The 144,179-nt window shown below is 45.4% G+C and overlaps 1 protein-coding gene and 1 long non-coding RNA gene across 2 annotated transcripts; one reads left to right on the plus strand and one right to left on the minus strand.

The window, feature by feature from the left end:
* The first annotated feature begins 17,264 nt into the window (after positions 1–17,264).
* Positions 17,265–107,721, plus strand: NID1 (nidogen 1). The gene is made up of 20 exons (XM_033195847.1): positions 17,265–17,595; positions 37,716–38,015; positions 41,487–41,713; positions 43,462–43,844; positions 47,382–47,531; positions 52,621–52,872; positions 54,528–54,728; positions 58,112–58,357; positions 60,496–60,639; positions 67,796–67,921; positions 71,565–71,714; positions 73,067–73,189; positions 89,600–89,827; positions 92,738–92,910; positions 98,373–98,499; positions 101,805–101,976; positions 102,930–103,087; positions 103,630–103,753; positions 104,477–104,589; positions 105,586–107,721. Exons 1-20 carry the CDS (start codon positions 17,371–17,373, stop codon positions 105,705–105,707), a joined length of 3,744 nt encoding a protein of 1,247 aa, XP_033051738.1. The 5' UTR covers positions 17,265–17,370; the 3' UTR covers positions 105,708–107,721.
* On the minus strand, positions 92,822–94,740 carry LOC117074418. The gene is made up of 3 exons (XR_004433579.1): positions 94,678–94,740; positions 93,168–93,261; positions 92,822–92,957 (listed from the first exon to the last, which is right to left on the minus strand). It is a non-coding gene; the product is annotated as an uncharacterized LOC117074418 (long non-coding RNA).
* Positions 107,722–144,179: the final 36,458 nt, after the last annotated feature.

Raw genomic sequence — 144,179 nt, forward strand, 5'->3', positions numbered from 1 at the left:
TAGCACCCCCACTGGGCTCAGGGACACGGGACCTCAGCGCGATGCAGCGGTGGCCCCAGAGACCAGCAGCTAGGGCTGTTTGTCAAGCATGCTTTGTGCCTTAGAGCTGAATGGAGTACACTTAGGGCCAGCATGTTCTCCTCTTCCTTACCCGTCACCTCCTCAGTTCCCCAACCTTTCTGAATCTGCCCCTGTCATGTATCGGAGTCTTCAACTTTCTCCTGCATGCTTCCATGTTCGTGTCATTTATTTTCTAATTCCTCCCAATTGTGCTGACAGAGTAATCATCGCGGAGCACAGCTCACCTTATGCCACCAAACACTTATTGGCTTCTCATTGTCTAAGAATCCAGCCTGTCTCTCCAAGCTAGTGTGACAGGGTGGGGCTAGGCCTGTTCTTCCAGCCTCCTCTACGTCTTAGCCTGATTGTCCCTGTCTGCGGACCTACATCATACATTGGGGCTGCTCATGTAACGATTTATTTAATCGTGAAAAACATAGGAAGCTGCTTCTGGTTGTGTGGTGAGAAATTACACTCAGGATCTGAATTTTGTGTCCAGGGAACCTCGATGGATTTTGCAACCCATAGGAGTTTCAGAAAATGGGATTAGGATAGAAGCAGCTTGCTAAGACCCCACTCCAGGTTTTCTGAGACCCACACACTTCCCTGCACAGGCAGAACACCAGCTGTCTTCCCACAGGCACATGGGAGATTTGGGAAGTCAGGCTCACAGAATATTCCTCAGCCAGCTGCTTCTAGAAAGGTCTCTTTTGTGTTTATTTTGGTCACCTCTAACTTGTATATGATTTCTGTGTCAAAACCCTCACATTGGGCCAGGGCGCAGTGACTCACATCTGTAATCCCAGTACTTTGGGAAGCTGAGGCAGGGGGATGGCTTGAGGCCAGGATTTCGAGACCGGCCTGGGCAATGTAGCAAGACTCCATCCCCAGACTTAAATTCCTCTGGATGTTCAGTGCTCTGTTGAATCTGCCCGGAATGAACCTGTGCAACCTGACTTCATTTCCATGTGTGGCCTTCCAGTTACCCTGCTGGCTCAGCATTTGCTGTCAGAAGGTAACTTTTGCCACCGAAATGGATGATGGTGTGGGGTTTTTAGTGTGCAAGAAGCCAAGGGCTCCTGGGAGCAAGTGGCAGCTCAGGAGATGTGCAGCAAGCGATGCTTTGAGAACGGCCTGGCAGGGGCATCCCTGTCTTTCTGCAGGGAGGCAAAGCTAGTCCCACCATGAAGTGGCCAGCAGCCCTCAGTCCCTGTGGCATAGATGCCATCCTTCTTAAGGAGGGCACTGGCACACCTCTTTCTTGTTTATTTATTTATTTTTGAGACAAGGTCTCCCTCTGTCACCCAGGCTGGAGTGCAGTGGCATGATCTCAGCTCGCAGCCTCAACTTCCCGGGCACAATTGGTCCTCTCACTTCCGCCTCCTGAGTAGCTGGGACCACAGGAGCGTGCCACCATGCCCAGCTAATTTTTGTATTTTGGGTAGAGATGGGGTTTCGCCATATTGCCCAGGCTGGTCTCGAACTCCTGAGCTCAAGTGATCCACCTGCCTTGGCCTCCCAAACTGCTGGGATTACAGGCGTGAGTCACCACGCCTGGCCAGTACTGGCAGATCACTTTCTTCCTAACTTAAATGATGCCAGAGAGAAACAGGTGGGCCTGATGAAAACTGATGATTACCATGGCTGTGCTGATATCTATTACTGAAATGTGGTGGGTTCTGCTGGATTGCAACAGATGTGTTCCTAAAAATCACTGCAACAATAAAACCACAGGGCTCACCAGGAAAACTGGGTTAGGAGTAGAATAATCAAAAACTTCATTAGTGACATTAACAACCTAGGAACCTAATAAAAATGGCAGCACAGTTTCATACATGTTCCATGGTTAAGAAATGCATATACAGTACAGCAACAATAGGATGTCAGCTTGCAAAAGACCTGAAGTTCCCATGCAGGGTGTTCACCTACCCTCCTCCCCACTCACCGGCTGGCTCCCAGGCCCACCACCTGTGTAAAAGACGAAGAGAGCAAAACAGAAAGGAAAAAAAAGGGGATGGAAAGAAAGAGAACAGAAAGGAAATACGCAAAGTAGGCTGAGAAGGAAGTGGGGGAAATTAAAGAGAAGGCGACCACATGGCCCAGTGGCGTTTGGAAGGGTGGCTGCTTGTGAGTTACTGTGAAGGGGTGGAAGGAGCAGCATCTGAAATTCAGTGTGGAAAGTTGGGACCCCAGGTGGGGGTGGGGGTGGCTCATTGTCCTGGCCAGGGTGGTACATGGATCGCTTTGTGCACTCCGATGCAGCTCAGTTCACCCGCGTGCAGTATTCTCTGTTCATCTAGTGTTTTTCTTTTCTTTTTTTTTTTTTTGAGATGGAGTCTTGCTCTGCCGCCCAGGCTGGAGTGCAGTGGCTGGATCTCAGCTCACTACAAGCTCTGCCTCCCGGGTTCACGCCATTCTCCTGCCTCAGCCTCCTGAGTAGCTGGGACTACAGGCGCCCACCACCACGCCCGGCTAGTTTTTGTATTTTTTAGTAGAGACAGGGTTTCACCGTGTTCACCAGGATGGTCTCGAACTCCTGACCTCGTGATCTGCCCGTCTCGGCCTCCCAAAGTGCTGGGATTACAGGCTTGAGCCACCGCGCCCGGCCCATCTAGTGTTTTTCAAAGACAAAATCTTACATGAGCAAGTGCGACATTCACATTATGCAAATTATTCCCTGATACAGGTACACCCTGTTTTATTAAGATTCACTTTATAGCACTGCACAGATATAGCCTATTTTACAAATTGAAGGCTTGTGACTTCCCTGCATTGAGCAACTCTATCGGTGCCATTTTTCCAACAGTGTGCGCACACTTCAGTTTCTGTGGCAGCATTTTTTGACAATGAAGTATTTTTGGTGTGTGCATTTTTTTTCAGACATACTGCTATTGCACTTAATAGACTACGGTATAGTATAAACATGACTCTTTTTTTCTTTTGTAAAGATAGGATCCTACTTTGTTGCCCAGGCTGGTCTCAAACTCCTGGCCTCAAGCTAGCCTCTCACCTTAGTCCCCACAAAGTACTGGGATTACAGGTGTGACCCACCAGGCCCAGCTAAACATAACATTTTTTTTTGTTTGGTTTTTTGAGACAGGGTCTTGCTCTGTCACCCAGACTGGGGTGCAGTGGCTCAATCTCGGCTCACTGCAACCTCTGCCTCTTGGGTTCAAGTAATTCTCCTGCCTCAACTTCCCAAGTAGCTGGGACTACAGACATGCGTCACCACACCCAGCTAATTTTTGTATTTTTAGTAGAGACAGGGTTTGGCCTGTTGGCCAGGCTGGTTTCGAGCTCCTAACCTTGGGTGATCCACCTGCCTCGGCCTCCCAAAGTGTTGGGATTGCAAGCTTGAGCCACCGTGCGTGGCCTAAACATAACTTAAAAAAATTTTTATTTTAGGTTTAGGAGCACATGTGCAGGTTTGTTATACACGTAAACTCGTGTCACGGGGGGTGGCTCTACAGATTATTTCATCACTTACATAATTCACCCAGTACCCAATAGTTCTTTTTTCTGCTCCTCTCCCTCCTCCCACCCTCCACCCTCAGGTAGGTCCCAGTGTCTGTTGTGGCCCTCTTTGTGTTCATGAGTTCTCATCGTTTAGCTCTCACTTACAAGTGAGAACACGCAGTATTTGGTTTTCTGTTCCTGTGTTAGTTTGCTAAGGATAATAGTCTCCAGCTCCATCTATGTTCCTGCAAAAGAGACATGATCTTGTTCTTTTTTGCAGCTGTATAGTATTCCTTGGTGTATATGTACCACATCTTTTTTTTTTTTTTGAGATGGAGTCTCGCTCTGTCGCCCGGCTGGAGTGCAGTGGCCGGATCTCAGCTCACTGCAAGTTCCGCCTCCCGGGTTTACGCCATTCTCCTGCCTCAGCCTCCAGAGTAGCTGGGACTACAGGCGCCCGCCACCTCGCCTGGCTAGTTTTTCGTATTTTTTTTAGTAGAGACGGGGTTTCACCGTGTTAGCCAGGATGGTCTCGATCTCCTGACCTTGTGATCCGCCCGTCTTGACCTCCCAAAGTGCTGGGATTACAGGCTTGAGCCACTGCACCCGGCCATGTACCACATCTTTATCCAATCTGTCATTGATGGGCATTTAGGTTGATTCCATGTCTTTGCTATTGCGAATCATGCTGCTATGAACATTCATGTGCATGTGTCTTTATGGTAGGATGATATTTATATTCCCCTGGGTACAGTCCCAGTAACGGGATTGCTGAGTTGAATGGTAGTTCTGCTTTTAGCTCTTTGAGGAATCACCATACTGCTTTCCACAATGGTTGAACTAATTTAGATTCCCACCAACAGAGTATAAATGTTCCCTTTTCTCTTCAACCTTGCCAGCATCTGTTATTTGTTGACTTTTTAATAATGGCCATTCTGACTGGTGTGAGATGGTATCTCACTGTGGTTTTGATTTCCATTTCTGTAATGATCAGTGATATTGAGATTTTTTCCTTATGATTCTTGGCCACATGTATTTCTTTTTCTTTTTTTTTTTTTTTTGAGATGGAGTTTCACTCTTGTTGCCCAGACTGGAGAACAATGACACGATCTCGGCTCACCGCAATCTCCGCCTCCTGGGTTCAGGCGATCCTCCTGCCTCAGCCTCCCGAATAGCTGGGATTACAGGCATGTGCCACCACGCCTGGCTAATTTTTGTATTTTTAGTAGAGGCGGGTTTCTCCATGTTGATCAGGCTGGTCTTGAACTCCCAACCTCAGGTGATCCACCCACCTTGGCCTCCCAAAGTTCTGGGATTACAGGTGTGAACCACCATGCCCGGCCTGTGTGTCTTCTTTTGTAAAGTGTCTTTTCACATTCTTTGCCCACTTTTTAATGGGGTAGATTTTTGTGTGTGTTTGTGTGTGTGTGTTTTGAAATGGGGTCTCGCTCTGTGCCCCAGGCTTGAATGCAGTGGCACAATCACGGCTCACTGCAACCTCTGCCTCCCGGGTTCAAGCGATTCTCCTGCCTCAGCCTCCTGTAGCGGGGATAACAGGTACATGCCACTGCACCTGGCTAATGTTTATATTTTTAGTAGAGATGGGGTTTCTCCATGTTGGCAGGCTGGTCTTGAACTCCTGACCTCAGGTGATCTACCCACCTCAGCTTCCCAGAGTGCTGAGATTACAGGCATGAGCCACCGTGCTCTGCCTGTCTTGTAAATTTGTTTAAGTTCCTTATAGATGCTGGATATTAGACCTTTGTCAGATGTGTATGCCAATATTTTCTCCCATTCCATAGGTTGTCTGTTTACTCTGTTGATAGTTTCTTTTGCTGTGCAGAAGCTCTTAAGTTTAATTAGATCCCATTTGTCAATTTTTGCTTTTGTTGTGATTACTTTTGCTATCTTTGTCATTAAACCTTTGCTTGCTCCTATATTCGGGATAGTATTACTTAGGTTTTCTACCAGGGTTTTTACAGTTAAACATAACTTTGATATGCACTAGGAAACCAAAACATTTGTGTAATTTCACTTGATTGCTATATTTGCTTTATTGCACTGGTCTGAAGCTGAGTCTGCAGTATCTCTGAGGTATGCCTGTATGTCATCCAGGTGGAACAAATCTGCATTTTTAGAACAAGCGTTAGATTATAGGTTACTGCACTTAAGTTCAGTGAGAAGGCAATAGCATTTTGCGATTTTTATTTCTACCTTTCCAATGATAATATCTCATTTAGTCTTGCATTGGAATTCTTTGTTGGCTGTCCTTTGCTAGGTTTGTACTATCTTCAATGTTTTCCCTAACCGAAGGTAGCAATTTAACTAACTCACGAAAATACTTATTCTGGAAATTTGGTTGATTCTGTCTGTGTCTGGGAGTATTGCCCATTGAACTATTTTCAGATGCTGTCCAAAGTCTTTACTGTGGCCTGTGGGGCCAAGGGGTCTACCCCTCACTCACCCTGCTCCGCCCACCTGGCTCCCTTGCCAACCTTTGGAAGCTCACTTATGCTCAAGAACTTTGCACCTGTGGTCCCCAGGACCAAATGCAGCCTGGGCTCTTCCTTTAACCTACCCACTTGGCTCACTCCCTCACTTCCCAGGACTCTGCCCCAAAGGTATTGAAGAGATTATAGAGAACTTTCCTGATATGCCAAAATAAAATTGCACCTCTCACACCGAACCACATCATTCTGTATGCGGTTTTTTTTTTTTTTTTTTGAGACAGAGTCTTATTATGTCACCCAGGCTGGAGTGCAATAGCGTGATCTCGGCTCATGCAACCTTGGCCTCCCGGGTTCAAGTGATTATCCTGTCTCAGCCTTCAAGTAGCTGGGATTACAGGTGCCCACCACCACGCCTGGCTAATTTTTGTATTTTTAGTAGAGACGGGGTTTCGCCATGTTGGCCAGGCTGCACTGCAACCTCTGCCTCCCGGGTTCAAGCGATTCTCCTGTCTCAGCCTTCGGGTAGCTGGGATTACAGCCTTCTGCTACCACACCTGGCTAATTTTTGTATTTTTAATAGAGACTGAGTTTCGCGATGTTGGCCAGGCTGGTCTTGAACTCCTGACCTCAGGTGATCTGCCCACCTTGGCCTCCCAAAGTGCTGAGATTACAGGCACAAGCCACCCGCGCCCAGCCTCCACTCTGTAAGTTCTTATGTAAATTCATTTTTATTTACGGCACTTTTCTTTATCTCCATCTGACACATTATATAATTGCTTATTCATTCCTTTATTGTCCGTTTTTCCCCATTAGAATGTAATCTTCAAGAGAACAGTGACCATATTTTGTTCTTAGGTGTGCCTTTAATGTCTAGCACTATGCCAGGCACATAGTAAGGGCTCAATAAATATTAATTGATGAATAAATGATTAGTATGGGTTATTAAGACTGATCAAATTAACATATGGAAGTCCATTGTTAGAATAAGACAATTAACAACAGGAACTGAGAAGTCATACATATATGCTTTTAAGATTAACCTCCTGGCCAGACGAGGTGGCTCACGCCTGTAATCCCAGCACTTTGGGAGGCCGAGGCGGGAGGATCACCAGAGGTCAGGAGTTCAAGACCAGCCTGACCAACATGGAGAAACCCGTCTCTACAAAAATTACAAAATTAGCTGAGCGTGGTGGCGCATGTCTGTAATTCCAGCTACTTGGGAGGCTGAGGCAGGAGATTTGCTTGAACCTGGGAGTTCAACCGCAGAACTTGAATCGCGGAGGTTGTGGTGAGCTGAGATCTCGCCATTGCACTCCGGCCTGAGAAACGAGCAAAACTCCGTCTCAAAACGAATGAAAAGATTAACCTCCTAATACCTTCTTATAATATTGTCTTGGGATATAGCATAGTTATAAAAATGCTGTTTCAAAAACGATTTTGGAGAGAAAATATTTAGGAAAAAACCAATATCAACTTAAAATTTGATATCAACAGAATTAAACATTCCATTATTCCAAAATGGAATTAAATAATATGTAGATGCTTTAAGAATATGAAAGATAATGTTTTTGTTGTTAATAATAGTAATAATTCTGGAGTTTAAGGAAATATTACTAAGTAAATTTACTTTCTTAAAGAGTCACGTAAAGAAATCTGGCAGATACCACTTGAATCAATCAATCAGCATTAACTTCAGCAGTAACGGGGACACAGTGGCATCATGGATCTCCCGATGAGATGCGCTGAGGACACCCCGTGAGTTTTGTAGCATTCCTCCTAGATTGCATAACCCTAATCTAATCATAAGAGAACAATTAGACACACCTGAATTGAAAGACCCACAAAACAACTGGCCTGTTCTTTCAACAACTGTAAATAACATGAACAAGAAAGAAAGGCCAAGAAAGTGTTCCAATTTAATGAAGACTAAAAAGACAGGACAGGCCAGGTGCAGTGGCTCACGCCTGTAATCCCAGCACAGTGGGAGGCTGAGGCAGGCAGATCACATGGCCAGGAGTTCGAGACCATCCTGGCCAAAACGGTGAAACCCTGTTTCTACTAAAAATACAAAAATTAGCCAGGCATGGTGTTGCACACCGGTAATCCCAGCTACTTGGGAGGCTGAGGCAGGAGAATCACTTGAACCTGGGAGGTGGACATTGCAGTGAGCTAAGATCACACCATTGCACTCCAGCATGGGAGACAGAGCTAGACTCCATCTCAGAAAAAAATAAATAAGAAAGAAAGAAAGAAAGAAAGAACAACAAAATGCAATGCATGATCTTGGGTTAGATGATCATTTTTAAAAAAGGTTATTACAAAGAACATTATTGGGACAATTGGTAAAATTAGGATACAGATTGTATATTTAGACAATACAATTGTGTTTTCTAGGTACAATTAGTGTATTGTGGTTATAAAGAGGAAGTCTTTGTTCTTAGGAGACCTACACATAGGCCGGGCGCGTGGTCAAGCCTGTAATGCACTTTGGGAGCCGAGACGGGTGGATCACGAGGTCAGGAGATCGAGACCATCCTGGCAACACAGTGAACCCCGTCTCTACTAAAAATACAAAAACTAGGGTAGGTGCGGGCGCCTGTAGTCCCAGCTACTCGGAGCTGAGGCAGGAGAATGGCGTGAACCTGGGAGGCAGAGCTTTCAGTAGCTGAGATTGCCACTGCTCTCCAGCCTGGAGAGCGAGACTCCGTCTCAAAAAAAAAAAAAGGAGACCTACACACAAGTATTTAGGCATGAAGGGTCATGATGTCTGCAACTGACTCTCAAATGGTTACGCAAACAACAATAAGAGCATACAAAGAGACGTTCAAAGAGGTAAAGCAAACATGGCAAAATGTTAACAACTGGTGCATTTGGTTTGCATTTGGTTTTTGAGACAGGATCTCACTGTCATGCCCAGGCTGAAGTGCAGTAGCACAATCAGCTCACTGCAACCTCAAACTCCTGGGCCCAAGTGATCTCCTACCTCAGCCTCCCAAGTAGCTGGGACTCAAGGCACATGCCACCACCCGTGGCTAATTAAAACAAATTTTTTTTTTTTTTTTAGTAGAGACAGGTCCCACTATGTTGTCCAAGCTGGCCTTGAACTCCTGACCTCAAGTGATCCTCCTGCCTCTGCCTCCCAAAATGCTGAGATTATAGGCCCGAACCTCTATGTCCAGTAATTGGTGCATTTGCATGTATTTTTTTTTTTTTTACCAAATTTCCTGAGGGTTTGAAATTTTCCTTCCTTCCTTCCTTCCTTCCTTCTTCCTTCCTTCCTTCCTTCTCTTTCTCTCTCTCTCTCTGTCTTTTTGAGACAGAGTCTCACTGTGTCACCCACGCTGGAATGCAGCGGTGCGATCTCGGCTCACTGCAACCACCACCTCCCGGGTTCAAGCGATTCTCCTGCCTCAGCCTCCCAAGTAGCTGGGACTACAGGTGCCTCCCAACATGCCTGGCTATTTTTTTTTTTTTTTGTATTTTTTGTAGAGGCGGGGGTTTCACTATGTTGGCCAGACTGGTCTTGAACTTCTGACCTTGTGATCCGCCTACCTTAGCCTCCCAAAATGCTGGGATTATGGGTGTGAGCCACCGCACCTGGTCTTGGTTTTTTTTTTTTTTTTGAGACGGGACTGTCACCCAGGCTGTGGTACAGTCGCTATCTTGGCTCACTGCAACCTCTGCCTCCTGGGTTCAAGTGATCCTCCCGCCTCAGCCTCCCAAGTAGCTGGGATTACAGACGCATGCCACCATGCCTGACTAATTTTTTGTATTTAAGTAAAGATGGGGTTTTGTCATGTTGGCCAGCGTGGCCTCAAACTCCTGACTTCAGGTGATCCGTCCTCCTTGGCCTCCCAAAGTGCTGGGATTACAGGCGTCAGCCACTATGCCAGCCTGAAATTTTTCAAATTAAAAACTTTAAAAATGACCATTACCGCCAAAAACACCGAACAACCTGATTCAAAATCAGCAAAGACATGAAAAGATGTATCTCCAAACAAGATGTATGAATGGCCAATAAGCCCGTGAAAAGATGCTCAACATCCCCAGTCATTAGAGAGATGCAAATCAAAACCACAATAAGATATCACTTCATACTCATTAGATGGCTACTATTAAAAAATATAAAATAGTAAGTGTTGTCAAAGTATATGGAGAAACTAGAATGCTTGTACACTGGTGGTGGGAATGTAAAATGGTACAGCTGCCATGGAAAACAGTACGGCATTTCCTCAAAAAATTAAAACAGAATTACCATATGATCTAGCAATTCCCTTTCTGGGTATATACCCAAAGGAATTGCAAAAAGGGTCTTGAAGAAATATTTGTCCATACATGTTCAAAGCAGCATTATTCACAATAGCCAAACATGAAAGCAACAGATATTTCCACACACAGATTAATGGATAAGCAAAATGTGGTACTACATACATACAATGTTTTTTTTTTTTTTTTCTTTTGAGACAGGATCTCTCTCTGTTACCCAGGCTGGAGTGCAGTGGCATGATCACAGCTCACTGCAGCCTTGACCTTCTAGGCTCAAGCGATCCTCCCACTTCAGCCTCCCCAGTAGCTGAGACTACAGGTGCACACCACCATGCCTGGCTAATTTTTGTATTTTGTAATTTTTGCATTTTTTGTACAGATGGGGTTTCACCATGTTGCCCAGGCTGGTCTCGAACCCCTAGGCTCCACCTGCCTTGGCCTGCCAAAATGCTGAGATTACAGGTGTCAGCCACAACACCCAGCCTGTGCAATGAAATATTATTCAGCCTTAAAAAGGGAGGAAATTCTGACACATGCTACAGTATGGATGAACCTTGAAGACATTATGCAAAGTGAAATAAGCCAGTCACAGAAAGACAAATAGTGTATTATTCCATTAATATGACATCTAGAGTAGTCAAATTCTTAGAGATGGAAAGTAGAATGGTGATTGCCAGAGGCCGAGGGAAGGAAGGATGGGAAGTATTGTTTAATGGGTGCAGAGTTTCAGTTTTGTGAGATGAAAGGAGTCCTAGAGATGGATGATGGTGATGGTTGCACAACAATGTGAATGTACTACCATTTAATACATTGAATGTAATACTATTGAACTCTACACTTAAAAATGGTTAAGATAGGAGATATTATGTATGTGTAGTTTACCAAATAAAATTCTTTTTTTTTTTTTTTTTTTGAGACGGAGTCTCGCTCTGTCGCCCAGGCTGGAGTGCAGTGGCCAGATCTCAGTTCACTGCAAGCTCCGCCTCCTGGATTCATGCCATTCTCCTGCCTCAGCCTCCTGAGTAGCTGGGACTACAGGCGCCCGCCACCTCGCCAGGCTAGGTTTTGTATTTTTTTTTTAGTAGAGACGGGGTTTCACCGTTTTGGCCAGGATGGTCTCGATCTCCTGGCCTCATGATCCGCCCGTCTCAGCCTCCCAAAGTGTTGGGATTACAGGCTTGAGCCACCGCGCCCGGCTCAAAATTCTTTTTTAATAACTGAAGAGAGAAAAATATTTGCAACCATTACAATAACAATTGATTGTGGTAAGAGTCATTCATGGGGTTAAATTAGACGGTAAAAGTTTAATGAAAGACAGAATATTTATATAGTGTCAAATTATCTGTTTCCAATATATTTATTAATTAGGAAAGAAAACCTAGTAATTTTACAGTGGAGAAATTAGGAGGTATAAATGTACCAAGTGATGAAAGTAAACACTATCAGCATTAGTACAAATGGACATGTTCCTTCTGATATGTTGCACTAAGAAGGACACAATATCACTTCTATGTTACTGCTGCCAAAATGTATGCAAAATCTGATCTAATTATGAAAGACACACTAGACAAACCCAAACTGAGGGACAGCCTACAAAATAACTGGTCTGTCCTCTTAAGAAATGTCAAGGGCCAGGCTCAGTAACTTGTCCCTGCAGTCCCAGCTACTAGAGAGGCTATGGTGAGAGGATCACTTGAGGCCAGGAGTTTGAGGCTATAGCATACTGTGATCACACTGTGAATAGCCACTGCACTCCAGCCTGGGCATAGCTAGATCTCATCTCTTAAAAAAACAAAAGTTAAGGTCATGAAAGGTAAAGAATGACTGAGGAATTCTTTCAAGTTGAAGAAGACTGAAAGCACATGACAATTGAATGCAATTTGTAATCTGGTATTTTCTTTTGCTATTACAGGACATTATTTTGACATTGGTGAACTCTGAATAAGAGCTGTCAATTAGATTATAGTATGACATCAATGTTAATTTTCTTATTTTGGCAATCATGTTATGGTTAGCTGAGAGAATGTTCTAGTTTTAAAGAATATACTTAATTAAGCATTCTGAGGTAAAGAGGTGTCATGTTTGCAACTTACCCTCAATGGTCCAGATAAAAATATATGTGTATATATGTATTGGTGTGTGTGTGTGTGTGTGTGTGTGCGCATGCATGTGTGAGTGTGTGAAGAGACAGAGAGACAGAGACAGAGACAGAGAGTGAGAGAGAGAAAGTAAACATGGCAAAATGTTGCTATTAAGGAAAATCTGAGTAAATGAGATATGGGGATATAAGGGTATATGGAACTTTTTTTGTATTATTTTTGTAATTTTTAGGTAAGGCTGAAAATTACATAAATCAAGATTAAAAATTAAAATAACAACAAAAGGCAAGTGAAACCCCAGCAGTGAATGCTGGAGGACTGATGATAATGAACCAGGAAAACATTCATGGGAAAACAGGATGTAGAACTATAGGAATTAAACTTTACCCTGAAAAGCTTGGCATCTTCCCAAACACATAGGTGGACATAATTGTGTTTTCCCAAAGTACTTTTTATCCTAATCTCCTTTGAAAACAGAATAAAGTGAGCACCAAATCCTGCTTCATTCTCATCCTTTGTCAGAGTGTCTTTTTTTTTTTTTTTTGAGACAGAGTCTCGCTCTGTCGCCCAGGCTGGAGTGCAGCGGCACAGTCTCGGCTCACTGCAAGCTCTGCCTCCCGGGTTCACGCTATTCTCCTGTCTCAGCCTCCCGAGTAGCTGGGACTACAGGTGCCTGCCACCATGCCCGGCTAATTTTTTGTATTTTTACTAGAGACGGGGGGGTTTCACTGTGTTAGCCAGGATGGTCTCGATCTCCTGATCTTGTAATCTACCCACCTCAGCCTCCCAAAGTGCTGGGATTACAGGTGTGAGCCACCGTGCCCGGCCAAAGATGTCATTTTTATCTGAGATCACAATCGAGTGTGGGTTGTTTAAAATATTCCTGAATTAGGTGAATTCCCTGGAATTGGAACACTAATACATTTACATCTACATGGTATCTGGAAAATAAAGGAAAGCTCCATGGCCATACACGGTCAGTTTCCAATCCTCACAGGAGAGTGAGATTAGAACAAATGCCTCCTTCAGTGCTAGCCAATTGAACTCTTTTCCCACTCGGCTGCCTAGACTTTTGTCTGAATCATCAGAGAGAAAAGTTACCTTGGGGCCGGGCGTGGTAGCTCATAACTGTAATCCCAGCTCTTTGGGAGGTTGAGGCAGGAGGATCACCTGAGGTCAGGAGTCCGAGACCAGCCTGGCCAAAATGATGAAATCCCGTCTCTACTAAAAATATAAAAATTAGTCAGGTGTGGTGGCATGCCTGTAATCCCAGCTACTCAGGAGGCTGAGGCAGGAGAATCACTTGCAACTGGGAGGTGGAGGTTGCAGTGAGCCAAGATCACGCCACTACACTCCAGCCTGGGTGACAGAGTGAGACTCCATCTCAAAAATCCAACAAACAAAAAAGTAAAAGTTACTGTGGCTTCTTATAGACACACAGCCTGAGACCTGCTTCTCAAATTTTGTGTTTCTGCCTCATCAGGATGACAGCCATCAAGAAAAGAGTGTAAGTCTCAAAAGAGCTAGGTTTATTTTTTTTAAAACTGGTGTATTACAGAATTATGGGTGCCGTTGGTAATGCAGCTATCAGATGATTCTTCAACATATCACTGAGTTCTTAAACGGTTAAGAACCATGCACATTTTATTCATGTGTATGCAGCGTTGGGCTAGGCTCTGTGAAATCAGGAGAACAAATAAAGCACATGGGCCTTGCCCCCAAAGAGCTTTTATCCCCGAAAAACATACGAAACGACTAGAAAAGAAGACCAAATTATTATATACACTTAGAAAATGTCCAGAGCACAATATAAAAGTAAGTATTCTATGATGAATGTGTTTGGAACTACAAATTCTAAAGGAGTGACAGGGACACACTGTCCTAGTAGGAGACACAGCATCAATATCTCGTCCTACAAGGACTGGGCAATGTGAGGCGAGTGCAGGGCTATAAATAGTAAATGACAGAGAATTTACCGTATATGCTGGACTTACTCAGGCCAAGAGATACTGATGAAATAAAGGAGCAGAAGCATGCACAAATAGATCACGGGCATTATGTATAAACAATGGAGCAAATAGATGTTGTGGGTGGAAATAAAGGGAGAAATCTTTCCTTCCATAGAAGGGCAGGATGGTGCGGCAGAAAGAATAATAGCTTTGGTGTCAGACAAACTGGGATTCAAATCCTAGTTCTTTCACTACCTGTGTGAAACTGGGCAAGTTATCTCATCGCTGCAAACCTTGTTTTCCCCATATAGGGCTACTAGCTTGTGCAGTTACTAGTATTAAATTGAATGCTACATTAAGCATCTAGCAGAAGCAGGATTCAACAAGCGATATCTCTTGTTGGTTTGTGTATTTCTTAAAGCATCGCACTGTGTTATTGCTGTGTTTGTCTCCCCAATAGATTGTGAGTTTCTCAAAGAAGGGATTGTGCCTTAATGGTCTTGGCATTTTGAATTTCTAGTATAGAAATTTCTTGATGACTTGGGGCCCCCACCTGACACTGGCTTGTGTTGTACACTGGTGACTTTGCCTCGGAGGGTGGGACCCCGTTTCCTGGCGAACCATCCTTAGGTAATAAGGATGGTTTGATATTAACTGAATACTTAGTTTGTGCCCAGCTAGGAGCATTTAATGAATCACCTTATCTAATCCTCATGACAATCCTTTGATTTTAACTATGAACATCCCATACAAGCGACAAGGATATTGAAGCTTAGAAACCTGCCCACGCTTATACAGCTAGTAAATGGGAAGCCCTGACCTCAGCCAGGCTGGACTCGGGAGGCTGTGCTGAACCAGCAAAGCAGAGAACTGCTCTCCTCCTGTATTCCCCGAGGAAAGTCCCACGGATGGACCAATAGGAGTTTCAGAAGCTGCCTGAGTACCAAAAAGGGAGAGAATTTGTGAGAAGGGTAAGAGCATTCCAGGCACAGACCACAGCTTCAGAGACAGCTCTGATGTGTGACAGAGGCTGGGGTGGGGGTGTTTGAAGGAGGAGTGTTGGAGGCACAGACCAAAACAGGCCGACAGAGCTTAGGGTTTCCCTCAACCACAGGGCATGGGGAAGTCCTGCGGCCGGTGGCGCCTGCGGGTGAACACAGAGAAGAATCTCCATACAGAGCTCCTGTAGCAGCTGGAACAGGCAGGGCTGGGGCCCAGAAGCCCAGAAACAGTCAGAACCACAGATGGCATAGAGTAGAGTCAGAAGTGCTTCTGGGGAGCAGACTGGGGACTCACAGGGCTGTATTGTTGGGAGGGAACTGAAGGAAAAGCACCGTATTTGACAACAGACTGCAGGCTGCATTTGTAACTCTTCAACAACAGGAGTAAAAGGTAGTAAACAGATAGCACTTAATGCAGTGGTTATAAGTGGGGTCCTTGCAGCTGGGACACCTAGGGTCACTTACCAGCTCCCAGCTGTGTGACCTTAGCAACATGACTTACCCTCTCTGGGCCTCTATGCCCCTTCTCTGTAAAACAAGGCAGGTCTGTTTCCTAGGGTTACTGTTTCCTAGGGTTACTGTGAGCGCAAAATGAATGAATATTTGTAGAACACACCTTGTCTCTGATGGGTAATAAATGTTATCTCTGATGGCTAATGAATTCAAAAGAAAAAGACAAGATCTCATGAGTAGATCAAAAGCGTTTTGCTTAGAAGGCATGTTTCCTTTGCTTTTTCTTCCTGTCTGCTGGTTCAGAACTCACGCCCCCTAAATTTTATACAGAATTTGCTGTTTTCTGAAGAATTATTATAAACTAGGTTCAAGGTCGTTAATTTTAGCTGCTGACAGGAAACATGGATGTCCTGTTGACCCCTCCAAGTTAATAGGTATGACATCAAACATATCCAGCTCCAGCTGTCCCAGATCCTCTTCCCTGACGTCAAAAGGCAGTACTGGTTTTCCAGTCCTCTGAGTGCAAAACCTTGAACTCAATTTTAACTTCGTTTCTTCTCCTCTGCAATGCCAATCTTATAATCAGGTTTTGCTCCTTCTCTCATTTCAATGTTTTAGACTTGGCCCTCCAATAACTTACCTGTCTCTACCTTCACCCTGGTGCCTAATTAACGATTAACTGATTATTCAGGATACCACTTAAATCTCTTATCTCCCTTTGTCAAGAACTTTCAATAGTTTTTTCTCCGAGTAATAGAGCGAATTCAAATTCCTAGAGTTGTGATTCAAGGCTTCAACCGGTCCCTCCCCAAATCCTCTGCTGGGGAATGGTGCCCTGAATCCACCCGGCTCGGTCCTCCCCCTCCCTTCTCTGCCTCCTGATGACATCCCATTCCTTCCAGAGGACCTGGGTTGATTCCCGCCATCCCATCTGCAGCTTTCTCCGCCAGTTTTTCCAGCCCTAATGTCCTTGGTGATGTGGGGCCCTCTCCTGACATTGGCTTGTGTTATACACTGGTGACTTTGCCTCGGAGGGTGGGACCCGGTTTCCAGGCGAACCTCCACAGTAGGGGGCACAGGATCAGGCACTCAAAAATCGCTCAATGAATGGGTGGATGAGCCCATGAACGTGCTGGTGGCTCGGTCCCTTGGCTCATTCCCAGCTCCCACTCGGTCTTCCTACCAGGGTCAAGCGAATTGGAACCCGGACGCAGCCGAGCGGCAATGGGGTGGTCGCCGTTCCTGAATCCGGAGCGTTTCCACGTCGCGGGCTCTTCACGACCCAACCCTAATCAGAGGACCATGGTGCGGGTCCCGCGCTCTGCTCCCCCTCCCGGAGGCGCCGTTCGGTGGGAGCCGGGCTGCTTTCGAGAATCGCAGGCACCGGCGCCCACCGCGGGAGGTTCGGCTTCGCCCCTCGCCCTCCCCCTCGTGGCCATTGGGCTGCCCCGAGGCGCGCCCGCTGGACGGGGCGGGGCCCTCCCCTTTCCCCTCCGCTCCCCTCCCCTCCCCTATTTCCCGGGGTGGGAACGCCGGGAGGCGGGAGGTGAGGGGGCTGCTAGGGGCGTCCGGTTACATCCCCGCCTTCCTCTGCTCTGGCCGCGGGACCGGGTTTGCGGGACCGCAGTTCGGGAACATGTTGGCCTCGAGCAGCCGGATCCGGGCTGCGTGGACGAGGGCGCTGCTGCTGCCGCTGCTGCTGGCGGGGCCTGGGGGCTGCCTGAGCCGCCAGGAGCTCTTCCCCTTCGGCCCCGGACAGGGGGACCTGGAGCTGGAGGACGGAGACGACCTCGTCTCCCCTGCCCTGGAGCTGAGTGGGGCGCTCCGCTTCTACGACAGATCCGACATCGACTCAGTCTACGTGAGTGAGCCCCGGGAGGGCGGGCGAGGGGCTGCAGGGCGCGGCTGGCCGGGGGCGCCCGTGGAGCCGGACGGACGTGGGCGTCGCAGGCGGGGACCGGGACTCGCTGGCCACCGGGGCACCAGGCACGGCGCAGGGTCTCCCGCCTCTGCAGGGTCCACGAAGGTCACCCCGACCCGGTCCCTGTCATCCGAAGAGCGGGTCGCGGGGGTCTGGGTGGCTCCGCGTGCCCCCGGCCGTGACCCCGGCACCTCGGGACGCCGCGGAGCTTCCTCCCCGGCGGCTGTGGGCTGCATCGCCGCAGGGAGGTCAGTCCACGACCCTCGGTTGTCCAGTCCCTTCGGGGCTAGGACCCGGCCGGTCCCGGGTAGAGCCAGGTTCTCGCGCGGAGCCTCTGCAGGGCAAGAGCCGGAGCTGGGTCGCAGCCGGCGCGCGGGCCCCGGGACTCTTGTGGCTACGGGAGAGTTTCGCCGGCAGCCTCCTGTGTTTGTGTGTGGACTCCGGATGTGTCTTGGCAGTGATGCTGCTTTCCAGTTGGGCTCGTTTCAGAGTCCAGAGTCCAGAGCGGGAAACACAGGGCTCCCAGTGATCCAATTTCCTGTGGCCAGGCATTGTCACCACTGAGGCCCCAAACGAGGAGCAGGGCCAGATGACCTACAGCTCCCTGGAGCCTCCCCGGGACCGGCCCGGCCTGGGGGCGCTGTCAACTTGTTGAAGTCCTTTCGTGCCGCTGCCTTCCTCCGCTGCGCACCATGTGGATTTCATATAAGGCTCGTGTGCATTCCAGAAGTGTGGGGGGTTGGTCGGGGGGAAGGGGGTTGGAACTGCAAACGCGGCGGCTGCAGCCTGTCCTGCCCGTGAAATGGCTGTGCTCCCGGTTTGGCCTGGGCACACTGTGCCTTAGACAACACTCACGTGGAACTTGTAGGCTTTGCCTAAAACGAATGAGCCCTTCAAGTCTGGATCCACAAAGAGCCCTCACTCTTGTTGGTTGACTGCCCTGGCCTCTTTAGACACTGGTGAAGCCTGTAGATCCCTTTTCAGTATAACGCTTTTATTTTAGTTTTTAGAGAGACGAGGTCTTGCTCTGTTGCCCAGGCTGGGTGCAGTGGCGCCATCTTGGGTCACTGCAGCCTCCAACTCCTTGGCTCAAGCTGTCCTCTGGTCTCAGTCTCCTGAGTAGCTGGGACCACAGGTGAGTGCCACCATGCTGGGCAGTATAAAGCTTTAAATGCATAAAATAAAATCCACAAGATGACCAAGGAAGGCACTTATGTTGAAATACAGATCAAAATATTAAAAAACACATCTTATGTTCTTATGTACTATATATGCTTATATGTGTACTTTTTTTTTTTTTTTTTTGAGACAGACTCTCTCTCTATCCCCTAGGCTGGAGTAGTTCAGTGGCACAATCTCAGCTCACTGCAACCTCTATCTCCTGGGTTCAAGTGATTCTCCTGCCTCAGCCTCCTGAGTAACTGGGATTACAGGTGCCTGCCACCACGCCTGGCTAATTTTTGTATTTTAAGTAGAGACATGGTTTCACCATGTGGGCCAGGCTAGTCTTGAACTTCTGACCTCAGATGATCTGCCTGCCTCAACAGGTGTGAGCCACCATGCCTGGCCCAATATATGCTTACCTTTTTTTTTTTTTTTTTTGAGACAAAGTCTCACTCTGTTGCCCAAGCTGGAATGCAGTGGCGAGATCTCAGCTCACTGTAACCTCCACCTCCCAGGTTCAAGTGATTCTCCTGCCTCAGCCTCCTGAGTAGCTGGGACTACAGGCACACACCACCATGCCTGGCTAATTGTTGTATTTTTAGTATAGATGGGGTTTCACCATGTTGGCCAGGCTGGTCTTGAACTCCTGACCTCGTGATCCACCCACCTCGGCCTCCCCAAGTGCTGGGATTACAGGCGTGAGCCACCACGCCTGGCCTATATGCTTACTTTTAACAACATTAAATAACAAGGTATAGCAGTGGATCCAAGAGCAGTTCAGGTAACGATTGAACTTTGAAGATCATGAGCAATATTCTGAGACACATGTAGCAACTATGATATGATATAAAAAGATCTGTGACTTCTATTAGTGACTGCTTTGTTGCCTGCATTCATAATTAGAGGAAATGCTAAATACCAGTTTTTTTCTTTCTTTTTTTTTTTTTTGAGACAGAGTCTCGCTCTGTTGCCCAGGCTGGAGTGCAGTGGCTCAATCTTGGCTCCCTGCAACTTGCACCTCCTGGGTGCAAGAGATTGTCCTGCCTCAGCCTCCTGAGTAGCTGGGATCACAGGCACTCACCACCATGCCTGGCTAATTTTTGTATTGTTAGTAGAGATGGGGTTTCACCATGTTGGCCAGGCTGAGTCTTTAATTCCTGAACTCAGGTGATCTGCCCACCTTGGCCTCCTAAAGTACTGGGATTATAGGCATGAGCCATTGTGCCCGGCCAGTTTATGGTTTTTCTCATGTAGAGACCCACTGAATAAGAACCTCTTTTTTTGTTTTCTTTTGAGACACAGTCTTACTCTGTCGCCCAGGATGGAGTACAGTGGCTTGATCGTGGCTTGCTGCAAGGTTTGCCTCCCGGGTTCAAGCGATTCTTGTGCCTCAGTCTCCCGAGTAGATGGGATTACAGACGCTAGCCACCACACCCGGCTAATTTTTGTATTTTTAGTAGGGATGGGGTTTCACCATCTGTGGCCAGGTTGGTCTTGAATTCCTGACCCCAGGTGATCCACCCGCCTTGGCCTCCCAAAGTGCTAGGATTTCAGGCCCGCCTAAGAACCCTTTTGTTAAATTGGGACCTGCTGTCTTCCTCTACTTGTGACATCAGACTAACCGCACTAAATTCTAAAGGTCTAGGAAATCTATTTTTCTTTCTTTTTTTTTTTTTGAGACGGAGTCTCGCCCTGTCGCCCAGGCTAGAGTGCAGTGGCACGATCTCAGCTCACTACAAGCTCCGCCTCCCAGGTTCATGCCATTCTCCTGCCTCAGCCTCCCGAGTAGCTGGGACTACAGGCACCCGCCACCAGGCCCGGCTAATTTTTTTGTATTTTTAGTAGAGACGGGGTTTCACCGTGTTAGCCAGGATGGTCTCGATCGCCTGACCTCATGATCCGCCCACCTCGGCCTCCCAAAGTGCTGGGATTACAGGCTTGAGCCACTGCGCCCGGCCTAGAAAATCTATTCTCACAAAACAATTCCTGTCAAAGACTTTCCTGTCTATTTGGGTTTGATCTGCACTTCCATGAGAAAGGATCCCAGAGGTCTCTTTGCATCTTCTATCTGTCCTGTAGGTTGGGTTCCCAGGAAGCTGACTTTGACTACGCTGGAGATTGGGAGGCAGATTATTTCATTAGGGTGCTCCTTGGCTCCACACCTGTGGAAGGGTGGGAAATGAGGCAGGATTGAGCAGAGGAGAAGCCCAACCGCAGGGCAGTCCCAGCAAAGGTCTCCGCCAGCCCCTGGGGGAGCTCTGGAGCTGGGATGGCCTTGCAGAGTTGTCTCAAGCCTTGAGGGGACTGGCCCCTGTGCCCTTGCATGGATCAGTGAGTCAGTGAATCACTAGATAAGAGCTGTCCTGGATGGAGATACACCCGGGGGGTAAGGCAGTTTTTTCCCTGGAAGTAACCCTCAAAGCTGACAGTGGAGGGCTACATTTCCAGGAGCTGAAGGGGGATCTGGTGACACACTGCAGTGTCCACCCCTATCTACAGCTGTGCAGATACTCTTTGCATATTGATGGAAGAAGGTGAATTGATAGGAAGTGTAGGCACGAAAGGATGGTCTTCACCATTCTAGGCATTAGGAAAATGTAAGAGACACCCACTAAGAAAGAAAACAGTTATTGGTTGGGTATATCTCTGTATGTTAGAGAGACTTGCTAGTTTTATATGATTTAATCCTCAAAACATTCCTCCCTTTCTTCAAATGAAGAAACAACAATAATATCAATAATTAGTGATATGCCCAAGGGCATGTGACCAGTCAAATGCCAAAGCTTGAATGCTAACCCCAGTCTGTGTGTGACTCATAGTACTTTCAAGCATTAAGCCTAAAACATGTAGCAATGGATGTGAGGGATTGCTATGAGCAAGAGTAGTAAGAGAAGACTTCACAGAGGAGGTGACATTTAAGATTTCGAAGACAGGTCCAATTGCAGTAGGTGGATAGGAAATGGAGAGGCCATTCCAGATGTACTGCAGGAGTAAATGCATGAGGATGGGAAGAAGTTTGGGAAAACGGTGAGTATCATCTGATGAAAGCAGGTGGTTCTATTGGAATAGGAGGTTTCTGTCTGGACAGGCATGTGGGGGTCAAAAGACAGAATGCATCAGTTAGCTTTTGCTGTGTAACAAACAATCTTGGCTGGGCACAGTGGCTCATGCCTATAATCCCAGACTTTGAGAGGCCAAGGTGGGAGGATTGCTTGAGCCCAGGAGTTCCAGACCAGCCTGGGTGACATAGTGAGACCCTGTCTCTATGAAAAAAAATTAAAAAGAAACCAACCTCAAAAACTTGTGGCATGTAATAATAAGCATCTATTGCTCACATGTCTGCAATCAGCTGGCAGTGGGCTGATCTAGGGTGACCTTGATGGGGTATTTGAGATGATTTTGTTCTGCTCCACAGGTCTTTCCAAGCCCATTTTGCTAATATGGTAGCCACTAGCCCTATGTAGGTATCTAAATTTGTATTTATTACAATTAAATACTATGAAAATTTCAGTCTTTCAGTCACACTAGCTGCATTCCAATGCTCAATACCCTCATCTCTAAAGTCCAATTTATCTTGGATCTCTAATACTTTATTTTAGTTTATTTGAGATGGAGTCTCACTCTGTCGCACAGGCTGGAGTGCAGTGGTGCAGTCTCTGCTCACAGCAACCTCCACCTCTCAGGTTCAAGCGATTCTCCTGCCTCAGCCTCCTGAATAACTGGGACTACAGGTGTCTGCTACCACACCCTAATTTTTGTGTTTTTAGTAGGGATGGGGTTTTGCCAAGTTGGCCAGGCTGGTCTCAAACTTCTGACCCCAGGTGATCTGCCTGCCTTGGCCTCCCAAAGTGCTGGGATTACAGACATAAGCCACCGAGCCTGGCCTCTAATATTTTTTGATTGACTGAGTACATTAATTTTTTCAGGACACTGGGTATCATTTTTTGTAAATTGCAGTGGAGTGTTAACATCTGTCATATATTCATTCCACAGATGTTCAACTTCTTGCCTAGCAGTGCTAGGCTTTGGGGATAGAGATTGAAAACAACACCAGTGTTGCCACTGCCCTCATAGAGTGTAAGGTCTAGTGAGGAAGACAGACATTAAATCAGTAATTATGCCTACATTGTGATGAGTTCAAGGCGGGTATATATTGGGGTGAAAGCTGAACTGATTGGAGAGATCAGGTGAGCCTCCCCCCAGGAGAGCTGAGATCAGGGGGTGAGTGGAGTTTCACTATGTGGAAAGGGGAGGAGGCAGGAGGGTGGTTCCGAGGAGGAGGAGGAAGCATGACTGTATGTGAGACCCTGTCCCCTGAAAGGAATAGGAGCTTGGTGTGTCCTAGGAATGGAAAAGTGGATGGAAGCGCAAGGCAGTGGCGTCAGATGAACTTGGAGAGCTCAATAGGGGTGGATCCCGCAGCGCCAGGTAACTCAGACCTTGCCACTCCCAGCCTAAAGCCCTCTAAGGGTTTCCTTTGTGCTTAATGAAATCCAAACTCCTCAGGCTGCATGGTCCGCAAAGCCTCAAGTGGCCCAGCCTCGCTGGTCGCTCCGCCCACATGGCTTCCCATGTCTGCCTCATGTGCCAGGCTGCAGCCACCCTGGCCTTCTTTCTCTTCCTTGGCCATGGCCAGCTCATCCCATCCAGGTCAGGGCACCTCTCCTCTTCTTTCTACCGGGGACACCCGCCCCCAGCTCCCTGGGGCTGCGCCCTCCTGTGGTCAGGCCTCTGCTCACATGTAGCCTCTTCAGGGCGCCCTTCCCCATCCACCCCCTCGCTGTCTCCTTCCCCTCATAGCATGTCTAATCACCTAACATTAGTTTGTTCGCTTTTTGTGTTTTTGAGATAGAGCCTCACTATGTTACCCAGGCTGGTCTCAAACTTCTGGGCCCAAGTGATCCTCCCACCTCAGCCTGGCTGATTCTTTAAAATTTCATTTGTTTGTTGCTGGTCTCCCCCGTTAGAGTCTGAGCCCCATGAGTGCATGCCCACCATGTTCACCACCATCTGCTGGGCACTAAGGATCATGCCTGTGGAACATAGTGAGTGCTCTGTTATGATCTGTTGAATGAATGAATGAATGAAAGCCTGTTAGGATTTTTAAATTTTATTCTATGAAGCAATGAGGAGCCACTAGAGATTTCTTTCTTTTTTCTTTTCTTTTTTTTTTTTTTCTGAGATGGCATTTTGCTCTTATTGCCCAGGCTGGAGTGCAATGGCACGATCTCGGCTCACCACAACCTCTGCCTCCCAGATTCAAGAAGAGATTCTCCTGCCTCAGCCTCCTGAGTAGCTGTGATTACAGGCATGTGCCACCACGCCCGACTAATTTTGTATTTTTAGTAGAGACAGGGTTTCTCCATGTTGGTCAGGCTGGTCTCGAACTCCTGACCTCAAGTGATCCGCTTGCCTCGGCCTCCCAGTGTTGGAATTACAGGCATGAGCCACCGTGCCCGGCCATTAGAGATTTCTAAGTAGATGGCTGACACGATTTAACTTTAAAAGATTATCATTTTCTTCAACAAATAAATGGCACGGTGGGGAAAAAGAAGGAAGGAGACCTGGTGTGGGTCAAAAGAGACTTCAGAGACTTGTTGACCAAATGCAAGTGAGGACTTTGTTTCAGTCTGATTAAGACAAATCGGCCATAAAAAGATGTCTTTGAGACAAACTGCATTTCCGGAAGAGGTATACTTGCAAATGTGTAGATATAAGTTTCATTTCTCTTGGGTATATACCTAGGACTGGAATTCCTGGGTCATACGGTAACTCTACGTTTAATATTTTGAGGAACCGTCACAGTGTTTTCCAAAGTGACAGCACCATCTGACATTCCCGCCAAAAATATATGAGGGTTCTGATTTCTCAACATCCTCACCAACAAAAAGACATTTCTTATTTCTGTCTTTTTGATTTATAACCATCCCAGCGGGTGTGAAGTGCTGTGTTGTGAATCTGATTTGCATTTCTCTGATGGCTAATGATGTCGAGAATCTTTTCATGCACTCATTGGCCATTTGTGTATCTTCTTTGGAGAAATGCCCGTTCAAATCCTTTGGTCATTTAAAAAAGGCATTGTTTTTTTATTGTTGAGTAGGGCATCATCTTTCAACAAAAATACTTCATAAATGAGACCAGCCTGGCCAACAGGGTGGAACCCCATCTCTACTAAAAATACAAAAACCAGTCAGGTATGGTGCCACGCACCTGTAATCTCAGCTACTCAGGAGGCTGAGGCAGGAGAATCTCTTGAACCTGGGAGGCAGAGGTTGCCGTGAGTCGAGATCATGCCACTGCACTCCAGCCTGGGTGACAGAGTGAGACTGAAACTCTGTCTCAAAAAAAAAAGAGAGAGAGAAGAATCCTTCATAAATGAAGCTGTATTTTTCACATTGGATAACATTGGCAGGCAAGTGATGTCTGATTATTGCTTGGCTTGCCATGCTAAGATTAATACCTGGTGTTAAGGAGATTATAGCCAGATCATGCCTGTCAAGTTATATTTTTCCCCACGTGAGCACCAACTGAGTTATGGGGTGACACTCACTTTGGCCTTATCATCTATTTCCTTGCCCACCAACCTTTCACCAAATAGTTTTAGCATCCATTGATGATCTTTGCCTGTAACAGTAATTAAATTAAAGGTTGCAGGATGCTGTTTTATTTTGTTTTGCTGGTTGCTTCCTTGTTTCTGTCATTCTTTCTGCATTTATTAGCTGGCATATTCTGTAAAGAGGTTTTCCTCACCAACCGTGACTTTTGGGTAACACTGATATACTGTTCCTTCTGGAAAGACAGATAAATACTTAACTCTTTTCCTGTAATTTTTTATGTTTAAGTTAAGGGATTTGTGTAATACAGTACTAGGCTCCAATTGCCACAGGCAAACTTCTGATATCTATATTCAGGTTGTTAAGGAGAAACATGTGTCTCCCCAGAGACTGGGGGTCTCACACCCCAAGGCCCTTGGTGTGGCATCCTCAAGAGCTACTTCTTTGATAGACACACCAGTGGTTAAAATTTAAAGAACCCAACAATTTTTTTTTTTTTTGCCAGTCAAATTTAGCGTGGAGGGTTGTATATCAACTTTAGGGATACTAATGCTAATAAGTTCTGATAACCCACTACCATCGGACAAGCCCCAATCATTTTTAAATGTTGGAAAGTAATCTCAGGTAGACATTTTCTGCAGAAGAGAGGGGTAACTGATCCAAAGTTACTTGGACATTGACTGGAGTATGTTGAAAATGTTGACTCATCTCTATTATTCTTATGTCAGAGGCATGTGAATAAGAGCAACTCAACCTTGAACAGGGGCTGGGTAAAATGAGGCTGAGACCTACTGGACTGCATTCCCTGATGGTTAAGGCATTCTAAGTCAAAGGATGAGGTAGGAGGTCATCACAAGATACAGGTCATGAAGACCTTCCTGATAAAACAGGTTGCAGTAAAGAAGCCTGCCAAAATCTATCAAAACCAAGATGGCAATGAGAGTGACCTCTGGTCGTCCTCACTGCTACACTCCCACCAGCGTCATGACAGTTTACAATTGCCATGGCAATATCAGGAAGCTACCCTATATGGTCTAAAAAGGGGAGGCATGAATAATCCACCCCTTGTTTAGCATATCATCAAGAAATAGCCATAAAAATGGGCTACTAGCAGCCCTTGGGGCCGCTCTGTCTATGGGGTAACAATTCTTTTTTTTTTGAGACTGAGTCTCACTCTGTCACCAGGCTGGAGTGCAGTGGCGCGATCTTGGCTCATTGCAACCTCCGTCCCCCCGGGTTCACACCATTCTCCTACCTCAGCCTCCCGAGTAGCTGGGACTACAGGCGCACACCACCTCGCCCGGCTAATTTTTGTATTTTTAGTAGAGATGGGGTTTCATCATGTTGTCCAGGATGGTCTCCATCTCTTGGGCCTTGTGATCTGCTCGCCTTGGCCTCCCAAAGTGCTAGGGTTACAGGCGTGAGCCACGGCACCCAGCTGCTGTTCTTTATTCCTTTACTTTCTTAATAAACTTGCTTTCACTTTATGGACTTGCCCTGAATTCTTTCTTGTGTAAGATCCAAGAACCCTTTCTGAGGGTCTGGATTGGATCCCTTTCCGGTAACCCTTAGATTGTTCCTCAGCTTTATTTACTAATCCTTTTACTTCTATTTCTATTTCATGCCAGAGTCATTTCTTCTGTGGAGTTAATAGGAATCACTTGCAATTTGGACTTGGAATTTTGTTCTGGCACTTATAGTGTTTGATCTTAGGCAAGTTATATAAACTGAAACTCATTTTTTCTCAAAGAGTGAAAACAATATTAATCTTTACTAGGTTTAATGAGATAACTAAAGTAAAAATGCTTTGTAAACTGTAAAGTGCCTTGCAAATGGATGAGGCTCCAGGTCCACTTGTGGGCTCTAGGCTGAAATTAATCAGTCTCCACCTTGATTGTGTCCTGGATTTGCCTATTTTCTGGACTTCCTTTTTGTGTTTTACGTTTTTTTGGATTCATTTTGTTTTCCAGCTTTTCGTAGCTGCCCAGTCACTAACTTTGAAGCCATCCCAAAAAACATTGCAACTTGCATGACTTTTGCCCCCAGTGTGTCTAAACTAGGCAGCCAAGTGTAATAGAAAGAACATGGGTCATGGACTCCAGCAGATGTGGGTTCTGATCTTGGTTCCATCACTTGCTGGCTGTGTGACATTAAAGCTAAATTAAAATCTCTTGTCATTTCCTTGTCTGTTTCAAGTATGTGAAAACAGGGATGGTTGTACTAAATGCTTGTTGTATGAAATTTTAAAAGATAAAAAGAGCCTTAGTAAAGGACCTCAACATTAGGTGACAGCCAATGTTTGCTGCCTTTCCACTCTTTATGTTAAATTATTTTAAGTTCCCGTTGCCTCCCACCCATGGAGTTTGCTTTTCCAAGTTTCACGTCTTCTCAGTACAGCGATTTGCATTTGTAAAAGGACGCTGTTTTTTTCTTATTTGTTTCTACCTCAAGTATTCTCTAAACACACATGTTTTGGAGAAGGCTCCCCCCAAACTATTGCAGGCCGCTTTCTGCCCTGGGGACTGTTACTAGGCTCATTTCAGCCCCCCCAAAATGGCTGTTGTTTCACTTTTTCAGGGTGTATTTGGACATAAGAAATCTAACATAAATTATAAATTTTTTGAGCATCTGCATATAGACTTTCTCCAGTGATTCTTGCTGTCTGAAAGTTCACGTGAAAGATGAAATGAGACAGGAAATGCTTTCTAAGATGGGAAACGCCCTCCCATTATAAGTTAGGTGCTCTGTCCATCCCCTTCTTGTCAGTTGGGTTGAAACAACTGTACATAAGTGGTTCCAGCTGTTACCCATGTGGTGCTTGGCATTTTCACTGTGGGTTTTTTTGTGATCTAATTGACATGCTCTGCCCTAGGGCAGCTGGATGAAAAGTCGTATTGTTTTCTGTGTTTCTTGGGGTGAGTGGGAAGACATGGTTCTGTAAAGGGGCATTAGTTTTACTAGCTGCATAGTGAGCTGAAGTTTAACTTTGCTAAAGGAACTTTTTCCCAGTGTGAACTGATATTGTAAGCAGTATTTCAGGGAAATATTTACATTGCTCAACATGCTGGAAATAGCTGTTTTTTCAGTAAAGAAGTTTTTACTCCTTAATGCAGATTCACAAAGAGCCTCACCTCGGCAATATTTGGTTCCCTTAAGTTACCTTCAGATGACAGTATTACATTATTATATCAGCAGCACTCTCAGTGATTCAGATGGGCTTTCTCAGAAATGCATTCACCCCATGAGGGTTTTGCGATATGATCAATACAGCAAGGAACGTGCTGCTGCCATTGGGAGTCAGGGCTCTAAGATGCCAATTGCAAACTTAGAGAGGCAGACAGAAAGAAACATGTGATAAACCCTGGTTGGGAGGTCAGAAAGCCTTCACAAGGGAAAATGAGACTCTGCCAAGCACATGAGCTGAGGATTATCAAGAAGGTTTTTCGAGGTTTTCCCTTCCCTTCTCTTCCCTCCCCTCCCCTCCATCCCCTCCCCTTCCCTCCATCCCCTCCCCTCCCCTCCATCCCCTCCCCTCCCCTTCCTTTCCTTTCCTCCTTTCCCCCTTTCCTTCCTTTCTTTCTTTCCTTCTGTCTTACTCTGTTGCCCAGGCTGGAGTGCAGTGGCGAGATTTCGGCTCAATGCACCCTCAGCCTCCCGAGTCGCTGGGATTACTGGTGTGCATGACCACGCCCGGCTAATTTTTGTATTTTTAGTAGAGACAGGGTTTCACCATGTTGGCCAGGCTGGGCTCAAACTCCCAACCTCAGGTGATTCGCCCACCTCAGCCTCCCAAAGTGCTGAGATTACAGGCGTGAGCCACCACGCTCAGCTGAGGAGGTTTTCAAGGAGGAGGGAATCATAGATCCAAAAGCATGTAGTGTCAACAAGGAGAGACACCATGGAGTTTGGAGAATCAAAAGCAATCTAAAATTTTTCTTCTGGCACATTTCTCCTCTAGCCTTTTACTCACCAACATTCATAAAAACGAAATCGTGGTCTCATAGTCCATGTCCTTTTTTGAGACGGAGTCTCTCTCTGTCACCCAGGCTGGAGTGCAGTGGTGCAATCTCAGCTCACTGCAACCTCCGCCTCCCGGGTTCAAGCGATTCTCCTGCCTCAGCCTCCTGAGTAGCTGGGATTACAGGCACCCACCACCACACCTGGCTAATTTTTGTATTTTTAGTAGAGACGGGATTTCACTATATTGGTCAGGCTGGTCTCAAACTCCTGACCTCAGGTGATCCACCTCCCTTGGCCTCCCAAAGTGCTGGGATTATAGGCGTGAGCCACCTTGCCTGGCCCCGTGTACTTTTTAAACTAGTACAAATGTAGTGAACAGAAAGTAATACTGGTGACTGCTGTGTGATTCTTAGGTTTCATAATTTCTTTTTTTCTGGACTCAGGGCACTGTATGGGGTGCCTCAGGCTCTGTAACTTTTGATTAGTTTTAATGACAAAATCTGCTTTTACCAGCACCATCTTCTACTCATTAATGTGGTCTAATGTGCCCAGTGCAACTAACACTCCTATGTCCCTGGGAGGGGAGTGGCAGTGGTAGGAAAGTCTGGGGAAGGAAGAAATGCAAAGACCATGAGGGATGGAGGTAGAGAGTGGAATGACCGTTCCCAGAGGCTGGGAAGGGTAGGGTAGGGGATGAAAAGAGGTTGGTTAATGGGTACAAACATATAGTTCAATAGAAGGAATAAGTTCTAGTGTTTGATAGCATAGTAGAGTGAGTATAGTTAACAAATATTGTATATTTCAAAATGGCTAGAAAGGAAGATTTGAAATGTTCCCAATGCAAAGAAATGATAAATGTTTGAGGTGGTGAATTTCCTAATTATCCTGATTTGATCATTACACATTGTATGCATGTATCAAAATGTATACTCCACATGCACCCCATAAATATGTACCAATATGATGCATCAGTACAAATAAAATAATAAAGTGGATCTTCGCCGTCACAGAAAGGACAGTGAAGGAGTCCCGCTTCGTCATGTCAGCTTTGCTGCTTGTGCTTTCGGTGTCATGTCCAACATGTTATTGTCAAGATCAGTATCAAGGGGCTTTTTCCTTAATGTTTTCTTCCAGGAGTTTTATAGTTCCAGGTCTTACATTTAATTCTCCAATCCATTGTGGGTTAATTTCTGTGAGTGCTATAAAAGAGGGGTCCATTTTCATTCTTTTGCAGGAGGATATCCAATTTTCCCAGCACTGTTTATTGGAGAGAGTGCCTTTTCTCATTGTGTGTTCTTGGTGACCTTGTCAAATGCTAGTTGACTGTAAATATGTGGGTTCACCTCTGGGCTCTCAGTTCTGTCCCGCTGATCTATCACGGCTATCCGTGATAGCTTTGCTAGCCAACTTGATTGTGGTATTCATTTCACAACATATACCTGTATCAAATCACATTGTACGCCCTAAACTTATACACGTTTGTTTGTCAGTTATATTTCAATAAACCTGGAAAAACAAAACCAAACAAAAACAAGGACAATGAGCCACAGGCCCTACTGACAGAGAATGTTAGTCTTGGCTTATCTATTAGAACCATTTGCCCTTCTTTGCTGAATTTCAGATCAATCAGGTTTGTTATATGTTGTTTTTTTTTTAATTTTTTACTCTATTTTTGCTTTTTGAGGTGGAGTCTCACTCTGTTACCCAGGCTGGAGTGCAGTGGCGTGATCTTGACTCATTGCAACCTCCACCCCCCAGATTCAAGTGATTCTCATGCCTCAGCCTTCCCAGTAGCTAGAATTACAGGTGTGGTTAGCCACCGCACCAGGCCTGTTATATGTTTTTTAAAAATAAACTTTTATTATGAAAAACTTCAAATATACTAAAAATATAATGAACTCCCCTGTGTTCATTACCAGCTCCAACAAGTACCAATTTGAGACTAATCTTTCATTGATGTCCTCACTTATTCCTAATGTTCCCTCCCCATCCCAAACTGAATTATTTTTAAACAAATCCCAAATATTTTATATTTTTGTAAATGTTTCAGAATGTACCTCAAAAGAAAAGACTCTTTAGGCTGAGCCCAGTGGCTCATACCTGTAATCCCAGCACTTTGGGAGGCCAAAGTGGGTGGATCGCTTGAGCTCAGGAGTTCCAGACTAGCCTGGCCAACATGGTGAAACCCTGTCTCCACTAAAAATACACAAATTAGCCAGGTGTGGTGACACACACCTGTAATCCCAGCTACTTGGGAGGCTGAGGCAGAAGAATCACTTGAACCTAGGAGGTGGAGGTTGCAGTGAGCCGAGACTGCACCACTGCACTCTAGCCTGGGTGACAGAGTGAGACGGTCTCAAAAAAAAAAAATTCTTTAAAAAAACAAAATAGTAAAGTCATGATCATACTTTAAGAAATGATGATAATTCCTTAATATTGTCCAACATGCAAATGGTTTCATGAAATGTTTTATTTTGCTTTTCAGTTGATTGGTTTAAATCAGGGCCCAGACAAAGCCTACACATTGCATTTGGTAGATGTGTCTCTTAGGACTTTTGTTTTGAGATGGAGTTTTGCTCTTGTAGCCCAGACTGGAGTGCAATGACATGGTCTTGGCTCACTGCAACCTCTGCCTCCCAGGTTCAAGCAATTCTCCTGCCTCAGCTTCCTAAGTAGCTGGGATTACGGGCACCTGCTACTATGCCCAGCTAATTTTTGTATTTTTAGTAGAGACGGGTTTTCACCATGTTGGCCAGGATGCTCTCCAACTCCTGACCACAGGTGATCTGCCTGCCTTCACCTCCCAAAATACTAGGATTATAGGAGCAAGCCACCTTGCCTAGCCATCTCTTAGACCTTTTAAAATCTACAGGTCCTCCCCCAATCCCCAGCTCTTTTTTTTTTTCTTTAAAATTTATTTTTCAAGAAACTAGGTATTTCTCCATTTTAGTGCTTTATATTCTGGATTTTGCTGATTGCATCCCATTGTGTCCATTAGCATGTTCTTCTGTCTCCTGTATTTCCTGTAAACTGCCGTTTAGATCTGGAGAAATGACTGAATTCAAGTTATGCACTTTTTATTTTAGTAATTGACATTTTACTCCAGTGGCAAGAACGGCAGTAATGCACAGTTCTCTGACCCTTCATATCACCTACAACTGAGCTCACCCTCAGGCCTTATTTCTAAAATAACCTGGGTGCACAGGTCTTACCCTGCTTTGAACCTACCTGTCCCCTATGTTGGAGGAAGTCAAGAGGTGGGGAGACTCGTATGTATCAGACCATGTGTAAGCTCTGGAACTACCATGGTGACCAAGACAAATAGAGTCCCTGACCCTGAAGAAATGACCACATAATGGGGAGAATAGTCGGAACCTACAAATAGGCAGGAAGAAGACATATCAGGGGCTGGGAGTGTGAGGGAAGAGAGAAAGGAGTGAGTGGAAGGAGCTTCCACTGGAGGGGATGCCAGGAAGCTTTGAGAAGGCACTATTTCAGCTGAGGAATAAGGATAAGAAGGGCCAGTCATGTGACTAAGGAGGTGGTGGGGTTGGGCAGGGGCGTGCTGGTGGTAGCTGAGATGGAGAAAGTGCCATATATAGTAACTTCTCACTTACCATTGTGGATAGGTTCTTGGATACTGTAGCTTTAAGCTAAAAATGAATAACTAAACCGATTTGACTGTAGGGTAATTGACAGAAATAACATTTAAGTTCCTATGGCTTATTTCTGGTCAGGAACACATCACCAAAATTCCCATAAAGCCCAAAACACTTCTAGTATTAAACACTGAAATAAATAAATGTGAGCTATACATACATTTAAGATGAATAAAAACAACCAAGATATTATTTACCCAATTTTTGATGAATCAGTGAATAATGGAGGTCATGGTGGTCGTGGGTTCAGTCAAGGAAGAAATGTTTGCAAAGCAACATTGTCAGCACTTCTGATCTACAAAGTTCAAAAACAAACAATCACAAATCCGACAGCTTGCTGAGTGCTTTTGTACAGCATAATTTATTGGTGTGCATTGGGTGATTATTCATACTTGATGCATTTTCATTCTGTGATAATTTGTATTCATTCATTCATTTTCTAGCTGCTTATTCCAGTTCAGAGTGGAGGGTGGCCGGAGCCCATCCCAGCAGCTCAGTGTGCCAGGCAGGAGCCACCCTGAACAGGATGCTGTCCTATCGCAAGAGGGCTCCCACACACCCACACTCACTCACCATCGGACAGTTCAGACACGCCAGTTCACCCAACTTTGGCATAGCTTTGGGATGGGTAAGGAAGCCAGGGTACCCAGAGAAAACCTACGCAGACATGGGGAGAACACGGACACACAGATGTTGGCTCCAGCCAGGAATAGATTTTTTTTTCTCTCATCAACGTTATAACAAAATGACGTTGAATGCAATGAAGTTGAGGACCTGCTGTAGTTAGAGATAGGACATGCAGCGTGGGTGGTGAGAAAGCGGAAGGAACCAGGACCCACTTCCAGGTTTCCTGGCTTCACCAACTGAGTGAATGTTGGTGATGGCCTGGGCATCAGTGACCGCATGGGCCCGAGGACTCCCCAGCCCAGTCCCCTTGGGGATTGTGCCTGAGTCTGTGCCCCCTTCCGCTTGAGTCCTTTCCCTTTTTGCTCCCTGCCCTTCTGCTGTTGAGTTGCCCAATGTTACTTTGAAAAGATGGAGAAAAGGCACAAGGCTGATAGGAGCATCACGCATTTGACAGACTTTGCAAAATGAGACTTGCACCCAAGTAGATGGGAATATTGTTCATCAACTTTGCTATTAACTGTTACTTCCAGGAGAAAGGAGTTTACAGGGTAGAAGTTTAAAGCTAAGAATTCAGTGAAACTTCTAGATGTTCTGCACATTATATTTATCTTTGAAGTCATCTTTCTTCATTATCACAGATGATTGAGCTGAATGTTCAGTAAAACCAGCTGAAAAATAATTTTCCAAAGCAAATACTAATGAGGGTTACATGACCGTTGTCCAAAGCATTTGCAGTGATGCATGACACTTGTCTAAAAACCTGACTCTTAAAACACTCCTTGTGAAAACAGAAATATTCCCATGCCTAGAAAACACTGAGAGTGTTTTCAAAATTATTGGACTGATTTAAATTTTTCTTTTTTTTGAGACGGAGCTTCGCTCTGTCACCCAGGCTGGAGTGTGGTGGCGCGATCTCAGCTCACTGCAAGCTCCACCTCCCGGGTTCACGCCATTTTCCTGTCTCAGCTTCCCAAGTAGCCGGGACTACAGGCGCCCGCCACCACACCCGGCTTATTTTTTATATTTTTAGTAGAGATGGGGTTTCACCGTGTTAGCCAGGACGGTCTCGATCTCCTGACCTCGTGATCTGCCCACCTCGGCTTCCCAAAGTGCTGGGATTACAGGCATGAGCCACCACACCCGGCCTGGACTGATTAAAATTTCACTGGAAAACAGCTTTGTAAAACTAAATTGTCTGGATGTGGCCTCCCTGTGATCGCTTCCCACCAGCAGCTGCTCACTGCCAACTTCTGGCGGCTCAAGAGAGTGAGCCGTTTCCCACGCTCCCACACGGCAGCTCCCTGGGATACTTGTGCTGGAAGATGTTTGGGTCCCTGGAAGGGAGACAGAGGGACCAGCTGGGAGAAGCCCCTTGTCTGACTCCCTTCTCCGCAGCCTGCCAGTATCTCCTAGAAAAGCTTTGCTGGTGCCTGGTGATGATGGAAAATATGTCACCCAAAGAGTTAATAGCCCATAACATGTGGTTAAAAGAGAAGGTTTTGTTAAGTCTGCATTTCACTCTCAGAGCTCTGCTTCCAATCCTCACCTGGGAGCCAATCGGTTCTGTACATTGAACCTTTTTATTAATAACAAGTTTTTGGCATATTGAGAGTTTGGTCTTTAGTTCCTCTTTTTCTGCCCCTGCCCTCTCCTCTAGTAATGAGGTGTGAAGAGACTGAGGGATAAGACTCTGGGAGGAGGAGGAGGGAAGGGAGGGGGAGGGGGAGGGGGAGGGGGAGGGGGAGGGGGAGGGAAATAAATGGCCTGGAAAATCCACTGGCCTTCTAACAACTTAGGGTTGCTATTCTGGACTCGTGTTTTTCCAATCTGTAGCTCTTAAAGAGTAAAATAAAGTGCCGTTTGCAAAATCTCTCCCTTTTGATTAGGGAATCCTTTGCTTTCTCCTTCCTTCCTTCCTTCCTTCCTTCCTTCCTTCCTTCCTTCCTCCCTCCCTCCTTCCTTCCTTTTTTCCTTCTTTCGTTCCTTTTTTTTTTTTGAGACAGTCTTGCTCTGTTGCCCAGGCTGGAGTGCATCAGTGCGATCTCAGCTCACTGCAGCCTCTGCCTCCTGGGCTCAAGCGATTCTCTTGCCTCAGTCTCCCAAGTAGCTGGGACTGCAGGCGCCTGCCACCACGCCCGGCCAATTATTTTTTTGTATTTTTAATAGAGACAGGGTTTTGCCATGTTGGCCAGGCTGGTCTCGAACTCCTGGCCTCAGGTGATCCACCTGTCTCCACTTCCCAAAGTGTTGGGATTACAGGCATGAGCCACAGCGCCCAGCTAGGGGATTTTTTCTTTTATTTCACAGATTATCTAAGGAAAACTATCACTGGCTTGGTCTTCCATGTCATCAGTGGATTGTGTACTAACAAGAAAGTGAGGGGGTGTTAGACCTCATTGGTGAGCCTGAGTGCCCCCACACCAAGAGGTGGTTTGCCATAATATCTCAGGGGCCCTTTTCCCATTTTCCCAAGGAGCACGGGTTTTCGCTGAGTACGAACAGTGATATCGTGTTTTTTTTTTTTTTTTGAAATGAAATTTGTCTCATTGCTCAGGCTGGAGTGCAATGGTGCAATCTCGGCTCACTGCAACCCCCGGCTCCCAGGCTCTAGCGATTCTCCTGCCTCAGTCTCCCGAGTACCTGGGATTACAGGCATGTGCCACCATGCCTAGCTAATTTTGTATTTTATTAGAGACGGGGTTTCAATATGTTGGTCAGGCTGGTCTCGAACTCCTGATCTCAGGTGATCCACCCACCTCGCCTCCCAAAGTGCTGGGATTACAGGCATGAGCCACCACACCTGGCCAGTGATATCTTTTAATAGGCAGTTATAACTGATTTCAAGAAGATAGTTCATGAAGTAATTAAAAGGACCGATTTTGGAAAAGGACCAATTTTGCAGTCAGACTCCGTGGGTTCAAATCCCAGTGTTGCCACTTATTACTTGGTAACTTTGGACACATTGATGAATTTGCCTAATTTTCCCCATCAGAAAAATATGGATATTAGTAGTTCTTAGTCTTTTTTTTTTTTTTCCTGAGACGGAGTCTTGCTCTATTGCCCAAGCTGGAATGCAGTGGCACAATCTCGGCTCACTACAACCTCTGCCTTCTGGGTTCAAGTAATTCTCCTGCCTCAGCCTACCGAGTAGCTGGGATTACAGGTGCCTGCCACCACGCCCGGCTAAATTTTGAATTTTCAGTAGAGACAGTGTTTCATCATGTTGGCCAGGTTGGTCTTAAACTCCCGACCTCGTGATCTGCCCACCTCGGCCTCCCAAAGTGTTGGGATTACAGGCTTGAGCCACGACACCTGGCCAGTAGTACCTAGTCTTAAGTTCTTCTGAGCATTAGATATTAGTAAAATGCCTGGAACATGGTGAGTATTCAGTAAATATTAGCTATTATCCTGACTCATTAAACTATTCAAAATAATTAGTGATACCATAATGCATCATAGAGATTTGCTTCTTGACACTATATCGTGTCATCATCTCTTTGTGTCAGTCCTTTCTCTTATCCTTCTGGATTGTGGGTTTCTTAAAAGGCGGGGGCTGGACCTTAACCATTTTTGTTTTCTTTCTTTCTTTTTTTTTTTTTTTTTTGAGACAAGGGTTCACTCTGTCACCCAGGCTGGAGTGCAGTGGCGTGATCATGGCTCACTTCAGCCTTGATCGCCCAGGGCTTAAGCGATCCTCCCACCTCAGCCTCCCAAGTAGCTGGGACTGCAGGCCGGTGCTACCAAGCCTGGCTAATTTTTGGTATTTTTGTGTAGAGATGGGATCTCGCTTTGATGCCCAGGCTCCTAACCGTTTTTGTACGCACACCAATTAGCAGTCCTGGTAGGGAGTGATTACTCCCTTTTTCAAGTAAATTCACTGGGATTTGAATAATGACTCTTGTTCTCTTTCCACACAGCCCGTTTTGCCTAGAAAAGAATGCTGGGGTCTGCAGTTCAGGCTCCTATCTCTCTCAGATTCTGTTGTATTTTACATAGCATGGGTACTGATGATGGTATTCTGGGGGTTGGTGCTCAGTCTTACTGAGAAAGGACCCGTTTCTGCATATTCCTTTTAACCACACTTGGTTTTGTACAGGTCACCACAAATGGCATCATTGCTACGAGTGAACCCCCAGCCAAAGAATCCCATCCCGGGCTCTTCCCACCAACATTCGGTGCAATCGGCCCTTTCCTGGCGGACTTGGACACAACGGATGGCCTGGGGAAGGTTTATTACCGAGAAGACTTATCCCCCTCCATCACTCAGCGGGCAGCCGAGTGTGTCCACAGAGGGTTCCCGGAGATCTCTTTCCAACCTAGTAGCGCCGTGGTTGTCACTTGGGAATCCGTGGCCCCCTACCAAGGGCCCAGCAGGGACCTGGACCAGGAAGGCAAGGTAAGCACTCCTCCAGGTCCAAATGCAGGTAAGCAGACACACTGGCTTCATACACTTTGGTTTCACGGTTTGTGCTGCTTTGACATACATTATACACCATTGATAGAGATAGGAAATCCAAAGTTAAATCTGGTAGGCTGGTTACTGCAGGTCCTAAACCTCCAAAAGCTTATCTGCAAGGTTGTATAACTATGTTTCAATGATAAGTAGACATAAAGAAAGCCAGTTCCTGGTAAGACAGCTACGTGGCAAAAATGGGGTTGATAAATGGCATCCCCTAGCTGCTCTTACCTCAGGTGGCAGACAGTGGAGGGATAGTTTCTTTCTTCTCTCTCTCTTTCCTTCCTTCCTTCCTTCCTTCCTTTCCTTCCTTCCTTCCTTCCTCCCTCCCTTCCTTCCCCCATCCCCCCCCCTTCCTTCCTTCACTCCCTCTCTCTTTCTTTCTTCTTTCTTTTTCTTTTTTTTTGAGACGGAGTCTCGCTCTGTCGCCCAGGCTGGAGTGCAGTGGCCGGATCTCAGCTCACTGCAAGCTCCGCCTCCCGGGTTTATGCCATTCTCCTGCCTCAGCCTCCCGAGTAGCTGGGACTACAGGCTCCCGCCACCTCGCCTGGCTAGTTTTTTGTATTTTTAAGTAGAGACAGGGTTTCACCGGGTTAGCCAGGATGGTCTCGATCTCCTGACCTCATGAACCACCCGTCTCGGCCTCCCAAAGTGCTGGGGTTACAGGCTTGAGCCACCGCGCCTGGCCTTCTTTCTTTTTTTTTTTTTGAGATGGAGTCTCTCTCTGTCGCCCAGGCTGGAGTGCAGTGACACGATCTCAGCTCACTGCAGCCTCCACCTCCCAGGTTCAAGCAATTCTTGTGCCTCAGCCTCCCTAGTAGCTGGGATTACAGGCACGCGCCACCACACTGGCTAATTTTTGTATTTTTAGTAGAGACGGGGTTTCACCACATTGGCCAGGCTGGTCCCGAACTGCTGACCTCAAATGATCCACCCACCTTGGCCTCCCAAAGTTCTGGGATTACAGGTGTGAGCCACGGAGCCTGGCTAGATGGATCGTTTCTGATTAGAGAAATTATTAATATGAAACGATAGGTGAAAATAGCAAAGTACTCCTGAGGTATGCAAAGATAGAAAGGTAAAGCCCAGACTCTAGTTGGGGAGATAAGGATCACTTGGACCATGTGAGTGGTTCAAAACCCAAGTATTATCATAACCCAGGGTTGGCACCTCCGTGGGCACAGTCATCAGGGAGGGCTTGAAGGACCAGGCTGTAGAGCACGGGCTTGCCCTTGAAGGAAGCAGGGCCTTTTCGTAGGTCGGGAACTCATTGCTAGACCTGAAATGACTTTTTAGGGCAGGCCTCGATTTTCCCTTGGAAAAATAATTTCTCTCTACCATAACTTCACTTTTATAGGATAATGAGGAAGACAGAAACTTAATGGGTCCCAGAGCACTTCATATAAATGGGAGGTATTTCGGGCTGGTGGTTCCTAAAGTGTCTACCGCAAAACACCAGTCCTACAAGATAGTCCTTGAGCAAAAGGCCTTCTAGTTTGGGAAATGCTAAAACTGTATCTCCCTCTTGGTGACTCACCCTGAAAAGTCCTGCAGTCAGGAAACTTGCAACTTGCCTAATGCTGTTTTTTTTTTTTTTTGAGACAGAGTCTTGCTCTGTCGCCCAGGCTGGAGTGCAGTGGTGCCATCTTGGCTCACTGCAATCTCCACCTCCTGGGTTCAAGCGATTCTCCTGCCTCAGCCTCCCAAGTAGCTGGGACTAAGGGCGTGAGCCACCATTCCGGCCTTGCCGAATATTGTTTAACTGAGCAGTCTCCAAACCTGTGACCATAGCTCTTCCCTTCCCCCGCTCCATAAAGGTTGCATTACATCCCACAGAGCACACTTTGGGAGAGTCTGTTATGGGCCTGCATGACACATTTTGCTTGCCAGCTGTTATCTGTCTGAGTGCCAAATTTCAAAACAGCTTAAATGTTAAATGTCTCAACTGCTTCCCTTTCACTTGGGGATAAATGCCCAACCCCTTGGTATGGAGCCGTTGCCTGCGTCTTGGGCCTAATCTGTTCCACCTCCACATACCCTTTGTAGCCACTGTACCAAATTACATGTAATTCCCTGACCTTGCCCTCGCTCTGTTTTTTAATCCACAGTATCTTGCACAGGCTGTCCTCTCTGCTTGGGACATCCCCTCTCTGACCACCCTACAGGTGGCAGCTTCCTCCTGCTTGTTCATTCAGACTGGGTCCTCCTGTGAGGCCTTGACCAACCACAGCCTCCTGGCATGGGACACACTCCCACCCCTCCTGGCATGGGACCCTTCCTCTTACAGCTCCTGCAGCGCTTTGCAAATGTTTCGATTACAGACTCCAGCCTCAGGTTTTGCAATGTTTTATTCACATGTCAGCCTTCCCATCTAGACCGTAGATTCTTGAGTGCAGGGACCACATATTTTTTTCTTCACATCCACAGAGCTCAGGACGATGCCTGGCATGTAGGAAAGGTACTAATATTTAAAGAATACTTTCTCTGTGTCTGATCTTTCTTTCTTTCTTTTTCTTTTTTTGAGATGAAGTTTCACTCTTGTTGCCCAGGCTGGAGTACAATGGCATGATCTCAGCTCACCGCAACCTCCGCCTCCCGGGTTCAAGCGATTCTCCTGCCTCAGCCTGCCAAGTAGCTGGGATTACAGGCATGCGCCACCACGCCCGGTTAATTTTTTGTATCTTTAGTAGAGATGGGGTTTCGCCATGTTGGCCAGGCTGGTCTTGAACTCCTGACCTCATGATCCGCCCGCCTCGGCCTCCCAAAGTGCTGAGATTACAGGCGTGAGATACCGGCATGTGCCTGCTCTTTCATACGTGACCTCATGTAGTCTTCCTCATTTCTGTGAAGGAGGTGGTTTTATCTCCATTTTACAGATGCAAACATCGAGGCTTAGGGAACTCAAGTATCATGCCCAAGGTCACATAATAATAAGTAGAGCAAAGATTTGGATCCAAGTCTGTTTTCTCCCAAATCTCATGTTTTTCTTTTTTTTCCTACTGTATGGTGCTTGGGTTCAGTAAATGTTTGTTAAATGATGAATGTGGTTGAATATGTTAACAGCCATGGAAACAAATTCTGTGGGTAAGAATTTCCTAAATTGCATGAGATTTTAGGCCACCGTCTGGAGGTACCATCTGTTTAATTTTTGGTTAACCTTAGGGTCACAGTTATGCAGAAGATATTTACGAATTAATCAGAAAATGTCATGTTGACCTAGTCTTAGGGATATTTCAGTGGAACTATCCCGGAATCTTTGGTTCTTGCTACGAAAGTTCTTCTTTTAGAATAAGGTGAAAATATTGCCATCTCTTTACAGCACTGTACACTTTATAGATAGTCTGGAGAATAACACATTTTAAGATCTATAGATATTTTTCCGAGTAACTGAATTTTAACTCATCTTCACAGAGAAACACGTTCCAGGCTGTTCTAGCCTCCTCTGATTCCAGCTCCTATGCCATTTTCCTTTATCCTGAAGATGGTCTGCAGTTCCACATGACATTCTCAAAGAAGGAAAACCACCAAGTTCCTGCCATGGTTGCCTTCAGTCAAGGTTCAGTGGGATTCTTATGGAAGAGCAACGGAGCTTTTAACATATTTGCTAATGACAGAGAATCAATTGAAAATTTGGCCAAGTATGCTTTCTTTGTTCTTCAATAGATTCTCCTCTTAATAGTATTTTTTAATGTGGATAATGTGTATTAGAGATCATTACCTAAAAATGTTCCTATGGATTTAAGTTTTGCATATAAGTTTTGCATATAGGTTTTATATTATGAAATACTCTTTTTCTGATGAACTTAAGGAAATATATTTTTAGAATGAACAGATATCCTATTTTTAGATATCATCCTCATTTAAAATTTTTTTTTTTTTTTTTTTTGAGACAGAGCCTTACTCTGTTGCCCGGGCTGGAGTGCAATGGCGCGATCTCGACTCACTGCAACCTCCGCCTCCCAGGTTCAAGTGATTCTCTCACCTCAGCTTCCCAAGTAGCTGGGATTACAGGTGCACGCCACCATGCCCAGCTAATTTTTGTATTTTTAGTAGAGACGGGGTTTCACCATGTTGGCCAGGCTGGTCTCGAACTCCTGCCCTCAGGTGATCTGCCTGCTTCGGCCTCCCAAAGTGCTGGGATTTCAGGCTTGAGCCACGGCGCCCAGTCCTGGAGTTGGGATTTCTAAAAAACCATGTCTGCAATGTTTTCATTCACACTTCTGACACCAAATGGGTGGGTTTTTTCCCCACACCAACCAATTCTCCGCACACCAGCTGGGTGTCCTACACTTCAGTTCAATTCTAGCACTGGCGATAGTGCAGACCCCACAGGTTAAGGGCTCAGTCCCACAGGACTGCCCCCACTTCAGATGCCAGTCCCAAGTCCTGTGTTTCCACCTGTACTTCTGACCAACCAGCTATAAATGGAGGGTTTTCATGACATGCTCCTCAGATTTGATAATTTGCTAGAATGGCTCATGTAACACAGAAAAATGCTTTGCCATTACCAGTTCATTCTAAAGGATACAATTCGGGAACGACCAAATGGAAGACAGGCATAGGACAAGGTATGGGGAAGGGGGCAGGGTTTCCATGCCCTCTCTGAGTACACCACCCTTCCAGCACCTTGATGTATTCAACCCAGAAGCTCTCTGAACCCCATCATTTTAGGGTTTTTATGGTGGTTTGCATAGGCATGGTTGATTAAATCACTGATCATTGGTGACTGACTCAATCTCCAGCCCATCTCCCCTCCCTGGAGGCAGTGGGGAGAGCTGGACATTCCAACCCTTTAGTCATGCCTTGGTCTTTCTGGCCACCAGCCCCCATCCTGAAACTGTCTAGGAGCTCCCAACCATCAGTCGACTCATTAGCCTACAAAATACGCTCTTATCGCTCCAGAAATTCCAAAGGCTGTAGGAGCTCTTGTTTCAGAATGTGAGGACAGAGACCAAATATGTATTTTCAATTGTATCATACCATGCCATGGAAAGAGATAGTGGAGAGCATGAATGACTTCAGTCGTAAAGCCACTGTCAGTCCTATGAGACACTTTAGCTCATAACGTAGAGCATGTAACCAGCAATTAGGATGAGTAAGTTGAATTTTAAGTCCTGACAATGTCCCTGGAGCACACCTCTGGAATGACTGGGACTCAGCTTGTGCTAGTATTGTGCCCATTTGGACACAGTCTCACCAGACAGCCCTAGACTGTCTCAGCCACATGATGGCCAGACATTACGGCCAGTGCCCTTCCACTCTCCAGTCCTAGCTGCAGGTGATGGCTTGCAGACCAACACAGATCCCCAGGGCTCCCTCTGCTTGGGTAGTGGTGGCTGTTTGTGGGTTGCTGGCCTGCTTCTAAGAAGCCTGTCCTTCCTCCTAGGAGTAGCAACTCTGGGCAGCAGGGTGTCTGGGTGTTTGAGATCGGGAGTCCAGCCACCACCAATGGTGTGGTGCCTGCGGACGTGATCCTTGGAACTGAAGATGGGGCAGAGTATGATGATGAGGATGAAGATTATGACCTGGTAACGACACGTCTGGGCCTGGAGGATGTGGGCACCACACCCTTCTCCTACAAGGCTCTGAGAAGGGGAGGTGCTGACACATACAGTGTGCCCAGCGTCCTCTCACCGCGCCGGGCAGCTACTGAAAGGCCCCTTGGACCTCCCACAGAGAGAACCAGGTCTTTCCAGTTGGCAGTGGAGACTTTTCACCAGCAGCACCCTCAGGTCATAGATGTGGATGAAGTTGAGGAAACAGGAGTTGGTAAGACCATTTAAGTTGCAGTTGGTAAGGTCTTGCATGTGTGGACTTCCAGACAGGCATACTGCTGGGGAGATGTCAGTTGTGAGCATTACGTGGTGGTTTGTAAGGATAAGAGCTTGGGAAAGTACAGGTTGAACTCTCACAGCTGTGGAGCCTTAGTATTATATGCCCAGTGGCTTCAGAGATGCTCAGTGATCTTTTGGGATTAGGACCATGGTTTTGGAGACTGTTGAGTGTGTCTTCTTTCAAGTTTCCTAGTATTCCATTCCGTCTGTTTTAAAGAGAAAACGTCCGTTAGAATTATTTTGAAAGTCAGATTTTCTTGTGATTTCTCAGATCAGAAATGTATTCATCCACCTGAAAAAACATTTTAGAAGTTCTTTTGGCTGTTTATGAAGCTTATCTTTGACATTTATTTCCTCTTGGTTTTGGAATTAGAATTGTTGATTATTTTTCTTCCCAGGTCCCATCAGTTTCAGAGTTGGTTTGTGAAGATTAAAAAAAAAAAAGCAGATAATCTTTAAAAAAAAAAACAGGGCTGGGTGCGGTGGCTCACGCCTGTAATCCTAACACTTTGGGAGGCCGAGATAGGCAGATCACAAGGTCAAGAGATTGAGACCATCCTGGCCAACATGGTGAAACCCCATCTGTACTAAAAATACAAAAATTAGCTGGGCGTGGTGGCGCACACCTGTAGTCTCAGCTACTTGGGAGGCTGAGGCAGAGGTTGCAGTGAGTCGAGATTGTGCCACTGCACTCCAGCCTGGCAACAGAGTAAGACTCTATCTCAAAAAAAAAAAAAAAAGTTTTACAGTGCATTTTCTGGTCAACTATGTTATATCAGATTTTTGCTACATTTGGAGGGAAAACAGAACTCCTGGAAGCTTTCATTTGTCTTATAAAAGATGTTCCAGCCGGGCACGGTGGCTCATGCCTGTAATCTCAGCACTTTGGGAGGCCAAGGCGGGTGTATCACCTGAGGTCAGGAGTTGGAGACCAGCCTGGACAACATGGTGAAACCCTGCCTCTGCTAAAAATACAAAACATTAGCCGGGCATGGTGGCACACGCCTTTAATCCCAGCCAATCTGGAGGCTGAGGCCAGAGAATCACTTGAACCTGGGAGGGGGAGGTTGCAGTGAGCCAAGATGGCGCCATTGCACTCCAGCCTGGTTGACAAGAGCGAGACTCTGTCTCAAGAAAAAAAAAAAAAAATTTCCAACTAAACTGTCCTCATCATTTTTTTTCATATTAGTTTGATACAGAATCCACTAAGACTCATATAAATGGGACAGTCCAAGCCTTTAGATAAAGCTTATTGCGACTCTCTACTGCTTTTCTACTAAGGAATGATCACAAAACCCTTAGAAAAGCCTGGCCCATTCCACACTGTTCCCTCATTTTCATTTGCCCTTACTTGTTCTGATTCATCTCACAGCAGTAGCCATACAATCTGGTTCTCACGAGTATCCCAAACCGTGGACGAGATGGGGTGCTTACTGGCTGGCGTGCTCACTTACTTCTGAGGCCAGAAATGGAGAAGCTGCCATTTGGTGGCAGGACAAGGACAGGGGCTCATGTCTTAGGGTTCTTCTACTGCACCCGGGGTTCCTGGGGTGATGCTCACATTGCTCAGCACATGCCACTCTGCCATGGGTTTTGGAGTCATCTCCCCCAGATGTGTTGGGTGTGTTTCCTTGCAGATGTTGGGTTTTGAGTACCACCCTTTCTAGGTATCTCTGAAATTCTCATTTGTGAAGTCATCACATTTGAATGAGACCATATCTAGCCCAACAACTTGGGGCAGTGTATTACTTAAGACTGAAGAAAGCCTAGAGTTGAACACAGATTGTGTCTAAAACAGATGTTTTCCTGTCCCTCTACCCCAGTTATTTCCCTATGTTTATGAGAAAGGTCAGTCTTCTGTGGCCGGTAGTGCATTCCTGGTGTTATTTGAATAGTTCACATACACGCAGGCCATAATGACCCCTGAGAGCTCTGCCCACAGCTGGAGTTTAAGTAATCAGTAGCATCACGTGTTCAGTTCGGGGCTCAAGTGTGCTTGGCTCCAAACGCTGTCTTTATAAAGCCAGAAATTCCCTTTGGAGTATGTAGGACTCATAGAGTCTACCTGGGTTTAAACTTTGCTTTGCTCTTCACTCGTAACAGTCAATTATGAATGGGATCATTATCCTCTCTAAAAGTTTACCCCTCTTGTGCTTTTGAATTTCATTCCAAATTAATTTGCTCTGGATTATTAAATATAATGAGCTAGTTCATGATTCTAATAAAATGAACGTGGAATGTGGAAATTTAAAATAGGGAGACATTCTTTTTGTTTCTTAGGTCAAAGGCTTTTTAGCCCAGGTGTGACTAGGGCATTATTTTTGTTCAGCTTTTGAGCATAAGTACTTCCAAATTACTCCTCAGGGAAAAGTGTAAGTTGGGGTGGGGTGGGGGGTGATTGAAAATTAAAAAGAATATAAGCCAGGCATAATGGTACCCACCTGCAGTCCCTGCCACTTGGGAGGTTGAGGAAGGAGGATAAAATATAGGTACATATTTTAAGGTTGTTAAAATGGCAAATTTTATGTTACATATATTTTACCACAATAAAAAAAGTTAAAAAATTATATCATATAATTATATGTAGTATATATTGTATTATACATACTATTATATAATATATAATATATTTTATCTGTTATAATGTAATATAATGTAATATATTGTATATAATGTAATGTAATGTAATATATTATGTATTATATAATTTATATATTATAAATATATAATATACATTTACATATATGTACATATTTACAATATAATTTGTTATATTTATATTTAATATATTACATATATGTAATATATTTGTTACATATGTCCTATATAACATAGATAATATATATTATATATGTTTATATATATATATGAGTCCCCCCCAAACATGAAGCTCATTCTTCTCACTAGTTTAGATGGACACTGTCCTAGGATTGCTATTGGATAGCACTAATTTAATATTGATGCCAAGTACACTAGATTCTAGCAGTTTTCAATAAATAATAATCACCTTGTGATTTCTCAACTCCTTTTAGACCTATTGGCCTCAGTGATGTGAGTTGGGGAGCCACATTACTATTATTATTATTTTCCTTTTTGAGACAGGGTCTGGCTCTGTTGCCCAGGCTGGAGTGCAGTGGTGCAATCATGGCTCACTGCAGCCCCAAACTCCTAGGCTCAAGTGATCCTCCCACCTCAGCCTCCTCCAGTAGCTGGGACTACAGGTGCATGCTACCATGCTCTGCTAATTTTTGTATTTTTTTGTGGAGATGGGGTTTCACCATGTTGCCCAGGCTCACATAACTATTTAAATGGCTACATGTAGGGGATGTAATCTTCTGTAGTGAGCCTGGTCCCTTAAATTGCCCATGCAGGTGTGAGTCCCTGCAGTGCTTCAGGGTGCCTGGATGAGAGAGCCCACTGGGCTAGAGCTGCGTGAAATGCTTACAGGTGTGCAATTGTTTTCTTGGACCAGTTTTCAGCTACAACACAGATTCCCGCCAGACATGCGCCAACAACAGACACCAGTGCTCGGTGCACGCAGAGTGCAGGGACTACGCCACGGGCTTCTGCTGCAGCTGTGTCGCTGGCTATACAGGCAATGGCAGGCAATGTGTTGCAGAAGGTAATTTGCTTTTCTATGTTCATTTCATGCGGGAGAAGGAGGAGCGGAGTTTTTGTTTTGGTGCTCGTTTTCGATGTTGCCTTTACTCACATCTCCGGAGGTGTGTAGTGTTTTTCTTACGGCAGCCATACATGGTCTCTCTTTCCTCATTTTCTCACATATTCTCTACAGGCATCCCCCAGGAAGGCCCATTTTTCAAATAGGGCAAAGTCTTTCTTTCCTGTGTTATTTCTCCATCTCAGGGGACAGCCACTGGGAGCCCATCTTCACAACTGCCTGGCGCGTGGCCACAAAGGCTGTAGTGTTAAAATTATGCAGCCTGGACAAAGAATTGTTTATACCCCTCACTTTCCTCCATTTCTTTGAAACCTCTTTCATGTCTCTTTTTCTTAGAGTCTCTCTAATTTTATGTGGTGTTGCTCACAGAACCATCTTTTTTTTTTTCTTGAGACAGAGTCTCACTCTGTCACCCAGGCTGGAGTGCAGTGGCGCAATCTTAGCTCGCGGCAGCCTTCATCTCTGGGGTTCAAGTGATTCTTCTGCCTCAGCCTCCTGAGTAGCTGGAATTACAGGTGTGCACCACCACACCCAGCTAATTTTTTTTTTTTTTTTTGAGGCGGAGTCTCGCTCTGTCGCCCAGACTGGAGTGCAGTGGCTGGATCTCAGCTCACTGCAAGCTCCGCCTCCCGGGTTTACGCCATTCTCCTGCCTCAGCCTCCCGAGTAGCTGGGACTACAGGCGCCCGCCACCTCGCCCAGCTAGTTTTTGTATTTTTAGTAGAGACGGGGTTTCACCGTGTTAGCCAGGATGGTCTCGATCTCCTGACCTCGTGATCCGCCCGTCTCGGCCTCCCAAAGTGCTGGGATTACAGGCTTGAGCCACCGCACCCGGCCGCTAATTTTTGTATTTTTCATAGAGACGGGGTTTCTCCATGTTGGCTAGACTGGTCTCGAACTCCTGACCTCAAATGATCTGCCTGCCTTGGCCTTCCAAAATGTTGGGATTACAGGCGTGAGCCACCGCGCCAGGCCAGACCTATCTTAATGGTTGTTAAGCCCCAGCAGGGCCCCAGAAGGCTGGCTTAGACCAAAGTCTGTGGCAGGTAAAGTTTATTCCATCATCCTCTCCCTCCTGTCCCTCTTTCCTGGTGCTCCCGAAGTCATAGCGTGGTTATGATTGAGCATCAGAGATGCACCATGGTTAATGCTGAGGTGCCAATCCCATTGTGTGGCCAAATGGATTTGGCTACAGGCCAATGTCCGTTCTAAACTCTGCCCTCAAAAGGATCAACTCGTTTGGATGCTTGCAGATGGTCAGGAGAATCCTTTCTGTGCAAATCTGGGGATCCTGGTAACATTCACTCAGTGCACCATCTGGGAGGCTGGAATTGGTTTTAATTCCAGAATTAACACAAAAATGGCAAAAAAAAAAAAAAACCCACCATGTTAAACGTTCATCCCTTCAGATGCTGTCTTAGTCACTTTTCTGATACTTCTGAGTAATTTATAAAGAAAAAGAATTTATTTCTTACAGTGATGGAGGCTGAGAAGTCCAAGATCAGGGAGCCGCATTTGGTGATGGCCTTGTTTCTGGTGGGGCTCTCTGCAGAGGTGGCACAGGGAGCTGAGCATCCTAGCTCAGGTCTCTCTTCCTCTTCCTGTAAAGCCATCAGTCCCATTCCTGTGAGAACCCATTCATCCATTAATCCACGACTGGATTAATTCATTCTTCAGGGCAGAGCCCTCATGACCCAATCAGCTCTGAAAGGTCCCATTTCTAAATGCTATCATATTGGGGATTAAGTTTCAGTATGAGTTTTGGAGGGGACATTCAAGCCATAGAGATGCCAGCAAATTATCTCATTTGTCAGGGGTCATTTTCCTTGTGTGTTTAATGTGAAACTTCAATTGCTTTGCAAAATTTGACTAAGTAAAACTCAGCTGGAAGAATGGTTTCTGTTCTTCAGACCCCCTGCCTGCCATAGTTACAGTGAAATTCGTTATCATTTTAAGTTGCTAAAAACAAAAAATAATTTCCTTCTGTGTCCCCACTAGTTAAAGTGAGGTTTTAAAAAAATATTACCTTCAGCGATGAAAGAAAATTGAGTATGCTTTACTTATTAATTTTAGGGGATGTTTTTAACTTCTAAACTGTTTTCGATTTTCTTCTAAATCCCATCACCCCAGGGGTGGTGTGCCTTTGCTTCTTTGTTTCAGGCTTGGCTTTTGTACTTTCCCCACCCCAGGAGAAGCTTCCAAAATCCACAATAAGAGCTTATTCTTAAAGAGCAACCCCTTAGCCTTTTCTACCCCAAATATCAGAGCTTGAAATGCTGAACAGTTTGTGTTTGGCAGCAAGCTCAGATATGACAAACTGTTCAGCCACATATTTTGACATTCTGGAATAGATTCGTGGTTTAAATATTTGTTGGATTCCTGCTACTTAAAAAAAAAAAAAGTTTCTAGCTCAAAGTTTGGTGGAAAAAATTTTGTTTGGTTTCTTAACTTGGCTTTCTTGCTTGTTTTCCTAATTGTTCTTGGGATGCCTTTTTGCACTGTTGGCCAGCTAACTTCACAGCATTCCCCAGTGTAATGAGACAACATGTGTGCAGAATGACTCTGTTGGATATGCCCTGGCTGATCAGAGAACCTGTTGAGCCGTTTGGGCATACGGAACCCAGCGAAAGGTCATCGGAACGCAGCTGATCCCCAGGTGCCAGCCCCTGCCTAGGGATATTTAACAATATTCACTGAGAGCTTACTACATAAAGAAAACCCTGCCGAGCACCTGTGAGGGGCTGGGAGTGAAAATCCTGACCCTATGATGGTCATAATCTAGGAACAGAAATAAGATATGTACAATCAATAACTGACAGCAATACCACATCAAACCTTAACAATGCAACGTAACCTCTGTTTTCCCTCTTCCTTCAGTTTTTGTTTTTCTGAGATATAATTCACATACCTTTTTAAAGTATACAATTTGGTGGGTTTTAATATGTTCACAAAGTTGTCCAACTATTATCTCTATCTAATTCTAGAACATTTTCATCACCCCCCAAAAGAAACACTGTATCCATTAGCAGTCACTCTTGATTTCTCAAAATCCCCCCAGCCCTTGCCAAGCCCTCGCCTACTTTCTGTCTTTATAGGTGTTCCTATTTCGGATGTTTCATACACATAGAATCGTACGATACGTGACCTTTTGTGTCTGACTTCTTCCCCTTAGCATGATGATTTCAAGATTCATGCATGTTTTAGCCCATATCAGTATTTTATGCCTTTTTCTTTTTCTTTTCTTTCTTTCTTTATTTTTTTCGAGATGGAGTTTCGCTCTTACAGCCCAGGGTGGAGTGCAATGGTGCAATCTCAGCTCACGGCAACCTCTGCCTCCTGGGTTCTAGCAATTCTCCTGCCTCAGCCTCCCGAGTAGCTGGGATTATAGGTGCCCACCACCATGCCTAGCTAATTTTTTGTATTTTTAGTAGAGATGGGGTTTCACCATGATGGCCAAGCTGGTCTTGAACTCCTGACCTCAGATGATCCGTCCGCCTTGGCCTCCCAAAGTGCTGGGATTACAGGCATGAGTCACCGCACCCAGCCTCATGCCTTTTTCTAGCCAAATAATACCCTAATGAATGGAGGTACCATGTTTTGTTTATCCATTCATCAGTTAATGGACATCTGGGTTGTTTCCCTTTTGGCTCTGATGAATAACGCTGCTAAGAACATTTGTGTACATATTTTTGTGTGGACATATGTGCTCCTTTCTCTTGGCTGTATACCTGGGAATTAGAATTGCTGGGCCATACAGTAACCTTCGATGTTCTTATTCGAATACAACAAAGAGCAGCTTAATTTCTTTAGTTCTGTTTTTTCCTGTTTAAACAATAATAAATATATGCAAGTTATAAATACTCAAACATTATAAAAATGTATAGTATAGGAAATGAAGGTTTACCACATTTGCCCTGAGTCAACCACTGTTAGCAGTTTTCCCCCAGGTATATGCAAACATTTATTATGAATGTAATTTTTTAAGCAAAAATGGTATCCCAGATCAATTGATTGTCAAGGTATTAAGGAGGCTTTTAAATTTATCATAGTAGGTCTCAATCCCATCATTCCCAATTGTCTGAATGGAACAATTAGCACCAGACGCGCCAAGCTGGTTCCGGTTCAGAGGGCATGCCTGTGTAGCCTGGGCGGTGACTCTGCACTTGTCTATGTGGCTTGTGCTGGCTGAGGCTCCAAGACTCAGACTGTCAGTGCTAACGCTGGGTGGTGGGGCTGTATATGAGCCCACAGTGTTTATTAAAGTGTGTTATGGATCAGGCAGGCAAATGTCTATACTCCCAGGGCCATTCAGGTTAGCCTTGCTGTCCCAATGAAATGAGCAATTCCGTGCTCCTTTTTACTCTCTCTCTTTTTTTTTTTGGAGAGACTCTCGGCTCTGTCGCCCAGGCTGGAGTGCGGTAGTATGATCTCGGCTCACTGCAACCTTAGCCTCCCGGGTTCAAGCGATTCTCACACCTTAGCCTCCTGAGTAGCTGTGACTACAGGCACCCGCCATCATGCCCAGCTAATTTTTTTATTCTTAGTAGAGACGGGGTTTCACCATATTGGCCAGGCTGGTCTTGAACTCCTGACCTCAGGTGATCCGCCTGCCTCAGCCTCCCAAAGTGCTGGGATTACAGGCATGAGCCACTGTGCCCAGCCTCCTTTTACTCTCAAATGTGATAAATTCTATGGTCCCGTTAGTTCTAGATCACCCCTGATATTGTTCTTCTTCTGAAATTCTATTTTTTGTTCCTGTAGTTCCTCGATGGCTGTATGGAGCCACCTTTTGTGCTATCCATTTTCAGTCACAGGAGGAGAGGCAGGGGCATTGGAATTTTGAAGGCTCACAGCATACAGTTGTGGATAGTCTCAGGAAGAACAACTACTTTTGCTTACCCAAAGCCATTTACCCCAGTGCTATGTTGTTTCTTTGCTTTCTTCATCAATAGGTACAGGTCCTACATATTACTCGTGTTTGAAAGGCTGGCTTGGAAGTGATCTCTAGATTCTTTCTTTGTTTTCTTGCTCAGGTTCTCCCCAGCGAGTCAATGGCAAGGTGAAAGGAAGGATCTTTGTGGGGAGCAGCCAGATCCCCGTTGTCTTTGAGAACACTGACCTCCACTCTTACGTAGTAATGAACCACGGGCGCTCCTACACGGCCATCAGCACCATTCCCGAGACCGTTGGATATTCTCTGCTTCCGCTGGCCCCAGTTGGAGGCATCATTGGATGGATGTTTGCAGTGGAGCAGGATGGATTCAAGAATGGGTTCAGCATCACTGGTAATTTATATCCCACATTAAAATTAATGGGACACACAGTAGTGCCTAGGGGGAGGCCTGGGAATGGATGGAAGGAGAACTCCAAGTCTGCAGACAACTTAGAAGCATGTTGTTGCTCCTTTTTGTCTGTAGACAGGGCATCCTGTAGTTCTGTCCTGGAAACGCCTAAATCTCCACGACGAAATTGCTCCTCAATCAAAAGCCAATTCTAGGCAGTCTCAGTTGCTATGTATTAATGATAATATTACATGTTCATTTTACCTCATCATTTTATTTAGACCGGCTCAAAAGATTTGCTACTTTTTGGCCTAATGTTTTTTCTCCCTAATCCACAGGCATATATATTCTGAGTGTTATAACCATATTGATGCCCTCATGCACACCAGATGCCCTTTTCTTTGCAAATATAATTGAGCTGCAGCCAAACTCACAGACCCCACTCCTTCCCTGCACAGCTTTTCACACTGTTTTTCTTTTTTAATATGAGTTAATTTATATATATTTAATATATATTTTGTAATATACATGAACTTCGGCAGGGCTGAGGGAGTCTTTGCAAATTCCCAACAACAGCAAATCTCTTTACTACAATGATCCTTCTGAATTTCTCCTGGTCCTGTGTTATCAGTGAGATATTTGCCTGGGACTTGTTTAACTATAAAGCTGAGGTTGTCAAACTTTTTTGGCAAAGGGCCAGATAGTAAATATTTTAAGCTATGCCTAATTATTTTAGGCCATATGGTCCCTGTTGCAACAGCTCAACTCTGTCACTGTAGAGTGAAAAGCAACCACCGACAATATCTAAATGAATGAGCATGGCTGTGTTCCAATACAACTTTTTGAATGGGCACTGAAATTTAAATTTTATATAATTTTCACATACCATGAAATACTATTCTTCTTTTGATTTTTTTTTAACCATTAAAAAATGTAAAGACCTTTCTTTACATTTGTAGAAAATGTAGAAAAATAGGCAGCTGGCAAGATTTAGCCCTGAGGCCACAGTTTGTCAACCCCTGCTGTCATGGGGCAGGTCATCGTGGAAAAGGGAGAAGTACTTTTCCTGCCTGTCTGGGGCTGCCACCTTGCACAGACCAAGAGGAGTTCCTAAGCCGTCATGGTAGCAGGTGATCCTAGGATGGTTTCTGGTACTAGGAATGGTTTGCCCTGAGCAACTCACCCATCCGACCAGGACGTAGCTATTTCAATAGTCATCACTGTAACTGGCATGATGGAGCAATTGACAATTTGCAGAACATAGATTGTATCCTTTACAACCTAGATTGTATCCTTTCTTTTAATCACCAGGAAATGGAGGCTCACAGGAGTTAAGTAGCTTACTCAGGTTCACCCAGCCAGAGCCTAGCACAGCTGGGAGCCAAACCCCTGTCCTCCACTATTTCCAGCACAACCCTTGAGCCAATCTAACACGCTGGGCTGTGGCTGGGAAGCCTCTTCTCTCCTCTGTGTGTGGCTCAGTTGGGCCACAGGGATGTCTGAGTTCTGTCTTCAGTGTCACCAGCTCTACGTTCTACCAGCCAAACCAAAGCACCTGCAGATGGTTCGCACCAACCCCACTCCACACTGTGAGCCTGGGGCGGGCAGAAGGGCACACTCCCCAGTCAGCGGAGTGACAGTCTCATCTTGTTTTTCAGGGGGTGAGTTCACTCGCCAGGCTGAGGTGACCTTCGTGGGGCACCCGGGCAAGCTGGTCATTAAGCAGCGGTTCAGCGGCATTGATGAGCACGGGCACCTGACCATCGACACGGAGCTGGAGGGCCACGTGCCGCAGATTCCGTTCGGCTCCTCCGTGCACATTGAGCCCTACACGGAGCTGTACCACTACTCCACCTCCGGTGAGCCCCAGCCGTGTCCCAGGGCCAGCCCCGGACCGGCCACCAGCCTCGTGCTCTTGACCCACCACGGCAGCCGTGAGCTGCGGCTGTCTCTGGGATCTGGAGAGGGAAATACACTGGGCCTTACAGTCACCTTCCCCCCAATTATAGATGTAAGACGCACTCCTTGTAGAGAATTTTGTGCAAAAAAGACAATATGCATAAGTTAGAATTATAAAACCTGGACATAATTTTATGACATTTAAGTGTATTTCCTTTCAGCCTTTTCTCCAGCATCTATCTATTTACATGTATATCAAATATCCCAACACAAAATTTCAAGCTAAAGTAAGTAATTTTACTATACGTCTATATGTACTTTTCTTTTTTTTTTGAGACAGGTTTCCAGCCCAGGCTGGAGTTCAGTGGCGCAATCTCAGCGCACCACAACCTCTGCCTCCTGGGCTCGAGCAATCCTCCTGCCTCAGCTTCCCGAGTAGCTGGGCCTACAGGCACATGCCACCATGCCTGGCTAATTTTTGTATTTTTAGTAGAGATGGACTTTCACTATGTTGGCCAGGCTAGCCTGGAACTCCTGACCTCAAGTGATCCACCTGCCTCGGCCTCCCTAAGTGCTGGGATTACAGGCATGTGCCACTGCGCCCAGCCACATCTATATGTACTTTTAAAAACTACATTTATTCTCCATTTGGTGCCTGGTTTTAAATAATTTCAAACTTACATGAAAACTGAAAATAACCCAAAAAATGTTCACATACTATTTATCTAGCTTCACCAATTGTTAACATTTTGCCACATTTACTTTACCTTTCTTTCCTTTTTTTTCTTTCTTTCTTTCTTTCTTTCTCTCTGTGTATATATATATGCGTGTGTGTGTGTATACATGTTTACTGACCATTTGAGAGTAAGTTGTATATATTATGATAGATCATTCTTTAAACACTTCATTTGTTTTTCCTAAGAACAAGGACATTCTTTTAGAAGGCCACAGTACAGTTATCAAAATTGAGAAATTTAACATGGATACAGAGTGATATGTATAGTTTTTTGTTGTTTGTTTGTATTGAGACAAGCTTTCACCCTGTTACCCAACCTGGAGTGTAGCCTCAACCTCCTGGGCTCAAGTGATCCTCCCACCTCAGCCTCCTGAGTAGCTGGGACTACAAGCACACCACCACGCCTGGCTAATTTAAAAATTTTTTGTACAGATGGGGTTTTGCCATGTTACCCAGGCTTATAGTTTTTATTTAAATAAAATTGCAATCATACCACGCTGTTGTATCTTCACCTTTTCAGTTAATGTCACATCATGAATGTTTAATAGTCTCATTAAGCAGTCTTTGAAACACTTTTTAAGGAATCTGTATGATTCTACTGGATAGCTGTTAATTCAAACCATTTTTCCACTTTCTAAAGCTTGGGTTGCTTCCATTTTCCCCTCTTATTGTGAGTTGAAATGATCATCTTAATTATAAATCTTGGCCAAATTTCTGATTCTTTCTAAGACTCAATTCCTAGAAATAGAAGTGCTGAGTCAAACAATAGGAGTTTTTTATTTTATTTTTGAGACATTGTCTTGCTCACGTAGAGACCCACTGAATATTCATGAACGTGAACTCCTACGGGGGTCATTGAATCCCAGGTTAAGAACACTTTTGTTTTTTTTGTTTTAGTTGCTGTTGTTTTGAGACAGGGTCTTGCTCTGTCACCCAGGTTGTGGTGCAGTGGTGTGATCTCAGCTCACTGCAACCTTCGCTTCCCAGGTTCAAGGGATTCTCCTGCCTCCACCTCCGAAATAGCTGGGATTATAGGAGCCCACCACCAGGCATGGCTAACTTTTTGTATTTTTAGTAGAGACAGGGTTTCTCCATGTTGCCCAGGCTGGTCTCGAACTGCTGACCTCCAGTGATCCTCCCGCCTCGGCCTCCCAAAGTGCTGTGATTACAGCCATGAGCCATCGTGCCTGGCCACCTTTTTAAAGGCTCTCATTAAATTGCTGTTCAGAAAGGTCGAAGCAATTACTGGAGTTTTGTGGTTTGGTTGAGTTCTCCTGGGGAGCTGGGAGACAGTGAAGAAGAGGAGGAACGAGCACCAGGACCACAGTCGCAACTGGCTTAGCAACTGAATGGCCTTTCTGGCGTGTGGGAGCTGGACAGGAGGCAGCTTACACTGATCTTTTATTTATCCTCTGGCTTTTATCCTTCTATTATGGAGAAAACTGCAGCAGAGCACAAAAATATAAAGAGTCTTTTATGCTTCTTTTTTTTTTTTTAAAAAAAACAGGAAGTTGAGGATTTTGTTATATGGGCCATAGTAGGCCCTCTTCTGAGTGGGGAAGACTGTCTCTTCTCTCCTCTGTTCAGGCTTGCTCACTGTGCTTTAGTAATTTTTCCAAACCTGGCTACTGACACTCATTTAATATCTCATTTTTTTGGTATTGCAGAACAGCTTGGTCTAGAGCAGTATGTAGAAATCACCATTTATTGGCCAGACGTGGTACCTCACACCTGTAATCCCAGCACTTTGGAAGGCCAAGGCAGGCAGATCACTTGAGGTCAGGAGTTCAAGACCAGCCTGGCCAACATGGTGGAACCCCGTCTCTACTTAAAATACAAAAAAATGAGCTAAGTGTGATAGCACATGGCTGTACTCCCAGCTACTCAGGAGGCTGAGGTGGGAGAATCGCTTGAACCCAGGAGGCAGAGGTTGCAGTGAGCCACGATCGTGCCATTGCACTCCAGCCTGGGTGACAAGGCAAGACTCTGTGTCAAATAAATAAAATAAAATAAGAAAAATCACCATTTATTGAATCGTAATTGAGATAGCCTATCTAAAGCAGTTAGCACGTCGTGACAGAGTAAATGCTCAGTAAATGGTAGCTTATCTTACTAACACTATTAGTCTGCTTGATTCCAGAAATTTTACGTACATTACCTAGTCTGATCCTCACCTTGACCTATTTTGTATTAGAAATTGAGATCAAAGACGTTGAGTCACCAGCCAGTGGCCACACAGCTTGTGAGTGGTACTAAGTGTGAATTCAAGGGCGTCTCTTTCCAAGTATGTGTCCTCTCCACCTGACCTTCATCTCTAGTTCTGGGAGTTTTCAAAACTTACTGAGAACCAATTGATGAGAAAAGCAACAAATATACATAACATGAATGATACCAATTATCATTTGAGAAATCCAGGTATTTCACAGAATGAGTCCCAGTACAAACAAATGGTCTTATTTAAGCTGTTCTGTCTGATCTGTCATCTGGTGGCCTTATGGGTAGGGAATGCCACTGTTGCTTTTAAAGCCTTTGATTCAGCTTCTTGCATCCTTAACCATCTTCCCTATGTCTTCCTGCCTTGTCCCCTCCATCATTCCCACTCTGCAGTGATCACTTCTTCCTCCACCCGGGAGTACACAGTGACTGAGCCCGAGCGAGAGGGGGCAGCTCCTTCCCGCGTCTACACTTACCAGTGGCGCCAGACAATCACCTTCCAGGAATGCGTCCATGATGACTCCCGGCCAGCCCTGCCCAGCACCCAGCAGCTCTCGGTGGACAGCGTGTTCGTCCTGTACAACCAGGAGGAGAGGATCCTGCGCTATGCTCTCAGCAACTCCATCGGGGCTGTGAGGGGTAAGGGGACACAGCTCATGCTGGGCACAGGTGCTCATGCAGTTTTTAAAACCCTATTCTTTGACATTATTTTTGGTCTCTTTATGCTAAAGTATCTTCTTGCAGGAAAAAAAGAATGTCTTATTATTTGTGATTCTTCGAAAAGCTGCCTGTCTGTTCTTCTAACCAAAGGCCTATTCATGATTCTATTTAGAGTAAAGTGCAGAATGCTAACCTGCTGAGGTGCCTTACGGAGCGGACCCTCTCAAGGGTACTGCTGGCATTGGCAGGGCTTTTAAAACCCTTTAATATTCAACCTTGAAAGAAATTGTAGGCCATGTGCAGTGGCTCACGCCTGTCTTCCCAGCACTTTGGGAGGCTGAGGTGCGTGGATCACTTGAGGTCAGGAGTTCGAGACTAGCCTGGCCAACATGGTGAAACCCCATATCTACTAAAAATACAAAAATTAGCCAGGCATGGTGGCACGTGCCTGTAATCCCAGCTACTTGGGAGGCTGAGGCAGGAGAATCGCTTGAACCCGGGAGGCAGAGGTTGCAGTCAGCCGAGATTGCCGCCACTGCACTCCAGCCTGGGCGATGGAGTGAGACTGTGGCTCAAAAAAAAAAAAAAAAAAAAAAAAAGAAAAAAAGAAATTGTAGGGCCAGGTGCAATAGCAAAAAGAAATTGTAGGGCCAGGTGCAACAGCAAAAAGAAATTGTAGGGCCGAGCGTGGTGGCTCACGCCTGTAATCCCAGCACTTTGGGAGGCCAAGCTGGATGGATCACCTGAGGCCAGGACTTTGAGACCAGCCTGGCCAACATGGAGAAACCCTCTCTCTACTAAAAACACAAAATTTAGCCGGGCGTGGTGGTGTGTGGCTGTAATCCCAGCTACTCGGGGAGGCTGAGGCGGGAAAATCTCTTGAACCTGGGAGGCGAAGGTTGCAGTGAATCAAGATCACACCACTGCACTCCAGCCTGGGCAACAGAGCGAGGCTGTCTCAAAAAAAAAGCAATTGAATTGTGTGGTTAGTGCCCGAGGAAATTAAATAAAATGAGGGAGGGAGCCTAAAACAAACGCTTGCCCTGTGACTGCACACCACTGGCTCTGTGGTCCGGTCTTTGCGCGTTCCTGGCTGGCGCCGTGGTCCGGTCTCTAGGCGTTTCCGGCTGGCGCCGTGGTCCGGTCTCTGCGCGTTCCCGGCTGGCGCCGTGGTCCGGTCTCTGGGCTTTCCCGGCTGGCGCCGTGGTCTGGTCTCTGCGCCTTCCGGGCTGGCGCCGTCGTCCGGTCTGTGGGCGGTCCCGGCTGGCGCAGTGGTCCGGTCTCTGCGTGTGCCCGGCTGGCGCCGTGGTCCGGTCTGTGGGCGCTCCCGGCTGGCGCTGTGGTCCGGTCTGTGAGCGTTCCCGGCTGGCGCCGTGGTCGGGTCTCTGCGCGTTCCGGGCTGGCGCTGTGGTCCGGTCTGAGGGCGTTCCCGGCTGGCGCCGTGGTCCGGTCTCTGGACGTTCCCTGCTGGCGCCGTGGTCCGGTCTCTGCGGGTTCCCGGCTGTCGGGAAGGAGCTGAGGTTTAGTGAGCTTTTGTGACATACCAGTGTCAGACTTCACATTTGTCCATATCTTTAAGACTCGGGGGTCCTGTATAATTGGGTCTGGTCTGGGCCTTAAAATCTTTCCTTTTTTTCAGTTGTCTTTGATTCTTCCTCCATATCCAAATCATTTCTCCAGCTAATTAATTCGTCCTTGCTTTAACTTTATGAAGCAGAAAGAAGGTAGGCGCTCTCCCTCCTGTAGCAACTGTGGCTCCAGGCATCAGGAGGCGGTGCATTTTTGGTGAAGGACCAGATAGTAGATATTTTAGGTTTTGCTGGCTATACAGTCTCTATCACGACATGTCAGCTCTGCCATGGTAGCACAAATGCAGCCATAGACCATACATTAACAAATGAACGGGCTGGTTGCTAATAAAACTTTATTTACAAAAACAGGGAGGGGCCATGCTGGTCCTGCCCCAGGGCAACACAGGAATTGGCTGGTGTCCCATTCCACTCTGCTCTTCTGTGATCACCTTCTTGCTCCCCAGTTATGGTTGACTTTCTGTGGAAGAAGGAAACCTGCAAGAGCTCCTGAAGACTCACTTGGTTCCAATGTCTCTGTCCTCACAGAAGGCTCCCCTGATGCTCTTCAGAATCCCTGCTACATCGGCACTCATGGGTGTGACACCAACGCGGCCTGTCGCCCTGGTCCCAGGACACAGTTCACCTGCGAGTGCTCCATCGGATTCCGAGGAGATGGGCGGACCTGCTACGGTACAGCCTTTGATTCTGACTTGTTGGGGCTGGGAAATCAGGCGAGGAGGAGGCATCCAGATTCTGTAAGCCAGAGAACTGGGTGCAGCGAGGAAGCACGGATGAGATAAACACTGGTGGATATGCCAGGCCTGAATCATTTATGCTTCACATTCACTGTTCCCATGGGTAGACTCAGGAGTACTGGCCCATTCTTTCATCTGATCTAAGCAGCAGAGTAGAATTCCTAAGGCCACACTCCACTCCATCTTAAGAATGCACAGGTTTAAGGGGAGTTGTAAGTCAGAGTTGTTAATGATAACATCAGTAATATAACGATAGCTATAATTTACCCAGGCGCTGTTTGAACTAAGTGCTTCACAAACATCATCTCATTTAATTCTTCAACAACTCTAATGAAATGGATTTTTTGTTCCTTTATTAAAAAAAAAATTGTGGTAAAATATATGTAACATAAAATATACCATTTTAACACTTTTTAAGTGTACAGTTCAGTAGCATTACATACATTCGTTTTATTGTGTAACCATCACCACTGTCCACCTCCAGAACTCTCCATCTTGCAAAACGAACTCTGTACCCATTAAACAACAACTCCCGTTTCCCTCTTCCTTTAGTCCTTGGCAATCACCATTCCACTTCCTGTCTCTATGCATTTGATTATTCTAACGATTGCATATGTGGAATCGTATTGTATTTATTCTTCTGTGACTGGCTTATTTCACATAGCGTAATGTCTTCAAGCCTCACCTATGTTGTCACATGTGTCAGAATTTTTTTCCTTTTTAAGATGAGATACTATTCCATTGCATGTACGTATCACATTTTGTGTAGCCATCCATCAGTGGGCGCGTGCGTTGCTTCCACCTTCCGGCTATTGCAAATAATGTTGTTATGAACGTGGGTGTGCAAATGTCTGTTGAAGTTCCTGCTTTCCGTTCTTTTGGGTATACATTCAAAAGTGGGATTGCTAACTCATGTGGTAATTCTATCTTTAATTTTTTTTTTTTTTTTGAGATGGAGTCTTGCTCTGTCACTCAGGCTGGAGTGCAATGGCGTGATCTTGGTTCACTGCAGCCTCTGCCTCCCAGGCTCAAGTGATTCTCCTGCCTCAGCCTCCCGAGTAGCTGGAACTACAAGTGCTCGCTACTATGCCTGGCTAATTTTTGTATTTTTAGTAGAGACGGGGTTTCACCATGTTGGCCAGGCTGGTCTCGAACTCCTGACCGCAAGTGATCCGCCCTCCTCGGCCTCCCAAAGTGCTGGGATTACAGGCGTGAGCTGCCACGCCTAGCCTTTCCATCTTTAATTTTTTGAGGAACCACCACAACGTTTTCCATAGTGGCTGCAACATTTTATGTTCCCACCTACAGTGCACAAGTGTTTCCATTTCTCCGTCTCCTTGAAAACACTTGTTTTCTGTGCTTTTTAAAATACGAGGCCAGGCGCAGTGGCTCACGCCTGTAATCCCAGCACTTTGGGTGGCCGAGGCGTACGGATCATGAGCTCAGGAGTTCGAGACCAGCCTGGCCAACATGGTGAAACCCCGTCTCTACTAAAATGCAAAAATTAGCCAGGCGTGGTGGCGAGTGTCTGCAGTCCCAGCTACTTGGGAGGCTGAGGCAGGAGAATTGCTTGAGCCTGGGAAGCAGAGATTTCAGTGAGCCGAGATCACACCACTGCACTGCAGCCTGGGTGATAGTGAGACTCCGTCTCCAGAAAAAAAAAAAAAAAAAATAGGGGCCATCCTAATGGGTGTGAGTTTCATTCTATTTATCTATTTATTTATTTATTTATTTTTATTGTTTTTGAGACAGAGTCTCACTCTGTTGCCCAGGCTGAAGTGCAGTGGCACGATCTTGGCTCACTCCAGCCTCAATCTCCTGGGCTCAAGTGATCCTCCCACCTCAGTCTCCCAAATAGCTGGGACTACAGGTGTGCCACCACGCCTGGCTAATTTTGTATTTTTTGTAGAGATGGGGTTTCTCCATGTTGCCCAGGCTGGTCTCAAACTCCTGGGTTCAGGCGATCCACTTACCTTGGTCTCCCAACACTCTTTTCTTGTAGACGAGAAAACTGAGGCTCATTAAAGTGAGCTGTGACAAATAGTATTTGAACACAAGTCTCTGACTCAAGCATCTGTATCACTCCATCTTCTAGTTGCAGTTATTTTATTATTTATAACTTAAGTTCAAATACTTTCATGTAGGCAGCTTGATATTTGTTTGTTACTAAATTTTAATCTACTGCCAAGGGGAAGTCAGTCCACTACCAAGGGCAAGAATGCCAAGTGCTTCAAGCAGTGCTATTTAAGCCTGCAGTTAGTGACAGGGCTCACTAATGAACATAAGGAACGCTGGAAGGAAGCTTCCCTAGTGGGATGAATAGTGTGTTCACATATGGTTGGCTAGAAAAATGAACAGTTCCCTCTACCCCTGCTTGACCGAGGTATAAGAATCTGGCAGACCCAGCAGTCTCAGAAGTTGGGAATCATGCCTGAGGTCTGGAATCCAGCAGCCGCGGCTAATGGCAGATTTGGTGTGCTGATGTAACATGAAGGTTAGAAGATCCTGCTGTCAGGGCCTTGCGGTGTTCGCTTCATAGTGAACCTGCCATGCAAGGTGCCTGTCAGGATGTCTGAAATACTGGAGGGCAGGAACTTGTGTGCATTGTACATGCTGTATGTTTGGCCAGCTTGCTGGTACCTTTGTGTAAGTGGTAGAATTCAGTCTGAGACTCACCTTCCTGGTAATGTATCGCTAGGGAGGGGACATAGTGCCTACTCACCTACAGTAGTCAGTTTCCCAGTATATCCTGCAAAGAGCCTGACAGCCTCAAATGGCTGAATTGGCTCTGGCCAGTTCAAAGCTGCATGATGCCGTGTGTGTGTGTGTGTGTGTGAACGGGGGCCCTCCCAGGCTGCAAAGACAGCTGGTGTGCAGGGGTGGGGCTCCTTCACCGATCCACGCCTCCTCGTTACACAGCCATGCTTCAACTTCGTAAGCCTCCTGGATAGTAATAAAGTGTGGAAGTAACCCGGTCTGCTGCTGTTGAACTGTGACCTCCTGGCTAATTCTGCCCTTGGTGCCTGAGCTTGCCACAGTGGGAGTGCTTCACTTCAGAAGGCACAACCAGCCATCCCTTATGTAATCTGCACCATCCTAGAAAATCCTCCAATATCCTTGTCCAGGAAGACAGGTGGTTGCATGTAGACTTGCTTTTGTCCCGTGGTGAGTGTTTGTTCTGACTTATTACCTCCGTGGAATGCGAGTGTATTCCCAGTCAGGACACTTATTGTTCTGGGTCACTAGAACATGACTTGAAGTGTTAATGCATCGAGACATGAGGCTTAAAATAGGAAATTGCATTAAGCAGATCACTTCATGTGTTATTTTGACCTGGGAAGTGCGTTAGAGGAGAATGAGGATGAGCCTTTGTGATTCAGTGTGCAGCGCTGATATAATGGTATATGACACCCCAAACAAGGGTGGTTTTGGTGAGACGTCACACAGTGAACCTCCACAGTAATTTGGAGAAGATTTCACAGAGCTCTGTGATTCACTCTGGTCCATGGCAGGATGGCTCCCACTGTTTCTCAATTTAGAGCATGTAGAGATAGTTTGGGCTCATCTCTCATTGAGTAATCATTGAGTATGTAGAAGGCATTTAGCAAATTGGCAATGAGACTCTTCTCCTCTAAGAGCCTGGCCTTTATGAAAGGGAAAAATTGGAGAAACTTACAGTTGTTGAAAATACGTGAAAAGTAGCCCCTCTGAAAAAAGTAAAGAAGGAGGCAGCAATGACAAGAAGGATCCAGGATTTTCCTATTGAGTTAGAAAGTTATCCTGTAAAAGGAAATCTCTTTCCAGAGAAGAGGTTGACCAGTTGCTAAATAATAGGAATCATCATTTTCCAGCAGATACTGTGGTATGTTATGAGAGACAGTTATTGACACTTTACAATTTCCACTGAAGAAAGGGTTAAGGACCTGGCTTCAATTTATAGAAAAGAAGATTTTTTTTTTTTTTTTTTTTTGAGACAGACTCTTGCTCTGTCACCCAGGCAAGAGTGCAATGATGCAATCTCAGCTCACTGCAACTTCCACCCCCTGGGTTCAAGTGATTCTCCTGCCTCAGCCTCCCAGGTAGCTGGGATTACAGGTACATGCCACACGCCCAGCTAATGTTTGTATTCTTAGTGGAGATGGGGTTTCACCATGTTGATCAGGCTGGTCTCGAACTCCTGACCTCAGGTGATCCGTCTGCTTCGGCCTCCCAGAGTGATGGGATTACAGGTATGAGCCACCTCGCCTGGCCCTAGAAGAGAAGATTTAAATTAGGAAGAATTTCCAAACTACGAAGACCATGAACTAATTTCCAAACTACGAAGACCATGAGCTGGGAAATTGAATTGCTAGGGTCTTGTCCCTTAAGAAAGAGTGTTATCTAGTCTAGCATGTATGTGTAAGCCTGCATGGAGGAGGAGGTTGTGTTAGGGAACCATCCCCTCCATCATCCCAGCAGCCCTGAGGTCTTATTTGTCAATAGCTTTTCAGGTAGGGCAAGAGAGAAGAGCCTGGTCAACATAGAAGCTTTTTTCAAAACACAGCTTCCCCTTGCATAAATGTTCCCAGGCAGAAACAGAGCTTGAAGAAGATCCCCTGTGATTTTGCTCTGTCTTCTTGATTGAAAACTGCTGCTCTATGCTCTCGTGCTTTGGCAATAGAGTCAAGTCACTGAGCCCTGCAGTGTGTACAATGTTTCCAGACATCTGTGCTGGGAGTGTCCTCTGAGAGTTGCAGCACAGAGGCAGTGGAAACAGGAAGCCCCTTTTTTCTCCCATGTAGGAGCGGCAGCTAATGGATGGAGCTGTGAAGTCCACACGTGCTGGGTGCACTCCTCCCCCATGGCCATCCCCAGCTTCAGCTTGCATAAGAGCCTGCTTTGGGAGGGGCTTTGTTCCAGAACCTTCTGGCTGTGCCTGGTTCAGTACTGAGACCTTGTGTCTTAAACATGTCACAGAACACACACATATCAGTATAGTCTCTAAAAGTTGAATAGCATTTGGTTTGGCTGTTTGCCTAGGTACAGGACAAACTATGGGGCTGATGTGGCAAGAATGCTTGTCTTGTGCAATGTTGACCAATAGGCCAGCAGGACATTTCTCTCACCAACAAAGGCCTGGCTAGACTGGCCATTGAAGGTGGACATAGGAGGCTTTGACTCCCACGTGTCAAAGATTCACATGAAAGCATTGGGGAAGAGATTTATGAGTGGTGGAAGAGTTGTGTGGTCTCAGCCATTATGAGAAACATGTCTTATTTGTTTTAGGTCTAAAACATGTCTAAATTTGTTTTAGAATAAGAGCTGTGGCTCACGCCTGTAATCCCAGCACTTTGGGAGGCCCTCCTCATGCACGTCTCAGGGTTTTAGAAATGCCAGAAGTAGCTGTCTACACTCTTGAGTATGAGGTTGACGTGGGAAGAACCTTGTGTAACTGTTCATTTCAACCCCCATCAGTGGCCACGTAACCAGGGGGATGACAGGTTAGCTTAATTTCTTGCCTGGGCTCACCAGCCTTACACGAGTGGTAGCCATAGCCTGGCGCCCAAAGCCTGGCGGCCATCCGAGGGCCGTGTTCCCAGAGTCAGCGGAATTCATCACCATGGCTGGGGTGTTGGATGAATCCCTGGTTAGTATAATCATAGCTGGGTGTCTGGAGCGTTGCTGGGTGCTTCTCTGGCCTCCATCTATTTTCTGTAATCTGCAGAAGAACCCTCAAGATGAGTAGTAGTATACTTATTTACCAAAGGGGGAACTGAGGCTGAGTAGTTGGATAACTTGCCCAAGACCACACAAGTTAGTAGCTAAAGGAAGCAGGATTTGAACCTAGCGAGGTCCAACTCCAAAGCCTATGTTTGTTTACTCCACGTTACCCCATGATGGTGGCTGTGGCATTGTCATAGGGAAGGACATCACTCTCCTAGTTCATTTACAGTCTTATGAGTGAATGACTTCCCTTTTAGTCCATTAAGCCCTAGATAATATTCAAAAATTCACAATTAAGCTGTAAATTGTTCAACTTTCCTTTGTAACAGTAATGGAGAAAGTAATATTTTTGAATAACAGCATATTTATACAAGTTTAGAACTTAAATATAGGACTTGAAATTCTCAAGTTTAGGACTTGAGAATATATTTAATATTCAGAGACTCTCAGTATTCAGAGTCCAGAGATGTGTCTCTGTGTCCTTGTAACATGTATTTGGCAATCTAATGGGAGAGACTCATGTTCAGGGGTCCCAGGCTCAGCAGTTAACTCCAGGAGAGGTGGGGGAAGCACACGTTTCCCTGGGAGAAGGGTGTGGGGATCACTCTCTCCAGTTATGCACAGACCAAAATTGTATTTAACACTACTTTTGGTATATAGAAAATTTGTTTTAGGCCAGGCGCGGTGGCTCACGCCTGTAATCCCAGCACTTTGGGAGGCCGAGACGGGCGGATCACGAGGTCAGCAGATCGAGACCATCCTGACTAACACGGTGAAACCCTGTCTCTACTAAAAATACAAAAATTAGCCGGGCGCGGTGGCGGGCGCCTGTAGTCCCAGCTACACGGGAGGCTGAGGCAGGAGAATGACGTGAACCCGGGAGGCGGAGCTTGCAGTGAGTGGAGATCGGGCCACCGCACTCCAGCCTGGGTGACAGAGCGAGACTCCGTCTCAAAAAAAAAAAAGAAAATTTGTTTTAGGCTGGGGCGGCGGATCACACCTGTAATCCCGGTACTTTGGGAGGCCAAGCCGGGTGGATCGTGAGGTCAGGAGTTTGAGACCAGCCTGGCCAACATGTTGAAACCTCGTCTCTACTAAAAATACAAAAATTGGCCAGGCGTGGTGGCGCACACCTGTAATCACAGCTACTGGGGAGGCTGAGGCAGGAGAATCACTTGAACCCTGGAGGCAGAGGTCGCAGTGAACCGAGATCGCACCATTGCACTCCAGCACTGGGCGACAGAGCAAGACTCCACCTCGGGAAAAAAAAAAAAAAGAAAATTTGTTTTAAAATTGATCTATTGTTAGGTGAAAATGCTATTTTATTATAGTCAGTAATGTTTGAAGAGGTTTTAAAAAAGCCTGCATTAAAAAAAAATTTGCTGCAGATATTGACGAATGTTCAGAACAACCCTCAGTGTGTGGGAGCCACGCAGTCTGCAATAATCACCCAGGAACCTTCCGCTGCGAGTGTGTGGAGGGCTACCAGTTTTCAGATGAAGGAACGTGTGTGGGTAAGTTCTCCAGGTAACTTCTCAAAACATTATTCACATGGTGTGCATTAGCTCTTGTGCAAAAGGTCTGGTTCCAGGTAAAAATGAGTCTGGTCAAGTTGGAAGGAGCTGGGAAGGGTAATTTACAAAGATGAATCAGACTTAGCCCCTGCCCTCCAACTATCTGGAGAGTCACAAGTACAGTGAGTAAGCAACATTATTGCCTACACTAGTAATACCATCACCTCTCCTGTTGCCAGCTTTTGCATTACATTTGCCTTATAAACTTCTTTTAATCATTTTTATTATGCTTTTAATAACTATAAAGCTATTAGACATGTTTCTTCCAGTAATCAGTAGCCTTGGGATTCATATTGAGGAACCACCTTATAGGTACTTTTGTTATCATTACCTATCTTAGATTGAATTCTACCTGAGTTACATCTAAAATTCCAATTGGGGTCGTTCTCTTTATGGATTTTAATTTTACCAACCACGAGCAGCAGCATAATTTCTTAGCCTTATTGAAGTAAGTTGCAGCTCTTGATTAGGCTAATTATGCTCTTGCTGAATGATGATTTTGGTGGTGATAAGGAAGGGCCAGCCACAAACAGCCAGATTGTTTAAATTCTTCCTCTTTTTCCTCCTGCTGCACTTTGACCTGGTGGTTCAAGATTCTTGAACGACCAAGGCCAGCATGTTCCCAGGTCTGGAGGGTGACATGTCAAACGGGCATCTGAACTCAACATGTCTTCCCAATTTAAAACAGATTCGTCTTGTACCATGTCAGCAAACCATCTTCTTGCCTTTCCCTCACTGTTCACCAAACCCTAGAATATTTTCTTTTGGCTCTGTCTCAAAGCTTGGGTAAGGCTGCCAAGGTCCTGGGGTGAGGTGGTGTCTTGAGGGTGGGAGGGAACAGGCAGTTCTCATGTTTTGAGTGTGACCCAAACATCTGTGAGCTCAGGGAGGCCAGTCCCCTCTGCACAGTTGAGATTTTCACTCTGCTAAAGTTACTGCTGCTGCTTTTTTTTTTTCCTCAGTAAAGAACATCAGTTTCTGCGTATTTGGCATGATTTCTTTCTCTGCTGCTTGAGGCTAAGGAGATTCAAAAGTTTAATTTTAATGACCATACCATTTACATTACACTTCAGCTCAAGCTTGGGCAGTGGATACCTTATCCCTTGGGTGATGATGTGCACGGTAACTGAGATCCATCCTGGGACACCTGTGTGGAGCATGGTGACCTAGGTTTCTGGATCCAGTCATTCCTGATGTCCACACTCACTGAAGGGGCAGGGCGGGGTGCAAGACGGGTGCTGGGCAAATGTCTGCTTCAGGCATTTACTTCTGAGGAAGGCACCCTTTCTGGGGCTCAGTTCCTCGTCTGTAAAATGAGGTGATTAGACCTGATCATTGGTTTCCTGTGACCCATGGAGCTCTTGGAGGTGCCTCCAGAGCTGTCAAGGAGGACACAGGCCAGCTGTGGGCAGGCTGTCATCCTCTCCCCTGATCTCTAGCCTCCTTTTTTTTTTTTTTTTTTTTTTGAGATAGAGTTTTGCTCTTGTCACCCAGGCTGGAGTGCAATGGCGCGATCTTGACTCACTGCAACCTCTGCCTCCAGGGTTCAAGCAATTCTTCTGCCTCAGCCTCCCAAGTAGCTGGGATTACAGGCACCTGCCACCGTGCCTGGCTAATTTTTGTATTTTTAGTAGAGACGGGGTTTCACCATGTTGGCCAGGCTGGTCTCGAACTCCTGACCTCAGGTGATCTGCCTGCCTCAGCCTCCCAAAGTGCTGGGATTACAGGTGTGAGCCACCATGCCCGGCCTATATATTTGAGGGAGAACATCTTCACCACTTTTAATTGGCTCCTTTGAGACTCACTGTGCAGAGAGAAGGCTCACTGTAGAACCAAGTCTGCCTACGTGCATTCAAAGAAATAACTCTGGCTTGTCACTGAGTAATTGAGTGGTCATTCTATCTCTCTTAGAATTCCTTGTTAAAACAGTGTTGTAGATTGGAAGCCAGCACTGGGAAGGTTACCCTGCAGGTCAGAAAGGGGCAAGGTGAAGAAATAAACAGGGCAAGGTGTGCTCTGCCAACTGTGAGGGGCTGGGGGCTCAGGCAGGGTTGTGGGCTGGCCAGGAGGAGTTCTCTTTTCCTGAGGATTGGTATCCATTATGGGGGGAGGGATGTTTGTGGACTTCCGTCTTTGGCATTTTCTGTAAGCTCATGACTCTCTTTGCCCCTGGGTACCAACTTTTGCAGTTAATTGAAATGTGCAAAACATGTTTTTCTGAAGGAAAGATGAGCCTCAGCTTGCCTGTAAGTCACCTTGATGTGAAGACGTAGACACCCCTCTGAATGGACATAGGCCTGTGACACTGGGCTGGCCTATGGAGTGTGGTGAACTTGCGGTCCTACTTCACCTGCCCTGGGCATCTTGGTGCAGGGCACGATGGCATGCATCAGCTCTTCTCTCGAGGCAAGAACAGGGCCAGGCTTAGGCAAAAAGCTGCAGCAGTTCACTTCCAGTATGCCAAGCACAAAGAGGCCCGTAGACTGTGATTCTCTTAAGAGTCCTGATAATAGAACTCATGGAAGGAGGGCTGAGGAGTAGGTGAGTGTCACAGAGGCTAGGTGATAGTACCCCATCTTGTGCTGCTGCCTCAACGTGGAAGGCAAGGGTTGAGGTCTACAGGGTGATTTTCAATGACTGGTTCAGTTACTCTGGGGTTCCTAAGGCACCATTGCATTTTGCTTCTGATTTTCTAAAAGCATTCAGAGCCAGGACAAAGCCCCATCCTCCCAATGTCAGAACACAAATCTTTCCCTCCCAGCAGGTCTTGGGTAGCTGGATTATCCCAGATGAAGGAGGACTCATGTTTCTCCTCCATGAGTCTTCCTAAGATTGATTTCAGTTTGTCCTGCCTTAAGTGCAGACAGAGAGAGAGAGAGAGAGAGAGAGAGAGAGAGAGAGAGGGTTGGGGGTGGGGGGAAGAACATAAGCCTCTGAGAATTACACAATTTGTCTAAGGCCATGTGGTTGACCCGTGGTTCCTGATATATACCAAGGCTGCCTACTCCAAAGGCTCACAGTCTTCTAACCATAACCATACCCATCTCCTTGGCTTGGAAACATTTATTTGTCCTTCCTTGGTAGCAAGTGGGTGACTGACTTGGGCATTTGTAGTGAATGTTCCACCTGTCCAGGGTGGGCCAAGGCTGAAGACACCACGTGGAAGTCTCAGCTCCTTCCTTCCAAGCGGTCTCTACAGAGTTGCCATCAGAAGTGTGGCATCGGCAGATGTCCCACCCCCATATCCAGATGAAGGGAAAGTTGGGTCCTGAGGACCCGTGATGGGGATCTGGTTTGGAGAGTGGCCTGAGACAGACCCCCAGAGTGAAACTGAGGTCAAGCCAGGCGGAATGACCAACCACGGTGTTAGTCAGTCAAGACCCATCAGAGGCAGAACCCAGGTGGGAGGAAATGGTGACGGCAGTGGTACCAGCCCAGTGAGGAGTGGGGTGGGGATGAAGCTGTGGACGTGCCTAGAGGTCTAGGGTCCAGGCATGGACCCTCTTTATAGAGCTGGGAGGGGCACGTGGCCTGCTCAGCCGACTTTCTTCCTAAGACTGTGCATCAACCTTTCGTTCTGAAGCTGTTGTGGACCAACGCCCCATCAACTACTGTGCAACTGGCCTGCATAACTGCGACATACCCCAGCGGGCCCGGTGTATCTACACAGGAGGGTCCTCCTATACCTGTTCCTGTTTGCCAGGCTTTTCTGGGGATGGCCAAGCCTGCCAAGGTATGTGGTTGCTCTGATTTTCCCGTGTGTAACCTGAGGAAGTTTCCTAGGTGGTACCTGGCATGTGCCAATCACCACCTCACTCCCAAATAAAAGAAAGAATTCTTCTGTCATCTCCATTGAGTTAATGAGTTGCTTTTCATATCTCTCTAGTAGTTTGAACTATGCATTTTCTTTCGGGGGCTGTTCTCATTGGTGACTGTTTTGTTCTAGGTGACTAGTTCATTCAGGTGACAATTAGACACCTGCTCTCTGCTAGGAACTGGGGATATTTTCTGTCTTTCACGAAGAAACAAACTGCCCTTTTACATGGAGGACATGCATGGAGCTTAAAGTCCGTCCCTTTATTTAATAAGATGTATTAATATATAGTCATTCAACTGGCTTGTTCTAACCTTCTTCTTCAAAAAAGCAAAGTTCTCTGATTGAATGAATGACTGCAGGTCAAAGAGTAAATGACTTAATATAATTCCTTCAGACTTGAGCTTCTTGGCTGCCAGGGTGCTCTTACAGGTAATTTTAGGTAAGATAACCCATGAATAGAGTACCCTGAGTCTCTTGGTTTGCACAATCGCTTGATATTATACCATAGAGTATTTCTAAAAAGTCCCAACTAAGATAGAATTTCTGAGATACTTTCTCTATTACTGAACATGTGGATGTTTTCTCCCTTTCTGTCAAGTAGTTAATAATCTGTTGGTCAACACTCAGACAGTTTTGAAGCTCTCATTTATGACAGGAGGGATCATTTTATAATGCAAATAGATCCTGTCTTTTCCCCTGTTGTAAGGTTGATACAAACATTCTTTTCTTTCTTTCTTTTTTTTTTTTTTTGAGATGGAGTTTTGCTCTTGTTGCCCAAACTGGAGTGCGGTGGCACGATCTCAGCTCACTGCAACCTCCGCCTCCCGGGTTCAAGCGATTCTCCTGCCTCAGCCTCCAGAGTAGCTGGGATTACAGGCGCGCATCACCATGCCTGGCTAATTTTTTGTATTTTTAGTAGAAACAGGGTTTCACCATGTTGGTCAGGCTGGTCTCTCAAAACTCCTGACCTCAGGTGATCTGCCCGCCTCGGCCTCCCAAAGTGCTGGGATTACGGGTGTGAGCCACGGCGCCTGGCCAAAAACATTTTTCATGAAAACATTGTTGCCAAAGTGAAACACATTTGTAAGTGCAACAGATAGAAATTGGGGAGTTAGTGATTTGATAGTTAATGTTTAGTGAGTTTTGAAATACTCTTCCCAGATCAGAAGCAGGTTCCCATAGATTTGAGTAAGTGGCTTAAATTATTGGGTAAACTCCGAATTCCAGAAGAAATCTCATTGTCCCTGGGCCTGGTGGCTGTTTTACAGATGTGGATGAATGCCAGCCAAGCCGATGTCACCCTGACGCCTTCTGCTACAACACTCCAGGCTCTTTCACGTGCCAGTGCAAACCCGGTTATCAGGGAGACGGCTTCCGCTGTGTGCCCGGAGGTAAGGTGGTGGGACATCTGGAGTTGGTAGCCCATTGCCCTATCCATAAATCCAGTGCACATGGCCCTGGGAGAGAAGGTGAGGTGGGAAAGTAGGAGGCTCCATGGAGAGTTCTAAGAGTTGTTGAGGTGGGAGATCAGAGCATGGACTGCAACGCAGAACATTCTTTGAAATGGTAGAACATCAGATGGGAACAGCGCCTGTAATCCCAGTACTTTAGGAGGCCAAGATGGGTGAATCACTTGAGGTCAGGAGTTCGAGATCAGCCTGGCCAACATGGCAAAACCCCCTCTCAACTAAAATTACAAAAATTAGTCAGGCGTGGAGGCATGTGCCTGTAATCCCAGCTACTCCGGAGGCTGAGGCATGAGAATCGCTTGGGCCTGGGAGGCAGAGGTTGCAGTGAGCTGCAATTGAGCCACTGTAGTCCATCCTGGGTGACAGAGTGAGACTGCCTCAAAAAAAAAAAGAAAAAAAAAAAGAATTTATTTGACACCTTAGACTGGAGTTAACCAATTGTGTTATTTATTTTTAATTGCTGCTGCTGTTGTTGGTCAGATATATTCATGCCGCTATAAATGTTTTCAATTAGAGATAAGTAAACATGTTCATCTTATCGCTTTTTAAGCAGTTAAAAACTATTTAAATAACCATCCCCTTCACTAGTCTGTGAGCACATTGAGGGTGGTGCAGGTACATTTTATTTTTTTGTGTGTTTCCAGCACCCAGTGGAGTATTTGGTATATGGTGGGGCTCACAGCTATTTATAGCTGTTGAAGAAATAAATGAATGCACCAGCTCCATTCCTCCAAAAGCATTTGGAAATCTTTGTTTATCTTCACTCTCAGTAAGACTAGTTTTTAGAGTAGCTGTCTATCAAAAAAGAGAAAATATCAGATTAAGATTTAAATTTTGATGTATAGTAGCACAAATTGTTAGTCTAAATTATTTTCTTCTGCTTAAAATGGGGGTTAGCAAACTACGGCTCATGGGCCAAATCTGGCTGGCTGTTTTTGTAAATAAAGTTTTATTGGAACACAGCCATGCTTATGTATAGTCTATGGCTGCTTTCATGTTACAAAGGCTGAGTTCAGTAGTTGTGACAGAGACTGTAAGCTCTGCAAAGCCTAAAAAGCATAAATAGGCCGGGTGCCATGGCTGTCACCTGTAATCCTAGCATTTTGGGAGGTCGAGGTGGACAGATTACTTGAGTCCAGGAGTTTGAGAAACCAGCCTGGGCAACATAGCGAGACCCTGTTTCTACAAAAAATACAAAAATTAGCTGGGTGTGGTGCGACACACCTGTAGTCCTAGCTCCTTGGGGGGCTGAGGTGGGAAGATTGAGCCAGGGAGATTGAGGCTGCAGTGAGCCAAGATCACACTACACCCCAGCCTGGGTGACAGAGTGAGATCCTGTCTCAAAAAAAAAAAAAAAAAGTATAAATAGCCTACTATGTGGGCTCTTGACAGAAAAAGTTTGCTGACTCCTGGCTTCAATAAACCCAGGCAAGGCAACCTTTTGTTCCTGAAATTATGGGAACAAATACCACCACTCATAGATTTTAATGGGCGGGTTATATAGAGAAGAGTTTATGATCATTTGAGTCAAGACATTCCAGCCACTATTAAAAAATGACTAATATTCATTGGCCAAGCACGGTGGATCACACCTGTAATCCCAGCACTTTGGGAGGCCGAGATGGGTGGATCACGAGGTCAGGAGATCAAGACCATCCTGGCTAACATGGTGAAACCCCGTCTCTACTAAAATACAAAAAAAATTGGCCGGGCATGGTGGTGGGCGCCTGTAGTCCCAGCTACTCAGGAGGCTGAGGCAGGAGAATGGCGTGAACCCGGGAGGCGGAGCTTGCAGTGAGCTGAGATCACGCCACTGCACCCCAGCCTGGGCGACAGAGCGAGACTCCGTCTCAAAAAAAAAAAAAAGACTAATATTCATTATTTCCTTAGACTTGCTTCACATCTCCAGTTTAAAGAGAAGCAGATGTTTCCAATTTTGTTTTTTTGTTTTTTTGTTTTTTTAACCTGACTTTTTGTCCCCTCTTGAAAACTCTGTTGACTAAACAGAAACAGATCCAGACGTGTAGGCTGGGATCTAAAGATGGGACAAAGATAAAATCAATAAGGGCTGCTTGCCAGGATCGTTTATATATTGGATCTTGTTCCCTTAAGAAGTTTAACATTTGGTTATATACTGGAGAGAGTGTGCATTAGAAACGTGTAAGAGTGTTCATTGAGTATTGTTTGTAATAGAAAAAGATCTAAATGACTGCAAACAAGAGGAACAAACAGATGACTTTTGGTATAATCCATACAATGAAATAACATATAGCAGTTAAAATGAATGAACTAGAGTTCAGGGGTAAGTCTCAAAAACATAATGTTGAGCAAAAGAATTTATAAAAGGATATGTATAGCATGGCCCCATGCGTATAAAACATAAGCCTATGTGAAAATATGCCTACATGTGTTATGTTATGTACATACATAAGAAAGCTACAACATGCACAGTGAATGAGAAATGAAAAGTTCGGGATAGAGGTTATCTCTATAATGGGAGAGAGAATTGGGATTGGGGAGGGATACATGGTGTGTCTTAGTCTGTTTGGGGCTGCTCTGGCAAAACCACAGACTGGGGGCTTATAAACAACAGAAACTTGTTTCTCATAGTTCTGAAGGCCGGAAAGTCCGAGATCAATGTGCTGACAAGTTGTGTGTCTGGCGAAGGCCCACTTCCTAGTTCACAGACAGCCAGACATCTTTCTGCGATGTCCTTATATGCTAGAAAGGGCAAGGGGTCTCTTTGGGGACGCTATTATAAGGGCACCACTAAGGTCATTCATGAGGGCCCCCCCTGTCATGACCTAGTCACCTCCTGGTGGCCTCACCCCCACTGCCATCCCCTTGGGAGTTAGGATTTCAGTATATGAATGTGGGAGGGAACGTAAACATTCAGCACAAGAGCTGCATTTGTGTTTCTAAAGTTTTATTTTTCAGTCAGAATATGAATACAGATATTTTCATCATATTATTCTAAATTGCATATGACTAAAATACTTTATGAAGGCCAGACACAGTGGCTCATGCCTGTAATCCCAGCACTTTGGGAGACCAAGGAGGGTGGATCACCTGAGGTCACGAATTCAAGACCACCCTGGCCAACATGGTGAAACCCTGTCTCTATTAAAAATACAAAAATTAGGCCAGGTGTGGTAGCTCACACCTGTAATCCCAGCATTTTGGGAGGCCAAGGCGGGCAGATCACCTGAGGTTGGGAGTTCAAGACCAGCCTGACCAACGTGGAGAAACCCCATCTACTGAAAATACAAAATTAGTTGGGCGTGGTGGTGCATGCCTGTAATCCCAGCTACTCGGGAGCCTGAGGCAGGAGAATCACTTGAACCCGGGTGGCAGAGGTTGCGGTGAGTCGAGATCACACCATTGCACTCCAGCCTGGGCAGCAAGAATGAAACTCCTTCTCAAAAAAAAAAAAAAAATTTGCTGGGTGTGGTGGCATGTGCCTGTAATCCTAGCTACTCAGGAGGTTGAGGCAGGAGAATAACTTGAGCATAGGAGGCGGAGGTCGCAGTAAGCCAAGATTGCACCACTGCACTCCAGCATGGGTGACAGAGAAAGACTCCATCTCTAAATAATAAATAAATAAATAAATAAATACTTTATGAAACATTACAGGGAGAAAAATAATGCATAGTGTCATCTGGTCTCCTGGTGCCTATCATAGTGAAGGACAGGGATCATACAGCACTTATTTGGTACTTACTGTATACAGAAGGGGCTAGTTTCCAAAAGAAAACTAAACTGGCTTTGAAGGTGAGCCAGTTAAGATCATGGCTACTGTAACGTCAACTGATAACAGACAAACTACAAGAAATGGTGATTTGTTCCTCTTTGTCTTCTGCACGCTGCTCCACATCCTGTGTATGGATTGTAAAGTTAGTTTAGTGGCTTGCTGTTCTCACTTTCTTTTAATGGAATGTTGAAATAGCAAACAATAATCTAGAAAATATCAGATTGAGAATACATGTAGTAGCAATAAGTATTGCTCCATGAAGCAATGCTTGTATGTATATTTGTGTATGTGCATGGGCAGTGCATGCCAGCATGTGTGCATGTGTGTGTGTGTGCACATGTGTATGCATGTCTAAATGTGCATGGGCTGGTGTACTGGGATGCTGAGGAAAATGCATTTCTTTCTGTGGGTCACGGTTAGAAAGTTAGAAAGTCACCATATTAGTTCTCTATTGTTGCATAACAAATCATCCCCAAAGCTAGCCACTTAAAACAATGAACATTTATTTTCTCACAGTTTCTGTGGGTCAGGAGTTCAGGAGCAGCTTTCCTGGGTGGTCTCTGGACCCAGGGACTCTCAAGAGATTGTTGCTGAGACATCAGTCGGGGCTCTGGTCTTCTGTGACGGCAAAGAAGGAACCCCGCTGAACGACCCGCGTGGTTGTCGGCAGGCCTCAGTTCCTTGCAACGTGGGTCTTTCTACAGGAATGGCTAAGTGTCTTCAAGACCTAGCAGCTGGCTCCCTCCAGAGCAAGTCAAAGGACAGAGAGAGAGAGAAAAAGAGAGACTGACCAAGGTGGAAGCCACAGTCTTTTATAAATAAATCTTGGAAATGACAAGTATTGCTTCTGTTGATACCATCAGTCTCGGGCCATCCCTCTTGCAGTGTGACAGGGGTCTGCCCAAGTGTGGAAGACCAGGCAGTGGGGAGAATGAGGGCCATCTTGGAGGTCGGCCACCGTAGCCACTGACCCTGACCTTGCCTGGACAACATCTGAGGGAATGTGACTGGCTAGGTTTTTGTAACATAGGGGAGTTTATTAGAGGATCAAAGAGAGGCATATAATGTCTTGGGCTAGAAATGTAAAACCTGGTCGCAAATACCAAGCCTGGAGATGTTGGGTCACTTTGCTATACCCTTAGCACTGGTTTTGTTTACCAGCATTCTGCATCTAGATCTGGCACCACACATCTGAGGCAGGAAGAAAATGAGATTTTAGGAAGCAGGGCTACAAGGAAAGATGAAAACATGTAGCTCAAAGGACAGAAAGCTGAGGAATAACGTAATGTGGCTTCTGTTGTTTATATTATAGTTTACACTATGTTTCAAGCAAAGCCAGTGTGAAAAAACTAGAATTTCCTAATTAGACCTGGAAGGGACACTAGAAAATGTGTCATTTATCCTATTTGTTTTACAAATAAGGAACATGAGGCCTGCATAATTTCTTAGTTTACAAAAAAAGGTTTCTTGAATCTTCTTTTTTTTTTAAGAGACAGGACCTTGTTCTGTCACCCAGGTGCAGTGCAGTGATACAGTCATAGCTGACTGCAGCCTTGACCTCCTGGGCTCAAGTGATCCTCCCGCCTCAGCCTCCTGGAACTACAGGTGTGCACCACCATGCCCAGCTAACTTCTTTTTATTTTTTCTAGACACGGGGTCTCACTATACCCAGGCTGATCTTGAACTACTGGCCTCAAGTGATCCTCCCACTTTGGCCTCCCAAAGTGATGGGATTATAGGCGTGAGCCACTGTGCCCAGCCAAATTCTTTATATACATATACATATCTTTGTGTTAGTCTGTTCTTGAGTTGCTATAAAGAAATACCTGAGGCTGGGTAATTTATAAAGAAAAGAGGTTTAATTGGCTCACAGTTCTGCAGGTTGTACAGGAAGCAGAGCCTGCACCGGCTTTCTGGGAGGCCTCAGGAAGCTTACAATCATGGCAGAAGGTGAAGGGGGAGCCGGCGTCTCATGTGGTAGGAGCAGGAGCAAGTGAAGGGGGATGTACTACACACTTTTCAACAGCCAGATCTTCTGGGAACTTACTCACTGTGCTGAGGACGGCACCAATGGAATGGTGCTAAACCATTCATGAAAAAACCACCCCCATGATCCAATCATATTTCACTAGGCCCCACAATACAATCATATTCCACCAGGCCCCACCTCCAACATCAGGGATTATAGTTGAACATGAGATGTAGAGGGGACAAAAATCCAAACCTTATCCATTTTAAATGAAAACAATTCCTAAGGCCTCCACTGTTGGCTTACATTACTTTTATTATAGATAAATCTAGGTATCAACTTTTTTCCTAACTATAAGGTCAAAAGAGATTTGCAAATTAAATAAAACAGTTATAAATCATAAATTTCCAAATCAACATTAGTTTAATGTGCTGATTGTTGTTTGAGATGAAATTGCCATTCCTGCTGTTGGTTCCCCGACCCTGGATGGGCATTCTTTCTGTCTCTACTGGGTAATTCCAGTCAGCCTATGAAGAAGTTGTGATTGTTCTCATCTAAAAGACAAATAAAAATGGCCAGATGTGGTGGCTCCTGCCTGTAACCCTATGGTTTGAGGCCAGGAGTTTAAGAAAACCCTGGACAACATAGCAAGAACCCATCTGTATCAAAAAATTTAAAAATTAGCTGGGCACAGTATTAGCTAATTGTTACAAAAAATTAAAAATTAGCTAGGCATGGCATTTAAAAATTAGCACAGGCCGGGCGCGGTGGCTCAAGCCTGTAATCCCAGCACTTTGGGAGGCCGAGACGGGCGGATCACGAGGTCAGGAGATCGAGACCATCCTGGCTAACACGGTGAAACCCCGTCTCTACTAAAAAATACAAAAAACTAGCCGGGCGAGGTGGCGGGCGCCTGTAGTCCCAGCTACTCGGGAGGCTGAGGCAGGAGAATGGCGTAAACCCGGGAGGCGGAGCTTGCAGTGAGCTGAGATCCGGCCACTGTACTCCAGCCTGGGCGACAGAGCGAGACTCCGTCTCAAAAAAAAATAAAAATAAAAAAATAAAAATAAAATAAAAATTAGCACACACCTGTAGTTCCAGCTGTTCATGAGGCTGAGGCAAGAGCATCACTTGAGCCTGGGAGTTCAAGGCTGCAGTGAGCTGTGATTGTGCCCCTGCACTCTAGCCTGGGGTGACAGAGCTAGACCCTTTCTCCAAAAAAAATTTAAAAATAATAAACAAAATGAAGCTTTCCCTCAACCTGCATCCGTCTCTCACTGCCATCCCCTCTCCCTCCTCCCTTTGTAGTTTAACTCCTCATCAAGGTCGTCTGGAATTCCTACCTCCACTTCCTCCTCTCTCATCTTCCATTTTTGTCCTATCTTTATATTGTAAAAATAAAACAGATGCAGAAAGTCCAAGAAAGCAATAGGTAGTTCAAGGAGTTACTCTAAGGTGAGTCTGATTGTCACTACCACTCAGATCTTGAAATAGAGCTTTACCAGCAGCCCCAGGAGTCCGACCTGCCCCGATCATAGTCTCCTCTCTCTCTTCAAAAGCAACCACTAACCTGACATTTGTAATAATCTCTTCCTTGCATTTCTGATAGCTTTATCACACTTGAGTGCATTCCTAGACATTGTAGGTTTAGTGCTGCTCATTTTTCTATCTGTAGTTTTCTTCGCCATCCTTTTCTTTTCCTTGCATTTGGTCTGTTGAAGAACCCATGCCTTTTGATCTGTAGTTTCCCACAGTCTGGATCTTGCTGATTGCACACTCATTGTACAGCACAACAAGCTCCTTTGTCCTCTAAATTGCCTGCATATTGTCAGAGGCTTAATCAGACTTAGGTTCACTCCTTTTGGCAAGGTGGTGGTGTGATCTTTCATTAGGAGTGCATGTCTGCTTGTCTCACTTTTTGTGATGTTAGGAGCTATTGATGATTACTGCCTAGATCCATTAATTTCTAGGGAGTGACAAATGGTGATATTCAGATTTCGTCATTACTTTCTCATTTATTAGTTGAAATTCATGCTCATTTCCTGGGTCCACTCATTTCTAATGGGGGGAGCAAAATGGTGATAGTCTAATTCTATTTATTGCAACAAAATAACAACTAAAACTGTATTTGTAATTTGGGAGCTGAGAGGTAACTTTATTCAGCATATGGGTGGAGAAGGAGAGGACAGTCAGTCTCCCAAGAGAAAAGTAAAGCAAGTGAGTGACAAGGAGAGAGGAGCTCTTAGTTCCTGACAGTTGTCTATTTCTGGTTCCAGTCCCTTTTTTGATTCACATGACATAACTATATTTTCATAATAAATTCCTCCTTTGGTTTTAGGTTAAGTCAAAGTGGTTCCTGTTACTTTAGTTAAAGAACTTTGACCAGTGAGGGCACTGTGCACACTTATGATGATATTATTACTATTAGAAAATGCAGGCTGGATAATTAGCTACTGTGCTCTGTACAGAAGTTAGTTGATGTTTATGGATTTTTGTTCATTTTAAAATTCAGGTAAGCTGTTTCTTTACCACTTTTCCTTTCTGATGTGTCTTCATTGAAGAATGCCTCCCTAAAATAATATGAATAGATACCTCCAACATCAAACAATAGTTTCAAAAAGTGAAATTTTTATCTAGTGGAAGGAATAATACTAAAGTAATAATAGCTAATACTTATATAGCACATAATTTTTGCCCAGTATTTTTTAAAAATAACAAAATGTAAGGTAAATTAGAAGAAATCTTTTTAGTAAATGAGATTTTATGTCAAAGTGTATGGCATATGAATCATTTTGCAATCAGAAAAAACAGACAATTGGTTCAAATATCTTGAGAATTGTATCTTACAAAATTATGATCGTGTGTTGTTTATGCTTTCCAAAAGCAGTTGTTTAGGTTTTTGTGTTTAGACTGCTAGTAAATATGCTTTCAGCAGAGCAAAACACTCTTGCCATCTTCAAAAAAAAAAAAAAAGCATTACAATTTGCTTGTGAGATTTCCCGGCTCTCTCCCCATCCCCCGCCTATGTCTGGGTCTTCTCTTCCCTGGTTTCTGCTTACATTGGTTTGTTTGTTTGTTTTGAGGCAGAGTCTCGCTCTGTCGCCCAGGCTGGAGTGCAGTGGCACAATCTCAGCTCACTGCAAGCTCCGCCTCCCAGGTTTATGCCATTCTCCTGCCTCAGCCTCCCGAGTAGCTGGGACTACAGGCGCCCGCCACCACGCCCAGCTAGTTTTCTGTATTTTGTATTTTGTAGAGACGGGGTTTCACCGTGTTAGCCAGGATGGTCTCGATCTCCTGACCTCGTGATCCGCCCGTCTCGGCCTCCCAAAGTGCTGGGATTACAGGCTTGAGCCACCGCGCCCGGCCTCCCAGAGAGTCTTGACATCTGTGAGCACCTCCCCTCCCTCCACTCTATTGAGTATATGAGCGGCTACAATGGTCATTTATTTGAATGAACACAGAGAAATCAATTTAATCAAGCAAGGGAATGGAATGCAAACCCAAGGTCAAGCATGTACCTTCTTAGTTCTCCTTGTAAACCAAAAAGTATCCGAGACAGATCTCCATCAATTTAACAATTTATTTTGCCTAAGTTAAGGACATGCCTGTGACACAGCCTCAGGAGGTCCTGAGGTCACGTGCCCAAGGTGGTCAGGCTACAGCTTGGTTTTATAGATCTTAGGGAGACATAAGACATCAATCAATATAGGTAAGATGTATGGTGGTTTGGTCCAGAAAGGTGGGACAACTGGGAGCCGAGCGTAGGGTGGAGAGCTTCCAGGTCATAGGCAGATTCAAAGATTTTCTGATTGGCAATTGGTTGAGTTATTATCTAAAAACCTGGAACCGATAGAAAGGAATGTCTGGGTTATAATAAGGGCTTGTGGAGACCAAGGTTTAATCATGCAGATGAAGCCTCCAGGTAGCTGGCTTCAGACAGAACAGATTGTAGATGTTTCTTATCAGACTTAAAGAGTCTGTTCTGTCAAGGTTTTTATTATTTTTTATTGAGACAGAGTCTTACTCTGTCACCCGGGCTGTAGTGCAGTGGCGCAATCTCGGCTCACTGCAAACTCCGCCCCCTGGGTTCAAGCGATTCTCGTGCCTCAGCCTCCCAAGTAGCTGGGATTACAGGCGCCCGTCACTATGCCCAGCTAATTTTTGTATTTTTAGTAGAGATGGGGTCTCACCATGTTGGCCAGGCTGGTCTAGAACTCCTGACCTTAAGTGATCCACCCGCCTCGGCCTCCCAAAGTGCTGGGATTACAGGCGAGAGCCACTGCGTCTGGCCTGTTCTTTCAGTCTTAAGGTTGATGTTAATGGTAATGAGACATGGCCAACCTTCCCTCTCCTCTCATGGCCTGAAGTAGTTTCATACGTTTACTTTGGGATGCCCTTGGCTGAAAGGAGGGGTCCATTCAGTTGGTTGGGGAACTTGGAATTTTATTTTTGGTTTACACTCTATTTCATTTTCCTCTCATTCTCTTTGTCCCCCCATCTTGAGAAAAGTCACCCCAGACTTCCTGCCATTCTGCAGATAAGTATCAGGTCTTGAGTGCTTTCTTCCCTAGCAGCTCGAACTAGATGAGTAAGAAGAAGCTTGTCTGAGTCATCAATTTATCAACCAGAAACAAGCTCAGGAAATGCATCTTTAGCATCCCCACTACCCCCACCCCATCCACCAGGCCTTTAATGGAAAGTTTCCCATGGGGTCCTGGGAGACTCAGCAGGGGGCTCTCCCTAGAGGCCCTGGGCTGCTCCCACTGTCTGCTGGCCCAGGAGGTCCACCGAGATCACAGCTTTTTATAAACACACTTGAGATTCTATTTCCTGAGTACAGTCGAGGTTGCCCCTCCTTTTTACAAGTTCAAGATACAGTACTTCGAAGTTCCACTATAAATTCTAGATCCCTTGAGATTTTCTATTCTGGCCAAATACTTTGTTAGCACAACTTTGTCGGCCACATAAAATGAAACAATCCTTACTGCCTGAAAAGGTTTGTTTGGTTGACAGCACACAGAATACCAGTTTTGTTTTCCAACTGGAAAAGCACCACCATATACAGATGTGATTGGTAGGAAAATGGGTCTGTGGCTGCACGGATAATTTTGGTGAATGTGCTAAGGTAATGTGCGTACATTGTTGTTGTTGTAACAGGTTCAGTGTGTGGGAGCTGTCCTGAGCACTGGCAATGTGGACGCCAGATGCCAGACCAGAATGGCGGGGGCTAGACCAGAAACCCAGAGACTTAGGTTCTTGTTAGAACTGAGCCACCAACCAGTGCTATGGCCTGAAGGAGTCTCAACTTCTCTGAGTTTCAGTTTTCTCATTTGGTGTAAAAACTGCAGTTGCTTATCACATAGGATTACTATGAGAATCAAATGAAATATATCTGTGAATGGAAACAGCTTATATGAAAACTCTAAAGCCCTATGCCAACATAAAATTTTGTGGAAGTAAACACCTTTTACATTACATTCAAGAGTGAACAGAACCAGAAGTCTTTTTTTTTTTTTTGGAGACAGAGTTTTGCTCTTGTCGCCCAGGCTAGAGTACAATGGCAAGATCTCGGCTCACTGCCACCTCTGCCTCCCGGGTTCAAGCAATTCTCCAGCCTCAGCCTCTGGAGTAGCTGGGATTACAGGCGGCCACCACCACACCCAGCTAATTTTTGTATTTTTAGTACAGAAGGGGTTTCTCCATGTTGGCCAGGCTGGTCTCAAACTCCTGACCTCAGGGTGATCCACCTGCCTCGGCCTTCCATAGCGCTGGGACTGCAGGTGTGAGCTACCACGCCTGGCCAGACATTTTTTATTCCAACCAGGTGGCTTGCTTCTATCTTTGTTTGGTGCTTCCTACATCAAATGTTTGGTTTTGTTTTTTATATTAATTAGCCTCTGGGACAAAAGAAAAGCATACGTGGTTTTCTCTTGCCGGGTTCAACAAATACTTTCCTGGCATGCTGACTGCTTGTCACCATGGGCGCAACCACAATAAGCAAGCCAACATGAGAACTGACAACACGGACAAAGGTCCTTCAAACATTCGCTGGCAACACACTTGTGGAATGTCACCGTGTCTGCCTTTCGGGGATCCAGTCGCAAATGAACATCTGCAGAGCTTGGGCGCAGAGCTCGAAATGTCTCTGTGCACCTTGTCTCGTCACCTCCCACTGACTCCTCAAACAGGCCTGTGAGATCTGTTATTACTGCCGTCCCTATTCCACAGCTGCAGGAAGCACAGCTTAATCTGTATCATTGACACATGCAAGGTGACACCAGAAGTCATGGAACTGAGGCCAGGTGTGGTGGCTCATACCTGTAATCCCAGTACTTTGGGAGGCCGAGGCGGGTGCATCACCTGAGGTCAGGAGTTCTAGACCAGCCTGGCCAACATAGTGAGACCCCGTCTCTACCAAAAAAAATACAAAATTAGCTGGATGTGGTGGTGGGCACCTGTAGTCTCAGTTACTCCGGAGACTGAAACAGGAGAATCTCTTGAGCCCAGGAGGCAGAGGTTGCAGTGAGCATTTCACTCCAGCCTGTATAAGACAGAGCGAGACTGTAACTTAAAAAAAAAAAAAAGTAATGGAACTGAGAATCAAAAACATTCCCAGGTGCAAAATTCTGAGAAATATATAATATTCTAGTCTATGTGATTACAGCATGTTTTAACATTTTAGTATATATTAATTAATGCACACATACATAAACATATACACAAATAAGTACATATTTTCCCCTTAACATAACTAGTAATGCCCTAGAGCAGGGGTTGGCGACTACAGTCCCCATAGGCCAAATCTGGCCCACTGTTTGTTTTGTAAATAAAGTTTTATTGGGAAAGCCACACTCATTCATTGATGTATATATAAGACATGATTGCTTTCATGCTACAACCACAGAGTTGCATAGTTGTGACAGAGACCTCATGGCCCACAAAGCCAAAAATATTTATTCTTCCTCTTAACAGGAAAAGTCAGTTGAGCCCTACCCTAGACCTACTCAACCACTATCTTCTACTCATCAAAAAAAGCACAGAGGAGGCTAGGCATGGTGACTCACGCCTGTAGTCCCAGCACTTTGGGAGGCTGAGGCGGGCGGATCACCTGAGGTCAGGAGTTCAAGACCAGCCTGACCAACATGGTGAAACCCCATCTCTACGAAAAATACAAAATTAGCTGGGCATGATGGCAAGCATCTGTAATCTCAGCTACTCAGGAGGCTGAGGTAGGAGAATTGCTTGAACCCAGGAAGCAGAGGTTGCACTGAGCTGAGATTGCACCACTACACTGTAGCTTGGGCAACAAGAGCAAAACTCCATCTCAAAAAAAAAAAAAAAAAAAAAAACCAGAAGACTGAGACAGGAAGATGACTTGAGTCCAGGAGTTGAAGGCCAGCCTGGGCAACATAGCAAGACCCTGCCACTTAAAAAAATATATAAAGTGGCCAGGCGTGGTGGCTCACACCTGTAATCCCAGTACTTTGGGAGGTCAAGATGGGTGGATCACTTGAGCTCAGTAGTTCGAGACCAGTCTGGGCAACCTAGTGAGACCCCATCTCTACTAAAATTATGAAAAATTAGCCAAGTGTGGTGATACATGCCTGTAGTTCCACCTATTCGGGAGGCTGAGGTGGGAGGATTGCTTGAGCCTGGGAGGTGAAGGTTGCAATAAGCTGAGATTATACTACCACACTCCAGCCTGGGTGACAGAGTGAAATCCTGTCTCAAAAAAGGAAAATAAAAACAACAAAAACAAAACAAAACAAAAAAACCATGGAATGAAAATGGACAGAATTAAAAGGAGAAATACAAATTATATATTTAAAGAAAAAGCACCTAGGCATTCCTTGGCTCTCCATGCCTTGTGGACGATCTCTTCTGTGTATCTGCTGTCTCCTGGTCTCCTCTGTCAAGGCAGCCACTCACTGAATTGCAAATGTGTGTTCAGTTGTTGACTTCCCTCCAGACTGTGAGCTCCCTGAAGGCAGGTGCTATGGGTTATTCCTGTGTGCATTCCCCCAGCACAGTCAAGTAGGCACTTCTTGTTTTTTTGAGTTTTTGTTTTGTTTTTTGGGAGACAGGGTCTTGCTCTGTCACCCAGGCTGGAGTGTAGTGGCATGAAAGTGGCTCATTGCAGCCTCAAACTCCTGGGCTCTACAGATCCTCCTGCCTCACCCTCCCAGGTAGCTGGGACCACAGGTGATGCCACCACACCCAGATAAGTTTTTTATTTTTTGTAGAGATGGGTCTTGCTGTGTTGCTCAGGCTAGTCTTGAACTCCTGGGCTCAAGTGGTCCTCTCTCCTTGGCCTCCCAAAGTGCTAGAATTACAGGTGTGAGCCACTGTGCCTGACCGAGTAGATGCTTCTTGAGTAAACGTTAAGGAGATTTTTGTCAGGGAGATGGACAAGGCACAGCTCCTTAGAGTCAGTGAGATACAGGTATGGTGTGGGCAAGCCCAGATCACCCTGGGAGGTCATAGAGGGGATTGGGCTCAGCCTTGGGGAGTTGAACAGGCTTCCTGAAGGGAGTTAAGTGCCTAAGCTGATTTCTGAAGGATTAACCAGACAGGGAGAAGGAGAGTCACAAAAAGAATATCACGTGGAAAGGCCTGGGAGGGAGAGGCAACAAGACATGGATGAAGTATAGCTCTTAGCAGTCAGTGATGTGGAGAATGGGTACCTCCTGCCAGTGTCTGGACGTTGCTTTGTGTGGTCAGTACTGCAGAGGTTACAACTCTGGACTGGTGACTGAACTCTAACCAGTGTGGAATGCACTAGGACTTGGAAGTTGTTTATTCCAGGCCACAGCTGCTTATTCGCAATTCCACAGCTTCAGAAGTACACCTGTCCCTCAGTATCCACAGGGCATTGGTTCCTGAAGATACACAGACACACGTACTCAAGTCCCTGATATAAAATGGTATAGTATTGGCATATAACCTATGCACACCCTCCCATATACTTGAAATCATCTCTAGATTACTTATAATTCCTAATACAATGTGAATGCCATGTAAGAAGTTGTTGTATTGTTTAGGAAATGATGACAAAAAAGAAATCTGTTCATGTTCAGTACAAATGCAACCATCCTTTTTATTTTTCCAAATATTTCCGATCTGTGGTTGGTTGAATCCACAAATGTGGAACCCATGGATATGGAGTGTTCACTGTATTTCCCTGTCTTAAGATCTGAGTTGTACAGTTTAGAGGTCAATTTTCATGCCAAAAAGCAGGACATAAATACAGGAAAACATACAAGTGTTGGTAAACGCACTTGGTGGTATCTGGTCCCTGAAATCTTTGGCCTTGACTTGTCGGTTATCAAGAAGCTTGAGATGCCAGCATGGCCAACATGGTGAAACCCCGTCTCTACTAAAAATATAAAAATCAGCCAGATGTGGTGGCGCTTGCCTGTAATCCCAGCTATGCAGGAGTCTAGGGCAGGAGAATCGCTTGAACCTGGGAGGCATAGGTTGCAGTGAGTCGAGATCATGCCACTGCACTCCAGCCTGGGCAACAGAGCGAGACTTCGTCTCAAAAAAGAAAAAAAAGAAACTTGAGATGATAAAAATGACACATTTAGAAAAAACAGAACAAAAACATTTCTTAAAATAAAACCCAGTGATGTTCATCACTGGGTAAGCAAAATATGAGCTGTCCCTACAATGCAATATTATTCAGCCATGAATATGAAGCAGGTTCTAATACATGCTACCACTTGGATAAAGCTTGAGAACATTCTGCTAAGTAAAAGACGCCAGACACAGATGTCACATATTGTATGATTCCTTGTATACGAAATACCCAGGATAGGTAAATCTGCAGAGACAGACTGTAGATTGATGGTTGCCAGGGGATGGGAAGAAGGGGAGACGGAGATCAACTGCTTAATGCATATCGGCTTCCTTTTGGGGTGATGAAAATGTTTCAGAACTAGGTAGAGGTTGGTGGTTACTCAGCATGGTGAATGCACTAAATACCATTGAATTGTTTACTTAAAAATGGTTTACTCAGCAGAGTGCAGTGGCTCATACCTGTAATCCCAGCACTTTGGGAGGCCGAGGTGGGCGGATCACCTGAGGTCAGGAGTTCAAGACCAGCCTGGCAACATGGTGAAACCCTGTCTCTACTAATAATACAAAATTAGCTGGGCGTGGTGGCAGGCGCCTGTAATCCCAGCTACTCAGGAGGCTGAGGCAGGAGAATCACTTGAACCCGGGAGGTGGAGGTTTAAGTGAGCAGAGATCGTGCTGCTGCACTCCAGCGTGGGTAACAGGAGAGAAACTCTATCTCAAAAAAACAAAAAAAAGGTTCACTTTATGCTCTATCAATTTGCTTCAATTCTTTTTGCCTCAATTAAAAAAAAAAAATGTTTTAAAAGGAACTACCTAGGAGTAAGAAGGAGATGTAAATATAATTTTGTTGACAGTTAAACCTATTCAATAATAATGATGTTTTTGTATTTTGAAAAACTGATGAAACAAAACCCAGTGATACACAGGCAGGCCTCGTGGTTCTGAGCGAGCTGCGGGGTCTCCTGCAGCCCCGCCAGGGAGCACTGACGGATGACGCACCTGACAGCTTTCTTGTTGTCTGTTTCTCTGATAGAGGTGGAGAAAACCCGGTGCCAGCATGAGCGAGAACACATTCTCGGGGCAGCGGGGGCGGCGGACCCACAGCGACCCATTCCTCCAGGGCTGTTCGTTCCTGAGTGCGATGCGCACGGGCACTATGCGCCCACCCAGTGCCACGGCAGCACCGGCTACTGCTGGTGCGTGGATCGCGATGGCCGCGAGGTAGAGGGCACCAGGACCAGGCCCGGGATGACGCCCCCGTGTAAGTGGTGCAGGCTGTGCTTGGGCGTGTGCCTGAGAAGGACCTCGGGGACCGGAATTGCTGAACACGCACTTGGCTCTCCTGCTGCGCTAAAGCTTGAACTGTTCCACTGGCTCCAGCCCCACCCCCTCCCTCTGCACCCCCTCTTCCCTCTCACCCCGCCCCTCCCCCATGCTGCTTCTCCTCCTCACCCTCTCTGTCCTCTTACCCTCTTCTTTCTCTTTCCCCATCCAACACACACACACGTGTAGGGTGTAAATACCCAGTGGGGCCTGCCACAGCAGTACCCTTAATGGTAGCAGAGCGGCTGTGTGTGCTCTGGGCCTCCCAGAAGAACTCTTTGCCGAGGGAGGCTGGAGGTGGAATGTTCCTGCACTGGGATATGGCAGGGATGGTGGGGACCAACCTGAACCCTTCCCCAGGGCTCTGTGTCCTAGGCAGTGGGACCTGTTCAGACCCTTTCCACCCTTGCCTCCTTCAATCATGCCCTAGGGCCTTTAGTTACTTGGGTTGATTTTTCAATCCAAGGAGCAAACAGCCACAAAGCTTTCTGCGTGAGCTGGTTTTAAGACCATCACTGGAGGCAGTGGGAAGTTACTGTCCTAGGGGCCAGGGGCCCTGTGTGAGGCCCAGCCTGGTGGTTGTGTGCCTCTAGACAGACACCTTCCCTAGCCTCAGCGTCCTCAGTCTCAACCTAAGACATGAGGCAAAATAACCCTGAGAGTGATTCCCAGCTCTAAAATTCTGCTGTTGCAAATGTAGAAACTGGTTATTGTCACACCTGTAATCCCAGCACTTTGGGAGGCCGAGACGGGCGGATCACGAGGTCAGGAGATCGAGACCATCCTGGCTAACATGGTGAAACCCCGTCTCTACTAAAAAAAATACAAAAAGCTAGCCGGGCGAGGTGGCGGGCGTCTGTAGTCCCAGCTACTCGGGAGGCTGAGGCAGGAGAATGGCGTAAACCCGGAAGGCGGAGCGTGCAGTGAGCTGAGATCCGGCCACTGCACTCCAGCCCGGGCGACAGAGCGAGACTCCGTCTCAAAAAAAAAAAAAAAAAAAAGAAACTGGTTATTGTCACAAATTATCAAAAGCCAATATAATGAATCTTTGAATCTCCACTCACAATTTAGCTAAAAATCATAGATTGATCTCCTATCAAATATTTCCCCAAAGCTGCTAACAAACAGTAAAACAATTACTCAGAAACTTCACTCATTCACGCAGCCAACATTCACTGAGGGGCCAGTGCTGTGGTGGGTGCTAGGATATCCAGAGGAAAGTCACGGTGCTGGGTGCCCAAGAAGCGGAAAGGATGGTGAATAAACAGGAACAGTGCAGGGAGATGAGCTTTAGGAGAGGGTGGACAGCGACCAGGGAACCGAGGAGGAATCCTGGCTTGTGTGGGGTGGTGGGCCCACGGGTGAAGCTTTCCAGAAGCAACACCACGTGAGCCACGTTTCTGAGCCTGCGTATTGGTCATGAGGGCAACGAGGAGCCTGGGATGGGTTTGGAGCAGGTGCCCATGTGAAGCAGGGGTTACGTTTAGAATATCACTGGCTGGGGGTAGAAGCTGAGAGGCAGGCATGACAGTCCCTGGCAGGGGGAGGTGAAGGCTGTTGCACTAATGATGAATCCAGGTGAGAAACGGATGGATTTCAGAGATATGAAAGAGGTCGACCAGATTGGTGTATGTCACTGATTGGGTGTAATAGGCAAGACAGACAAGAGAAAGTGACCTTGGGGACAACCTTGTCCAGCTCTCACTGTAGAGAGCAGGAGACCAGGCCCTGGAAGATGCATGCCCCGTGCACACAGCGAGTGAGTGGGCGGGGCCAGGACAGGGCTCAGGTCTCCAGACCCCCCCTCCATCAGCCCTCTTAGCCCTCCTTACTCTGCAGCACAGCTGTGTGTCCCTCCTGGGACATTGTCCTATCAAGTGAACCAAGGAGCCGGCCAGGGTTTGAGGTCAGCAGATGAAAAGGCAAGCCTGACTCTGAGGGAAAGGAAGCCCCTGGCCATGATTTTGTTCTTGAAAGCCCGTAAACGTCATGCTCTTGCTTGTCAGGCCCATCTGTCCATCCCTGTGGCACCGGGACAGAGTGCACTGCATGGGGCAAGCTCATTCTGATAGGCTCCTCCAGCATGAAAAAGCTTAATAGCTTGCACTAGAGCATGGCTCCCTGTGGGCAGGGGGTTCAGGGATGCTGTTTTTGCTGTTGTGCTATCACTGGTGCTGCCGGTGCTGCTGGTGCTGCCCTTACTTGCTTCACTCCTCTAGCACCAGTGCCCAAAGCAGAGCATAAGTAGCCAAGCTTTTCTATTACGAGGGAGGCCAGCCGGGCACAGTGGCTTACACCTGTAATCCCAGCACTTTGGGAGACCTAGGTGGGCAGATCCCTTGAGGTCAGGAGTCTGAGACCAGCCTGGCCAACATGGTGAAACCCTGTCTCTACTAAAAATACAAAAATTAACTGGGTATGGTGGTGCATGGCTGTAGTCCCAGCTACTCAGGAGGCTGAGGCACAAGAATCGCTTGAATCAGGCAGGCAGAGGTTGCAGTGAGCCGAAATCACACCACTGCACTCCAGCCTGGGTGACAGAGCAAGACTCCATCTCAAAAAAAAAAAAGAAAAAAGGGAGGCCAAACCTTTTTTTTTCACGTGACCTTTAACGCTCTGTATTACCTTCTTCATCAGTGCCCTTTGACTGAGGGCTTCTTCTGGTGCTTTCAGCTATAAAATGGGCAGTGTGTGGCTATGGCAGTTTGTGGTGCCATGAAGGTGATGTGACCTGATGTGTGGGTGTGTGTATGTGTGTGCATGCTTGCGTATGTGTGGGGGTGTGTGTGTGCATTTGTGGGTTTCTGGTGCACACGGGCCTCGCTCACTGACCCCCTCTGCCATGCAGGCCTGAGTACAGTGGCTCCCCCGATTCACCAAGGACCCGCAGTGCCTACCGCTGTGATCCCCTTGCCCCCCGGGACCCATTTACTTTTTGCCCAGACCGGGAAGATTGAGCGCCTGCCCCTGGAGGGAAATACCATGAGGAAGACAGAAGCAAAGGCATTCCTTCATGTCCCGGTGAGTGCTGGCTGATTGCACCTGGTGACAGCTCCTGCTTCAGTGACCTGGAGAAACAAGCAGGACGAGGTCAGACCAGAACCCCAGGCTCAACCCCTGGAACCATGGGTGCTCATTCCATGTGGGCCCAGGTGACTGTCTCTAGATGGGGCCACTGTATTGCTGAGCTGCCCATGAGGCTTACAGTAAGATGGGCACAGATGTGGGAAGGCCTTCCAGAGCTACCCCTTGGTGGTGGCTTCATGCTAATTTCGTACCCTGTTCGTGTGCATCTGCTGGCTTGATCTTTCCATTCCTGCCAAATTCATTCATCTTTCAGCAGCTGTTCAATTCGAGAGCCTCATATCTGCCCTGAGGTAGCAACAAGCATTGGAATTTTTAGAGGCTTTCAAAGCTTCAAGATGCATTTTGTGATTTAGGGACTTCTTTTCCCATTAGATAGAGGTTAGGCAATTCAGAAAAGTCATTCTGTTTTATCTGATCCTGACTCCTGCCAAGAAACCAAACCTGAGACCTGCAGGCTTCCACTACAAGGCTGAGTCAGAGTTGCTGGAGCAGTGGGAGCGGCTATGAGGGTCCCATGAGGAGTGAAGGAGAGGGAGGGTGTGAGATCATTGGTGCTTGTAAAAGAAAGTCCCGCAGAAAGCCCTATCATTCCTCACTGGGGGCACAAAGTCTGCTTGAAAGTACTTGGTAAAGATGCTACTTGGGCCATCTTGTCTGCCACAGGCCCAGCTTCCCGTTTTTCTTCTCTTCCTCCTTTCTCTACCCATTGTGTTTTCTTCTTTTTCTATTTACTCTTCCTGAATTGATCTCCACTTCATAGATGCCACACACAGCCATATCCCTTCTTTGGGACCAGCGAGGAAACATCAGCAAAAAAGTATCCAAAATAAAAATACTTTTCAAAAGCCTCTTGCAAAGAAGTCTTTATGAGATTCATGTCCTTTTCCTGCACAAAGCCCTCAGATGGGTTCCCTCTTCACTCAGAATAAAATCCAGTCCTTTGCATGGCCCTCAAAGCCGTATAGGATCTGGCCTCTTGCTCTCTCTCCCACCCTGTTCCCTACCACTCTCACCTCACTCACTGACTTCAACCCTCTGGCCCTCTGGCTGGTCTTTGAACGTACCAGGCACATTTCTGTCTCAGGGCCTTTGCACTTGCAGTTCCCCCTGCCTGACAATTGCACAGTTCACTGCCTTACTTCATGCAAATTTCTGCCAAAGCATCATCTCTCAGAGAGGCCTGTCCTGATCCCCCTGTCCAGACAGCAGCCACTACTGCTCTCTAGCTCTTTATGCTGCTTTGTGTTTCATCAGAGCTCTTGGCACTATGTGATGCATTAAATACCCATATTTGTGTTGTGTGTCTGACATGTATCTTTCTGTTAAAATATCAGCACCACAAGAGAGGAACTGTTCATTTCTTTCATGGAGGTGTTGGTTTCATGTAGTATTTCTAGACTCAAAACTGTGCTTGGCATATAGGAAGCACTCAAAAAAATATTTGCCAAACAAATGCATACATGATCATTGTATTCATCTATTGCCTTGCTGAACATGTAAACCCCTTGAAGATCATCTGTGTCATTTCCATCTCCAGCACATGCTCTCAGGTAATAGGAATGGGTTAAATTCCCTGTGAAAGACATTCTTTCCCAAGACCAAGGGGAGAGGCTAAATGTCATGTGAGGCAATAAAAAGCAGATAATTTACAGCCTGGGCAACAGGGAGAAACCCCATCTCTACTAAAAATACAAAAATTACCTGGGCATGGTGGTGCATGCCTGTAATTCCAGCTACTTGGGAGGCTGAGTCACAAGAATTGCTTGAACCTGGGAGGCAGAGGTTGCAGTGAGCTGAGATCCTGGGCGACAGAACGAGATTCTTGTCTCAAAAAAAAATAAAATAAAATAAAAAACCCAGATAATTATTTAAGTGGGATAGGTGGAAGGGGGAATGCTGAAATAACAGGATAAACATTCACCATCTTTTGGAAAACTGTTTAAAGTGGTATTAAGTATATAAACAATGTTATGCAACTATCACCTCCATTCATCTGCAGAACTTTCTCATCATCCCAAACTGAAGCTATTAAACAATACCTCCCATAATCCCTCCACTCATGTCCTAGCCCCTGGCAGCCACCATTCTACTTACTGTCCCTATACATTTGACTTTTCTGGGTACCTCCTAGAAGCAGAATCATACAGTATTTGTCATTTGTGTCTGGCATATTTCACTTAGCACGATGTCCTCAGGTTCATCCATACTGTAGCATGTGTCAGAATTTCTTTCTTTTTTAAGACTGAAAAACATCCCATTGTATGGATCTGCCATATTTTGTTTATTTATTCATCTATCAGCAGTTGCTTTCACCTTCTGGCTTTTGCAAATAATGCTGCTATGAACACAGGTATACAAATATCTGTCGAAGTCCCTGCTTTAACTTCTTTTCGATATATATACCAAAGTGGAATTGCTGGATCATACGGTAATTCTATATTTAATTTTTTGAGGAACAACCATACTGTTTTCCACAGTGGTTGTACCGTTTTACATACCCACCAGCAGAGCACAAGGGTTTAAATTCCTCCATATCCTTACCAAAACTTGTTGGCTGTTTTTGTTTTTTAATGATAGCCGTTGTAACGGGTATGAAGTGGTTTTGATTTGCATTTTCCTAATAATTTATAACATTGAACATCTTTTCATGTACTTAGTGGCCACTTGTATATCTTCTTTGGGGAAATGTCTACTTAAATCCTTTTGTCTGTTTTTTGATTGGTTCTTTTGTTGTTGTTGAGTTGTGGGAATTCTTTATATATTCTGGATATTAACTCTTTAAAAGATACATGATTTGCAATATTTTCTTACATTCCATGGTTGTCTTTTCAGTCTTTTGATTGTGTCCTATGATGCACAGAAATTTGTAATTTTGATGTAGTCCAATTTACCTATTTTTTCTTTTGTTGCCTGTGCTTTTGGTATCATATCCAAGAAATTGTTGCCAAATCCAATGTCATGAGGCTTTCCCCCTGGTTTTCGTCTAAGAGTTTTATAAGTTTGCTCTTACATTTAGGTCTTTGATTCATTTTGAGTTAATTTTTGTATGTGGTGTGAGGTAAGAGTCACTGTCCTTTTTGACTTGATCCCTTGAGGAGGAAGTATGTGCTCATCCTCCTCATTTTCCCAGTAAAAGATCATCCTGGTCCACCACTGCCTTGTTCCTGAGACCTTCCCTGCTGAGTCCTTCCCTGGCTTCGTAATGCCTAGTATTGTGACCACAACCAAGCACCCACTCCCAGTGTTTCTTGTAACTGAACAATTCAGTGTTTCCAGACTATTGACAGAATGAAACCTCACCACATGCTGAGATCATACAGCCCGGCAGCTTCTTCCTGAGCCTCTCATCGGCAGCATCCAAAGAAAGGAACTCCTCACTGTCTGATCAAGGGAAAAGTCTGTGCTTCTGTTTTGTTTTTGAGTTTTTATTTTGAAGTAATCAGAGCCACAGAAGTTGGAAAGGTATACAGAGAGGTCCTGTGTACCTTTCACCTGGTTTCTCCCAATGGCTAAATTTTACAGAAGTATGAATGCCTATAGTTTTAAAATATTTTAATTTGCAAAAGATCTTGACAAGGCTTTGCCAAATCGACCTGTGGGCAGATGACTTGTTTTGAGCTGGTTGCTTTAAATAATTTAAGTAATTCAGTGTTCTTTCTAGGTTGGAGTCTTGTCTAAATATCACCATAGTTCGTCATACATAATGAGCACCTAATAAATACTCGTTAATGAGTTACTGGCAGGTAATTGATTTGCCTCTTCTGAGGAGAGGCTAGCTTACTCAGAGCTAACTGTCAGTGGCTTTTCAAACTGAAATATAGCCCAGTAGGTTTTCACGAAACTCAAATCACATGTAAAACGTTACTCAACTTCGCTTCCTCTGGTCCTTTTCTGTCTCACTTTTGTAAGAACCAATGTGTGGAAAAGGACCCTGGGCGTGTTTGCTGAAGGAAATGTTTTCTTTCCTTAATGCTGTGGAGGGCCAGAGAAGTTGATGAGCATGTTTGCTGAAGGAAATGTTCTCTTTCCTTAGTACCACGGAAGGCCAGAGAAGTTGATGGGCCTGGGATGCTGTGAAGAAGGTACCCACAGTTGGGGCCTGAGCATTAGGTTGCGATGGTTTAAGAGAGTGAATATCTTAAAAGTGCACAGCATTGTCTGGGCACACTGGCTTACGTCTGTAATCTCAGGACTTTGGGAGGCCCAGGCGGGTGGATCAGTTGAGCTCAGGAGTTCGAGACCAGCCTGGGCAACATAGTGAGACTTTATCTGTACAAAAAATAGAAAAATTAACTAGGTGTGGTGGCACATGTCTGTAGTCCCAGCTACAATTTAAATGTAAATTGTTTACATTTAACCTTATTTATGCCTTCATTTATTTGGATCTTTTATAGTTTCATGCTGCAGTATTGTATAGTATTCAGTGTGGAATCTTGCATATTTAAAAATGTTTATCCTTACATATTTTCTGTTTTTTTGATGCTGTCACAATTATTAAGGTTTATTTTCTATATTTTGCTAGTATATAGAAAAACAATTTTGTATTGACTTTGTATCTTGCACCCTTGCTAGATTCACTTATTGGTTATAGTAGTTTTTTAGATTCCGCATGACTTTCTACATAAATAACCATATTATCTTAGAATAGAGTAATTTTACTTCTTCAATACGTATGCCTTTTATGTCTTTTTCTTTGTCACCTTCAAGTAGGCAAAGATTTCTTAGTATTCAAAAAGCATTAGCCATAAAGAAAAAAATAATAAATTAGACTTACTAAACATTAAAAACTTTTGCTCTTCCAAACACTATTAAGAAAATGAAAGAGCAAACTACAAACTGAGAAGAAATAATAGGTGGGTGCAGTGGCTGGTGCCAGTAATCCCAGCACTTTGGGAGGCTGAGTCAGATGGCTTGCTTGAGCCAGGAGTTTGAGACCAGAGTAGGCAAGACAGTGAGACTCTGTTGCTACAAAAAAATTTAAGAAATTAGCCAGGCATGGTAGCACATGCCTGTAGTCCCAGCTACTCGAGAGACTGAGGGCGAGGATCACTTGAGTTCAGGAGGTTGAGGCTGCAGTGAGCAGTAATCACGCCACTACACTCCAGCCTGGGCAACAGAGACCCTGTCTCAAAAAATACATATTTATGCATGTATACACACACACACACACACACACAAATTCCTACACATATAGATGTACCTATATACGTATATGACAAGAGTTTTATCTGAAATATATGAACAAGTCCTACAACTCAATGATAAAAATGTTTAAATGGACAAAACACTTGGCACTTCATAACAAAAGATATCCAAATGCCTGTAGGCATGCAAAAAGATTCTCACTATCAGATGCTTGTAGATGGACCACTCTAACCACTGGTCTTCACTTCCAGGCTAAAGTCATCATTGGACTGGCCTTTGACTGTGTAGACAAGATGGTTTACTGGACGGACATCACTGAGCCTTCCATCGGGAGAGCCAGTCTGCATGGCGGAGAGCCAACCACCATCATCAGGCAAGGTAAGCAAGCAAATATTATTTTTCCTTTTTTGGTTTTGCTTCTAGCAGCCCAGTGGCCACATATGCCAGAGAAGAACAGCAAATGAAGCTGAACTTTCACAAACATTTCTCAGTTTGTTGTTGCATTACTGTGATAAAGTACATAAAGTTTAGGCACAACCTGCTTTTCAGTGTTCAACCTCAATTTCTCAACTGAGCAAATTCCTCATTAAGGATGCCAATTTCAACCAACGACGCTGAGCATTGTTTTTCATGCCTACATTCAACAAATCAAGACTATTTTACATGGGTATGATTTATCTAGTTCAAAGACCATTACAACAAAAATCCAAGGACCTCTAAAAATTCCACTGTGCTGAAATGGTCAAGTATTACACGTTGCTTGATTCAGTGACTCATCAACTGACTTAGGAATATTTTTGCTCATATGACATTGTCATGCTGATGATATTTGTTCTGTGGAGTCATCTCGCATTCTCTGCAAAATATTCACTTCAAAGATACATCTTTAAAATAGAGCAGCCTCATTTTGTATTTCTTTTTACTTGGCACTGAATGTAGTTTTTTCTATTTTCAATGGAATGTTTCCCTAACAATTGATATTCTAGACGATTTCCTGTGCCCGTGGAATAACTCCTGAAGCATTTTTTTCCCTTCTTTGTTGCCTTCAGTAGAGATGATGCAGCAGGAATGAAGCTGAGGTCGAATTAACTATGTCTGGCTTTGGACATAGGCCCTGAATCCTTTTCTGGAAGCCAACAGGCTATTTAAATCATGTCTTCTAGTTTTCACACTTTGGTTTAGTGAAAAACAGTTTGAAAATGCCTATCTCTCTGTGTTAAACATGTTTTTGTTATTATCTACGATTTCATTTTAAAACCCAGTGGAAGAGGGGAATAGGTCATTGTTTGCTATTTCCTGTTGCTTTTGGAGCTCATAGTCATCCAAGAACGCTGTAAGCACAGTAAGAAACATTCCAAGCAAAAGCCTACTTACTGTGAAAACACAGAATTAAACCAAAATGTCTTCTTTGTAGAAGAAAGATCACTGGGAATAATTTTCTTTTTTTTAAGAGAGAAAGAAGCTTCCAGTTATCTCCTTAGCATGGTACAGTTGGTGTTTGCCTAGTGAGTAAGAGGGACAGTTAGGTATCATTTTCTTTTCTTCCTTATTTCATAACAGCCTGGATCCCGGGTTTTTCTTTCTTTCCTTAAGTTATAGTCCCAACCAAGTATCTTTAAAAAGTATCATATCTTTGAGGTAAGCAGTAAGGAATACTTCTTCCTCAGACTGCACATTGAAGGATAAGATTTTCCAGACCTTTCCCTTGGAAGAGTAGCTCATAAAGAAGTATTTTGATTGAGGGAGAAGGGGATTGGTTGCTTTTGGGTTTGAGATCGGGACCAGGGCTGGTTCTAAGGAGACGATATGCATGGAACTTCCTCCAGGTGCCTCGCAGAGATACTCTCACAGAGCAGCCTGTCCCCTCTGTTTTCTTTGTGTATATCTGAGTGGCTCTTGTCTCTCACACAGGATGTGCTCGTTCCAAATATACTCTAGAATAACTTATTCTGGTTCTATCTGAAAGCCAGAAGGGACCTTTGGAGGTCAGTCTCACTGTCCCTGTTCGTCTGTAGACATGGGAAATATTTTGATACTTTATAAATCTCTACTTTGGGTTTAGATAATAAAGACTTTGTTTACGTGGGGTTTCTAATTTTCAGTAAACTTCCTCTGGTGGGCTTTCTTTCTGGGGGCTCTGATGTGTTCAGCATCCAAGGTCACCATCATATTAGGGCTCTGGCGAAGGCTAATGCAAAGGGGGCTGAGGGTCTGCATTGCTTGTATATTGACAAAAGAACCCAGTATTGGAGCCAGGCACGGTGGCTCACGTCTGTAATCCCAACACTCTGGGAGGTCGAGGCGGTGGATCACTTGAGGTCAGGAGTTTGAGGCCAGCCTGGACAACATGGTGAAACCCTGTCTCTACTAAAAATACAAAAATTAGCCAGGCATGGTGGTGCGCACCTGTAATCCCAGCTACTCGGGAGGCTGAGGTAGAAGAATCATTTGAACCCGGGAGGTAGAGGTTTGCAGTGAGCCGAGATCATGCCACTGCACTTCAGCCTGGGCAACAGAATGAGACTGTGTCTCAAAACAAAACAAAACAAAACAAAACAAAACAAAACAAAACAGAACACAGTATTGGAATGGTTTCCTCATAGCCCAGATCCCTCAGGTAGGGTAGCCCCTTCTCCTTCCTGCTTATACTCCAGTCATACTAAGTGACCTTCATTCCTTCAGTCAGTAGAAGGGAAAGATATCCTAAGTGATATCAATAAAGCACAAATTGCTATTATTAATTTTTAAAAACTGTATAATAAAACACCAATGCAATCTTGAGCTTCCAGTGAAGTCAGATGGGTGCTGAGGGTTTGCAGGGAAGGTTCATGTTACCTGGTGGCAACTCCTGGCTTGAAAATCAGTTGCTATAACCCAGTAAAGACTGGGGTGTTATTTGTAATCACTGACACCCCTTCTTTGTACCCCTTATACTTGTATGAAAGTAATAACAACTATGGTTTCTTGAAAGTATTATTTCTGTGAAATGACCTTTATCCCCCATAATTAGTGAACAAGATAGAACTATTTTTCCATTCCCCATCTTAAGATCTTCCACTGCCTCCCCTCTGCCTAAGCTCTAAGTTCATTAACATGTCATCCTACCTTCATCTCTGACCACTCCCCCACCCTCATGGTCTCCAACCACATATAATGACATCCTGTTCACTTCAAGCCACCGTCCAGCCTTCCTTTATGCCTGTGTGCCAGTCCCGTGGCCTAAAAAGCTCTCATCCAGGATCTTTGTCTGACAAACTGCTATTGGTCCTTCAGGTGCCAGCTTCCAGCAATGTCACCTCCCCTAGGAACCCCTCCCTCGTCTCCCCAGGCTGGGATTCCTCCTCCAGGCTCCCATGGGACCTGGAACTCAGTCTCAACTGTGGTTGGCTGTGGGCTCATGGAAAACTGGGCCTCAGCTTAGCCATTGTTACTGTCCTGGTTCCCAGTGTGCTGCATGATGGATAACCACAGAGTGAGTAAATGGCATTTTTGAATTTGTCACTTTGAGTGTTGTTTATCTTATAAACAACAAGCATTTCACATTCTCATCTGGTTTCTCAAAGTGCAGAGATTGGACACCATGTGAAGTAACATTGAGTATTCAGAAAAACCTCATCTCACCTGCTTAGAAAACAAAACAAAACAAAACAAAACAATTAGAGGAGCTCTGTGTTTACTTCTAGATCTTGGAAGTCCAGAAGGCATTGCTGTTGATCACCTTGGCCGCAACATCTTCTGGACAGACTCCGACCTGGATCGAATAGAAGTGGCGAAGCTGGATGGCACGCAGCGCCGGGCGCTCTTTGAGACCGACCTGGTGAATCCCAGAGGCATTGTAACGGATTCCGCGAGAGGGTATCTTTGTGTAAATATGTGTGTGCGTCTCTTTGATTTGCATCTGCCCCTTTAGAGATTCCCAGATGTGAGGCTTTAACTCCAGCATTGCTCTCCTGAAATCAATGAGTACAGGACGAAAGAGTCTGCGGTTGGTGACTTGTAGATATCCATGGTACAATGCCAGAACATGTATTACAGCGTGGACTTGATACCATGTCCCACTTTCAAATCTTTTGCTAAGAGACTTTACAAGTTGGCATGCTCAGAATTGGATATTTTCCATATGGCTTCAGTGTGGATCAACACTCAGGTTACGTCAACTCCAGAAGAGTAGCAGGGCAGCATAGATGGACCCCTGAGGCTGTTTTCTGGGGCAGACCCAGCCTGAACACCCTGGAGACCCCTTCCTGTGGGTTTCTTCGGCACATCCATGCTTTCTCTTCCTACTCATTGCAAGGTCTACCTCTTACACAACAGGCTCTTAGCTCCTCCACACTGATTCTTTCCCTTTGAGACCACATCTCTTATTCTGTGGCCACTCAGCCACCTCCTTGAAGGCAGGTGCTCTGACCACAACCCCTGCCAACATCTGCTTCTTGCCCTAGTCTGGTCCCCTGGGTCTGCTGTGCTCTCCTCCATGTGGGCCCCATACAGGGAATTCCATGTATTTATGCCAGTTGTAAGCTTTTACTTTGTTTTCTTTTGCTAACAGCTTCATTGAAATACAATATGTCAGTTACGTTAAAGGGAACCAAATTTGTTAGTAACAGAATCACCAAATTGAAGTGAGGAACCAAATCCAAGTGTCCTTGCAAAAGGAAATGTGTTTTATCACCTCTCGATCCTTTCAGGCATTCTGTTTTCATGTCTGCCAATCACTTCATTGTAATTGTTTTCAAGTGCTTTTCTAAACTTTTTCTCACGCATCCTTATTATTTCTTTTCTTCTTTCCCCCGCTTTTCCTCCTCCAGGAACCTTTACTGGACAGACTGGAACAGAGATAACCCCAAGATTGAAACTTCCTACATGGATGGCACGAACCGGAGGATCCTGGTGCAGGATGACCTGGGCTTGCCCAATGGACTGACGTTCGACGCATTCTCATCTCAGCTCTGCTGGGTGGATGCAGGTGATAGAAAGCTGGACACTGTCTAGGGCGGGTCTCAATCTCCTAAGTCAGGGGTGGGCAAACTAGGGTCCTGAGGCCAAATCTAACCAGCCACCTGTTTGTATATAACCCAGAAGCTATGAATGGGTTTTACATTTGAACTGGTACATTAAATGTATACTGGTACAAAGTTGTATAGATACCTGTGTACTGTCCTTGGGTTTCCCTCTTGGCCTGCAAAACCTGAAATAATTTACTGTCTGGTGCTTTAAGAAAAAGTTGGCCACCCTCGTGTTGTAAGTGGCACTGCACAGAGCCTGGAGTCACCCTGATACTGATAAGCAATTCGCAACTTACATTACTCTGCCCTGGCTCGTGCCTCCCCAGCAGAAGCAACACATGAGGAAGAGACAACTTTGTAAGAGCAAGCCCCATGTGTTCTCTGGGATTTGTCATTGTAATGCTTAATTCCTCCCACTCATGCCCTTATTATTCTTGTTTTTTCGGCACAATGGGGCCATTTCTTGCGTGAACAATGAATGACTTGTTTCCACTCCACACAGGCACCAGTCGGGCGGAATGCCTGAACCCCAGTCAGCCCAGCAGACGCAAGGTTCTCGAAGGGCTCCAGTATCCTTTCGCTGTGACGAGCTACGGGAAGAATCTGTATTACACAGACTGGAAGATGTACGTCAACTCTAGCCGTGGGGGCTGCGTGGGGGCTGCTTGGGCCTGCCTCTCCACCCACTGTCTCTGGGAGGCCAGGCCCTTCCCATCTGGCCTCTTGGCTTGACTTTTGAGCCTCCAGAAATGTCCCCTCTAGGGATGTCTCCTCTCCCTCATCCTTCTGGTTGTGAGGAGCCAAGAGAGGAACATGAAGAAGGAGGGAGGACAGGGCCCTAGGGTACAGGAGGTGTCATTTGTCATCCAGATGCTCCTGACTGTGTGGTTTCCAGTCTTTAAACCTGGACTTCCTCAGCACGTCTGCTCTTTCCCCAGCAGCTGGCCCAGGGTCCCATGGCCGGTGGGCTCCATGTCCACTTCATGTCCCTGCTTCATTATAGTTGTCAAACTGCAATATTCCCACGGCCTCTTCTTGACCACCCCTTCCTGCCAAAGGAGGGATTAAACTAAGAAGACAACTGGCCAGAGGCGTCTGTCTAGAAAGCTCATTTCCTGCCTGGGATTTAGAGTGGGAGGGAAGACCTAGCTGGTCTTTATCCTTTTGTAAAAAGCCAGAGAAATGCAGGCTTGGCCCACCCCAGGAGAAGGAAGGGATGTCTAGGAAGCAAGCCCATCATGTCTGTTTATGGCCTCCAGTTTATCCTTAAAATGACAAGAGGCTGCCTTGTAGATACAAGTTCAAGCCATCAGATGTGTTTTCACCTTCTGCCCTTTGGTACTTTGTAGGAATTCCGTGGTTGCTCTCGATCTTGCAATTTCCAAGGAGACGGATGCTTTCCAACCCCACAAGCAGACCCGGCTGTATGGCATCACCACGGCCCTGTCTCAGTGTCCCCAAGGTAACTCTCCTGTGCCATTACTGGGGGCACCTGGAGGCTCAGCGCCCACACTCTGGCTGCTACCCTTATGGCCACTAGTAGCCTTGATTATGCCGTAAGAGAGATCCAGTCCTTTGCATCCAGGGTTTTCATTAGAAGGTGGACCAGTTAAATAAACAGAAAATAATAGGTCATGAAGTTGTCAGGATGAGGAAAAGCATTGAGTTTTGGGCTGGATATAAAAGTATAGGGTCTTCAGGTTCCAAATAGTCAGGTTAGAATATTACAATGTTAGGATCTCTGCTGCTTTAAAAGTCCATCCATTTGGCCTAACAGCAATAACAATAATTAATAATAAGAATTGCAAACATATGTGCGGCACTTACTGTGAGCTATGAACTTTACACATATCAATTCACTTAGAGTTCTAAATATTTTGTATTCATTAGTTCATGTAATCCTCATAGCAACCCTATGAGGTAGGTACTATTATTATGTTCATTTCATAAATAAGCAAACTGAAGCAACTTGCTCCAAGTCACACAGCTCACGGGTGAGTCCAGGTAGCCTGGCCCTGGAGTCTGTGCTGTGCTGCCTCTTGAAGGCCTCTCCCCTCACCCACTTTCCTTCTCAGCTTCACTCATCTTCTCCTGTCAGTGTGAAGCTGGGAGTGCAAGCTACATAAAAAGAACTTCACACTTTAAAATGCCAACTCCATGTTATGATCAGAGCTGGAGAACTTCCCCTGAGATCTGTGTAATAGCCTTAGTAGAAAATCTGCCTAACCCCCAAGTTGGGAATCAGTGTTTGTGTCCATCTGGTTTAATACTGATAAAACAGACAATGGATCAGCTCAGCTGATTGCCTAGCACAGTGTCCCCACTCTCCTGAAGCCTTCCTAGCATGGCTTCAAGGAAACCAAAATTGGGATCACACACAAGAAGGAGCTCACTGTCTTAACTGGCTATGGAGTCAGGTGAGAGAGAGGGCTACTGAACTGATTTCTGCCTTTTCCAGGCCATAACTACTGCTCAGGGAATAATGGCGGCTGCACCCACCTCTGCTTGGCCACCCCAGGGAGCAGGACCTGCCGTTGCCCTGACAACACCCTGGGAGTTGACTGTATCGAACGGAAATGAAGACAAGAGTGCCTTATTTCCTTTCCAAGTATTTCACAGCAACACTCTACTTGAAGCAACTTGGTCCAGATTGAAAAGTGTCCTCTGGCCACTAGGCCCAGACCCAGCCCAGCCTGAGCCCCAACAACTTTTCCCTCATTGTTCCCCAAAACATGCACCCTGGACTTCTCTAATAGAAAAGTCTCCACCCCCACACAAGGACAGAACCTTCCACCGCTCCCCCAACCCTCAGACAGACTTATACATCCCTGAGTGAGGATTACATGCCCATCTCAGTGTCCTAGGACCTTTTCCCAATACTAGCCCTCAGTGGTGAACAGAACCTCCCAAATTTGAGTTACACCCTTCCCTGTGGCCTTATGAGCTCAGCCTCGCTTTGAGGTACCCACCATCCTGTCAGCTCCTAGACATATGAGCCAGGGCCTGACTAGGAAAAGTTGGGAGTTAGGGAGGGAATTAGCATTCCTTAATATTTTGTTTTGGTGCTCTGAGTTTCTTCTTTATTGTAGTCCTATATTTTTACTCCTCAGTTCCTCACCATCGTCATCTTATCTAAGACCCCCATTATAAAGTTCATGCTCTGCTTTTTGATCAAACCCTACCCTGTCCTAGAGATATATGGGCATTTGGTGGATGATAATAAACAGCCCCTCCCAGATAGAATGTCAATATTTGAGCAGTAGGATATTGGCATTTGTTAGTTAAAGGCTTAAATCAAAAGAATGTCCAATGGTAGGAATTTCAAGGTGTAGTCAGATATTTGAGAATAGGGGATTGTTTTGATGTGCCTTAAATTGTACCAAAGATTACTAATTATTCCTCTTTGCCCAAAATACTTGCATCCAAGGTTCTAGTCTCTGTTGCTGTGTTGGTCTTCAGCCCCACTGCTGGCACCAATGTCCCTCCTTTTCATGGAGACCTATTTGAGGCACAGGATGGGGCTGCCTCCAGATGATTTCCCACCACAGTCCCTCACCTCTGGCCTCCACACTACAGAACCAATTTACACTCAACAATGACCTCACCCCTCCTTGGTTTCCCCCTCGATCTGTGGCCATTGTTGGATGTATTCTCATCTAACAACACAATCTGGAAAGACTGAATTGAATATTTATACTAGTGGTTCATATCCTTTATTGCTTAATGATCTAATTAAAAGGATCATTGCTACATTTCGTATTTATATTTCTACAATTTGTTTAGAAAACATCTCCTGACCATATCAGTAGCTGGTGTTATCTTTTTATCAACTGCTTCCCAGAGTCCTAAAACAATAGAAGTTTTGGATTGAAAAGTTCAGCATAAGGAGTTTGAGTCAGTAAAGGATGGGATAAAGAAGTCGAGAAGAGTCAATGAAAAGTATCACAAAAAAGAGATTGATCAACAAGAGAAATAAAAAAGCCCAAGAGGAAGTGGAAGGGGAAGGAATTTAAGAACAGCAATAAGTAAAACTCTTAAGTAACTCCAAAAAGAAAATGGTACATTTTGCCAAAGACCACTTATACTTGAGAACATGGAAGAATTTGCCTGATACTCTCTTTGGGGAAGAGAGTCTCTCCTCTTTTCCTCAAACCCCAGTACCCTCAGCCTCTCCACCCGACCTTCTCCTGACTTTGTCCTCTCTTGCTTCTGCAGTACATTGGAACCTGAATTGAAATAAAGTCTTTCCTTGAATAATTGGAGTCTGTCTTGAGAGGCAAATATAACCCCAAGAATCACAAGATTCAAGGACCATGTAGGTCTTTTACATAGCCCAACTCCATAAATCAGTCTCACTTTGTATTTATCATTTCATATTAAACCCTCTATATCAAATGTTCATCATAATTTTGTATGATTTTTAAAACTATTTTATTCATTTTATTAGATTTATTCTAAAATTTTTAAATGGTAAATTCTTAAACTGTGGAAACCACTAAAGGTGCTTATTAACTGTTCTCCCAGATTTGTACAAGTATTGGAAGATTCCTTGAGTTTACAGCTGTACAAATAGTGTGGAAAATAAATTTTTTTTGTTAAAAAGAAAATCTTCCTCTATCTTTTTTGAATGAAGAGATTTAATGTTGGGAGGCTGATTCACGATAGACAGACAGACAACCACTTAATAATCTGCAAAACCTGTGGAACCCGGAAACTCTTATCTCAGTATTATGAGAGCTATATGTTTCTCAACCACAAAAAAACTTAAGGGTTGTAATTTACTTAAAAATGAGTAGGCTGGGTGCAGTGTCTCACACCTGTAATCCCAACACTTTGGGAGGCCAAGGTGGGTGGATCACTTGAGGCCAGGAGTTTGAGACCAGTTTGGGCAATACAGGGAGATTCCATCTCTACAAAACATCAAAGAAAAAAAACAAAAAACAAAATTAGCCGGGCATGGTGGCACACACCTGTCGTCCCAGATACTCAGGAGGCTGAGGTGGGAGGATTGTTTGAATCTGGGAGGCCGAGGCTGCAGTGAGCTATGATCGTGCCACTGCAGTCCAACCTGGGCAACAGAGTGAGACCCTATATCGAAAATGTAAAAAATAAAATAAAAAATAAATTACAGATTTCAAGCCACTCTTTTTGATACTGTTTTCATTGAGAAAATATATTCTACAAGCAGGCAATAGAAAAAGTTTTCTGATTCAGCTCTGGAGATAAGCTGTGTTTTAATTCTTTTTTTACCTCCAGGAAGGAAGAAAGATGCTTTCCTGACACTGGCTATGGGGTGAGACCCCTGGTCTGTTTTAAGCTGCCACCAATAGGCAATGCCACTCATGCTGGCCCCTGGGTGGGATGAGAATGGCCTCTGACTTGGACAGAGTGAAGGAGCTCAGTACAGGAATGAGGTGTCCAGAGCTCAGTTGCTGCAGAGAAGGGAACTGGTACCATCAATGGAGCCAATATACAGCCTGCCAGTGTGAATTTCTTGAAAGAGACAACTTATATATGTTAGGGCTAAGACTTCTAGTGTTTTATTCTGGCTATAAAATCTGATTACTCAAAGATGATATCAAGCTCCATGGTGGAGATAAGAAGCTCCAGGAATCTATCCCTCCATTAAAACAATTGAACTAGCAAGAGCTGTCTGATGCAACTATTTTGGAATTCGGGATTTTAGGGAACACTTGCCGCACCCAGGAGAAAGCTTGATGAGGAGGCTGGCAAGTTTTGGTCAAGTTCAGCTCTTCACTTAGTGTGGCTATCACCCGCCTTGCTCAGCCCAGGGCAGTCAGTTGTGGGGACAGCAGCTCAGGTTCTCAGTGTGGCTCGCTGGAGCCAGGTTGGACGATAAAGACCCCGTTTTCCAAAAACCAAGGTTGTGGGTTCTGATTACTGATTGCTGCTTTTGATCCTTGAGGGGCTAGCATATAGGGAAAACTTTTCATGCCCCTGGGTTTGTCACTCATTTCTTGGATAGGATATCAAAAGCACCAGCAACAAAAGAAAAAAACAGGTAAGCTGGACTTTGTCAAAATGAACATTTTTGCATCAAAGGATACTATCAAGAGAGTAAAAAGACAACCCGTAGAATGGGAGAAAATATTTGCAAATTCTCTGTGATAAGGAATTAATATTCAGAATATAACTACATTTCAACAACAAAAAAGCAAACAATTTAAAAATGAGTAAAGGATGTGAGTCAACATTTATATGAAGAAGATATACAAATGGCCAATAAGTATATGAAAAGATACTCAATATCATTAGTCATTAGATAAATGCAAATAAAAACCACAGTTTGCCGCCACTTTACAGCATTAGGGTGGCTTTTATCAAAAACAAAAAAACAAAACCAGACAAGTGCTGGAGAGCATGTGGAAACCTAGAAACTTTGCCCATTGCTAATGGGAATGAAAAAAGACAGCTTGGTGGTTCCTCAAAAAGTTGAATATAGAATTACTCTATGATCCAGCAGTTCCACTCCTGGGAATATACCCAAAATAATCGAAAACAAGGGCTGGAACAGATGCTTGTGTGCTGCTGTTCATTGCAATGTCATTCACTGTAGCCAAAAGTTATGGAAACAACCCAAGTGTCCATCAACAGATGAATGGATGAACAAAATATGTTATGTACATATAATGGAATATTACTGAGCCTAACAAATGAAATCCTCATACATGCTACAACATAGGTGAACCTTCAGGACATTATGCTGTGGGAAATAAGCCAGACACAAACTGTCAAGCAATATATATGCTTCCATTTATATGAGATATCTAGAATGGACCAATTCATGGAGACTGAAAGTAGATCAAAGGTTACCAGGGACTGTGGGGAGGTAGAATGGAGAATTATTGCTCAATGGCTACAGAATTCTTATTTGGGAAAATGAAAAGTACTGGAAATAGATAGTGGTGATGGTTGCACAATATTGTGAATGTAATAAATGTCAGTGACTTGTACACTTAAAAATTATTAATGACCGGGTGTCGTGGCTTACACCTGTAATCCTAGCACTTTGGGAGGCCACAAGGTCAGGAGATCAAGACCATCCTGGCCAACCTGGTGAAACCTCATCTCTACTAAAATGTAAAAAATTAGCTGGGTGTGGTGGCACGTGCCTGTAGTCCCAGCTACTCGGGAGGCTGAAGCAGAGGAATCACTTGAACCTGGGAGGCGGAGGTTGCAGTGAGCCGAGATCGTGCCACTGCACTCCAGCCTAGAAACAGAGCAAGATTCTGTCTCAAAAAAAAAAAAAAAAAAAAAAAAGCAAATTTCATGATACATACATATTTTACAATTTTTAAAATTAATAATGTAATATACCCAAAACCACTGCAGGTACACTTTGGGTGAATTACCTAGCATGTGAATTGCTCACATGTGAATATCTCAATAAAGCTGTTTTGGGTGGGCACATCTGTAATCTGTAAACATGGCTCACATCTGTAATCTCAGCACTTTAGGAGGCTGAGGCAGGAGGACAACTTGAGGCCAGTAATTTGAGACCAGCCTGGGTAATATGGTGAGACCCCCATCTCTACAAAAAACTTTAAAAAATTAGCCGAGTGTGGTGGCAAGTGCCGTCCCAGCTACTCGGGAGGCTGAAGCAGAAGGATTGCTTGAGCCCAGGAGTTTGAGGTTAGAGTGAGCTGTGATCATGCCGCTGCACTCCAGCCTGGTCCACAGAGCAAGACCCTGTCAAATAAATAAATAAGCTGGTTTTTAAAAATCACTGTAATTAAAAACAAAAACTTGGATGCTCCTGGTTGGCAAAATGCTGATCCTTGTTGTGGCTGGCTGAATTCTAAAGATTTCAAGATTCTAATTTAGTACTGCTCTGAAGGGACTTTGCAGATGGAATTTAGATGACTAAGTAGCTGACGTTAAAACAGGGAAATTATCCTGGGTTATCCAGGCAGGCCCTTAAAAACAAAGGAGGGAGGCAGAAGAGTCAGAGAGATAAGGCAGAAACAGAAAGCAGGAGAGGAGAGGGTGAAGGGGAGAAGGACTGTTTACACTTCCCTTTAGGTTATAGTTCACTAGGCACAGAGAAACCTTTAGGCTGAACTTAAAAATATGTACGAGCAGCTTTAGGATAAACTTGATTTAACAGGGAAAAACATGACTTTGCAAAATTCTTTTAGGGAGTGTTCTATCCACACATTTGAAGACCACAGTTCTGGAAAGTGAGGAAGACGGGGCCCAGAGCCCTCCCCAGCAGTGTCACTGCCCAGTTCTGGTTCTCAAGTTCCCTCCCCAGCAGTGTCACTGCCCAGCCCAAGGGCCAAAAAGGCTTGAAAACAGGCTCGAAGAGCGGCTTCCTGGTAGCTAGAAGCTCACGTGGGGACAGATGAGCTTAAATGGCAAGCCTGCCTGAGTGCTCTCCAGCCCCACTGATTCAGTTTAAATCTGGGCGGGTCTTCTCAAAGACAGTTCCAGAAGAGGCCACGTGAGGGCAGTAACAGCCTCTCAATGACCGTTTTTGGGGAAAGAGCGAAGTGGGGGCGGAGCGCGGGGAGGGTCCCAGGCCTGGCTACCCAGATAACTTCCCCAAAAGAAGCCACGCTCAGGCCTTCCCATCGTCCCACTCAAGAGCTTTCTTCATATTGGTCAGTTGCCTAACCTGTTACGAAAAGAACTTCCCAATTATAGTCAAGACTCCGTCTAAATTCAGAGTTCCACCAAACGGCCCAGCACTTTTCCTCCCCAAGTCATCTCCTTACTCAGTAAACATTTGCAGACATTCATCACACGAGATCCCAGCCGTGGGCTCAGCATCGTACACCGAGGTAGGAATACACAGACGTATTGCTGAGTGTATTCTGTGTATGCAAAAGTGCATACGTCTCTTCATGGACCAGGTTCTGAGTGAATCTAAGAGGAGAACACGGAATAGCAGGCTAATTCCAGAAAATGCAGGGCCTTTGCAAGTAAGTGGGCGTCTAGTCACTAAGCAGATAGTAATAACAGGTGGTGCTAAATGATTGCTTCAAACCACTTTGTTAAGTGGATCAGAGAAGGGAGAAGGCTCAGAAGAGATAGGGCAGCAAGAGGCTTTTATTAGCTAGATGCAAATGGGAAATGGGAAACTAACTCAGGATAACCTTATGCAACAGAATTTTTTGTGCCCATTGAGTAAGTCAGGAAACTGAGGGTTAAGGAGGTGAGGTAACTTGGCAAAGGTCACGCCGTCAGAGCAAAGTCCAGCTCCAGATTTGGTTTACTCTAAATACCCTTCCTCACCCCCCTTTTTAAGAAATACCTTAAATAAAAATGTATTTGTACTTGATCTTACATTATTATTTATTTGTATTCAGCACATTTTCACTTAGAAAGTTGGAAAATAAAGGCACAAAAAAATAAATAACAGTAATTTCATTACTCAAGAATAGCCTCATCAATACAATCTTGTCCCAGAAATGTTGTAAACACACACACACACACACACACGCACAATACTGTTACATATATTTTTGTAAGATATATATAACAAAAAATGTGATCCTGTTATACTTTTCAGTATTTTTGTTTTCCATTTAAATAAATGTGCATATGAACATTACTTTGAACAACTACATAATAGTATCATACTCTATTATATGAACAATAAACTCTCACCAATTCATTTACTCATGAACATTTAGGGTGTTCCTATGTGTTTTTTTGATGTGATAAATAACAATAATCACCTGCATACTGATATCAGTGTCTCAGTGTCCTTTTTTTTTTTTTTTTTTTTGAGAGTCGTGCTGTGTTGCCCAGGCTGGAGTGCAGCGGCGTGATCTCGGCTCACTGCAGCCTCCACCTCCTGGATTCAAGCGATTCTCCTGCCTCAGCCTCCCAAGTAGCTGCGACCACAGGTGTGTGCCACCACATGCCCAGTCTTCTTGAGATTCTCTCTCTCCAGTTCTGTGATAGGAGGAAGAAGTCACATGAAGAGGCCATGTGCCTGGGATGGCGGCTCCAGCTGTAGTCTCAGCCTACAGCAGACATCAGTCTCTAGACATGCAAACAAAGAGACCTCCTGGGTGACTCCAGCCCAAGCCACTGTCTGACAGCAATCTCACAAGAACGGTCCAGGAGGCCCCAGTCAAGTTCAGACCATGAGAGAGAAAACAGGCTGAACAGCCCTAATCCAAAACTTATAAAATCTGAAATACTCCAAATTTCAAAACTCTTCGAGTGCTGACATGATGCTCAAAGGTCATGCTCAAAGGAAATGAATACTGGCGCATTTTGGATTTCTGATTTTTGGATCAGGGATGCTCAACTGGTGAATACAATGCAAATATTCCAAAATTTTTTTTAAAATCCAAAATCCAGAACATTTCTGTTCCCAAGCATTTTGGCTGTTTTTTTCATAGGTAATTGGGGTACAGGTGGTATTTGGTTACATGAGTAAGTTATTTAGTGGTGGTTTGTGGGATTTTGGTGCACTCATCACCCAAGCAGTATACACTATACCCTATTTGTAGTCTCTTATCCCTCACCCCTCTCCCACCCTTCCTCCCAAGTCCCCAGACCCATTGCATCATTCTTACGCCTTTAAATCCTCATAGCTTAGCTCCTACATATCAGTGAGAACATATGATGTTTGGTTTTCCATTCCTGAGTTACTTCACTTAGAGTAATCATCTCCAATCTCATCCAGATCACTGTGAATGCCATTAATTCATTCCTTTTTTTGGCTGAGTAGTATTCCATCAGATAGATAGATAAATACATAGATACATAGATATCTCAGTTTCTTTATCCACTTGATTGGTGGGTATTTGGGTTGCCTCCCAAGTTCAAGCAGTTCTCCTGCCTTGGCCTCCCAAATAGCTGGGATTACAGGCCTGTACCATCACGCCTGGCTAATTTTCATATTTTTAGTAGGGATGGGGGTTCCACCATGTTGGCCAGGCTGGTTTCGAACTCCTGACCTCAGGTCATCCACCCGTCTCGGCCTCCCAAAGTGCTTGGATTACAGGCTTGTGCCACTGCACCCGGTCCCAGTTCTTACATAAACAACAACAAAAATATCTATATGCTAGAGAAGCAAGGATTCATGGAAAACAAAATAAAATGCAACAGCTTTTTTAACTCATTGAAAACCTTAGACTATGAAAATCTTAGACTATGAAATCATATCATTAGGCAATGTGAGTAAAAGGATTTATACATCATTAGGTAATCTCCTGAAGTAAAACATCCTCTCTGAGTTTCAAATATATGCACCCATCCGTGACAAGCTGTGGACAGTAATAGGTATTTCCATCTATGATAAATTGTTCCAATTGTTTGACAAAAGTTATTTCATGAGACTGTTACAATAGGTAGCTAGTCAGACACAAGCAGGGCAGGAGAGGGCCCCCTACACACACCAGGAATGTCAGGCTACCACTGGGTGATGGTCAGGCAATTGTTAACTATCTAAAATAATAATTGGTTGTAGCCAGTGCCAGGGAAATGTTGTCTCCCAATAGATAGCAAATACCTGAAACTGGGAGTCAGCAGCTTCCCGATAAGATCTCAGGAACTGGGCGAGTAGGCTAAGCTTGCACACTAAGAGGCAAATCGGTGGAGTTTAACTGGTATATGACCTTCCTCTAGAAACACTTGACTGGTAAGGAAAGAGGGCCTCAAGTGAGCTTGTGCACAATTCTGGTAAATGCACTGCACATGAGGCCCCTCCCAAACACTGGCAGGTCACTGCGCATGTGGACAGCCCAACCAAGGGCAGAATCAGGGGAGAAGGACCGTAAGTCCCTGGAAGCACGCAGAAGTATTAAACCCCAAGTCAAAGGCCAAACAATGCACTTGGTCTCTCAAGCCGCCCTCTCGGCCATCTTCCAAGTGTACTTAACTTCCCTTCACTCCTATCCTAAAACTTTTCAAGACATTTTCACTCCAGCTCTAAACTTGCATTGGTCTCTCCTTCTGCCTTATGTCCATTGGTCGAATTCTCTCTTCTGAAGAGGCAAGAATCGAGGTTGCTGCCGACCTGTATGGATTTGCCACCGGTAACAAGATCTCAGAACATTGGAAAAATCGATGCAAAAACAAAAGGCTAGCACTGATCTCAACACTCTAAAATAATGACCACCGTTTAGTCTTTGGTAACATTAAAGTCGATCTCATTTATAAATACATTTTTTTAAGTAAATAATCTCTTGAAGGATAACGTACATACTGAAAAGCGCACAACTCTTAAGAGTACCTACAGCTCAAGGCATTTTACCAAAGTCAATGCCACTGTAGAGAGTCACTTTTGACAGTAAACAAGAATCTGGGGGAGAAAGAGGTTGTCAGCAATAAAGTGACATCCCACTCATCAGGGACTTTTCTCACAGTGATTACCAACAAGACCAGCGGTGCCAATAGACGCAATTGCAGAGGAGCTTTTGAGGACATAGCATCAGGTGCACTTCGTGGTGTCTGATAACCACAACTTTGCTGTTCTGAATAAGGCAAATGGGCCAAGGGTCAAAAGATAGATGGGTTATACTCCTTTGATGTCACCTGTATTAATATAGTGCCAGTCTTAGTATTTGATAGGGTGCTGAGGGAATAGGGAGGAATCTTTATAAGGATTCTAAATGTGATTAGCTCTTAGAAACCTGGAGTTACATTTTGTTGGTTGCTTTGGTCAAGCAAAATAAAGGATAATATATAACTTTTGTAGGTACCCTCTTGCCCCTCCTCCCAGCCTGTTTCCACCTCTCTTTCCCCACCTCCTCATCCCCCATGAAATAAACATCATAGTAGCACCCAGCTGTGAGGACATCTCAAACTTTCCATCCAAATGCTCTTTAGGGCAGAAGAGCTGAATTGTACCCCGTTAGGGAGGGGACAGTGGAGGGGAGGTGTAGGAGGGTACCTGTGGAAGCTGTGGGGACATATCAAAAGCTAGATATTCTTGTGACATGTTGTGGTTTATCTTTTAAAAATCTCCACGAATCTTGCATTAAACTGTAGTAATATAAAGTTTCAAATGTCCCATTTTAACTCCTTAACTATCTGTCATGGTGAAACCTCCAGCTTTGTTCCTTTTGCTGAAGATTGCTTTGGCTATCCAGGGTCTTTTGCATTTCCACGCGAATTTTAAGATGGTTTACTCCCACTTCTGTGAAGAACATCACTGGTATTTTGATAGGGATTGCATTGACTCTCTAGACCTCTGGGTAACATGGACATTTAAACACTATTAATACTTCCAATCCATGAATATGGGATAGCTTTCCATTTATTTGTGTTAATTCTCTGTTATGGGTTGACTTGTGTTCCCCAAAAAAGATATTTTGAAGCCCTAACCCCAGTACCTCAGAATGTCATATTTGGAATTAAGATGTTTGCAGATGTAGCTGAGTTAAGATGAGGTCATTAGGATGGACCTTAATACAATATGACGGGTGTCCTTATTAAAAGGGGAAATTTGGACACAGACACACATGCATACACACACACAAAGAGAGAGAGAACGTCATATGATGATAAAGGCAGAGATCAGGATAATACAATCACAAGCCAAGGAACACCAAAGATTGCCAGCAAACCACCAGAAGCCAGGAGAGAGAATGGAATAGATTCTCCCGCCAGCCCAATGAAGGAACCAACCCTGCCAACACCTTGATCTTAGACTTCTAGTCTCAGAACCGTGAGACAACAAACTTCTGTTGTTTAAGCCACCCAGTTTGTGGTACTTTGTTATGGAGGCCCTAGAAGCCTAATGTACTATTCAATAACATTGACCCTTAAGGGAGATGCACCACAGTTTCATGTCCCTCCATTCCTACTCCAGCTGATCGGGCACCCTGGGAGACCAGAGTGGAGCTGCATGGATTTTCAAGAGGTTGAGCAAATGCACATGAAGGCACTTTATAAATTCTTAAATAACACAAGAATGCCGGTCGTTGCTATGAAGTGGAAAGGAAGGCAAAGGGGCTTCTGGGACATGGTAATGTCAACTGAGTCAAGAAGACTGATTGATTTAGAAATCTATCAGGGTGCTCAGAGAGATTCACCGATGTCTCAGTCAGTTCGTAGGTGTAGAAAGTGTAGATAATTGCTTCTTTAATTGTTCCTAGTAAATGGGTTCAAAACGCAGAACGTTTCCAGGTGTAATTCATATAGATGCAGTTTAGAAGAACTTTGATTGAAACCACCTTTGAAAAATTATAACTGAGGAAATTATGACCGTCAAAGAGATCAGACTTAACCGACTCCATCTTGCTTCTAACCTTTATGCTGTCCTTGTTCATTCCTGGGCGTAGACCAAAGTAACTTTGGTAATGAATTCAGTTCTTGGTTTGACCCTGGAACAAAACTGATAATAGCCTTTTCCTAAAAAGATTCCCTTCTTGCCTGGGGACGAGTCTGCCTTTGCAGGACTAACAAATTAGCTACAAGATTAGAAATTACGGGCCGGGCGCGGTGGCTCAAGCCTGTTATCCAAGCACTTTGGGAGGCCGAGACAGGCGGATCACGAGGTCAGGAGATGGAGACCATCCTGACTAACATGGTGAAACCCCGTCTCTACTAAAAAATACAAAAAAATTAGCCGGGCGAGGTGGCGGGCGCCTGTAGTCCCAGCTACTCTGGAGGCTGAGGCAGGAGAATGGCGTGAACCTGGGAGGCGGAGCTTGCAGTGAGCTGAGATCTGGCCACTGCACTCCAGCCTGGGCGACAGAGCGAGACTCCGTCTCAAAAAAGATTAGAAATTACGGTTTAGGGGTCATGCAGCCTCTGGTTCCAGGAGTCTGAACCTCCCCAGATTGCTTCTGGGGATAACTTCACTATTGTAAAACTTTAGATCAATGCTTGAGATATTTTGCAGACCCTGCAAAATCAGCTAGCTGACACCACATAGATCTGTAATCTGGCTCAACCAGTTCTGCCATTCCACCCAGGAACAGAAGACAGGAAGAAAAACTCGCTTCAATCCCCCATGATTCCATCTCCAACCTGAGCAATCAGCACTCCTCACTTCCAAGCCCCTTCCCGCCAAATTCATCTTTAAAAACTCCAGTCCCTGAATGCCCGGGGAGACTGATGTGAGTAATAATTAAACCCCAGTCTCCTGCACAGCTGGCTCAGCCAGAATTACTCTTTCTCCATTGGATTTCCCTGTCTTGATAAATCAGCTCTGTATAGGCAGTGTGCAAGGTGAACCCCTTGGACATTACACTAGCATTTTATTCTATTTCATTCTATTCTAATCTAAGGTCATTATTAATTTTCCAAGCCCACCATAGTACTTGGACACCATGTCTCCATGGTGCTACTCTTCTAAATGTAATCCTGGTATATCAATTTTAAAGAAAATGTTTGGGATGAAAATAGAATACTTGGAAATTCTAACACTGTCAACCACTAGAGGCCCATAATAAGCAGAGGGTACCTGTTAGGCAAAACAATGAGCACTTATGTTTAAATGGCAAGCCGGCCAGGCGCGGTGGCTCAAGCCTGTAATCCCAGCACTTTGGGAGGCTGAGACGGGAGTATCACGAGGTCAGGAGATCGAGACCATCCTGCCTAACACGGTGAAAACACGTCTCTACTGAAAATACAAAAAAAAATTAGCCAGGCGTGGTGGCAGACACCTGCAGTCCCAGCTACTCAGGAGGCTGAGGCAGGAGAACGGCGTGAACCTGGGAGGCGGAGCTTGCAGTGAGCTGAAATCGCACCACTGCACTCCAGCCTGGGCGACAGAGCGAGACTCCGTCTCAAAAAAAAAAAATATATATATATATATATATATATATGGCAAGCAGAAGATAATTAATGAGTTTATTTCGTTTATTTTGTTTTCTTTCCTTGTTTCAGGTTTTCAGTCTTCACTGTCTATGTAAATGCTGGGGAAGGCAAGTTCAGAGCCGTGGTTTCCAATACTTTCTTTTTTTTTTTTTTTGAGACGGAGTCTCGCTCTGTGCCCAGGCTGGAGTGCAGTGGCCGGATCTCCGCTCACGGCAAGCTCCGCCTCCTGGGTTCATGCCATTCTCCCACCTCAGCCTCCTGAGTAGCTGGGACTACAGGCGCCTGCCACCTCGCCCGGCTAGTGTTTTTGTATTTTTTAGTAGAGACGGGGTTTCACCACATTAGCCAGGATGGTCTCGATCTCCTGACCTCGTGATCCGCCCGTCTCAGCCTCCCAAAGTGCTGGGATTACAGGCCACTGCGCCCGGCTCCAATACTTTCAAGTAGATTTTCTTTTTTATGTTTTAATTAATATATAATAGCTGTACATTGATTTCTTTTTTAATTTCAAAATATGTTTCAGGATCCTCTTAAAATAATTGTATTTTGAGGACATTCTCATTGAGAAGAGAGATAGTAATGAAATGGTAACTATGAATCAAATAGCTCTTCTAAAGAAAGTTCCCTATTATCAAACAGAACAGCTTCTAGGGTTATGCGCATAACTGCCATGCGACTCAGTCATTATAGGCAAGACTTGGTGAATATTCGAGGTCCAAGTCCCCTTGCAATAGCATCAAAGAAGAGCCCAAGATTGAGGACCCTTCACCAAGGAAACTGAATTGGTTAGAGCAGGCTTTTATTACAGCCCTGATAGGAGCAGCCGTGGATCTAATGAAGAGAGCCCTGGACAAGGCCTCTTGACTTGGCCACTTCCTAGCAGCATGTCTAATCTCATGCGGCCTCACTTTCCTCTTCTGAAGAACACCTCACAGGACAGTCATCTAAAGGAGGTGAGGCTCACACACAATACTGGACAGACAAGAAATAGGTGGCTCATGCCTGTAATCCCAGCACCTTGGGAGGTTGAGGTGGGAGGATTGTTTGAGCCCAGGAGTTTGGGACCAGCCTGGGCAACATAGTGAGACCCTATCTCTACAAAAAATCTAAAAATTAGCAAGGCATGGTGACTTACGCTTGTAGTCCTAGCTACTAGGGAGGCTGAGGTAAGAGGATGGCTTAATTAGAGGCTGAGGTGGGAGAATGACTTGAGCCTAGCAGTTTGAAGCTGCAGCAAGCTATGATTGTGCCACTGCACTCTAGCCTGGGTGCAAAAGAAAACAAACAAACAAAAAATATATATATGCATGCATTTCCCCCTTATACGGGAGTATCCAATCTTTTGGCTTCCCTGGGCCACATCGGAAGAAGAATCGTCTTGGGCCACACACAAAATACGCTAACACTGATGTATTGCAAAACAATCTTATAATGTTTTAAGAAAGTTTACGAATTTGCATTGGGCCACATTCAAAGCCATCCTGGGCCACACGTGGCCTGCAGGTTACAGGTTGGACAAGCTTGCATTGAAAGAATCAAGTTGGGTGGTAATGGGGTAAGATTTCCCCATATTGCCAATTGTAGAACCTCGAAAATGGGAAGTTGCCTGGTTCAGCTTCACAACTGTAGTGACTATGGAGTAACTGCATCCTCCTGAGGATGCATCTTGCAGGAATGAGGGCAGAGGAGGAAGTTGCACACGAGCACACGCACACATGCACCTGATGAAACACACCTGTATCTGTCATTCCCCGGGGCTGAGTGGAGCTGCTGCTCAAGACTAGGCTGCAAGAAAGCTGTTCCTCTGGGGTACATGGAACCACTTACCCCATCTCCAGAGCCGCTCACCCAGGACTGCTGCAGGCCCTGCAGCAGTTCCTGTTTGGGGATGAAGGTAGCCTGTGAAAGGGACAAAGAGGAAGCTGTGGCTGCAACAGTGAGAGCATGGTGTGGGGGGCCCGCTGCCCTTTGCCATCTGGTAATGGGATTCTCCCGGGCACCCATGCAATTGATTCAGCAGGAGACAGAACGCTCCCTAGGGGAGACCATGGAGTGGGTGAGATCTTCATGCTGATTCTCCACCTCCCTTCTCCTGTTTTTGTCCCTTACCCAACAACCTTCCCCGTCCCCTCCACACCCCACCCTTCCTTCCACTGGGATGCTTGTTTTTGAGTTGGAGTCTCGCTTTGTTACCCGGGCTGGAGTGCAGTGGCGTGATCATAGCTTACTGCAGCCTTGAATTCCTGGGATCAAACAATCCTCCAACCTCATTCCCTCGAGTCACTGATACTACAGGCACAGACCAGTATGCCTAAGTATTTTTTTTTTTTTTCCTAACTTTTGTAGAGACAGGGTCTCCCTATGTTGCCCACACTGCATTGAAATGACCACCTCCCAAACTGGCCTGTGAGTGTTTTGAAGGTAGGGACTCTTCTCACTGATCTTTGCTTTCCTGATACCTAGAATCATACTGGGTACACGGCAGGCACCTCATAATTATCGGCTGGATGAATAGAAGGATGGAGCTAAAGCAATGCAGGCTGACATACTTCCACCCAAAACAAATGTTCCTCCAGCCCAGCCTCTCTCCCATTGCCTAGATGTGGCCTCACGTCTCAGTCTGCTCTCCAGTGAGTGTGTTCCTTTGCATACACACAAGCACACCGTGGGAGACACCGCTGTTGTCCTCACTGGTCCTCCTCAACATCCAAATGCATAGCAGCCTATGAGAACAAGACAAGCCACAGGCCAGGAGAAAATATTTGCAACACATATATCTGATGACTGATGTCCAAAATATGCAAAGACCTCTTATACTCAACAATAAGAAAAGAGATGGCCTAATTAGAAAATGAGTAAAAGACCTGAACAGATACCTCACCAAAAAAGATATACAGATGGCAAATAAGCATAGGTAAAGAGGCTTAACATCAAATGTCATTCGGAAATTATGAATGAAGTCAACAGTGAGATACAACTGCATACCTATTAGAATAGCTCAAATTCAAAACACTGAGAATGCTGAACATGCTGAGAAAGCGTGAACCCTGAGAACTTGCTGGTTAGGATGGGAGCCACAGAAACGCTCATTCACTGCTGATGGGAACGCAGCATGGTGCAGCCGCTTTGGAGTACGGTGTGACCATTTCCTGCAAAGCTGAATGCAGTCTTGCCATAAGATCCAGCAAGCATACTCCTTGGTATTTACTCAAATGAGTTAAAAACTTACATCTACACAAAAACCTGCACGCAGATGTTTATAGCAGCTTTATTCATAATTACCAAAACCTGGAAACAACCAAGATGTCTTCAAGTAGGTGAAAGGATAAATAAACTATGGAACACCCAGACAATGGCATGTTGTTTAGGGCTAAGACGAAATGAGCTACTGAGCTCTGAAAAGACATGGAAGAAACTTACATGCGTATTACTAAGTGAAAGAAGCCGATCTGAAAAGGCTACATGCTATATAATTCCACTCTATGACACTGGAAAAGGCAAAACAATAGAGACAGTTAAAAAAAAAAAAATCTGCGGTTTGGGGTTGAGGTGGTGTGGGGAAGGGATGACTAGTGGAGCAGAGGGGATTTTTCGGGCAGTGAAACGATCCTGTGCGATACTTCAGTGATGGCTGCATGCCATGATGCATTTGTCTAAACCCATAGAATGTGTAACACCAAGGGGGAGCCCTAATGCAAACTACAGTCATTAGTTAATAATAATGTATCAATATGGGCTCATTGATTTGAAAATATAAACCACACAAATGTAAGATAATAATAGGGGCTAAGGAATATATGGAGAACTCTCTGTACTTCCTGCTTGATATTTTCTGTCAGCACAAAATAGTTCAAAAAATTAAGTCTGGGCTGGCTGCGGTGGCTCATGCCTGTAATCCTAGCAATTTGGGAGGCCAAGGCGGGCAGATCGCCTGAGCTCAGGAGTTCAAGACCAGCCTGGCCATATTGGTGAAACCCCACCTCTACTCAAATACAAAAATTAGCCAGACATGATGGCAGGTGCCTGTAATCCCAGCTACTCGGAAAGCTGAGACAGGAAAATCTCAGTGGCCGAGATCACGCCACTGCACTCCAGCCTGGGTGGCTAAGCGAGACTCTGTCTCAAAAAAATAAATAAATACAAATGAATAAATAAAGTCTGTTAAAGAGAAAGAGCAAGCAGCTCCTGCTAACTTATTATTTGGCCTATAAACACATCGGGTTATTCACAATAAATACAAATAAATAAAGAAAGTCTGTTAAAGAGAAAGAGCGAGCAGCTCCTGCCAACTTACTGTATGGCCTATAAACACATCAGGTTATTCACAATAACATGTTGCTGCTGTGATTGTTAGCATCAAATATTTGCACATCAAGGGTCTTCCCTGTGCCCTGGGACACACAGGGGTGAGAGTAGAGAAGTGCAGCAGGTTAGTCTGGTGGGACCTTCATTTCCAACCCACTGTCTTCAGTCTGGTCAGCTCGGGGTCTGCTCCTGGTCCTGTCGTTGCCCCTGACAAGGAGGCTACAGCAATACCGTGGACTTACCAGTCCCATTCTAAACCACTTGAATCTCTTAGCAAACCAGGTGATTGTTTACAGCAGCTCCTGCTCCCGCCTGAATGTTTCTCCTTCGCCTTCTCTGGGGCTGTCAAGCCCTGCTCTTGGTGAGGAAGCTCTGGGAACAGAGGACAAGTCTGTGCTCTGCTCCAGCCGGAGCCCTTGAACTGACTTTTTAAACTATGCACATATAACTTATAACTGTTTTTTTATTTTTATTTTTGAGACGGAGTTTCACTCTTGTCGCCCAGGCTGGAGTGCAATGGTGCTTTCTCAGCTCACAGCAACCTCCACCTCCCGGGTTCAAGTGATTCTTCTGCCTCAGCCTCTCAAGTAGCTGGGATTACAGGATTGTGCCACCACACCCGGCTAATCTTGTATTTTTTAGCAGAAATGGGGTTTCTCCATGTTGGTCAGGCTGGTCTCAAATTCCTGACCTCAGCTAATCCACCTGCCTTGGCCTCCCAAGGTTCTGGGATTATAGGCGTGAGCCACTGCACTTGGCCAACTGTCCTTAAATATTTAAAACACAGTGAAATAAAACACAAAATCAAAGGTTTTGTTTTGGGGCTGGAAATAAAAGAGCTGGAATTACTGAAGATGCAGGATGGAGCTGGTCCCCAGGGTCCCCAGACCATGCAGAGGACTGCACCAGACATATTAATTCACTCAGGCTGCCATAACAAAGTACCTCTGACTGGGAAGCTGAAACAACAGAAATGTATTCTCCCACAGCCCTGAGGCTGGAAGTCTAAAATCAAGGTGTCTGCAGGGTCAGCTCCTCCTGAGGGTGGAGGAATCTGTTCCAGGCCTCTGTCCTTGGCGTGTTGATGGCCGTCTTTATCTTCACATGATATTCTCCCTGTATGCTATTTGTCTCCAAATTTCACCCCCCCCTTTTAAAATAGGGTACCAGTCATATTGGATTAAGGTCCACCCTTAAGAGTTCATTCCAACTTGATTATCTCTACAAAGACCGTATCTCCAAAGAAGGTCACATTCTGAGGTCCTTGGGGTTGGGACTTCAATATGGGAATTTGGGGTGGGGAAGCAACGTAATTCAACCCCTAACACCCAAGCATCCAACGGCTGCTGGTAGAAGCTCTTACAGGGAAGGAAACACCAAGTTGCCAGCATCCTGGGAAATGCAAAGAGCACAGAACCTCTCTGGTAACCTCAAGAAAAGAGTTGTGGGAGTTCCGGTACAGTCAGGAGAGCAGAGCTCAGGGCCACTGGCTCAGAAGGCTCCTGGCTCTCGACGATGGGCGGTGCTCGATCTGCCTCCTGCCACTCAGCTCTCCTTCCCTCTTCTTCTACACTGCCTGGCTCCCCACTGGTTTCTGCCCCAAGTCTTACCTCCTTGAGTCAGCTGTCCATCCCTTTGGCCCACTGCACAATGGCTGGGGTTGGGAGGGAAACAGGAGGAGAGTTATGGAACAAAGCGTGGCTGCTCCGGCCAAGGGGCCACAGCGGGCAACACGTGGCAGCCAGACAATTGGCCAGTGTGGCCAGTGTCCCCGACAGACATACTAAAGCTGCTCCCAGGGGCAGCCCTGGGGAGGTTGGTAATGGCTATTGTAAATCGGTTGCTTTGAAGTGATTGACTGCATTGTACATCAGTGGGAATTGTGGATTTAACTGGCCAACACCTGCCATGCAAAAGCCATCTTAGAATAAGCTACTTTTCCTTGTGAGTATGAGTGTGGGTCTCTGAGAAGAAACCCTGTTCCTGCATCAAGCCTTCACACTCCTGCCGAGAGCTAGTTTGGGGACCCAGGGGTGGTGGCAGTGTTGGCCACTGTTTCCAGGGCTTCTTTAAAAGGAAAACAGGCTGGGAGTGGTGACACACACTTGTAATCTCAGCACATTGGGAGGCTGAGGCAGGCAGATCGCTTGAGCCTGGGAGTTTAAGAGTAGCCTGGGCAACATGGCAAAATCCCATTTCTACCAAACAAACAAACAAACAAACAAAAACCACAAAAATTAGCCAGGCGTAGTGGTGCACACCTGTAGTCCCAACTACTCAGGGGGATGAGGAAGGAGGATTGCCTGAGCCCAGGAGGTCAAGGCTGCAGTGAGCTGATGGTGCCACTGCACTCCAGCCTGGGTGACAGAGTGAGACACTGTCTCAAAATAAAAAAAGGGAAAGCAGATGGGCCACAGGTCTAGGTGTATCCACCCAGCAGGGTGGGAGTCCTCAGTGCTGCTGACAGGTTCCTGAATCACATCTACATTATCACTGAACAGAGCTAAATAAATGAAATGACACTGAGGGCCTGAAAGAAAGCCTGGCTGAGGCCAGGCACAGTGGCTCAAGGCTGGGCACGGTGGCTCACGCCTGTAATCCCAGCACTTTGGGAGGCCGAGGCAGGTGGATCACCTGAGGGCAGGAGTTTGAGACCAGTCTGGACAACATGGAGAAACCACCCCATCTCTACTGAAAACACAAAAATTAGCTGGTCATGGTGGCACACACCTGTAAGCTGCTACTCGGGAGGCTGAGGCAGGAGAATTACTTGAACCCAGGAGGCGGAGGTTACAGTGAGCCGTTATCGCACCATTTGCATTCCAGCCTGGGTGACAAAAGCAAAATTCTGTCTGAGAGAAAGAAAGAAAGAAAGAAAGGAAGGAAGGAAGGAAGGAAGGAAGGAAGGAAGGAAGGAAGGAAAGTAAGTCTGACCGATCTTTGGATTTAAGAACTTGTTCTGGTGAGTGGGCACAGAGGGAACAGCGTGGTTCACGAAGGGGTTTATTTTGCTTGGCAGACATGATGGCCCTGGGTATCAACAGGTGGGTGTGCTCATTTGCAAATGAGACTTCCTGCCCAAGGGTAAGTCAACTTATGTTATTTTAGGATAATTCTATTTAATTAATATAAATATTGTATACCTCACCTCTTTCCAAAATGGATTTGAGACAGCAACCTGTATCTTAAAGGAACTTGCTGTTCTGTATGATAAGGAGTTCTGTGTTCTGGAACACTTGACCAAAAGAGTTTGAAACATTTTCACATTAGGTTCCTTTGACCCTGGCCTGAAAGGGAAAGTGGTAAATGAAAGGAAACAGGGCTTAAGCAAAACAAACTTAGAGAGAGGACTTGGAGAGCCTGAAGAGCTGGGGAGGGAAGGGCTGCCTTGGGCATCTCTCCCAGGTGGACTGCGTGACTGCGGGGAAAGATTAGATCATGGAACTCCCCCTGTACAGGCCAGAAGCTGGACATCAGTGTCAAAGTCCATTGTTTAGCAGTGTTTTTCACCTGTTTTTTGTGATCATCCTAGCTACGAGCTTAGTGGTTTGGGACTCCGAGTCCTAAGCTCTTCCCGCCATTGCTATACCCCAGTGATACCACTGCAGAATAATACCTCTATTTGAAAAAGCAAGCAGTTGTCAGTCATGCGTTTCATTTTTATAGAACGTTTTCACACAAGCAAAGAAGAAACTGATATCCTCCCCCAGCGCCAATGTATCATCAGCTCACTTGTTAACAAGTTCTTTAAAAATGTAAAAAGACTACCTTCTTAGTGAGTTGGCAATTTTAGCAAGGGCTTAACTAGTGATTAGATTCCCTTCGCCATGTTGTTTTATTCATTTGCTACTCAAAGATTCACCCAGGGCTTATACAGGACTGACACAACTTTCCAGCTATTAAATTCCCCATAAGTTGTATTGTTAACTTTACAAGAATACAAGAATGCACTCACATGTCCTCGCTGTGCAGAGCCGGTGGAATCTGACTCCATAGGTCTACAGGAGCCACTTAGGGGAGAGCCGCAGCCCCTACTTGGCAAACACAGCATCAGTGGGAAGGTTCACAAGGTCAGGGAGGAAGATCAATCATCTCTTGCTGTAAAGTTCTCCATGGACTAGGCGCTGGTGGCTCACACTTGTAATCCCAGCACTTTGGGAGACCAAGGCAGGGGGATTGCTTGAGGCCAGGAATTGAGACAAACCTGGGCAACATAGAGACCTTCCATCTCTAAAAAAAAAAAAAAATTGTAATTAGCCAAGTGTGGTGGCACATGCTTGTAGTCCCAGCTACTTGAGAGGCTAAAGCAGGAGGATCACTGGAGCCCAGGACTTTGAGTCTGCAGTGAGCTATGAGTCCACCACTGCACTCCAGCCTGGGTGACAGAGCAAGACACCGTCTCTAAAAAAAGAAAATTCTTGGCCAGGCGCAGTAGCTCACGCCTGTAATCCCAGCACTTTGGGAGGCCGAGGTGGGCAGATCATGAGGTCAGGAGTTTGAGACCAGCCTGACCAACATGGTGAAACCCCATCTCTACTAAAAATAAAAAATTAGCTGGGCGTGGTGGCACATGCCTGTAATCCCAGCTACTCAGGAGACTGAGGCAGGAGAATCGCTTGAACCCGGGAGGCAGAGGTTGCAGTGAGCCGAGATCGTGCCACTGCACTCCAGCCTGGGTGAGAGTGAGACTCTGTCTCAAAAAAAAAAAAAAAAAAAAGACAAAAATCCCTGCCCTCCTAGTGGGTGATGGCCCCTAGGAGCAGTGCGTTGCTCAGCAGGCCAGGGAGACAGCTCTAGGGTACCAGTAAGGGCCGCCTCCACAAAACCAGACAGAGGCCAGCGTGTATGCCTCTGGGCGGTGCTGCCGCCCCACTCCCATCCCATCCCAGTGAGGTGATCCTGGTGAGGCGCTCTCCTTCCCCTCGGCGCTCCTGTATAGAAGCATTCTTTCTCCCGTGGACATTTGCACTCTGTGAGGACCAAAGCCTGTGGCAATCTCAACATTGCCTGTAGGAAGTTTTTTTTTAGCAGGAGGTTGTAGCGGGAGGTTGTGGAGGGACACAGTACATTTTCCAGGCCATCACAGGTCCTGAACTTAGGATTGGCCTCTTTCCTTCAGTAGCCACATTGACTCTGTGTACAGGAGAACAGTCACTGTAGATCCACAGAATGGCTGTCATGTGTCTCTGCTCACTACCTTGGAACGCAGGGGGACCCAGGAAGGTGAGAAAGCCAGGGCTGGGTGTCGGGCTGAGCATGGAGGAAGGAAGAGAGCTAGAAGTTACTGTCAATCGGGTAGGGCAGTGAAGGAGACTGGCAAAGTGGATTAAGGTAGGAGGAGCAGGTACTCAAACGTCATAGAATCACCGGAAAATGATATTCATGGAGTTCACCTCTCACTGTGGTTGCTCATGGGAGGTAGTAGAGAGCACTTCCAATTCAAGATGGCTTCCCATTCAAATCCTCCTCCTATTCATCTCCAGCCGTATGTCTCCTGATGAATTATTTAGCCTCTCTGGGCCTCCTTTTGCTCATTTGGAAAATACTTTTAATTGATACTTATTTTACAAGGAGGTTGTAGAGATAATGAATAGGAAGGGCAGGGAACATTGAATAAGTTTCATAAATAATATGCACCATAATCATGGCACTTAATTCTTATAGTAAGTCTTAAAGCTTTATCTCCTAGCAGGAATTTTAGAGATCTTCCAGGTCAGCGGTTTTCGAACTTTGACCTGCATCAGAACCTCCTAGATAGCATATGTGTTAAAACACAGATTTCTGGGATCCTCTCCCAGAGGCACTGGTTCAGTAGGTCTGGGTTGGGACCTGAGAACGTGCATTTCTAACGAGTTCCAGGGTGATGCTGAGGTTGCTGGTCCGGGGACCACACTTTGAGAACCACTGTGCTAGTCTAAATTCCTCAATTTGCAGAGGATGGTCCCGAGGTTCAATCCTGTCAGCGCCTTCCCCACGGTCAAAAGAGTCAGCCTCCCAGATCCAGTTCCGGGCCAAGGTCAGGAGATCCAAGCTGGGAGACAGGAGAACAAAGTATAGCATTCAGGAAATGTGAGGATGCAAAAAGCCAGACTCCGGGCAATCAGCCCCAGGGACAGACTCAAGGTTCCAGCGAAAGGAATGAGCTTAACAATCAGTAAACCATTGCTGGGCCCAGGAAGAGAACTGGCCTCAGTGAGGTCCCGAGCCACAATAGTCCACATGTCTGGCCTCAGGGAGCTTGTATGTGTCAGGGGTGGGGAGATAAGGATTGAGTGGGTGACATGGGAGGGTGGGAACCGAGTGCAAGTGCATCTGTGTGTCAGTGTTTTCATGTGAGGGTGTGTATTAGTACGTGTGTGAATATGTGAGCTTGTATGAGAGTGTATGTTAGTCTGCTTGGGCTATCATCACAATGCATCACAGACAGGGTGGCTTAAACAACAGAAATTTATTAGTTTACAGTCTGGAGGCTGGAAGGCACAGATCATGGTATTGGAATGGTAAGGATGGTAAGATATATATGTGTATTTTATCTCGACTAAAAAGACTAATAATTGTTTCAGAAGATCATGGTGTTGGCAGGGTTGGTTTCTCCTGAGGCCTCTCTCCTGGGCTTGCAGATGGCTGTCTTCCATGTCCTCACATGGCCTTCTCTTTGTGCGTGTTCATGTCCTGATCTCCTCTTTGCATAAGGATGCCAGTTAGATTGGATTAAGGCTCACCCTCAAGATCTCATTTTGATTCAATTACCTCTTTAAGAATATCTTTCCAAATAAGGTTGCATTCTGAAGGATTAGGGATTAGGGACTCAGCATATAAATTTGGGAGGGGGACGAGATTCAGCCCATAACAGCACATGTATACATGTGCACATGTGCGTGTATGTGTACGTGTGTATGTGTATGTGCACGTGTACATGTATGTGTATGTGTGTGATGAGCCCGGGAGCATGAAGGAGGTGCTTTACAGAAAGCCCAGCAATGTTGGGGAATACCTTGAGTGACACCTTTCCCAGCAAGGGTTCTGGCACATAAGAAATCTGACTTTCTTCTAGCCTCATCCTGGGTTTGTGAGTTTATGAAGAAGCTGAAGAGCTCCATCATTTCCCAGCTAAACATAGTTCTTCAGGTCTCAGGGTTTAAGACGAATTCCTCCGAAGTCCACGCAGCATTTTGCCTCCATTCAAGCAACCCCTTCCTCCAGGCATCGTAATGTGACAGTGCAGCGTTCACAGGCCCACCCCAGCTGATCTGCCCTAGGGCACAAGAATAACAATTGGAAAAACTTGGCTTTCCTCTGAGAGCAATGCCAGCTTTGCCCAGGCCAGCCCTCCCTGGCATAACTCTGTTCCTTCGAGCTTTCCTCATGTACGACCATCCTTGTGTGACCCCGAGGCCAGAGTCCCCATTTCTTAAAGCTAGGGAAGATATTTTTGAGGCTCCAGTTTGTTCTTTCACAGTGAAAGAGCTGTTTGTGGGCTCAAAGGGGGATGTGGCAATAGGCTATTTCAGGCTTTCGAAAGGCCTGTCTTCCATCTGGAATGGATGTATTACCTAATAGGCTGTCCTTTATAGGAACTGAACAAAGACTCACTGACACAATTTCAACGGTTGGCCGTTCTTGGGACAGCTAGACAATTATTTTGCTTCTGGATGCAGCAGGCACAAAAGAAGGGGCCAAGGTACACACAGACCTTAGGGTGAGCTGGAGAAGGCTTGAGGGATAAACCATCAGGAAAGTTCATGAGTTTTCAGAAGGTTCTGGGGCCGTCAGGTTCATACCAGGGTGGATGCACCAGGCTGAGGGCCGATGAACACCACAGGGCAGTAAATACAGGGCGCAGCTCAGGGCCTAGGCATAGTTCGCACCCATTAAATGCTTGTTGATCAAATGACTGAGGAATGAAAAATGTTGTTTAAAGGAAGGCAAGTGTGTGTTCCAGGCAGGAAAGAGAGGGCTGGACGTGATGGAGAGAGGTTATAACCAGCTTCCTCTGGAAGGCTCATTGCAACAACCACATGGCCTTTGAGAAAAGTTTTTCATCAGGAGATGCCTCAGTCTGCGTAAAATTATGTATTAAGTGTCCATCGTATGCAAAACTGTGGGAGGTAAATAAAAGAAGTCCTTTAGAAAATTTCTATTTCCTGCTTATATGTCATATGGAAAAACGTAATTAAAACTATAGACATAAGGAAAAAGACTGAAAGAAAAATGGAAAAATAATAGTAATTGTACTAGGGTCGTGGGATGATGGTTAAATTTATTTTCTCTTCCTGACTTTCTATAATGCTCTTTTTTGGCTTTAACATCAAAATAGGGATTCAAAGAATCATGATTGTCTGCAGTTGTGACCACTGCAGTCAACTCAGGACAGGGGTGCCTTTCCTGGAAACCGAAGCTCAGTGCAGAGGATGGGGGTTTGGTAACAGTGGGGCAAAGGCCCCAGCAAGGCAAACCTGAGCCATTCTTGGGACAGGGGTGGTCTTGATGGGGCCACATCTCCACATGGTATCCCCCACTTAATTTGCTCCAATACCTCCAAAACTTGGCTTCATTTTTTTCACTCCTTTTTCTCCTTCCCTTGCTCATTCATTCATTAAACAAGTATTAAGCTCCTTCCTATGAAAAATGAGTCCCATCAAGCCCTGGGAATACATAGAATGAGAAGTAGGTCCTGGGCTCACCACTTGCAGAGGAAGCAGATATTTAAACAAATGGAGCCAGGCACAGCAACTCATGCCTGTAATCCCAGCACTTTGGGAGCCCCAAGGTGGGCAGATCACCTGAGGTCAGGAGTTCGAGACCAGCCTGGCCTACATGGTGAAACCTTGTCTCTACCAGAAATACAAAAATTAGCTGGGCATGGTGGTGGGTGCCTGTAATCCCAGCTACTCAGGAGGCTGAGGCAGGAGAATTGCTTGAACCCAGGAGGTGGTGGGTGCAGTGAGCTGAGACCATGCCACTGCACTCCAGTCTGGGCAACAGAGTGAGACTCTGTCTCAAAAATAAATAAATAATAAAAAACAAGTGAAGACAGAACAGGAACAATGGAATAGCCAACAGGCTCTCAGCACCAGGAATCTGAGCATCAAGGAAGGGAGGCTTCCTGAAGGTAGCGGATGTGTTTGATGATAGATGGTAGATGATATGTTTGAAGTGAGTCCCAAAGAAAAGGTAGGAAGACAAATAGGTAAAGACTTTCTGCAAAGAAGGAAATCTGTTTGCAAAGGTACAGCTCCAGAAATGTACGGCGGGTCGTATGCATTGTTTTTACGAGGAGCTGTGATGTCATCAGTCTGGAGCCAAGGGTGCAAGATGAGAGGGGAACATGAGTAGGCATAGCCAGGCTTTGAAGGGCTTCATCTAACCCTACAAAAGTGTCTGGACTTATCCTACAAACATTGGGTTGCCTGAGTCTTAAAGTAGCATGAAGACATGGTACCATTGGTTTTATAGCCAGAGAATTCCGGTAGCCAGAAATAGGGTAGGGATGTGGGACCAAGGGCCAGAAGAGTGATGATGAAAACAGGTTGGGTGTGGGGGTGGTGAAAGCCTAAGCTCCGTACCCAGCAGTGGGTGTCGACATGACTTGCAGGTCTGTTGGGAGGAGAATGAGGGTGGGGAAGCCAACAGGCCCGATCTCTTCCCTCTGCCAGCGCCAAGTTCTGGGTGCTCATCCACTCCCTGGCCCCCAGCTGTTTGCTGTCTCATGTACTCAGAACCTTGTAGCCACACTAACCTTCCCCAGACAGTGTCATCTCGTCCCTGTTCTCCCCAACCACCTTGTAGAGCAAAATTGCATAAAGGTTAAATTCCCCCTTCTTTTTTTTTTTTTTTTGAGACAGAGTCTCACTCTGTCGCCCAGACTAGAGTGCAGTGGCATGATTTTGGCTCACTGCAAGCTCTGCTTCCCGGGTTCACGCCATTCTCCTGCCTCAGCCTCCCAAGTAGCTGGGACTACAGGTGCCTGCTACCACTCCCGGTTATTTATTTTTTTTTGTACTTTTAGTAGAGATGGGGTTTCACCATGTTAGCCAGGATGGTCTCGATCTCCTGACCTTGTGATCCACCTGCCTCGGCCTCCCAAAGTCCTGGGATTACAGGCATAAGCCACTACGCCTGGCCAAATTCTCCCTTCATTTTTAAACATTTAAATTATTTATACATTTTTAAAGCTATCTTTTGTTTTAGAGATAGAGGCTCACCCTGTCACACAGTCTTGAGAACAGTGACATGATCATGGCTCATGGCAGCCTTGACCTCCTGGGCTGAAGAGATCCTCCACTTCAGCCTCCCAAGTAGCTGGGACCACAGTGTTCACCACCATGCCCGGATAATTTTTTAATTTTTTTGTAGAGATAGGGTCTTGCTATGTTGCCCAGATTGGTCTCGAACTCCCAGACTCACGTGATCCTCCAGCCTCAGCCTCTCAAAATGCTGGGATTACAGGGGTAAGGAACCACACCTGGCCAAAATCCTCTTTTAATGGCTACCTTCCAAGTCCCCCATTCAGCCTTCACGCTCAGTATTTCCGAGTGTGAAATACCTCCACCCAAAACACCCTATTATGTCCTCACAGAACCTGCCATTTCTGCAGCTGATACTCTGTCCTCACAGTGTCTCCCAGGGCTGCCCTCGTCCACCTGTGTGAATGGAATACACCCTCCAAGGCTTACTTGCCCTGTGAACCTGTCCCACCAGGGTTCCTCATAGAAAGCTCTCCCCCTGCTGATGCCTGTGGCATTTTTCCTGACACTCTACCACGCTTGTTTTGCACTGGTATTTCCATGTTTTGAACATGTGTCATGGCTCACAGTATAGTGTAAGCTCTTTGTGGGAGAGAAGGCACGAGTCTCACAGAAGCCTGTATAAAACTGCCTACGTAGTCAGTCAGTAGATATTGACTGATTGTCAATTTGTCCATCCAGAGGCTTATCAAGAGTACCTGTCACTCTGCTGTCATCAGTGTGACTGGTGTGCAGTACTGAGAACGGTCCCTGGTCCTAAGCCTCTGCCATTTATCATAAACTCATGACCTCAGACCAGTCACTTAACTTCTCTGGATCTTCATTTCCTTATCAGTAAGATGGCAAAGTTAGAGTAATCAATGATAGTTAATTCCTTTTCATTTTTTTTTTTTTTTCTTGATCATAGGACCTCCTTTCAAATGTGGACCTGCTGTGTGCAGTACATGACAAGTCAAGCTGCTAGGAACCCAGCCTTCTCCCTCCTTCTCCTCCTCCTCCTCCTTCCCTTCAATCCACTATAGACTTAGAAAAAAAACTGAAAACTCCCACACTGGGTGGTTCCTTCTAAGACTCAACACCTGCATGGTTACAGGATAGCAAAGATGTCCAGTCTCATGGCTCTAGGTCTGGGCACTGCTATATCTACATAGGACCACAGCAGGATCTAGGCTAAGGTCTTGGTCAAACGCATGCTCACTAATTGTAGAGAAGTAGTTACTGCAAAATTTCCCGAGGAAACCAAAGCTAGGGTTTGGTTTCCACTTAAGATTGAGCAACTTCCTTCCAGGGCACTCAACCTTCTCAGCAAAACATTCTCTTTTAATACAGGCAGCCCAATAATACACAAGGGTTGTGATTGTGCATTTGACATAAACATATAAACTCACCTTCAGGAGGAAGCTGGGCCACTGGTTATTGACTTTGGTGGTGGTGTTTACGTGAGTCATTGTCCACTTTAATCATCTTACAAATCTAGAACAGGTTGAGGTCACAGCTCACGGCCAGTATGGGGGCAAGGGACAGCTAAACGTATACTGTGAGATTTGAAGTAAATAGGCGACTCACACCTGTAATCCAGCACTTTGGGAAGTCCAAGCGGGAGGACTTCTTGGGGCCAGGAGTTTGAGAGCAGCCTGGGCAATATAGGGAGACCTTGTCTCTACCAAAAATATTTTAAAACTACCCAGACATACTGGGGTTCTTCTGTAGTCCCAGCTACTCAAGTGACTGAGGTGGGAGGACAGCTTGAGCCCAGGAGGTTGAAGGTGCAATGAACTATGATTATGCCACAGCACTCCAGCCTAGGTGACAGAATGAAACCCTGTCTCTAAGAAAAATTAAAAATAAAATAAAATAAAATAGAAATTAATAGTATTACCTCAAGTGACAGAGGATGTTTCACATGTCACTCATAGCCACCTAAAAATAATTTAAAATCACACTAAAGGGATCTAAGACTTTCATTGCCTGAATCCTCCTTTTCAAAATTGTGTCTCCTCTGCAGGATATCTTAGGCCCCTCTCCTTCCTCCAGCCAACCGCAACCTGCGCCCAGCAGGCCAGGCAGGAAGCTCAGTGTCCTCATCCCAGCCAGTCTCTGAAGAGAAACTGGAAACATTCCCAGTGAACTAAGCCAGTTGCTCCAAAAAGTCCCCCATTCCTGGATCACTTTCCTCTGACCTGTTCCTAAGTCAGGTTTGCACTGGTTTGGGGTGGATGGGCTGCAAGAACTGTTTACAGATTTCCCGGACCTCGCTCTCTCCTTTTTGTAAACACCTTGACCTAAATTTCTCATCCACTGCTTGCTGGTCAGCACTCCATTGACAATTTCCAACTTCAGCTGTTCCTAAAGGAACAATTGGGGTCCAAGATAGCCCACTGGACCTATCTGCCTTAAACAGTAAAGTTCCTGTTCTCTATTCTGGGTGGTTGTCACAGGAACTCACGGGAACCAGATCTTTCCCAACAGAGCAGCTTCTCAGAGTGGTGGGTGGTTATCGGGGCCAGTCAGAGGCTATGTTGTTGTATATAGTGATACCTCTGGGGGATTCACAACGAAAGAACCATGAGTGGGTGCATGGGTGTGTGTAGCGAGAGAGAGAGAGAGAAAGAGAGAGAGAGAGCGAAGACAGAGAGAGAAGACAGAGAGAGTGCCAAAAGACTTTTGTCACGGTAGCCAGGAATGGGCTATTTTGGGTTATTCTGAGTTGGAATCTCACTCTGTCACCCAGGCTGGAGTGCAGTGGTGCCATCACAGCTTGCCGTAGCCTCGAATTCCTGGGCTCAAGCAATCCTCCCGCCCCAGCCTCCCAACTGGCTAGGACTATAGGCTCGCAGCACAGGCGTGGTGGCTGTGCACCTGTGGAGTTCAAGACCAGCCTGAGCATCATAGTGAAAACCCCTCTCTACAAAAAATACAAAAATTAGGTGTGGTGGCATGCACCTGTAGTCCCAGCTATTTGGGAGGTTGAGGCAGGCAGATAGCTTGAGCCCGGGAGGTGGAGGTTGCAGTGAACCAAGATGGCACTATTGGACTCCAGCCTAAGTGACAGAACTAGACCCTCTCATAAAAATAAAAAATAAAAAATAAAAAAAAAAATTCCCAGCTCTTCCACTTACTGACTGTGAGATCTTGCTGGTTTAAGATACTCAACTTCTTGGAGCCGAAGTTTCCCCATCTATAAAATGGCGATGACAGTAATAATGCCTACCCGATAGGGTGGCTTTAATGATTACACATTGTAAAACTTATCAAGTGCCTGGCACATTGCAAAGCACTGTGTGTGTTAGCCATTGCTTTTATTACGCAACACCTGTCTCCTTGGTTTTACTCCTGACTTTAACACAAACAGATTTTCAAAAACTTATTTTGAAAGAATTTTAACCTTACAGAAAAGTTGCAAGAATAATACAATGAACTGCATACACTCTTTGGATTCACTGATGGTTAATATTTTGCCACATTTGCTTTATCTCCCTCTCTTTTTCCTTCTCTTACGTCATATATACCATCATTATAATTATTATTTTTGCTAACCTATTTAAGGGTGAAGTTGTGGGTATTTTGACCCTTTACCTCTAAGAACAAGGACATTCTCTCACATAACCACAGTAAAATGATCACATTCATGAAATGTACCGCTAATACAACACTACGATTAAATATACAATCCATACTCAAATGTCCCCAGCTGACTCCATTATAGTGCCTTTTAAAGAATTGTTCTTTCCTGTTCTGGGATCCAACCCAGAATCACATGTTGCTTGCAGTTGCCAGGTCACAAGAGTCTCCTTTAATCTGGAAGAGCTCCTCAGCCTTGCTTTGTCCTTCGCGTTGAGCCATTTTTGAAGAATGCAGAGCGTGTAGATGCTGCTCATCTGGGCATGTCTGATTTACTCCTCGTGATTCCGTTCAGATTATGCACTTCTACAGAAGGCTACACAAGTCCTGTCTTCCTCAGCGCATCATGCTGATAGTCACATGATGTTCATTTTAATCTGTGGGGAGAGACTTTGAGACTATAAACATCCTGTTCCTCACACGCCTGCACCCAGCAACTTCTAGACAGATCGGTCAGCTGTGCACTCCACAGCACCGGTGCCAGGCACCTGGAGTTTGGCCGCCCACGCCCTCAGCCCTGAACCCTCCCGCCCTTCCTGTCCTTCCTCCCATTTTGCTGCACTCCTCCCTGACTTTCAGGACGGGGCCTCCTTCTCGTGCCCCTTCCCCACCAATCACAGGGGTTTACACACAGCAGGGACTCCGTAAATTGACATGTGAATGTCAGATTGAAATGAATAAAAAATGTGTGATCTAAGGTCTGCATATCTTTTCAAGGGTAAGTGCTTCAGCAGAAGTTTCTTTGACAAGGATTTCGTTTATAGTTCACTAGGGTGGGGCCTCAAATAGCACACATGTTCTTTCTATCTGCCTGAGGGCAATTCAGACTGAAAAAAATAAAAATAAATAAAAAGTAAAAAATAAACCCTGAAATGGTGCGGAGGAGGGAGGGAGAAAGGAGAATTAAATATGTGTATACCTCACAAGCCCGCCACTCTCCTCCATGTGGTGTCTATGGCAGTAGGCAGTAAAAGACAACCTCGTTAGCGAAAGTGATATGTAGAATATGGTGGACAGATACTCAGGCACTTATTCAATATTGATCAAGAACCTATCGTGGGCTGGTACTGCTCCTACTCTAAGAGCTGCGGTGATCTCAGTGAATATAAGAAACTCCTTGTTCTCATGGAACATAGTGAGTGCTAACAGACAATGAACAAATATCATCCCCATATACCCCCCTACACACACAGACACCCATCAGGGAGTGGTAAGTGAAGGGGTATAGGAAGACAAGCAGGCGGGGAATACTTTGCACAGTCAGACGTAATAAACTAGGCTGGGCTCGGTGGCTCATGCCTTTAATCCCAGCAGTTTGGGAGGCCGAAGGGGAGGACCACTTGAGGCCAGGAATTTGAGACCGGCCCTGGGCAACATATCGAGACCCCATCTTTACAAAAAATAGAAAAACTAGCTGGGCATGGTGGTGCACACCTGCAGTCCCAGCTACTTGGTGGAGGCTAATGAGGAAGGGTTGTTGAGCCCAGGATGTCTAGGCTGCTGTGAGCCATGGTGGCACCACTGCACTCCAGCCTGGGTGACAGAGCGAGACCCTGTCTCAAAAAAAAAAAAAGAAGTCATAAACTAGATTTACAAACAGGATATGAATAGACTTTAAAAACATAGTCAATTCACCAATGATTAGCATTTATGATGCAAAGACAGAACAACTTTGTACAGAACTATATTCCTGGGTGCTGTTTCCACATGGGAATTTCCAGTTGTAGCAGAATATTAAACAAATAATAGAGAACCTTTTCACTTCACCTCTGGCTGAGCCACCCCACTTTGTTGAATGTATTAGAGCTGCCTTGATTTTATACATATATGCCCATCTCCAACTAACATACTGTTTCCTGGAAATAAAGCTCTACTCCACACACACAAACACACACATACACACAAAAGAAGAAGATGGCTTCTGGGAAAAGATCTTTTCTCCACGAAGCTAAAAATTGGAATGACCAAAGAAAGCACCTTTTCAGCCTAACAGAGACCATTAGTGAGGCTGGCAAGAATCCAAATTTGGAATCTACCTCCATTGAACCTAAGGTCTCCTGTTTTTCTCAGTGTCCTTCAAATGACTTTCAAAATAAAGTCTTATTTTGGCAAAGACAAAAAATACATAGTCAATTGAAAGAAGGGCAGAGAATAAAATTGATGGCATCATATTACTTATGGAACTTTAAAACATGCAAAATGCTGCTATACATCGTTCAGGTAAACACATGTCTAAGGACATGTATATAAACATGTTAGCATGTAAACCTAAAGGAAGTGAGCATGGAAGTTTGGAAGGGGAACAGGGGAAAAAATAATGGATAAAACAAGAGAGGAGCTTTGTCTGTATGGATGATAGGGGGCCAGGAATTGAAGTGTAGGATTATTTATGTGAAAGTAAAAAGAAAGGTCCTAGAAACAATGGGGAAAGAAGGAGATTTTGCTGCCAAGAATGAGGAAATGAATCTACTTTTCCTTCCCCCCTGCATTTGGGACTGGGTCTGCCAGTGAGCCTCCAAACTTTTCCCTTTGCCCTGTGAGGCTATCTCAGGGCGGCACGGCCTGCAAATCTGCCACTGCCAGGGGGCAGCAGGGACAAGCATGGTGGCAAGAGGCAGTGGGAAGGCTTGAGGCAGCCTCCACTAGCCTGTGGCCACCTTCTCGGGATCCCACAGCTCTGCTTCCCAGTTCAGCTCCATTATCTACTACATATGTGACCTCTGGGCAAGTTGCTTTATTCTCTAAAGCTGTTTCCCCATCTGTGAAATGTGACTAATAATATCATAATAGCCCTTCACAGAGCGGTTGTGAGGAGTCTGTGGGCCAGCACATGTAAAGCCTCCATTGCAAGGCTGGAACCAGAGCCCATTCTTGGAAATTCTTAGTTATTAACATTCTTCTCATTTTTGCTTTCCTGAAATGACTGCCAAACTCAACTTAGTCCCAGCACACCATTCTGCCTGTTCAGAACATGCCCAGGCAAACTACAGGTAGGCTATTGGCAACCTTTGTCAAAGGATACCTGTGGTTTTCACTATTTTTTTTTTTTCTTTCTGTTTTTTGAGATGGAGTCTTGCTCTGTTGCCCAGGCTGGAGTGCAGTTGCTCTGTTGCCCAGGCTGGTGCAATCTCGGCTCAGTGCAATCTCTGTCTCCCGGGTTCAAGCGATTCTCTTCCTTCAGCCTCCCAAATAGCTGGGATTACAGGCCCCCGCTATCACACCGGCTAATTTTTGAATTTTTAGTAGAGATGGGGTTTCACCATGTTGACCAGGCTGGTTTCGAACTCCTGACCTCAAGTAACCCGCCCACCTTGGCCTCCCAAAGTGCTGGGGCTACAGGCATGAGCCACCGCACCTGGCCCGCTTTCACTTTTGAAACGCACCACACCTGACTCTTCCTGCTCTGCCCCCCAGGACCAGGGGTTACAGAATGCTCTGGCACACCTCACCTGAGCATGTTTCCGTGCAAGAACAAGAGGAAACCCAATGCTGTTCTATGGATCTCTTCTCTGCAAAGCCATTGAATTGCTGGTGTTTATTTTTCAATGTGCTGTGCTCAGGACAGTTTCTTTTTTCTACAAATTTGAGATAGAATCACATAAGGAACTGAGTTAAAATTCCAGGGAGAAAGGGTGTGTGCTCACTCATGTGCGTGTGTGATTGTGTGTGTGTGTGTTGCAAGCGATCTTATTCTAGGTGGTTGCTGAGTTTCCATCTCCAGATTTCATGGCGCCTTTAGCTCAACTCAGCCCAGGCCGAGTAGGTTTGCCAGTGTCTGTGCCTGATGTTGGCAGGATGGCTTTGGCAGGAATTGTGAGCACAGTTTTGAAACCTGTACTTATCAGATGGCACCGGATTGCAGTGTGGCAATAATTGCAGGACAATTCGGAGTTTTGCCAGGACAAAGGGTGGAGCAACTCTTTGTGGTTGAGATTGCAGAGCAGCCAAAACTGCCCCACCTGCGGTGTGGTGGGGAACGAGGGGAGGATGGGCCCCTGGGAAGAGCGGGGCGCACAGCTGCGAGTGTCTGCCCTCGAATGCCTACCTCAAAAGCACAAGCAAAAAAGGGTAACCCCTGGGGCTGTCCCCACAGAGATCTATACAGGATGCTAAATTGTGAACCCTTTGCAATTAGGGACCATGCCTGATTCATCTTGTTCTCCTAGAAACTGGTAGTAGGACCTGCCCAGAGTAGCTGTTCAATAAGTACTCATAAAATAAAATAAAAGCTTTCACATCTTTTTGCAGTGCAGCCAGCTAAAATGAACGCAAGATCTTAAGCACTCTTCACTGCCACCTTATTTGTTTTTTTTTTTTTTTTGACAGAGTCTTACTCTGCCGCCAGGCTGGAGTGCAGTGGCATGATCTCAGCTCACTGCAACCTCCGCCTCCCGGGTTCAAGTCATTCTCCTGCCTCTGCCTCCCTAGTAGCTGGGACTACAGGCACCCACCACCATGCCCAGCTAATTTTTGTATTTTTAGTAGAGACAGAGTTTCACCGAGTTGGCCAGGTTGGTGTCAAACTCCTAACCTCAGGTGATTTACCCGTCTTGACCTCCCAAAGTGCTGGGATTACAGGTGTGAGCCACCGCACGGCCCCTTATTGACTTCTGATATCTTTTTTTTTTCCCCTTTAGGATTGTAAACTGCAGGGTCCTCCCAGATGCTATTTACACACACTTTGCCATCTTAGCCCTGTGTTCCTATTTGCATTGGTGTAGCATTCACACACCTGCAAAATGCCTCTAACGAGTCATTCTTCATCTAGTCTTCAAAGCAAGGTCGTTGGGGTATCTCTAGTCTCCACTGCAGGCTGCAGGTGGGAGTTAGAGAGAGTGAGAAAGTTCAGTTGTCTGGGGAGAAGAGCGAAGGGACCCATCTCTCTCTTGCCACCTGGAGTTCGGTCTTTCTTCACCTGCTGAGTCAAACTCTCTGAAGCTTAACAAAACAAGAACGATTTGTTCTGCTCTCTTTTGCATCTGGTCTTCTAGATCATTTTGTTCTTCCAAGTAGCTGCTGACAAGCTGCAATTCATTTTAGGCAGATACAAGTTGCATGAACCCCAGGTCCTGAGCCTTGCATCCCTGGCAAACTTTTCAAACTGAGTTTGACGTTGACGCCTTTCTTTAGAATGAGCACTTGTGTTTGCCACCTGAATCAAACATTATTACAAACATGTATTGACACATAGATAATTAATCTTAAAAATTCCCCCAAATATTTTATCCAGTTTGGAGCCAAAGAAGTTCATTCTCTGTGTGTGTGTGTTTCTGTCTCTGAATAAACTGCATTTATCAGAGGAAGTTTGTCTTTTTAGTCGTTGTCTTGCAAAAAATAGTAACTGAGTGACGATTCAGCTTATAAACTAAAAAAAAAAAAAAAAAAAAATTCAAACACCACCTCCCCGCTACCCCCAACAAATGACTAAATGGACCCTCCTCTTGGTCAAGCAAACCTGCAAAACTAGCTCAGGCCATGGTGGGAAGGGAGGGTTGGACGTCCCCCATTTACCCTCCTCCCATTGGAGTTTAGGCACAGCTGACCAGTATTAACATGCCATTAATGCTCTTAAGACTGATAAAATAGACTCTTTGTAACAATAAGATATCAAATTCCAACCTGACTCTGGTATAATAACATCACATGACAGATAGCAGGCCTTGAAGGAAATTGGTTTACCCATATATAAATAAATAGATATATAGATACATAATATATATATATTTTTAGCAACCTTGGGCAAATTACTTAGCCCATCTAGCCCTAATGACCTCTGTAGAATTGTTATGAGGACTGAATGACTCCATTTAAGTAAAGCTCACAGAATAATGCCAGGGACTATGGTAATCACTCAGAAAAAAAAAAACAAAAAAACAAAAAAACAAGCTGGTGGCAGGGCGTGGTGGCTCATGCCTGTAATCCCAGCTCTTGGGGAGGCCAAGGCAGGCGGATCATGAGGTCAAGAGATTGAGACCATCCTGGCCAACATGGTGAAACCCCATCTCTACTAAAAATACAAAAATTAGCTGGGTGTGGTGGCGTGCACCTGTAGCGTAAGCTACTTGGGAGGCTGAGGCAGAGAATGGCTTGAACCTGGGAGGTGGAGGTTGCAGTGAGCCTAGATCACGCCATTGCACTCCAGCCTGGGTGACAGAGCGAGACTCTGTCTCAAAAAAAGGCAAGCTAATATTACTTGAAAGATGAAGATGATAATGCCTACCTGATAGGAAAGTCATGAGGAAGATTAATATTTAAATATCCAGCACATACTAACTCAGTAATGCTTCCCTCCTTCCACTCTTGTGACTTGGATATACCTGGAACATTGACTTATCAGAAGTATCTACAGAATCGGATAATGTGGGTGAGGGTTAGAGCACATGAAAGGTGGTGTCACTTACAGGAGCTATGGTCCCAGGTGCTCTCAGCCTCCCATTCTCTCTGGCTTCTCCTGGCAGTTTGCCTCCTGGCCTTGCAGTGCAGTGGAGCAGGCCCGTCTGGGGTGTAGGACTATATTCTCTCTCTTTGATGAACCTCTCTCTGTAGGGTGGCTTTATCAAGAAGTCCTAGCCTGGACCCCAAGTTCCTGGGATAGTCCAACTTCATCTATAAGTACTATCCATCCTCCAGAGCAGAGGTCAGCAAAATTCTCCTTACAGGGCCACATATTAAACATCTTTGGCTTTGCAGGCCATATGATCTCTGCTGCTATTACTCATCTCTGGCATTCTAGCTCTAAAGCAGCTGTAGACGATCCCTAAATGAACAGGCATGGTTGTATTCCAGCAAAAGTGTATGTAGTGGCACTGAAGTTTCAATTTCATTTCAGTTTTGTGTGTCATGATATAGTATGCTTCTCTCGATTTTTTTTCAAACAATTGAAAACATAAAAACCATTCTCAGCTTATAGGCCACACTAAAACAGGTGTGGAGCTAAATTTGGCCAATGGGCCACCATTTGCTAACCCCTTCAGATCCCTTCTTTCAGTGTAGAGGATTTCTTTTAAAAATGCATTCATTGTTTATTTTTTATTTTCATTTGATATCAAATGTAAGACTAGCTTTATAGGCTAACCATGTTGTATTCCCAGTGACAACTTCTCCTTGAGTAGACATGATTTTGACT

The sequence above is a fragment of the Trachypithecus francoisi genome, unplaced genomic scaffold, assembly GCF_009764315.1.
Source record: "Trachypithecus francoisi isolate TF-2019V2 unplaced genomic scaffold, Tfra_2.0 Lachesis_group5, whole genome shotgun sequence".
Lineage (NCBI taxonomy): Eukaryota > Metazoa > Chordata > Mammalia > Primates > Cercopithecidae > Trachypithecus > Trachypithecus francoisi.

Coding starts and splice junctions, on each gene's coding strand:
- NID1 (XM_033195847.1), top strand. CDS start 17,371: ATGTTGGCCTCGAGCAGCCGGATCCGGGCTGCGTGGACGAGGGCGCTG. Junction 38,016..41,486: donor ACCTGGACCAGGAAGGCAAG/GTAAGCACTCCT, acceptor TCATCTTCACAG/AGAAACACGTTCCAGGCTGT. Junction 71,715..73,066: donor GGATGGCCAAGCCTGCCAAG/GTATGTGGTTGC, acceptor GCTGTTTTACAG/ATGTGGATGAATGCCAGCCA.